Source organism: Magnolia sinica, chromosome 17 (genome assembly GCF_029962835.1).
Source record: "Magnolia sinica isolate HGM2019 chromosome 17, MsV1, whole genome shotgun sequence".
Lineage (NCBI taxonomy): Eukaryota > Viridiplantae > Streptophyta > Magnoliopsida > Magnoliales > Magnoliaceae > Magnolia > Magnolia sinica.
In genome coordinates this window covers 39,210,770-39,354,948 of record NC_080589.1, presented here as the reverse complement: position 1 = coordinate 39,354,948, position 144,179 = coordinate 39,210,770, and the positions used below count along the sequence as shown (strand labels likewise).

General features: G+C 41.5%; 2 protein-coding genes and 1 non-coding gene across 7 annotated transcripts; 1 reads left to right on the top strand and 2 right to left on the bottom strand.

Annotated features, from left to right (window-relative positions):
- The first annotated feature begins 17,899 nt into the window (after positions 1-17,899).
- On the top strand, positions 17,900-36,651 carry LOC131231111 (stem-specific protein TSJT1). Its single transcript, XM_058227203.1, has 5 exons — positions 17,900-18,161; positions 19,418-19,658; positions 34,014-34,134; positions 36,106-36,215; positions 36,324-36,651. Exons 1-5 carry the CDS (start codon positions 17,959-17,961, stop codon positions 36,357-36,359), a joined length of 711 nt encoding a protein of 236 aa, XP_058083186.1. The 5' UTR covers positions 17,900-17,958; the 3' UTR covers positions 36,360-36,651.
- A 41,994-nt stretch (positions 36,652-78,645) lies between these two features.
- On the bottom strand, positions 78,646-78,805 carry LOC131232180 (U1 spliceosomal RNA). The gene has a single exon (XR_009164795.1). It is a non-coding gene; the product is annotated as a U1 spliceosomal RNA (small nuclear RNA).
- Positions 78,806-81,774: 2,969 nt separating this feature from the next.
- LOC131230409 (uncharacterized) lies at positions 81,775-130,192 on the bottom strand. Of its 5 annotated transcripts, XM_058226319.1 has the most exons (9): positions 129,813-130,188; positions 124,872-124,988; positions 124,451-124,555; positions 118,863-118,957; positions 113,177-113,256; positions 113,001-113,056; positions 112,749-112,861; positions 103,081-103,142; positions 81,775-82,219 (listed from the first exon to the last, which is right to left on the bottom strand). In XM_058226319.1, the coding sequence occupies exons 3-9, from the start codon at positions 124,482-124,484 to the stop codon at positions 81,925-81,927; spliced, it is 735 nt and encodes a 244-aa protein (XP_058082302.1). In that variant the 5' UTR covers positions 124,485-124,555; positions 124,872-124,988; positions 129,813-130,188; the 3' UTR covers positions 81,775-81,924. The 5 variants fall into 5 exon arrangements, 4 of the variants coding, with proteins under 4 accessions (XP_058082302.1, XP_058082301.1, XP_058082303.1 ...); XR_009164020.1 differs by lacking the exons at positions 124,451-124,555; positions 124,872-124,988 and adding an exon at positions 102,289-102,382 and having other exon boundaries at positions 82,026-82,219; XM_058226318.1 differs by lacking the exons at positions 124,451-124,555; positions 124,872-124,988 and having other exon boundaries at positions 129,813-130,186.
- Between the last annotated feature and the right edge of the window lie 13,987 nt (positions 130,193-144,179).

Genomic DNA, 144,179 nt, shown 5'->3' with positions numbered 1-144,179 from the left:
AAGCTCAAGTGGATTACACCACAATAAAGCAGTGGCGAAAATGATTCTCACCGTTAGAACATTTGTAGGGCCCATTGTAACTTTTACTTTCCATCCAATCTGCTCATGAGGTCAAACGAACCTAGATGAACGGAAAAAGAAAAAACAAATATCATATTGATCCAAAATTTCTGTGACCCCAGAAGGGTTTCAAGCAAGTGTTCAATCCTCCACCACTTTTTACATTGTGGTCCACTTGAGTTTTGGATTTGTCTTATTTTTTTGGTTCAAGCCTTACGACGAGCTCACCGATTGAATGAACGGTTTGGATATAACTCTTACCTCATGATGGGACCCACAGAACTTGGTGGCGTCAACACATCAGCCACAATGGTGGTGTGTCGTACACCAGCCATTTCCCTGGAAGCGGATTGCGCACTGAGTAACTCAGTACCCTTAGCGTACTGAGTAAACTGTGTGGGGTCTACTGTTATTTATTTATTTTATCCACTCCGTTAATCCATGTTAACAGATAATTTTAGATCTTAATCCCAAAAATGAAGCAAATTAAAATTTCAAGTGGACCACACTACAGGAAATAGTTTGATTGAACCTCTACTATTGAAATTTTTTGGAGGCCAAAGAAGTTTTGGATCAAGCTGATGTTTGTCCTTTCTCTTCATCCATGTCTTTGTGATCTTATGAACAGGTTGGATGACAAATAAAATTTACTTTAGACCCTAAGAAGGTTTCAATGGTGGAAATCATTATTCCACACTGTTTCCTTTGTAATGGTCCACTTGACATTTGGATTTACTTCAATTTTGGGATCAACCCTAAAATTAGCATAAAAAATGGATGGACGGTGTGGATAAACCACATACATTTACCGTAGGCCCAACTGAGTTAACTCAGTACAATAAAAGCCTAATGAGTAACACAGTACGCAATCCGATTTCCATTCCCCTTCCGACTCCTCCACCGGGAGGACACAACACATGCATCATAGTTGGGCGCGGATTAGCTACTAACAGGTTGAGTAGCGAGACTCGGTGCTGAAGTGACAACACCCAATTCCATGGCCCAACCATGACATATTTGTATCCACACCTTCCATTCATTTTGAGAGATCATTTTAAGAAAATATCCAAAGAATGAGTTAAATCCAAAGCTCCAGTGGACCCAGCACAAAAAACCGTAGGGGCAGTGACGCCCACCATTAAAAACTTCTAAAGGCCACAAAAGTTTTAGATCAAACTGATATTTGTGTTTTCTCTTATTTCATGTCTTTTTTAACTTTTGAACAGGTTGGATTTCAAATAAATATTATGGTGAGCCTTAAGATAGTTTCAACTGTGTGAATCACTCTCCCCACTGTTTTCTGTGGTTGGTCCACTACAGATTTTTATCTGCCTCATTCTTTGGCTAATGACTTAAAATGATAAATCAAAATGGATGGACGGTGTGGATATAACACATACATCATAGTAGGGTCCACAGAACTTGATGACGTCACTTCAGTAGCCGGCTCGCTACTCAACCTGTCAGTATCCAATCGGGGACGCGGATTTCCTGGGAAAGCAGAAAGTTCCTGCGCAAGGATGGTGGGTCCCACACACCGCTATGTTTATAAGAAATCCACTCTGTCCATCTATTTTGCGAGATTATTTCATGACATCTGACCAAAAATCAGCAGGATTCAAAACTCAAGTGGGTCGCACGAGAGGAAGCAGTCGGTTTTCAGCAAGCCTCGTTGAAACATTCTACTAGCCATAAAAGTATTGTATCAGCTTAAAATTGTTGTGTTTTAACTTCATCCAAGTGGGAATAACCTTATAAGAGGTTTGGATGACATATAAACATCAAGATGGAGCCTAGGAAGATTTCAACTGTAGAAATTTCTTTCCCCATTTTTCCATCTCGTGAGACCCACATGAGTTTTGAATTCTCCTGATTTGTGGTCTCATGTCATGAAATGTGATCTCAAAACGGATGGAAAGAGTGTATTTCTTATAAAATTATTGGTGGATCCCACTCACCATCCTTGTGCAGGAACTTCCAGCGAAAGCCTTTCGCAGGAAATTCGCGTCCTTATTTTATTTGAACCACCCACCACTTTATTACTCATCATCCATATGTAGACCACTTTTTCCAACCCGCAATTTCAAAATCAGATTGGTTTAACCATCTTAACCTCTGATTCATGAACACTTGTTTGTTTAAACAGGACCGTTGGATTTCTCATTTTTTACCGTCCAGTGAAGGTCCACCAATCTAACAAACAAATAATCAGAGAAGCCTAACTTGTGGTTCATGATACATCAATGTTGGGTACCATAATTTAAACGGTTTGATTCTACTGTTTCTACGTCACGTGTGCAATTTCTAAGTGCTTGCGTATCATTCATTGTACTCTGCCAGAGTATCAAATATTTTCTCTAAATTGCTAAAAGGGAAATTGGCGATTGTGGACCCCACCTTTTATCCAATGAATTTTGGAGACAATACAAACTTAACTTACAAAATTAGACCTCTACGTGCTGACAATGAAATTCAGGACGAAAATACCCCTCTTTTTTCCATACTCTTTTCACTGCGATGCTTTCACTCCCCTTAACGAAAAAACAGTTGCTTCCTGCCCTACACTCTCCTGTAACAAACAACCAAGGTAAAAAGGGTTTTCTTCTGATTTTCCTGACCGGAATCTGTGTGAATCATCTAGATATCCATCTAGATATCCATCATTCTATATTTGTCATTTTTCATCTTGGCTAGGGTTACGTGAAATCCCACGAACTGGTTGCATTTCCTTGAAAAGGTTCAAAATATTCCCTCACTCCAAAGCACTTCTCTTCAACCTATTTTTAACCGGTACTGCGGTAGTCGGAGGTACAGATCTTTAAAAAAATGCTACACTCATACAATTGCATTGCATGCAAAGTTCGGTCAATTCCATGTGTTAGGCTATATCAATGTCATTCATTAGGCTTAGTTAATTTTATGCGTTGATCGATCAAATCCATGTCAAACTCGCTCAATTTAATTTGAAGCTCACTCAATTCCATGTTAGTGCTCACTTGATCTCATGCTAGGCTCGCTGAATTTCATGTTTACCCTGCTCAATTTCATGTTAGGATCATTCAATTTAATGTTTGCCCAGCTTAATTTCATGGTAGATAAGGTCAATTTAATGTTTGCCTCGTTAAATATCATGCTAGGATCGCTCAATTTAATGTTTGCCCAGCTTAATTTCATGATAGATAAGGTCAATTTAATGTTTGCCTTGATAAATTTCATGCTAGGATCGCTCAATTTAATGTTTGCCTAGCTTAATTTCATGGTAGATAAGGTCAATTTTATGTTTGCCTCGATAAATTTCATGCAAGGCTTGCTCGATTTAATGTTTGCCCAGCTAAATATTATCCTATGCCCGTTCAATTTATAGTTTACCCATTCAATATCCATGCAAGGCTCGCTTGATTTAATGTTTACCCTGCTCAATATCATGTTATGCTTGCTCGATTTAATATTTGCCCAGCTCAATATCATACTATGCTCGCTCGAAATATCGTTTGCCCACATCAATATCATGCTATGCTCGCTCGATTTATCGTTTGCCCAGCTCAATATCATGCTATGCTCGCTCGATTTAATGTTTGCTTGTATAGCTGAATTTATAGTTTGTCCCGCTCAATTTTCAGTTTGCACCATTCAATTTCATGCTTACCCCACTGATATTTTGGATTTTCCTGCTGAATTTTTCAGTTTGCCCCGCTCAATTTCATGTTTGCCCCACTTAATTTTCATGTTTGTCCTGCTGAATTTCATGTTTCCTCACTCAATTTCAGGTTTCCCCCGCTTAATTTCATGTTTGCCCCACTTAATTTTCATGTTTGTCCTGCTGAATTTCATGTTTCCTCACTCAATTTCAGGTTTCCCCCGCTCAATTTCTAGTTTGCCCCGCTCAATTTCTTTTTTACCCCACTTAATTTTATGTTTACCCCCTTGAATTTCTAGTTTGCCCCGCTCAATTTCATGTTTATCCCGCTGATTTTCTAGTTTGCCCCACTGATTTTCTTGTTTGCCCCGCTCAATTTCATGTTTGCCCCGCTCAATATTCAAATTGCCCCGCTCAATTTCATTTTTGCCCCGCTCAATTTCATGTTTGCCCCACTCAATTTCTAGTTTGCCCCGCTCAATTTCATGTTTGCCCCGCTCAATTTCCAATTTGCCCCGCTAATTTTCTTGTTTGCCCCGCTAAATTTCATGTTTGCATCGCTCAATCTTCAGTTTGCCCCGCTTAATTTTATGTCTGCCCCGCTGAATTTCATGTTACCCCTGCTGAATTTCATGTTTGCCCCACTTAATTTTCAGTTTGCCCCGCTGAATTTCTTATTTGTCTCACTGAATTTCTTGTTTGCCCCGCTCAAATTGATGATTTACCCCGCTGAATTTTATGTTACCCCCGCTGAATTTCATGTTTGCCCCGCTTAATTTTCAGTTTAACTCGCTCAATTTTCAGTTTGCCCTGCTGAATTTCATGTGTGCCCCGCTCAAACTGATAATGTTTCCCTCGCTCAATGACATGATAGATAGCGTCACAAAATTAAACTAGCACTACTTGAAACCATTCGTTAACGATAAAGGCCTAATCTGTATAAGATCTAGTTGTTTATTTGAAATATAAACGCGTAGCTTACTGTTTATTTCCTTACGCTCATTATCATCCTCATCTATAATAGAAACTGAACTGTCAGTCCTTCATTATTTAATCGAGTTTTGTCTTATGGCAAGCTTCCATTGATTTACGATTCACTGATAATGTGTCATTGTATTGGTTTTCAAATAATGGCTGCAAGATTCATGTGCTCTTTTGGCGGGGAGTTAGAATTTGAAAACAAGCGATACTCGTACACGGGTGGAACTTCAAAATAAATTACGCTGCGTCTTGAGACTACGTAAGAGGAGCTTCGATCTAGAATTTACAAGATTATTAAGAGCAAACCAGAGGATTGTGATATTAGGATGAAAGTTTTGAATCATTGCACTAACAAATCAATGCCTCCAATCGAAATCGAAGACGACAATGACATGAGAGAGTTCTTGTCTTACTAGTTTGAGCATTCAGATAAAGTCATCCCGTTAGTCATCGAGACAATGCAACACATCAATACCACAACATATGTGGACAGTGTGGCTGAAGAGTATGGCGTGGAATTCAAATACAATCCTTCTCCATTATAAGTGGTAGTAAGCAATGATTAATTACCTGACCCGCCGCAAACATCAAACGTCGTGACTAGCCAAGTCAGTGGTACACGTGACATTAACAGTAATTATGAATACATGACACCGCCTTTAGCATCAACAGCAGATCTGCCATCATCATCCACCATCCCATCTGTGCGTGTAAGTGACATTCCGCTTCGAGACCTTCCCGAAACATCAAACCTCATCACTCATCAAGTTCTTGCGCCGTTTGATAATGATGCATTCACCAATGCAAAAATGTTGGAATATATCAATTCGTTATGTGAACCAATCGATATAGCCATTGGACAAACGTTTAAGGACAAGAGTCGGTGCCAATATATTTTGAGCCAATTTACAATTAGCAATAATTTTCAGTATAGAGTAATATACTCGAATGCTATGAGATTTACTGTGGTGTGCTTGGAAGATACATGCGAATGGAGGGTTCATGCATCTTAGGTGAATGATACGGGAATATTCAAAATACGGACTTATACGTCAAAACACACGTGCGGCATGGCATGGATGAAGAGCGATCACCGGCAAGCCAGCAATAAGTTAACGTGTGATCTGGCTATTAGCCGCATTGAGCAACACATAGGGTTGAGGCCATGTGATATTATCTTCACCATGCAAGAGAAATATAACATTCTTATCAGTTATAGCAAGGTATGGAGAGCTAGGGAGCTTGCAATTAATCACATGATGGGGTCTTACGAAGACTCCTATAATCAACTCCCTTTGCAATTGTATGAGTTGAGGATGGCTAACTCGGGGACAATTACTGTCGTGCTTGTTAACCAACAGACTTGCAGGTTCGAGAGATGTTTTGTAGCTCTCGGACAATTCATTCGAAGGTTTCAAAAATTATTGCGGAGGGTATTGGCCATTGACGGGACACACTTAAAGGGCAAATACAAGGGTGTTCTATTCATCGCCACAGCCTTAGATGGGGACAATCATATATTTCTAGTTGTGTTTGGCATTGGGGAATCAGAGAACAGCAGTAGTTGGAATTGGTTCCTTACCTACCTTAACGATGTGTTAGGGTCTGTGGAGGGTCTAGTAATTATATCCAACCGACATAAAGGTCTAATAAAAGAGGTTCCACAAGTCTTCCCACGTGCAATCCATGAGTATTGCGCGTCTACATCTACAGAAACTTGGTGGACACTTTTAAAAACAAGTCGTTGGAGATGTATTATTGGCAGGCTATGAAGACTTGCAAGAGGGCTGAATTTGAAAAATTAATGCATGATATCGAAATGGCCAATCCCAAGTACATGCATGGCTGACGAAAATCGGGTACGAGAGATGGGCATCTTCACACTTTTCAGGAAGAAGATTCAACTTGGTCACGACAAACATATCTGAGTGCGTTAATGCCCTTTTTAAAGAAGCACGTGAATACCCCGTTACGAAATTGATAGAGGTTGTAATATTCAAGATACAGGAATTATTTTATAAGAGGAGAATCTACGGCATCATTTGTGGGTCCATTGACACAATGGGCGGAGCAACAGTTAAAGGATCTCATGCAGAAGGCGCGAGATGTTCACTGTCATGCTATTGCTTGAGATGAGTACTATGTTGTTGGAGATTATAACGATACAGTGAAGGTCAGTGAGTTTGGCATGAACGGGTACCCTTGTATGCATGTCCTGTCAGCATGCATAAACTACAATCTTCCTCACTACTCATATTGCTCCTCATTCTACAGGGAGCATAATTACTTGGCCACGTATAGCGAATTGGTGTACCCAGTACGCGACAATAGCGAGTGAAAAATTTCAGCGGGGATGAAGGAGTATTGTGCGCAGATTAAACCCCCAAGATAGAGGAGGTCAGCTGGAAGACCCAAAAAAACTTCGAATTGCATCACGTGGAGAGGAATCGAAAACAATAAAGTGTGGGCGATGCAAATAAACAGGGCATAATCATCGGACGTGCAAGTTTTCTATACCCGGTGTATAGCATACTGTGTAATTTATGTACTTTATATGATACATCGTTTGTAATTATGCCACATATTCAATTTACCAGTAATTTCTAATGACCTGCGTACCAAAGTACTTGTAGCTATGGCAGCCCACTCGATAAAGTAATAGAAGTTGTCCAACGAGTAGCAAATAAAGCATGTATCCACCAAAAGAGAGGAATGAGGTGAAAAAGCATATAAAAGAATTAACTATTAAATCCACCCCTCTTTTGACAAATTCAACAAAAGCACTATCTTTAATGTATTGTAAAAACAACATGAGCTTAGCATAATAGCCCAAAATGATGTGTTGTTGTCGTGGGTCCCATCATGTTCTGATTTTTTATTTCTTATCCAAAATTCAAAGATTTTTCAAGGTGAATTTCATGTTTGCCCCGCTGAGTTTCATGTTTGTCCCGCTTATTTCCATGTTTACCCCGCTGAATTCCTAGTTTCCCCCGTTGAATTTCATGCTTGCCCAGCTGAATTTCTAGTTTGTCCCGCTCATTTTCATGTTTGCCCCGTTGAATTTTTAGTTTGTCCTGCTCATTTCCATGTTTGCCCCGCTGAATTCCCAGTTTTCCCCACTGAATTTCATGCTTGCCCAGCTGAATTTCTAGTTTGCCCCGCTCATTTCCATATTTGCACCGCCGATTTCCTAGTTTCCCCCGCTCAATTTCATGGTTGCGTGAAATTAAGAATGTGCAAACATGAAATTAAGCAGGGCAAACATGGAATTCAGCGGGGCAAACTAGGAATTGAGCGCTCAATTTCATGGTTCCCCCACTAATTTTGTAGTTGGCCCCATTCAATTTCATCTTTGCCCCGCTAAATACAGATGGTTTGAGATGATGAGAAATCTCATGAGTTATGTTCTAAATACACCATAATTCTATCTTATTAATATAATGAGTAGAACTAATTCAACGCTTTGAGATGATGGGATTGCTACTTTCTCTCCATAAATAATCTAATTTTTTTCAACATTTGACATCAACTAGGTTATGCTTGCCCCGCTCAGGGGGAACTTCATGTTGGGTGGTGGACAGAAGCTTGGTTCCCATCAATCACCTTTTGTGGATCATCGAGGTTGCCATTTGGAGCATCTAGATCAAAACAATATGATACTAAGATTCATTAGGCTCCATATTAAGAGATGTAGAGGGTCTAATCATTGCTTCCTTAGCATCTCTGCCTCGATCGTGCTGTGTATATAGGCTATTAAAATTTGTAAGAGATGATCCCTTATAGCATGTACATGTTGAATCTCTACCCACTTGTGAGGCTTGCATACAAGGCAAAATGAGTAGAAAACCATTCCCAAAAGAAGTCATTGAGAGAGTCACAAACTGGCTTCATTAGTCAAATGGAAATTGCAACATGAGTGGTTACAAAACTTTCACATGAAATGCTGGCATTACTTGCCATTGACCTTTTGTGTACCAGTCACTTACCAAAGCGAAATCTACAACCTAATCGAACATGAAACCTGTCATTACATACCAAAATAGAAAGCAAATCCTAAGTAGGTAAATATCAGGTTAGTAGCTGTCATCGATACCAACTATTGGTCATCCGAGTTGGGCGAGAGAGGGGGCACTCCCTTCTTTTGGACACAATACAATATCGCTTTGATGGCGCGATACATCTTCTTTTGCCTTCGTTCCAATTTCCTCTGGTTTTCTTCTAACTTGTCCATCCTCTCCTTCAGTTCGGCCATGCCCACGTGCTCACTTGTAATGCGGCCAGGTCCGTGTCCATCCTCCTCATTCCGTTCTTCCGCATCCTCTTCTTCTTCTTCTTCTTCATCCCCGGATTCTTCAATACAATCACGGGGTTGTTTAGATTGAGCTTCCATACGATTTATGGTATCTTGGTCGATCACCTTAATCGAGTATGGGACCTCGTCTGGGTAGTTGAGCCTATATTGACGTGCCAACTTACAAATTAGATGGCTAAAAGGAAGCGATACTTTCTCATGGTGTCCTAGCGCGGCCTTCACAATTTGTTTCAACACGATAGTGGGTATACACACATTTTCTCCTTGCCCCACCTGGTAGAGGAATTCTGCCATAAACCGAGAAATTTCAGAAGGGTTGGTGGATCTTAGGTACACGTTATACGTACATATGTAGTGGAGTATGCGATAATCAGGTGTTAATTTGGTGGATTTGATGTTGATACCCCTTCTCCATTTGACAAGGTTGCCGCACAAATGGCGTGCGCGCTCGTCCCGTGCCCCCTTATACCGTAGGTTACCTTCCTTGGTGTGCACATTCCTGAGCTCCATACCGAGTAAGGTAGCAATGGAATTCACATCAACGTGGGCCATTTCTCTACCTCTGCTAAGGTTAAAGTCAAATCCAAGAGGTTTATACGTGGCATCTCGAATTCGTGCATAGAATGCTTGCATTACATTCTCACTCGCCTACTGCTTTGCTTTAAACATTGGTCCCCAACCATTATCTAGGAGGCGATCAAGCAAATCATACATACCGAACATGTTCTTATCCACCTCGGCTTCGAACACGACCTTTCGATGCTTGAATTTCCCACATTCAATGCCGGGCGGCAAGACTCGCTCGGGGGAAACTAAAGGGTCGAAACCTCTCTTCAACCTCTTCTCAATGATCGGTCCCTCATGATCATCGTTGTACCTCGTCAACCTTCTATCATGACTTGGCGTAGCTTGCTCGCTCTATTTTCCTTTCAATCTTCGACCATGGCTTGGCCCCGCTTGATCATGGGTCGCTCCTTTCTTTCCCATGAGGGAAAGCACCAAGGAGACAGCGAAATAGGAAGAGATGGTTGCAAGGATGCTCATCCTTCTTCCTCGGTAGGTGCTGCTTGGAGAAGAAGGTATGGGTTTTGTGGAAGATGGGTCTTGGGGAAGATGGGTTTTGGGTGTGTAAGGGAGGGAGGGATATTTGAGAAAATTGAAACTTGGAGGGAAATGGAATGAATAGGGTTTGGAACGGCTTAAAAGGGACATTAAATGGGCCCCACACGTGTTAGAGAGACCGCACATTCGTGTGGCACGGGCGTGGGCTCTCCAAAATGGGACCAGGCCGCGCTACTTGCTATCTAGACCGGCGTGGCCGCGCTGAAATGCCCCCCCCCCCCCCCCCCCCAAAACCATGGTCAGCCGCGCAGCCTCAAAACACCTGGCCAGGCCCCGTCACTCGTTGTGTTGTCCGGCGGGGGCATGTCGATTTGGCGGGGCCTTGCCCAAGTGGTGACTCGCCCGGCAAGGGCTTAACGAAGTGGCCCAGCCCCCGCCACTCCCTGACATTTCCGGCTGGGTCGCGCTGAGCTGGGGGGGCCTTGCCCACCTGTTGACTCACCCGGCAAGGGCTCAAAAACCTGACCGAGCCCCCGCCACTCACTGTTTCCGGCGGGGCCGCGCCAATCTGGCGGGGCCTTGCCAATTTTTATTTTTTTTTTGCATCCTATACCTTATCTTCAAGTTGTTCATGGTTGTTCCTTTTAAGTTGGATCAATGGATTGGGGTGTGATATAATTCAGCTTAGAAGACAGTTTTCTACTATTAAAAATGCTTTGTTGGCTTTCATTCAGTATCACCTGTTGCAATTTGTATGTTATAGTGCAGCTGATTTAGTATATACGGAAAATTTCTTGCCATCTGTCTTGCAATCTCATGATTATCTTGGTAATCCTACTGTCAAAGATATAAGAAGAAATGATTTAGTATATACTGATGGATTACTGCATAGAAATCTTTAGCTGCATATCATCACACCCAACCACACATCACAATGGCATTCTTGCCCTTATCATGCTATCTATTATTCCTCCTCTGGCAATCTCAGGTGTAGTTATGGCGATCGTTGTAACCAAGATGGTGTCCCATGGCCAAACAACTTACACAGAAGCAGGAGTTGTTGTAGAACAAACAATTAGCTCAATTAGAATGGTATATAAAATTTTCCATCATGACATACATGCACAAACAGTAGCAGACTTATTCCTAATAATGAACATTTGGGGTCTGTTTGGGTGCCACTTAAAAATGACTTCATCTCATTTTAATTAACTGTAATTATATGTTAGAGATCATATTTCTTCTTGGTAATGATTAAAAATCTTGAAGACCAACAATCATGATCATCAATACATAATTATGCTTCACTAAAATGAGACGAACTCCATAAGAGCCTTACGATGGATATGGGTGCTCAGTTGGATTGTATTGCAATACTTAAATGAAATATAGGAGAAATGTCCAAAACAAAAGTAGGACCATTTTAATTCATAATGACAACTAGCCGCAATTGCAATTCCGTACATTTCAAGATGATCTCAGAAAAATCCGAATTGCTAACGTGGGGTGAGATGGGCTAAACTCAATTGGGTCATTTCCACTTCTTAAGGGTGTATTGTATTTGCATATAAGGGTGTATTGTATTGTATTAAAGGGCTTGAAATACATTATGCAGTATTTGGTTTCGTGTTGAGATCCGTGGAATACCATGCGCATGAATACATTTATACCTTATTTTATTGAAATGGGACCTGTGAAGATCAATGCTCTGAATTATGGGCCAAATAGGACAATTGATCTTAATTTTGTATCTATCATGGCTCAAAGGCCCATATGAGATTATCGTGCACCATCCCAATTATTGTGCCAAGTGACTCGACTGGCGCGGGCCCACTATTTTCATGACTTGTTGCATTCCTCTTGCGCTCGATGGCACATAATATAGGATGTTAGGCTAACCTACAACCAGTTGCATTGTAATTTATTTTTTGTTTTTATGGTAGTTGCATCCAACAAGGGATGCTTATAGCGATTGATGATGGTTCATTTATAGAAGCTATAAATAAAATAAAATAAATTCAATATCATAAGATGAATACAACGTCCTCAGGTTGATTGTGTTGAAAAATGCTAACCCAATTTGAATTCAGGTTGGGTTGGGGTTTAGGAAATTCAGGTCAGGTTTAATCGGGCTGAGAATAATCACATGTTTTTGGGTCAGGTAGGGTCGTGTTGGATTAGTTCCGAGTATAGTGAACTTCAGGTTCGATTTGGGTTTGGGTTTGGGTTGGGCACCTGGGGTTGGAATTCAGGTCAGGCTGGGAGGTTCCGTCCTCTAGAAGTCATGTTGGGCTCAAGTTGCCCTCAACCCAACCCAACCTACCACTCACTACCACTTGGGTTTGGATCGATTGGCCCAACTTGAGATGGGGTCAGGTTGACTCAGGTTGTCAGGTTCTTGGGGTTGGGTTTAGGGTTCAAAAAATACGACCTGATACGCGGGGTAAGAATGAAATTCAGCTGGGCAAACTAGGAATTGAGCAGGGCAAACATGAATTTCAGCGGGGCAAGCATGAAATTGAGCAGGGTAGACATGAAATTGAGTGGGGCAAGCATGAATTGAGCAGGGAAAACATGAAATTCAATGGGGCAAACATAAAATTGAGCGGGGGAAACATGAAATTCAGCAGGGCAAACTAGGAATTGAGCGGGGCAAGCATGAATTTCGGCGGGGCAAGCATGAAATTCAGCGGGACAAACATGAAATTGACCGGGGCAGGCATGAAATTCAGCGGGAAAAACATGAAATTGAGCGGGGCAAGCTTGAAATTGAGCGGGGGAAACATGAAATTCAACGGGGCAAACTAGGAATTGAGCGGGGCAAGCATGAAATTCAGCGGGGCAAACATGAAATTGAGCGGTGCAAGCATGAAATTCAACGGGGAAAACAAGCATGAAATTGAGCGGGGTAAACATGAAATTAAGTGGGGTAAGAATGAAATTGAGCAGGGGAAACATGAAATTCAGCGGGGGCAACCTAGGAATTGAGCGGGGCAAGCATGAATTTCAGTAGGGCAAGCATCAAATTCAGCGGGACAAACATGAAATTGAGCAAGGCAAGCATCAAATTGAGCTGGGAAAACATGAAATTGAGTAGGGCAAACATGAAATTGGGCGGGGCAAGCATGAATTTCAGTGGGGCAAACTAGGAATTGAGTGGGGCAAGCATGAAATTGAGCGGGACAAACATGAAATCCCGCGGGGTAATGAAATTCAGCGGGGGAAACATGAAATTCAACGGGGAAACTAAGAATTGAGCGGGGTAAGCATGAATTTTAGCGGGGCAAACATGAAATTGAGCGGGGAAAACATGAAATTGAGCGGGGCAAACATGAAATTGAGCAGGGAAAACATGAAATTCAGCGGGGCAAACTAGGAATTGAGCAGGGCAAGCATGAATTTCAGCGGGGCAAGCATGCAATTAAGTGGGGCAAACATGAAATTGAGCTGGGCAAGCATGAAATTGAGCGAGGCAAGTATGAAAATCAGCGGGGCAAACATGAAATTGAGGGAGGCAAGCATGAAATTCACCGAGGCAAACTGAAATATGGGCAGAGGAAAATTTTGAGCCTTTTCAGGGATTGTAGATGCAACCAGTATGTGAGATTTTACATAACTCTACCGAAGATGGAAAATGACAAATGTACAATGTATATTCAATAATGTATATAATACAATGTATACAACAAGAAATGGTACATGAGTGGGACAACAATGTATAATGTATATTCAATAATGTATGTAATACAATGTATATAGTACAACATCTCAACAAAATTCCTCTCATGCCCTTGACAAATATCATCTTCAAAGTAGAGACAAGCAATCATATGCTATTGACTTCCTCTAATCAGCGGGGAATTTTTACATGTTTGTTCCCGCCAAGTTGAGATCGCTACACAAAATGTCAATGTATTTCATTACGAAATACCGTAGTCATAACCACTGTTCTACTTCGGTGCTGATTCATCGACTCTGACGGTCCATTTCTTCCCTTCAAGTGCAGTATTGTCTCCAGTGACATGGAAGGGAATGGGGAGTGCATCAGTCATCTTCTTTATCATATCTTTGTACTTTATTAATGGATTTGTGCTTAACCTATCGACAATAACAATTTCCCTTTCTCTTGGATAGATGACCAGCAAAAACCAATGTGAATTTTCATGGTTTATGGGCGCATACACATGTCCATGATTCAAAAAATAATATATGAGTAAAAAATAAATAGAACACATAACAGTCAGAGATGATGTTTTGGGACGAGTGCATTACCCGTTCATAACACCAAATCGCTTTGGCGTATGGTTTATCTCGCTGCTTAGCAATTGTGTAGGCCATGCTTAGATCATGTATTAGCAAGGCCCGTTCTGACGCTAATGTGGAGGCCCAGTATGCGATCAAAACCGACAAACACCTCTCAAGCATTGGTTGTTATAAACATGATTAAAGATCAATGCATGTAAGAAAATAAAAAAGTAAAACATATTAAGTATTGTCCGAATTAGACAGTTACCATAAAAAAAGTGGGATAGAACTTGCAATCCTGAGGATACACTATTGTCAGGTCGGTCCGCCTTTTCTCAAGGAAATCGATGTATCTATCGATCACCTAATTAATATAATAGTACGATTTAGCCATATATTAATATAACAAATAATTACATATCAATCAATGCATATAGAGAATAAATTAGTAATGCCTACCACGCTATCAACCCATGCATCCTTCACCCATATCGTACCAAACCATAACCTCGTTGTTGTGGCCTTGTTCGCTTCATACCAGTCCTCTACCTCTTTCAATTGCTGCGCGGATAGTACATTGAATGGATCCATCTATAAAGGAAATAGTCTCGAAGTAGTGGTAAAAGTTGTTGCAGCCTCAGGTTCGGGAACCAAACCAGGGGTTGTATCAAATGCAAACAGTAATAAGTACAGAGAAACCTTATAAATTGATGGCTTTAGTACCCTTTTGGGTCTCCTCTGATAGACAGGATGAGAAGTGGATGCATCCAATACGTTACCCTTGGCGATACCAAACGAGTGCACATCCAATTCTCCATATCCGAGTTCTTTCTCTTCAATATCATTTACTTCCCCTCTCTTCTTCAACTCCTCACCCTCCTCCTCCATCATACAATCTTCCTTCTCCTTATTAAACTCATCTCTCTCCTTCGCTAACTTTTCCCTCTCTTCAAAAAACAAATCCTTCTCCCTCTTCAATGCTTCTTTCTCTTTCAGTAACGCCTCCCTCTCATCAACCCTCGCTTCTTTCCTTCTCAACTTTGCCTTCTCTTTCATCAATTCTTTCCTCTTCCTCTTTAATTCCTCTCTCCTTCTTCAACTCTTCCTTCTCAACCCGAAATTCCTCCATAAGAATAATACCCCCTCTATCCCTCTCCCTCCATGCCTTTCTCAACATTTTTATCTGATTCGTCTTTCTCCTCATGATCATTCTCATTACCCTCTTCCTCATCTTCCTGGGTCTCAATGAGCTACAAAATGTAACGATGGATATGTAAGAGGAATGATACCTTTACAAAAGCAGAAAAAATATAGTTCATTTTTCATAACATCTCACCTGGAAACTTTCACGGACCGAGCGAACCCCATCCGTTTCCCATTCTCGTAGGGTCGGTTCTAATTTCATTATTACTAATGTCTTCAAAATAACAAAGAGTATTGTTAAATATAAAAGTGTATACCTGTTAGAATTAAGCAAAATAAATGCCGGAGAAATATATTAACTAACAGCTTTATTTTTGAGAATAACATATATTTTTTTGTACCTCCAACCCTTCCAGCCTCGATATTGAATAAAACGTGGAATTTGATGGGAAATATACTAAACAACATACTCTTGTAGAGCTGGTAATATCTTTACTGCCAATACCTATTAGAATGAAATTGCACCAGGTTAAAGATCCACAATTGAATATAGAGGGTAAACATATAAAAAATAAAAAGCATTCTTACTTGTAGAGGAATGAGGCAACCACATACAGTGTACCGAGGGGTACTTGATGCGGCAACGCCTGATTCTATTCCTTGCGACATTGTATAGTATCCCAAGCTACCCCAAGGATAGCTATAGAAATCATCTAGCGAGTCCACCAGGTGAATATAATCCATATTGCACATGGTTTTCGATTCGGTTCCCCTGAGAAAGAACTCTACAACCAGGAGTAGGGCAACCTTCATGACATCCTCATGCTTAGTGGTGTCAACTAATCTATCAAACACATCTATTAGGTCCTTCTTTAATAATGGATATTGCTTGAAGTATTTGTCTCTTAATGTACTCGTAGTACAATAATTTTTCGGTACAGTAAGATCTCCAGTCTTAAGGCCCGTAATGAGAGCGAAGTCCTTCTCAGTAAACTGCACTCGTCTCCCCCTGATCTCAAATACTAGATCACCTTTATACCATTGAAAAAGAAGGTGAAATAGAGCCCCTAAAAATCTAAAGGATGTAACATGTAATAGAAATGAAAAAAGGGATTGGCTAAACAAATTTAGCCGACTATCGTGTTTTTCCAATCCACCCTTCACCTTTTCAAACCACCATTTCAGTGTACACCTAGAGGTTGGGTTGAGGATTACAATAGAATATTTGTCACCTACAAAGATGAAATTGAAAAATATATTAAACATAAACATAGTATACAAAATCAGATATAATTGAAAACAATGTAGCATTTCATGAATTTGAACAAGGTTCATATGAAATAAAGATAGAAATTGAGTGAGGAAATATCAGAAATTGTGCCGAGTTCTCGACCAAAATAAGTGAGGCAAACATGAAATTGAGCAGGTTAAACTAGATAATTGAGTGGGGCAAACTAGATATTCAGCGGGGCAAACTAGATATTCAGCGGGGCAAATGACAATTCAGCAGGGGACACTAGAAAACAGCGGGGCAAATTGGAAATTGAGCAGGGCAAACTGAAAGTTGAGCCGGTCAAACACGAAATTCAGCGAGGCAAACATGAAATTGAGCGGGGCAAGCTTGACATTCAGCGGGGCAAACTAGAAAATCAGCGGTGCAAATATGAAATTGAGAAGGGCAAACTAGAAAATCAGCGGGGCAAACTTAACCAATAATTTCATGGCTTGACCCCAAAAATCTAAACATATCCAATGTTCAAATGGACCACACCACATGATAATTTTGAATTGAACTTCTATTGTTGATCATTTCTTAGGGGCCATGAAAGTTTTGGATCAAGCTTATAATTGTATTTTCTATTAATCCATGTTTGTATGATCTTATGAACAGGTTTGATAACAAATAAACATCACTGTTGGGCCTACTGTGGTTTGAATGGTGGAAATCATTATCCACACTGTTTCCCATGGTATGATCCACTTTGATCTTTTCATATGTTTCAATTTGGGGATCAACTCCTTAAATTAGATAGATAAACGGATGGACAGTGTGGATATACTACATACATTCAATGTGGGCCAACAGAGTTTAAAATATACCTATGGTGCGTGCTTTCTTCACTGGACCCACCATTTTCGGAAGATGGTGTGATTGTTGATGTGCAAGAAGAAGGATGCACTCTAATGCTATTAAGAAACCGGTAATGAAAGCAGCAGTGAAACCAGCAGTGGAAAGGGGCGAAAGCAACGGAAGCAGCGGTGGAAAGGGGAGGGAAAACAAAAGAGGGGTATTTTCGGCCTCATTTTCGGCGTCCGTACGTGGAGGTCTAAGTTTGTATTGTTTCAAAAAAACCATTGGATAAAAGGTGGGGTCCACAGTCGCAAATTTCTCGTGCTAAAATTCGAAGGAAAATGTCCATTTTACCACTGCTATTCCCTATAAAATTGAAGTAGCTGTCTTCCCGAAACCTCTCGTCTCCTTTTACTGAGAGAGAGAGACACACACACACACACAGAGATGCTGGGGGTTTTCAGCAGCGCGATCGTAACGCCGCCGGACGAGCTGGTGGCCGCCGGCAGCCGGACGCCGTCTCCGAAGATGACAGCAACGGCATTAGTCGACCGTTTCCTGGAGAACAGCCCCTCCGCCGTGTCCGTACGGATGGGTGATCATGGCCATCTGGCCTACACCCACCATCACGAGTCCCCCCTCCAACCCAGGTATAGATTCCAGTGCATGGTGGATCGTACGCGTGCAATTAATCTTCCGTATATAGACGCTTCTGCACTTCGATCCACACCGTTCAAATCATTGTGTCCGTTGTTGATTGCGCCTGGCCCATGGTCACACTGATAAGAAGATTTCAACTGTCCGATTTGGGCTCTTGAATTCAGACAGTGGACCAATTTCATATGACCATCCTTTTGATATCCACCATACATACCATCCAGAGGAAAAAAAAAAAAAAAAAAACCATCTATAATATACGCGCGTACGATCCATCTTAATCTGCCGGAATACAGTATAATATTCTGGCAGGTTAGAGTGTGACGTACGCACGCATCTTCTTTCGACGTGGAAAAATCTGGACCGTCCACGTAATGATTTCCGAGCAGTAACCATCGAATTCGTTACGTGAAATGGACGGCTGAATAAAATAATAAGCTTCTCATGTTCCGAAATCCCAGAAATCGCGGTCGGCCGATCATGGTGATTTCTTGCCTATGCAACATCTATGATGAATCTCATATTTTGTACGGTTCGGATTGATGTAAGAGCTACGTCTATCTAGCGAATGTGTACGGCGTAACTTACTCTGCCAGACAGCAGCCCACGCCATGTTATTACTCAGCCGCCCGAGGATGGCTGGCGGGCACTCATTTGTCCAACTAACAAACCAGATTCCAGAGTCGTACTTTATTTTGGGAGAAAACTAAGATGCAGATTGCCTGCGACAGAAAGCTAAGTGGGGCCCACCATGATGTTTGTTCCACGCCGTCCATCTAGTTTCCGAGATCATGTTAAGGATATGAGCCCAAAACTGAAGCAGATCCAAAACTCAAGTGGGCGCACGACAGGAAACAGTAAGGATTGAACGTCCACCGTTGAAACATTAGTGGGCCACATAAGTTTTGAATCAGTCTAAAATTGTTTGGTTTTCATCTCATCCCAGTAGGAATGACCTTACAAAGGATATGGATGGCATATAAACATCACAGTGTTCCCCAGGCAGGTTTCAACGGTTGTATTTCCGTACCCACTTTCCCCTGTTGTTCATCCCACTTGAGTTTTGGGTCTGCCTCGATTTTGGGTCCACTCCAGAACATGATCTGGCAAAACGGATGGACGGATGGATTTCACACAAAGCATCACGGTGGGTCGCAGGCAAAGTACCCTTTTTTTTTTTTTTTGGGAGATTATATTAGCATCTAATACATAGGGGTATTTTGGTAAATTGGGATGGTGAACGGTGCAGATCATTTGCGGTGAAGGACGAGATATTCTGCCTGTTTGAAGGGATGCTGGAGAACCTAGGGAGCCTGAGGCAGCAGTATGGACTGTCAAAGAGCGTGAATGAGGTGGTGCTGGTGATAGAGGCGTACAAAGCACTTCGTGATAGGGCACCCTACCCTCCAAACCGCGTAGTGGGCCATCTCGTCGGGAATTTCGCCTTTGTCGTTTTCGATAACTCCACTTCCACTCTCTTCGTGGCTACTGTAAGTCGTCCTTTCCTTCTCTCTCATCCCTTTCTATCGCTCGTGTGCACTTGGACCGTGCAACACGTGTATGAGATCTGCATCCGCTCATCATTTTAGAGACTTGTGGGGTTGGGAATGTCTGATGAAAGGGTGAGATGTCCCGCATGTGCGCCTTGTCGACTATCGTGAGACGAGTATACTCGATGGTGCGGAGCTTTTGAAACTGATTTCTTTGTTTTCTTTCCCCCGCATCGTGGCGAACGCACCTTGAAAGTCACGACCACTTAAAGCTGCCACGTGGAACGGTGCGTTTAAGTAGCCTGCGGGATTAGCTACTAACAGGTTGAGTAGCGAGACTCGCAACTGAAGTGACGTCACCAAGTTCTGTGGGCCCCACTATGATGTATGTTTTGTATCCACACCGTCCATCCATTTGGAGAGATCATTTTAGGACATGAGCTAAAGAACGAGTCGGATCCAATGCTCTACTGGACCCCACCACAGAAAACAGTGGGGAGACTGATGCCCACCATTAAAAACTTCGAAGGGCCACGAAAGTCATCGATCAAGCTGATATTTGTGTTTTCCATTATTTCATCTCTTTCATGTCTGCGTCAACTTATGAACAGGTAGGATCTCAAATAAACATCATGGTGGACCTTAGGAAGGTTCCAAGGGTGGGCGTTACTCTCCCACTGTTTTCTGTGGTGGGGTCCACTCTAGATTTTCATCTGTCTCCTTCTTTGGCTCATTCTTTAAAATAATCTCTCCAAATGGATGGACGGTGTGGATGCAGCATATGCATCATGGCGGGCCCACAGAACTTGGTGACGTCACTTCAGTAGAGTCTCGCTGCTCAACCGGTCACTAGCTAATCCGCGTCCGTTGCTGTGACTTTTAAAATGGAATGCTGACCATTTGGCCGTGAATTCCGGAAACGGATTGGCTACTCCCCCTACCACCAGCCATTGTCTGGTGATCGGTGCTATGTGGGCTCCACCATGATGTATGTGTTTCATCCATGCCGTCCATCTATTTATCTATATCATTTTATGGTATGAAACCAAAAATGAGCTATATCCCAATCTCAAGTGCACCACATTACAGGAAACAGTGTTGAATGAACGTGGACCATTAAAAACTTTTTGGGGGCCATAAAAGTTTTGGATCAAGCTGATCTTTGTTTCTACCTGTCATCTGGGTCCGTATGACCTAATCAACAGATTCGATGTCAAATAAACAGTACAGTGGGCCTTAGGAGGATTTTAATGGGTAGGAAGATTTTAATGGTGGATATCCCATCACTATTGTTTTTCTGTGGTGTGGTTCACCTGGGATTTAGATCCCGCTCATTTTTGAGATTAAGCCCTAAAATAATATGTAAAATGAATGAACGGAATAGATGAAACACATACATCATAGTGGGGCTCATATAGCACCGAACAGCAGCCACCGTGCTGGTGGCAGGGGGAGTAGCCAATCCGTTTCCGTGAATTCCGGGGAAGTAGATCCGGTACTACCAGCCTTAGGCTGGGCTCTGAACGGCCCACCGTGATACACGGGATTATCCGCACCGTCGTGTTGGTCGCTTGGTTTGTTTTGCAGTGCGCGAGCGTGCTAGAATTAATCTTGTGGCTTGACCAAACCGATCAACTTTGACCCAAGTGTCAAAATCAGTAGATGCGTTTGTTCAATATAAACATAAACGTGTATGATCAAATTCTGAGAAGACCGGTCGCTTACTCAACCACTTGCAAAAGTTCATAACGATGATCTGATGATAATTGGAAGGTGGGTTCTTCCTCCGAATATGGGTTATTTTTTGCCTTCCATAAGAAAGGATTTTTAGAATAATGATACAAATCAAACAAAAGGAAAAACCCACACTACGTTGCTAGGAGCAATTGCAAGAATGTGTCTCTTAAAAGAACTGCTTGATATTGGATAGAGAACAAATCTAGCGTATGAGCGTATATTTGGATTACAACTAAAGATTATAACTAAGAATTACCACTACTTCTAGGATAAGCTAAGATAAAAGATAAATTGATTGATTTGATTGATCGTTGTTGGTTGTTTTTGAGATATTTGAGATTGGTTCTATTGATTTCCTCTTTTATTTATAGAGTTTTGTTGCAGCTTATTCTTGCATATCCTTCTACCATGACCGCAACAGTTATGATAGTCGAAAAGTCGTTCTAGATCATTTTCTTATCTAGATCATTCTTTTATGATTGTTCCTCTTCCGCTCGTCCAAGCTCTGCTTGGTTGTTAATCATTCATCGGCCACACATTGGCCGCATTGCTTTCGAGTTGAACCATTGCCATGTAGTCTTCCAAATCCTTCTGTCTTTCTTGATACATTTCCATCTATCTGTTCTATTTCTAAACACCTCTCGGCTGCTCGTTTCATTTTTGTTGGTCAAAGCTTTGTTGTCCTTGGTCGCCTTTTATATCTTAAACAACTCAATTGCGTTTTTTGTATATCGACCACAACACTCCATCGACCATCTACTGACATGTAGAACTAGATTTACGCTAGTTGTAATCCCATAAGAAGCACTCTAAATGTTTGAAGATCTTTTTATCTACTTCTTATACTTCATGCAATGCCACATGTCACCCTCCTATTGGCTTTCTCATAATAACCAGAAATAAGTACAACACAACACGTCCATCCATTTTTCCTTATTATTTCAAGACATGAGCACAAAAATGAGTCAAATCCAAGGCTTAAGTGGACCACATCGAAGGAAACAGCATGCCTACTGTTGAAACCTTTATAGGGATCAATCCATGTTAGGTAGATACAGACGAAACCTAACCAGGGGAAACAGTGGGATAAAGATGTCCACCAGTGATTTTTTTTTTTTGGAGCCCATCTTGATGTTTATATGCCATCCAACCTGTTCATAAGCTAACTCCGACCTAGACAAAAGGTAAATAAAAATATCAGATTGATCTAAAGCTTCCGTGGCACGTGGGAAGTCTTGAATGGTGAGCATTCAATCCCCATTGTTTCGTGTCGTGTTGTCTACTTAAGCTTTGAATCTACCTCGTGTTTGGGACTCATGTCTCAAAATTAACCGGTGAAATGGATGGATGGAGTGGACATAACACATACATCATGGTGGGCCCACAAAGCTTAGGGCTGGTGGCAATCCCCCTCCAAGCCATTCAGAGATGGAACCCCTACCATGTTGCAAATTCCACACGGATTGCTTCTGACCCCGTCTGTCTTTAGCCATGAACAGGCACATCTATGTGGGGGCCACTGTGATGTATCTATTTATCCACGTCGTCCATCCCTTTTCTCTAATCATTTTAAGATGGGCCTCCAAAAATGAGGCAGATCCAATGATCAAGTGGACCACACCATAGATGACTCTTGCATTTTTTGCAACTTTCATTTAATGCTTTGTACATTTAATGCAGCCCAAGCTTATTATTTGGTGTGGTCCACTTGATCGTTGGATTGGCCTCATTTTTGGGACCCACTTTAACCTGATCGGAGAAAAGGATGGACAACATGGATAAACAGATACATCATAGTGGGCCCGACATAGATGTGCCCATTCATGGCTAGAGATGGGCGGGGGTAGGACACAATCCGCGTCCATTCCACATGTGTGTAGATCCATGCAAATCCATGCACATCCATACATGGGCACACATGCAAATATGGAGCTCATGCACGGCATCTAAGCTTTCCACTAGGTTGGAAATGATTCTTAGATCCTTTGCCAAAACATCAGATACTTCACCCAGTTGTCCCCTTTTTTTTTCAGTTTCAATTTTGGTCAAGTGATTTGTGCGGGTGTGCCAGAATTGACTGTACAACTCAATTCAAGTCGAACAGCTATGACCCCAAGTGCCAAGATAGGCAGATACGTCGGAAATCAACCGTATATGACCGAGATTGAATAAGTTCGGTCGCCTATTCAGCCACTTGCATAGTGTTGCTTAAGATGATCAAGTGATTATCAGAGGGTGGGGTTGTCCTCTGAAAATGGGTTACACCTCTACCTTTTGTACAAAAGGACTTTTCCAATAAAAATAAAATAAAAAAGGAAATTCTTACAGTCAGCTATAGAGAACAACTGCAGAGTACATTTATGAACGGAGAACTTTGCTTGATACTCGAACTAAATCCAGTGTGTGTGTGTGAGTATAAACTCAAATTATAGCTAAAGTTAACAGCTACTTGGTTATTGTTACGGATTACACTAAGGAATGTAAATGGCTGATAATGTTGATTACACTAAGGAATGTAAATGACTAATAATGTTAAGGAGCATAAGATAATTGAAAGATAAATTTGATTTGGTTTGGTTGGTATGAAACGTCTTCTTCTGTTGAATTCCTTTATTATTTATAGCCTTATACTGATCATCTGGATGCTTCACACATTCTGACGGTTGCTATAACCATTTCAGCATGACTAATCTTCTGGAGCCCCCTTAAGCCTGCCATTTGTCCTGTAACTACCCCAAGCTTCTTTATCGAATCAACCACATTCCGCTTGGTCACCCTTACTTTATGGATGACGTGACATCGCTCGGCTACCCTTACCTTGTAGTCTCACAAGTTTCTAGGGAGGGATACCGTGGTGTAGGCCATTACGAGATGTAAGTGACTAAGGTTTTCAACACTGGAGCTCTAAAGCATATTCGAACTCCTCTGTATCATCACATGTTGCCGTCGTAGCCTTGCCTTTGGATCTTACTTTGCTAGAGCAATCGGGGGAAGATGCCCATAACCCTCACAGTTGTAACATTGGACTAGCTTAGGTGGTTTAACAAATTTTCCTCCACACTTATCAACCATCTTATCCCTCTTGTCATAACTCTTCCCTTGACTCAATTCGAAGAATTTCTTGAATTTTCTTTCAAAATGCTCATCATCATCCTCATTATCACTATCACTATCAAATTTGACTGTCTTAAGCCTATGTGAGTACCTATGAGATGTTTTGAGGATGGCATGTTTCTTTGCTCCAAAGGGGATCTTAAAGTGTAGTTTATATGTTTGTAGGGAACCTAAGAGTTCCTCTATTGTCATCTCATTTATGTTCCTACACTCTTCTATCGAGGTTATCTTGGGAGTAAACTCATTCGGTAGAGATCTAAGTATTTTCCTACATATACGCCCTTCTGAAATCCTCTCTCCCAAACCCCACATGGAATTGTAAATATCATTCAGTCTATAGTAGAATTCCATGAAAGTTTCAAACTATTTTATTTTAATATTTTCAAAATGGCTCATTAAGATCTGAAGCTTCGATCTCTTTACTATACTAATTCCCTCATGGGAGACTTCCACTACGTCACATGCTTCCTTTCCTGTTTCACATGTACATAAACGTTTAAATTTATCGGGGAAAACCTCACAATAAATAGCATTAAAAGCTTTAGCATCATAGGTATACTGCGCTTTCTCATCGACACTCCATTTGGATTTATCGTTGGGGGTGCTAATGGTTTTACCATCAACCATGAATTGTTCCATGAGCATCATCTATTCTTGTTTGTCAATTGCCCGAACCATAGGGTCAATAGATTTTAGAAAGACCCTCATCCTATCCTTCCAATAAGTGTAGTTAGACCCGTCAAAATAAGCGTAGTTAAGCCCTTCAAAAGTTGCTTGCTCTGATATCAATTGAAATTGCATGTGGTGGGCCCACGGGCTATGCACAGAAGCTTGGCAGAGCTTAGGAATGATGGCTATGTCCTAGAGGGGGGGTGATTAGGACCAATAAAAATTTTAGCCAAATAAAAACAATTACTTAACTTAAACTAAGTAAAGCAATTTAACATTAAGGCTTCCAAGCCATTAGTGGGTCAATCACATATTCTACAAAGGATGTGGTAATAAGCAACTAGTATATAAATGATAGTGTACTTGTGTGTGTGGGATGTGCTACCTACCAACTCCTAACATTCATCTAATCATGATTACATATAATTAAACATTCATCACATAAGCATAATGAAACAAGTACTCAAAGACAATCTCAAACACAAGCATGTATAGTGGTTCGATTTCTTTACTCCACTCTCGGTGAACGCAATCAACCAGTGAGTATACTGGATTTCACTATCGGAGGTTTTAAATCAAGTTCACCTCTAACATTTACATCCTACACAAGAACTAGCCCTCTCAAGAGACTCTGCATGGTTTTCTATAGGGTTGCCACGAACGTTGGTCCTACACAAGAACTCACTAACGTACACTCCCACTAGAGGCTCCCGCAAGAGACTTGAGTTGGTTTTCTATCGGCTAACCAACAACCTCTATCCTAGTCTAAGGACCTACGTTTAATCCCGCTAAAGGCTCCCACAGAGACTAACATGTATACACCTATGCCCAGTGAATTCGACCCTGCACAAGAGCCTAGGTCCTACACAAGAACCTATCGAGTATGGGTCAAAAATCTTACCCTTAATCCTACACAAGAAAAGAGAGTATACGGACTCTTAAAAGTGACAACTTGTTGAGCTGAGCCTCTTTTGTAGTGTCGTCTCTGGTTACTTGATCGATGCTCTCCTGTGCTTCAATCAGCTCTACTTTGCTCCTCCGATCATGATGTCGATGCTTTGCTAAGGCTTCAGCTCCAAAATAAAACACCTTGCATTAATGCTCCTTTGAGGTGACCAAGGTGATGGGAGGTTTGATATAATCTCTTACAACTAATGAGAAGTTGTAATGCCTAGGGGATTCACCTAGATGAGTGTTCTAGAGGGTTTAAACAAGGATTTAACTATTATTTCAAGTATAATTTTTAGAACAAGGTGGAAATCAAGTTCATCTTCATCATTGAGGATGGAATTCTCTTTTAAGTGGTAAATCACAAGGAAGATAACTTAGATCTAATCGGTTTAGACGCTTGAGATGAGTGATATGATCATGGAATCACCTAAGCTTTTATCGCACCGAAAACCTATCAAAATGCCCAAGAACCAAATTCCCTATATATAAGGAGTTCGAGCTCCAACGATAAAAAGAAGGGCATATAACGACTCTATCGATGGCATCGAGCATGCTTTCAATGGTATCAAGAAAATAGAATTTACAGCTAAAATGTTGCTAGACAGTTTACGCATTACTACCCGATGCCATCAAGTGGTCTTTGATGGCATCAAGGAGACCCTTCGATGGGTCCTCGATACCATCGAGTAGCTTAGATAAATTATCAGTCTGCTGGATAGATCTGAGTTACCTACTCGATACCATTGAGGGGATCTTCAATGTCATCGAAGACCCCTAGAGGTCTGCTCGATGAGATCAAGCACCACTCGTAAGTCTGTTGTTTTGAGCAAACGATTTCACAACAGCTTAGCACCTCTTATAGCCTTATCATATTCCAATTAAGCTTTAAGGCTAAGGGATTATCAACAAGGCTTACCTATAAGGCTAAGGATCAGCTAGAGGTTGAAGGGGTTATTTTGGGTTAAGGGTTAGGGTCACTAAGGCATCACATTTACCTATTCTTTACTCCTTGATATTCATGTCCTCTTGTGTCTTCGGTATTCAGCTTCCAAGGGCTCAACCAACTACATGACACCTAGACTTACATGATTGACAACAAGATGCACAAATCAATGCACTAACACTCTCGGGCGAATATAATGAGTTGAAGAAATCTAATGCCGAGTTAGAGGATATGAGCATGTAGATTGTCACTCTGGAAGCACAACTAGAGGTGTTGAAGAGGTGTTTGAAAGAGAACAAAGCAGAGCGTGATCAAAGGAAGAGGGTGATTAGGGACCTGGCCGAATTTGCCAAAGCACGAACGAAAGCGATTGGCCAGGTTATGTGGATGGTTTTGAGGCATCAAGTTGTATTGTCCAGGAAGAAAGATAGACAGGAAAAAGTGAAGGATGCGATTTCTAGATTTTCTTCTTTTGAATTCTAACTTTCCTCCTATACATTCAACAATTAATGAAATTGGTCTCTGAGCCACCTTTGTTTTGTTTCCTCAGCTGTCGTTTACTTAGTATTCTCTTTTACTTTTACCATCCATAACTGACTTGATGATGTGGCATGCGAAAAATGAAGAGTCGTGCATTGCTTTAGCCGAAGTAACTTCCATGACGGCTACACATTTTTACTTCCCAAGAATACGAGGCATCATTGCATGCCATAACTGCCTACAATGCATTGAACGTAGGGGAGGGCATAATCGCCTATATAAATAGCACTCGACCCCATATTGCAACTCACTGAACACCCACATATTTCCCAAGAGCATCTTATCTTTGATTTACGAATATGGCTTCCAACTAACCCTCTTCTTCTTTCCTCAGTCAGGCTAAGGCCTACCTTAAAGAGATTCTTGATCTTGGCCTTGTTGATTATGGCCAGTGTTCCATTTTGTTTGACACTGCTCTCTTCATCAGTGATGCCTCTAATGCTTCCGATACTGACACGCCTCTTGGAGAAATTCTGAAGGTACTGAGGAAACTCTACTACCTTGGAGATAGATACTTCTAACTCGAATTCGAGTTGCGGAGGTTTTTTGAATATCTGAGACAACAAGCTTCTGCACAGGAAGAGTCTGACCTCATGGGTGATGCTTATAGGATAACGTGGAATGACCTTCTTCGCTAGAATAGGGTCTAACAATTCAACAAGACCCTGCTGTGAGTCCTTCATGCTCAACGCACTGAGCTTATGGATACATCAAGTAGAAGGATTGCGCTTATACCGCAAAGGATCCTGCCATCCTAGATGATCTTCTTTCCTTCTTGGACTCGCAGATTGCTGACTACCAGGCTTGGTCGCGCATGAGCCTTGCTGGCAAGAGAGAGGCGGAAGGTAGAGTTTCCTCAATCGGCAGTCGTGTCGATCAACACTTGTACTTCCTGAACATCTTCATGGATGAGGAGTCTCAGTGAGAGGGGCAAAAGGATACTCTAAAGGCCGATAAACTACGCATTGTTTAAGAGTTTGGGGAAATAAAGGCACCATATGCCTAATCAGCTCTTCTAGGCCAGTGGCCGTTCCTCTCTTCTTCTTCTTCTTCTTCTTCTTCTTCTTCTTCTTTTCTGGTGGTGTAACTCAGCTTGTGGCCCTTCTTTCCGTCAAAAAAATTGCTTTTTATCATTCTGCGCATCACACATGTATTACTACTTATTTGGTCGTATCGTTCCCACATAGAAGAATATTGTTACTGTTGCGATGTCAACTTTTGGCATTTCAGAACAGATGCCAAATAATGGAATTATCGTTATGATCACCCGCATTTAATCTAGGATACTTAGTCAATGAGAATCTTTCAACTATATGCACCATCAAATAAATGTGAAAAAAAGACCAAAATCATTGCGTTTATCGAAATTTACCTTATCGGCCGGTTCCATGCAGAGGAATGTTATCGTTGATTGGTCTGTTGACGATTCTAGACTTAATAAAATCGACCGATGTAGTACCACATTCCGAACTCGGCCACCATCAACACTTAGTAGTTTCTTCTTTCTTTTGTCATAACTACCTGGCTGATGGGGCACATGAAAAAGGGGAGACGTGCGCGCCATTTTTCAAGGAGTTGACATTTACTATGGGCAGTTGTGCATTCTAACTTCCTATGAATACGATTCAGCGCTGCAAACCTTAATTCCAACAGCCACGCTTATCAAATGTGGTCATTTAATGGCTCCAATGATGCTTTTAAAAGCATCATTCTTTCTTGATCTGCATCCTACACCTCCCTACTCGTTCCTTTACCTCCAAACTATCTACAAACTCAACCCCATGTCTTCCTCCATCTTCTACGCTCAATCTCTAATCTTTTTTAAGGAGATTCTCGTTGCGGGGATCGAGTATTTTTCTTAATATGCTCTCCTCCATAATGTCTATCCTTTTGTCAGAGATGCTACAGAGGCTTCAAACACTGACCCACCTTTGAAGGAACTTTTAGAGGTTCTGACCAAGTTCAACGTCTTGGGGACATTTACTTCAAGGCAGGTTTAGAGGTCCAAAAGTACACTGACCTGATGAGTGAGCATGTTGCTATTCATGCGGAGTCCAAAACCCTCTTCACCCCACTATGACACGGCATAGAACCATCGCCTACATTGGAACCGTCAACTTAAGTTCAACAAGGCAGTGCTATGAACGTTCCAAGTCCAACTCCAAGAACTGGCCAATGATCTTAATGAGACTAAATGTCTTTATCCTAGGAGGGATCACCCTAACTCTCGAGAGCTCATGGCCTTTGTAGAATCTCATATTGACCTTTACCAGGCTCAATCGCAAGAGAGCGTTGCCCGGAAGAAGGAAGCTGAAAGCGAGGTCACTGCAATCGATCACAACATCAATGAAGTACTGGCTTTCCTCGACTGCATTGCAGTTGGGCAGCAAGTTTGGAGGAGTCAGAAGAAGCAATCCGATGAGGCTAGAACATCCGCGCTCAAGGAGTTCGAAGAGATCAAAATAGCCTATACCTAAGCTGCTTGAAGCCCTTATCTTTTCTTATCACATTTTTTTTTTCTTTTCTTTTTTTGTATGGCTAATGGCCTAAATTCCTTCCTGCATCAATAAAGTCGTTTTTCTTTCCATGATTAGTGGCAGGACATTTCTTGGTTACCACTTTTTGTTACTTGACCCGACCTTGCACTACCTCCCATAAAGAAGAGTAGTAAGTTTTCAAAAATCAGCCGTTAATTGGAGTTCTTACAACTTTTCCATCCTTGTCGCGCAAGACATAGGCTCCACCCTAAAGAACTTGGGTGACAATGTAGGGCCCATCCCAAGTAGGCGATCATTTCTTGCCGAAGGACTTCCCTTTCACTCTTTTTTTATATGCCTGAGCGACTTTGTCCATGTTGGCAACGATAGAGTCTAAGGCTCTCATGCGGGTCTCGTCTAACCTTTCGAACTCAACCATTATGGCCTCCGTGAACTCGGGAGGGGTCAACTTAGCTTGGTGTGCGACCCTTAACGATGGTACAATGACTTCCTCGAGTACAACTGCATTATGTCCATAAGTTAACGCAAATGGACTCATTCCAATATTGGTGCAGGGTGAATTCTTGTATGCCCAAAACGCCTCAAACAATTTTGTATGCCATTCATGGGAATTCCTTTTGATCATATTCCTCAATATATTCTTTATCACTTTGTTACTAGCTTTGACCTGACCATTTGCTTGTGCATAATATGGCGTTGAGTGTAGGAGTTTGATTTTGTATCTGTCAGCTATTGCCTTGGACTTCTTTTTCTGGAAAATGCCTCTCCTTGATCCATAGTGATTGATTTGGGAATTCCAAACCTATAAATGATATGAGTTTCGATGAAATTGATAATCTCCTTGTGGCTAATTCCTTTCATGGGCCTCGCTTCCACCCATTTAGTGAAATAATCAGTAGCTACAATGATGAAAGAATCCATGCACGATGAGGGTGGATGAATTTGTCGTATCAAATCGATCGCCCATCCTCAAAAAGGTCATGGCTTGATAATTAGATGAATCTTGGCTGCGGGCACGTGCTGTGTCGGTCCGTTTTTCTGTCATGCCTTGTACCCTTTTTTGGCATATTAAATACAATCGGCCATCATTGTTGGCCAGAATTATCCATAACACCTGAGCATAACCCTCATTTTCTTCCTGACCTAATGAGCTCCACACAACCCTTCATGGACCTCACCCATAGCCATCGTGGCTTCTTTTTTAGCTAAGCACCTTACTAGCATGCTATCAACCCCTTTTCGGTACAACTCATTGTCAATCATGACATAATTGACGACCAATCTTCTTATATCTCTATTAGCCTTAATCTGCGGGCTTTAAAGATAACCCATAAGCGAAGCTCTCCAGTCATCCTATTCTATCTCGACCTGGCATAGTTCCATAATTATTCCCCTCTCAAAGACTGAGGGTAAGGATCTCCTTTGCACCATGACTGTCCTTTTGGCCGATCCTTTCAAGATGTCCAGTCCTGCAGCCATCTGTGCCATTTCATTGGCGTCCATGTTGTAATCTCGAGTTATGTGCATTAATTCTACCTCATTAAAATTGTCCATCATTTGGGATGCCAAGGCGTAGAATGGTAACAGTGTCGGGTTTGTGCACTTGAATAGTCCCGCCATCTGATTTATCACCAATTGCGAATCTCCCACTATTGTCACGTTTCGCGCGCCTAGTTCCATCAGTAATTCTAGACCAATTATCATAGCCTCGTACTCGGCCTGATTGTTGGTGCATTTGAATTCTAACTGGAATGTGAATTCTTGCTTGTTTCCGTTTGGTACGATTGGGATAATCCAAGCTCATGCGGCTTTATGGGTCTTCGAGCTATCAAAAATCAGCTTCCAGGCTTTATGGGTCTTTCAGAACTATGCATGACTCACATCTGAACTCTCCTTAATCTAGATGGCTCATGAAATGAAACCCAAAATTAATGAATTGTCCAGAGAGACATTTTGACCGTCATGGCATCTAAAACACCTATGCACATTGTCTTCCCATGTGACCAAAAACTACCAAAGTGAGCATCGGCTCTCCACCTTTTCCTGTGGTGTAGCCCACCAGAGTTGTGGAACGAGCTGATTTTTTTGGTGTATGGGGTGCATGGTGGAAGGGGGAGGAAGAGATCACCTCTTGTTCCTCTAATCCTTGAATCCACAAAGTTTTTTTAAAAAATAAAAAATAAAAAATCTCTAGCCGAGAATATTATTGAGAATAATGAATAAAGTTTCTTTACAAAGTAATTGATATAGCTTATATAAGGCCTTAAGCCCTAAATTCATCACTTTTCAAAATAGTAAACTTTCTCAAAATAGTAAAGGCGTTAATCCTGTCCAAACTCTCGGCTTAAAACAAAGACTTTTAACTGATCCCAACAGTGTTACCTAGACATGAGGCATGGGTGCCAAGTGCCAACTTGTCGTAAGTGTCCGGCACGACCAACTTTAAGAATCTAAGCACGAGGACTTTTCTGTACACAAATAAATAATGATTTAAGTAAATAAATAAAATTAAATAAACAATGAAAACATTAAAGATGAGTGAAATTGGAAAAAAATAATAATAATAACATAGTTTCAATAGAAAAAATTGCTTGTAGTTCAAAGTAACAAATAACTAATCAACAAAACATCATAAATCAAGGATACAATAGTTCTTATGAACATTACTTGTTTTGTTAAAATATTAGAACTGAAACAAAAGAGCAAATGAACAAAACAGACAACAAGGGAAGCATTTTTTTATTGCTTGTGGATCCTATAATGGAAAATGAACTGGAATCTAGAGAGAGAGAGAGAGAGAGAGAGAGTGTGTGTGTGTGTGTGTGTGTGTGTGTGTGTCCTTCCAAGTAATCTTCAAGCACAAGAGAATGGAGGAAGATCAAGGGCTAAGAGTGAGAGATCTTTGGCTTGACAAAAAAATCGAGGAAGGTGAAACGAAATCTTTGTACAGAAAAATGTTTGGACACCTCACTTAAAGTGTCCAACACTCCGCACTTCTCAACAACATCTCTAGGATAAAAATAGTAAGTTTTGACTTTGAAACTCATACTTGACTACTAAAATGATTGAACTTTTCAAAACATTTGGGGGCAAGCCTTTGGCATTGGTCATGATATAGAGTTCGCCGCCGATAGCTTTCGAACTACATATCATATGCATGAAATGAATAACCAGTCACAAAAGTATGGCTGTTGGAAGCTATAGTGCATGCCAGACCCTAGATCGAACTTTTTGTCCCAATTTCTCTCAATCCTGGCCAAGCATGAGATTGTCCTTGACAAATTTTAGGGTGCAGTTGATGGACAGCATGGATTTCCATGTTACATCAGGGTTTGGGGCTCACTGAGGTTGACACTATCCCTAATCAACATCATTAGATCAAAACCCTTTTCTTTTTCCAAATCTTTTATAAATTATCCATCTTTTTGAGGGCTATTGATTGATGTACTTATCCCTCACTTTTTTACACAACCTCCCTTTTTTGGGTATTAAATTAGTACCCTCTACTACTGATATAAATTAATGTTCCTCAGGTTGTGGTATCGAACTGGATTAGGTACTACAAAGTGTGAGTCAACTCGGACAAGTTGTATCAGACTCCTCGGAGTCTTAAACCATGAATCTAGGCCTAAAAAACCCCAGGTCAGGCTCGTTGATGTCCCTAGGTGAAAGAAACCAAAAGCATGTGTTGATTGGTCCACCAAAGGTCATCCAGGTATCTTGGTGAATGCTGAATGCACCCTTACTTGTGGTTAGCATTCATCAAAGGGAGGGAGTTATATGGAAATGCAGAAAAGTATAAGACGCTATATTTCAAAAAAAAAAAAAAAACTTTCATTTTTTTTTTTTTTTTTTTTTTGTTTTTTCCTTTTAAGGGAACAAGAAATATTTGTTGTGTTACAGGATCAGCATGGAAAGGTACCTCTTTTCTGGGGGATCACTGCAGATGGATTGGTCGCATTTGCAGATGACGCGGAATTACTTAAAGGAGCATGTGGCAAATCACTTGCTCCTTTTCCTCAAGGTAACCATCATCGTCATTGTCATGTCGTCTTTATCATGGCAATTTATTTATCACAAGTTCAGTGATCACCACCTATAATTTTATTAAGTGAATCAAAAGGAATACAACTGGAGGGGACTAGACCAGAACTGTCACTCAACGTCATCAAACCAGAACATGAGGATATATAATCTATCAGGAAAAAAAAGAAGCTAAACATGTCTCCCACTTGTTAGATGAGCTGGTAGAGACAGTGTAGTGTGTGTGAGTGATACAGGTTTCAATCCCTGATAGTGTTATCTTTCAAAAAAAGAGAAAAAATTAAAAATAAAAGTAGCCAAACATGAATCACGAGGAAGATTCTGGAGATAAGAAAAGCTACAACTCGTGGAAGAAGAAAATGCGTGAATCACCAAACAGTCGACCACCGAATTTCCTTGTCTGAAATCAATCATAGGAGTCCATCACCAAAGAGTCCATTTTATTTCATCACCACCAAAATCAATCATAGGAAAATCCCTTATTGATTTGTTTACACTCATTTCCTATTTTGGGAATTGAAACAGTACATTGCTGTCAACACCATCATTATCTTAACCTTATCTGAGTTATTTGGAGTCAGCTGTACTAATCCTATTTTACCAATCATTCTCAAGTAAACAAGCCTTCATTCTTTGCAAAATTACCAAGAAATCGTGGTAATTGAACCATATTTCTAAAAACTTATTTCCCTGATATATGAGCTTACAATAGGTGAATCGGAAAGTTTTGGTACAACTACTCGTGTCGTTGGGCACCGAAACCGCAATGTATCAGGCGACATGTACCAGGCAATACGTATTGGTTTTGGATGATACTCCGAACGATGATCACGTATGCATGTCCTACATGTGTAACCCAAATCAGGCATGTTCACTCACTAGGTGTGTCACAATCTATGAAAAAATTGAACGCTGAGCTAAAACTTGGCTGATTATTTATAAGCAATCAGCCTAGTTCTAAAATTGTTGACCACAGGACCGATTCCAAAAAATTTTCAGTAAGCACATCTGAAGGGTCCAAGGTACACGATTAATGGATTGGATCTCTCACCCATGTGCCATGCTGGCATGTAAATGGGCTGCCTTACTGACACAGGGAGGGACGTAATGAGGTCGATCACCATCTTCCTCAGGGAATAACTACTCCAAAATCCATGGAGCTCTCTGGACTCCTCACTGAGCTTCCTCAAATCCACGAGGGATAAAAATATAAATAATTTCTAATAAATTTGAAATAAATTGATTGATGATAAAAAATGAAATTACAATCCTTTAAATAATGCGCTCAAACCTAGTATGGAGTTTTGGACAACTCCCTAAAAACGTGACTTACTATAAATAGTAAACTTACTATTTATAGACGGTCACCATTCCTACTGGACTTCATGGTTTTCAGCCAAAAATAGTTAGTGTCCAATTTAGCCTAACCACATTGTTCTCCTAACTTTTCTAAGCCTTTTTCATGTTGGCCATGACTCCAACTCAAAGGATCAAAAGTTATACGCGAACTAAAACTTACTATTTATAGTAAAAACGAAAATAAAAGGGACTTCTGACTGTTGATCTGATGGAATTTCGCAAATCCAGCGTGGGCAACCCAGCATATCAGGGTTGGCTGGCTAAAGTAGCTTCTCCTACCCCCAAAATAATATATGACATGTCCAAAAACTCATCCTGGTTTGCGAGAAACGACTGTTTTAAGGTTCTGACGGTCTGGATCATTTCCGCCTCCAATCGGACCTTCTCTGGTCCATCTTTGCCATGAAAGTTTCTGCGACCCACTTTACATCACTTACACATGATTTATCACCTTCTTACTCCACATATGCTACTATGGATGGTTGCCAGTGGAACAACATGATCATGATAACAACAATGCCCAAAGTTCAAAACTTATTATCTTGGAAACTATCATGGACCACTCAGTTTCCTTTTGATGTTGTAATTGCAGGATGCTTCTTCCTGTCAGCCCTTGGAGAACTGAAATGCTATGAGAATCCGAAGAACAAGGTCACCGCCGTTCCTGCAGATGATGAAGAGATATGTGGTGCAACTTTCAAGGTAATGACTCCGAAGAATGCACATTAATGGCTGATTAAGAATTATATTAACCTTACATATCCAACTAATCCAAGAGTAATGGCTTTGAGATTTTTGGTGACTTTAAAGGTGGAAGCGGAGCCGGTTTTTGCAGCTATGCAGTAGGAGTGTACTGCTCAGTAGTTGTCATGCATGTAGCATGAGTTTGTGTTGTTAGGTGAGTCTATTACCCCAATGTACATACGAATTGTAGCCCTAATAAGCTGGTAATGTGCTTGAAATATGTAAACATGACTTTGTTTCCTTTTACTCAAAGAAAATACACCTTTTCCTTTTAAAAAAATTGTCAATGGATGCAATACGATGGCTAATATGGAACGACATTGTATATGACCGAATGCTGACCATGTGATTGTAACCATAAGAGAAACTTCAATGCTCTGCAGATTTTGATGGATGATATGCGTGCACTTAGAAATTACTTAGATATTGAATTTATGGCACTCAAGAAATTTAAATTAAACTGTCCAAATATGATTCCCATTTTAGATGTGCCATGGACTAAAAATTACACTTATTTGATTATCTTGCTATCAGGTTGGTGGACATTTATTGGACAGTTAAAAACGAGGTTTAAAGTATCATCTGAAACCAGTTCTTGTATTACCCAGGAATGATACAGCTGTATCGGCCCGTAACAGCCTGAAACAGGCCAATATAAGGGTGATACAGGGTTGTATTGTGGTCAACAATACCATACCCAATACACCCATTTAAAACCTTGGTTAAAAATGTAATATATCTGATGGTGTTGTTTCAACAAACATGTGTCCCTGAATTAGAGGTTAGAATTGTTCAACCAAACTGATCCTCAGACAGTAAGTTTATGAAAGTAGGTTCCACAATTTAGTCAGTTTATTTTGAGTAAATGTATACCACTCTAAATTTTATAAGAGCCTGCATATCAGGCATCATACACTGCCAGAGTATCAAATAACTCCCTGACAAAAATGTGTTACGGCATGAGAATTGATAAGGCGACCAGAGTGACAACTCGAGGGCCCCAGTTTCCTCGTGAACACCAATCATCAATACCTAGGGTATTTTGGGATTTTAGAACTCTTTAATATGACCATTAACAACTGTCTACATGCGACTAACAAAAGGTGGTTAAAACGAAGATTAAAATTTGGGTATTGAACCGCTCTTCTCTAAGGATTTATGACGTGGTGTATCATCTGTTACAAATCACATGTGAATGCTCTAAGCTGCTACCCCAAAGGATTACAACATCAGCAACAGTTGCTTCAATGATGGAATGCTGGTCAAACAGTTGGATAGATGTGACTTGGGTGGCACCCATATTGCAAACCCTAACATTTAGCTTTCTCTTTCAACCATTATCAACTCATTTATTAGCAAAATTAAGAAATATTGTTAATAAACCTTTTTTTTTTTCCTTTTTGTCTTTTTACACTGCTTCTTCGGTAGAAATGACGAGCAATGCAAAAGCATGCCTCCAGATGAAAGAACACTCAAGCCATTTATAAGCTACTAAGGAAATTGATGGCCACACTAGAAAAAAATATATTAAAGGGACCCAACCTTCAGGCAGGCAATTCAAACAATCTATCTGATCCAATCATCAGGTGGGCAGTACCACTAAGAACAACAATCAATGACATGAATGCTCGAATGCTCCTAAAACAGTGTTTAAGTCTACCGTAACATGTGTATGACCTGTGTCCCACAAGAATAAATTGTCGTCATCATCATCTAAGCCTTATCCCAACTAATTGGGGTCGGCTGCATGAATCAGTTTCCATCATTCAACTCTATCAAGGGCCATATTAGACCATAGGTCATGAAGTCTTTTCTTACTACATCCACCAATGTCCTTCTGAGCCTTCTCATTGCCCTTTTAAAGCCTTCAACTTGTACTAACTCACTCGTAACTGCAGTTCTTAGTCTCCGTTGCACGTGACCAAACCATCCCACCAGGTCAATCCAATATAATGATTGCACTATATTCCATGTTTCCAATGAAACTACTTGCATTGGAAACCTGTCATGTTGTATTAGATTCATTCTCCTTCTCCATTTATCAAATTCCAACTTCTTTTCCAATTGTAATTGCTTATTCCTCATGTGCTTCAAATTTCTCTAAACATGAAAAATTCCTCCCCTAGCAGACATGCATTATCAAATTTCTTCCCCTCACATTTAGACACAGAAAATTCCATTCCAAAACTAAGCATGCCTTGTACCCTGTATAAATATCAGAGGTCTTTGTAAAGCAGAAGTTTTTTGGGGGGGAAAAAAATATCATAAAATGCTCATCCCTTCAATGTTTGCTGAATATTGTTCTAAGTTTGGGTCCACACAGGTCCCTCCAACACTTAGTCAGGAGACTGATTAGTGCGACGGTGGGCCCCATAGAGAGATTGTGGGTTGGGAGCTTGCTCCGAGAAGAATTCATTGTGCCCCACTTGAGGAACTGGTGAAACACACCCTCTAGTAAGAGGTGGTTGGATGACACATCCAACTATTGTCGATGTCATACCATGGCGTTACCCTTAACATCCTCCCTGACTCAAACATGTCTAGCTCCGAAAGGGACCTTCACATGCACCCTTCACCGATCGCTTACTACTTCAGTTCTTGTAGTAGTTGTTTGCTACATTGCGATATCCCCACCTAACACAGAGAAAAAGAAAATGCATACATTGTAAAACATGGAGGTTAGTGAAGAATAATTCTCATTAACAAGTCCTGTTTTAGCAAGGTGAGCTTCTGTTTGCAGTTCGCTCGATCAGCAACCATTGCTAATGGATACGCAGAAGGTGGGGTGATCGATCCAAATCATACATCTAGTGGGACAAATTCAAGTATAGTTTTTCCTTCAAATGGACAGGAGAATGAAAAGAGCTAGTAGTCTAATTCAAGATGAAAATAGAAGGCTAGGTTTTCATATGGTATCTTTCCAACCATGGCACATCTATGGGTAGTACCTACTAGATGGACAATCCGGATCCCTTGTCCTGCCTGTGATGTGCCATGAATGTTCCTAGCTGATCCAATGCATAGCCTTTCTTAACAAACCAACAAACAATTGAAGAGTTGGATGGTCAGAACTCAGGATCCACCATGTGTACCTGCAATTAGGGGTAGCAAAACTCGACCAGACATACCAACCCAACCTAGAAAGTCACGATTTGGATCAACCCATTTCCCACTTGGGTTTGGGATGTGTTTTGTCAACCCAAGTTTTAAAAAATAATAATAATAAATAATAAATAATAAATAAATAAATAAAAATTAAAATTTTAAAAATTTTTAAACAAAAAATTAAAAAAAAAAAAAAATTAAGAAGAAGAAGAAGAAGAAGAAGAAGAAGGTGGGTTGGTCATGATATTGCTCGAGTGTTACACCATGTTACTTTTATACGGTGCATGTGATAGCTGACTGTGAACTAGTAATTTAAGTTATATTAATAGTTTTGAACTTGTTATGGAAGATATAGTTTTTATTATATTTGGGGTTGAATTTTGTATTAATTAAAGGTTCTAAATATGTGGTTGATATTTTTCTTTTTCTTTTTTTACAAAATGATGAAAATTTTCGTTTTTAATTTATTTATTTTTATATTTTTAATTAAGTAGGTTAGGTTGGTTGGGTGTGGGTTAGCCCTTTTTAGACTGTTTGGGTTGAGGTTGAGATTCTCAACCCATTTAATAAATTAGTTAAGTTAGGAATTGGAGTGTTGGACCCATTCAAGAGCAATGCCTTTGCTAATGGTCTCTTGCACTCACCTATCTATGGTTGTATTTACAATGCTCTCTTTGAAGATGCATTTGTTAATTAACGGCATGAGGGAGAGAACCTGAGACAGGTTCATGGGGTTCGAACATGTAGTATGGCCCAGTTGCACCGTCCGTGGTCCCCACAGAAAGCTGGTCACACACGTTGGAAGTATGTTGCCTTGTAGGCGCAGTTGAAAGTTGGCATTTGGTGCCATCATCCCTCGCATTTCTTCTTTTTGAAGGAAATGGGCAATTCATGTATTTGTGATCCTTGATCTAAGGTTGCGGTTTTTCTTCTCTCTTCAAATGCATGAGTTGAATAAGAGAATTTTGAGCTTGCTTAGCTTGGATTAGCGAGTGTTTTGAGAAACCTATGGTTGCTTAGGTGAGTTATAAAAGTATTAGAGAGGGTGATTAAGAGTGATAAAGATAAGAGAGGGAAATTAAGATTAAATCGTATTGATCAGTTAAACTTAACCATTTGATTTCAGTCATTGGATTGAATTTGGAATGTGATCAGTTCTCATTAACCAATGATTTGACAGGCCACCAGTTGGATGGTTACGATTGCCTGATCAGAGTGATATTTGGTCTTTGCTGCATCCACGATGGGGCCCAAGATTTGGATTGTTTGGATGGTTTTATGACCTTCACCATAGCAAAAAGCAATGCGATCTGGGTTGACATTCACGTGCCATGTCCACAAATGCACCACAACTTAAAAAGGAAGGGTGAACTATAGGTAGGGGTGCACACGAACCGGTTCTACCAGTAAACCAGAGCGGAACCGACCAGACCACATGGTTTGGTCTGGTTCTGAAGTGCACCGGTTCTGGTTCTGAAAATCAAAGAACCGGTTGACCGGACCGTAGAACCAAACCCTGGAACCAGACCCCTTGGTTAATAAATATTTAAATTTTATTTTTTAAAACGTAAAAAATTAGACCATTCATCAAATGGATCACAACACGATTAGACATTGGCAGCAAAATCATTTTGGGAACACGAAAGGGTCATAAAAACAAACCATGACAAGATCACTCTCTGTGAAAATTTTCAGTATAGGTGCTTGGTCTGGATTATAAAAACTATGCAATTGGACTGGATTATAAAAAGCCCAGAATCGTAAAACTGAACCGGAACCGAATCAATTTTTTACAGTCTGGTTCCAATTCGGTTCTAGGGTGCAAACGGTCCGGTTCCGATTCTAGTTTTCCTAGAACCGTTGAGATCGGTTCAGTTCCAGTTTCACCCAGAACCGAACTGAACAGAACCATGTGCACCCCTAACTATAGGGATGGCAATGGGTTGGGTTTGAACCAGGCCTGACTTCACACTCAAGATCTAAGGCCAGAGCCCAGCCCAACAGGCACACGCCCTAGCCCAAAAATGGGTTGGCCCTAGGCCCACCCGAACTGACCTGGCTGGATCTGAAAATGGGTAAAATCATTCTTTCCCACATAAATGTTTCTAACTATCTATTAATCAAGTGGGCCATACATGCACAAAGAAATAAACATTTTGAAGGAATGAAACCAATGGCCTGCATTAAAGATGGATTGATTGCCAAACTGAGGATTGGAATAGTATGTTTGTGGGACAAAACACGTACTTACGAAGTCAGGTTGGACCAGGTTGGGGTGGGTTAAGATGGGCTAAAATGACATAAGCCCAAGCCCAACCCAAAATTGATAGGACCATGCTTGTTAAGCCCGTACAAGCCCGACCAAAGCTGGGTGGGGCTGGTCAGGTCGAGAAGACCTGCATATCCCTTTTTTGGTTTTTTTTTTTTTTGCATTCCAGGAGGGTGTTGAAAGCTTGAGGTCGGGTAATTCTTTCAAGGGTATAGTTTGGCTCATGTGATGGAAAGGAAATTAAGGCGTAAAAATTGCTGAAGACCTTTGGCCTCTCCACCAGTCTCAATAGCATTTGAGGTTTCCATCCATTGCATGTATAATGAGAATTTTGGAGAAAAAGTGACCATTCAACGTATATACAGACTGTTAATCAAGACCGTTCATCTTTAATACCAATCATCCTTAATAAATGTTGTCATGTGTGTTGTTAAATCATATGGCTCCACGTATGCCTAAATCTATAATATTGTGATTTCTATTTGATAAATTTGTGTACATACACTGCGATGCACTATCATAGATCTGGAACCTTAACTAATGATTGAGCTCCTATTATGATTTACATAATATATTTTTGTTGATGCAGTTTTCCGATAGATCCTTCTTGATTAACTCTCGACCTGCACATGAAAAAGTAAGAGACAAAGAAGACCTTGGCTTGTACAGGGGACCCTCCGATGCCTAAATTAGGACCTTAGGTCTTTTATAGGGTAGGAGTCTTAAGGAAAAAAATCTTTAGTCGAGTTCAGAGACAGTTAAATTACGCAAGCGAAAGACTGTGATAATTATATAAAATGTATAAACTGTTGTAAGTCTCCAAAGTGTGAACATGTTACCAGGTTAAATATATACATGTATACTCCCAAAATGGACAAAATGAATATACACGGGTGCTTCAAAATGTAAAATGACAAGTGTAATGGCATCTAAACAACATCCCTGCAACCCCGTCGATCGGAACACGGTCTACATAGACCCGCCTGATAGCTGCATATAGAGGAACTCCTCCTTATCATTGTAAAAGTCTGGCTCTGCCTCGAAAGAATTGCCATCATCTGCATCTACAACAGGGTCTGGTTGGTGTTTAAAACACCGTCCCAGAACGTAGGAGTGAGTGATCAACTCAGTGGAGCTATAAAGCAAAGGTTAACACAATTCAGTCAAGTAGTACAACACTCAAGTCCTAAATACTCTTGTTAATACAAGAATGATATGCGATAATGATGTATACCCTCGCCTGCACTCCCTCTGCGACATCATCTCATGATCGCGGCATGCAACACTCCCGCTGTGCTCAACTCCAACGCCAAAGGCACATACAATGCGGTGACTGTGCGTGATTAACTAAGTTCTTAATTAGACATAATCATACAACAGGATTGGGAAGCTAAGGCACCTCCCTTTATATCATATACCCAAACATTGATCCATCTAGGGTCGTCAATCCTAGTAGTCATATACGATAGGCAGTTTCCAGGTTACTACGGAGTGGCTCGTCACCTCAGTGCAGGCCTGGTTTATACTCGAGGTCACTACGGAAGGGCTCGTCACCTTAGCGTAGTCCTGTAACGCCCTGAAAATCAGGGGTCGAGTAAAAGTCCAACTCCCAAGTTCCAACGCATCACTTATGCAACATATTTTATGGTGATTAAATGTTGTCTATGTTAGTGCATAAAACATGAATAAGATTAAGCAAAATCAGCAAAACATAATCTAGGGACAGTTGTAATACGCAAGTGGAATACTGACTCAAATAAGTGTAACCCTACAATTCAGTATAAGTCCCCAAAGTATGTATGCATTGCCAGGTTAATAATTATATGTATTGTTTCAAAATACAAAACGTCAAAAATGTGATAGTCCACTATAAGTATATCCCTGAAGCCTCCGTCGATTCAGAACGGTCTACGAGAACCCGCCTGAATACTGCATATACGAGAATGCCTCCTCATCATCCTCAAAGTCTGGCTCCGCCTTGCAGGCTACGCCATCATCTGAACCAACAATAGGATCTAGTTGGTGTTTAAGATGTCGTCTCATAACGTGGGAGTGAGTGATCAACTCAGTGGAACAATAAAGCAAAGGTTAACATGTTATCAATTCAGTCAAGTAGTAATGATAAAGCAATACAATCGAACATCCATAGATACTCTGATTAATTCAGGAATGGTATGAATAAATGATGCATGCCCTCGCCTGCACTCCGTCAGCGATCTCCATCTAACGGTCGCGCATGTCAGTCACTTCCTCGTGCTCTCTACACATCGCTAAATGGCACATGTAATATGGTGTATGATTATGATTACCAAGTTCTTATTAGTCATTTTCATACAGTAAGATTAGGAAGCTAAGGTACCTCCCTTGTATCAATTCCCATACGATGATCCATTCTAGGGTCGTCAATCCTAGTAATTCTCATACGATATTGTGGTTCTAGGTCACTGCAAAGGGCTCGTCACCTTATCAGTGTAGGCCTAGTGTACTCTTGTTGCTACGTAAGGGCTCGTCGCCTCTACGCAGTCTTAGCGTATGCTCGAGGTCACTACAAAGGGCTCGTCACCTTATCAGTGTAGGCCGACAGCTCGAATATAGTGTCTCATACCACCGTATTCAGCTCACGAGACTGCGTTGCTCATTGGACACTACGGGGAGGCTCGTCACCCCAGCGTAAGCCGACAGCTCGACCATGGTGTCTCATACCACCATGCCCAGCTCATGAGTCTTAGCAAATCAAGGTACCAAGGTTAAAGGGGTTTTCACTGGTGAGTTTGGTACCTTAGATTCCAACAGTAGCGTTCATACATGGTAAACATACATCGGGTCAATCGGGTTACTTGACGAGCTCGACTAGTACGAGCGCACATCGAATTGATCGACATGAAGTGCACGAGCACTCCGTGTGGCCTAACCATTGTCGACAACTGAAGTACGGCTCGGACTCATCGAACACGTCCTGTGTGGCGAGACAACCTTAGCCACCAATTCAGTGTCTGTTACCGATTGCTTAGACTATTTTGTAGTCCCAAACACATTAAGTACCAACAAGAGTTCATGTGAGATAATCAAGCAGTAAGTAATTCAAATCCTACAACCATTTAAGCATTTTATAAAATATAATATAAACATGAATTCACACATATGCATTTCATAAGTAATCAGACAATAGGATATAAGGTACATAGAGGAATTTATACACAGTTAAGGTAGTTGAGAACCTTATCTCAACACTCATATACAATACAATTCACCAATTGCTTACTCATACAGACAATTTATCAAACACTTGTACTACACCTATCGACATACATGACATATGTTGATTTTTTTAACATATACTTGGACAAATCCTTCCGACAAGGAGTTGTCACATACACCATCATTATGCACTTACATCACATAGCCACGATAGGCACAAATCATGATTTCATATTCATTCAGTCCTTTCAACAAACATTTAAACTACACCCTTCAACATACATGACATACATCGGTCATAACATGTATTTGGGCGGATCCTTTCGCCAAGGAGTTGTTACAAATGCAACTATCCCCTATCTATGACAGATAATCATGACAAATACGAATCCCAATTCTACACACATTCAATCATTTCAACAAATACCTAGAATACATTATAGTCAATATATTTCATATATATCTGAAACGCGAAACAAACGACGCATTTGGCATGTGAAATAGCACCCACGTCAGTAATAAACCATTAACCGACATTGAAAGTCTCGAAAACCATAACCTATACATTTATAGTCCGCACCTTTCGCCGGTAGACTCATAACGAACTCAGTTTTAAAGCTAAGTCTTTGTCTATGGCACCACAATAACCTATATCAGGGAATAGGTCAGCTATTTCATATATTACAATAGTTGAAAATCCTAAAACAAGTTAGGGTTAGGTTTTCTTACCCAAGTACGGAGTCGGAATCGCTTGTATAGTAATACGGGAATGGCGGTTGAGTGCGTGGAGTAGCAGGATCGAATTCCAGGAAGAATCTCTAACTCTCACTCTCACTTTTCCTCTTTTCCCTTCTCTTTTCTCTTCTCTCTCTCCTAGGGTTTCTCAAATTCGTATGAGATGAGAGACAGAGGGTTTAAGGTCCTTATATAGGCCCGGGTTTGATGGAAATGGCCCCAGGGCCAAGGTATACTTAAGTTATATCCAAATATGGATTGTTTCTATCCAACGGAGCACTTCTGGTGACCCCTTTTCCACGTGCGGTCGAACTTAAGCTCCCTGACCATGGATCTAGGTCAGGCTGAGTTTTCGTTTCGATCAGATTTACAGATCAGCTGTGGCGGACCAGTTTCAGTTTAACGGTCACCGGCACTCGATTAGGGCCACAAGTACACCGACATGTGTGGGATATTTCTCCTGATCCGAGGGTGTATTTGGGTCAAATTCTGACGGTCTAAATCCTTATATTTGGCCCGCAAGCGACATGACTCAGATTACTTAAATTTGAATTTTATTTCTAAATATTTTCACGTTTCTCACACACTTCGCTCCGAGCTCAAGTTGTGCATTTCTAGACATAATTAAGACTTGATTTTTGAGGGGTTATCAAGTCCAGTAATGCGGTCACAACTGTATAGTGTTGTGGTTACCGGACTTTCGACATGCGGTTCAGGTCCGATACGAAGTTTCGGTATGCTCCCGAGAGCAACCGGGTTTAGGGATGGATGGATTCTAGATTTTAGGGTAATATAGCGTCAATGATACTACACGTTTAGGTCTTGCAGATCATATTTAAAGTGATTAGTGCTAATTTCATAAGTACTTTAGTTTAGCACTTGCTAATATTAACCTAATTTCTAAAGGTTTTGGTCCTGGGTAATTTCTGTCTGAGGTGGTACTTGGGTCTTTGTATGAATTTTTTCAAGACGTTACAAGTCATAGTGTATACTCGTGGTCACTACGGGCTCGTTACCTGATCATAGGCCGACAGCTCGAATACAGTGTCCCATACACCACCATATTCGGCTCATGAGTTTGGGTTGCTCACTAGTCACTACGGGGAAGCTCGTTACCCTAGCTTAGGCCGACAGCTCGACCATGGTGTCTTATACACCACCATGTCCGGCTCATGAGTCTTATCGGATTGAGGTACCAAGGTTAAACGGGATCTTCACTGGTAAGTTGGTACCTTAGATTCAAGCAGTAACGTCCATACATGGTGAACATATAATGGGTCAATCGAGTTACTTGACAAGCTTGGTTAGTACGAGCGTATGTTGACTTGGTCGACATAGAGTGCGTAAACACACCGTATGGCCTAACAACTATCGGCAAATCTGCGTACGACTCGGATTCCCCGAACACATATGATGTGGCGGAACGACCTTGGCCACTAACTCGGGAATCCTTACCGATCGCCTGGACTATGTAGCAGTTTCAAACATACTTAAACATAACAGAAAAACATATGTGATAGGCATATCAGCAATAAACAATTAATTCAAACAAGGGAACCACTTGAGCATTTTTTATGAAGTATAAATAAACATGCTTTCACACCTATATATTTCATACGTAAATCACATCAAATAATCTAAGTTACATGAATAGATTTATATACATAGCTAAGGTAGTTGAGAATCTTATCTTAATACCCAAATAAAATACAATTTACCAAATATTTACTCATTTAGACATGTTTACAAACACTTAGACTACACACTACAACATACATGACGTAGGTTGGTCATAACATGTATTAGGGCAAATCCTTTCATCAAGGAGTTGTCACCTATACAACAATCACATATCCACGACGGATAATCATGGCAAGCACGAGTCTAAATTTCATACTCATTCAAACATTTCAACAAACACATGAAATGCGTTATAAATCAACATAGTCTATATATAAGCATATGTACGAAAAACCTTGTATCTAAGCACATGTGATAGCAATCAAGCCAGTCATAAATCATTACTGACATTAAAAGCCTTAAAAACTATAACCTAAACATTTATAGTCCACACCTTTCGCCGATAGACTCGTAACGAATTCAATTTAAACACTAAGTCTTTGTCTATGGCACATCGACAACCTATAACATGAAACATGTTAGTTATTCCACCATCTGCTCTTTTTTAATCCCTAAAATAGATTAGGGTTAGGATTTCTTACCCAAGTACGAAGTCAGAATCACTGGAATAGCGATACGATACCGGTGGTTAAGCACGTGGAATGGCAGGGAAGAATCCCAGGAATAATCCCCCACTCTATCACTCACTTTCTCTCTCTTTCCTTCTCTTTCTTCCCACTTCTCTCTCTAGGTTTTGCAAATTCGTATGTGAAGGGAGAGAGAGGGTTTAAGGCCCTTATATAGGCCCAGAACTGATGGGATGGCCCCAGGGCCATGGTATACTTAGGTTATAGTCAAAGACTAGCCGCTTCAGTCCAACGGAGCTGTTCTGGAGGCCCCTTTTCTACATGCGGTCGGACTTAAGCTCCCTGACATTACATCTAGGTCAGATTAAGATCTCGATCCGATCAGATCAGTGGATCGGCCGGGGGGGACCTTTTTAGTTCAACGGTCACCGGTACTCGATCGGGGTCACAAGTGCATTGACATGTGTTAGAAATTTTTCCTGATACAAGGATGTATTTGGGTCAAAATCTGACAGTCTGAATCCTTATATTTGGCCTGCAAGCGAATGACTCAATTTACTTAAGTTTCAATTCATTTTTTAAAGATATTCGCGTTTCTCACACACTTCGCTCCGGGCTTAAGTTGCGCGTTTCAGAATACTATTAAGACTTGATTTTTGAGATGGTCGTCAAGCCCAATAAGGTGGTTATAACCGTATAGTTTCATGGTCGTCAGACTTTCGACACGCAGTCCAGCTCCGATACGAAGTTTCAATGTGCTCCCGAGAGCAACTGGGTTTTGAGATGGATCCTAAGTTTTTAGGCAATATAGCGTTAGCAATCCTACAGATTTTGGGTCATATAGATCGTATTTAAAGTGATTAGTATTAATTTCACTGATAATCTAGTTTAGCACCTAATTAATCCACATCTAATTTCTAAAGTATTTGGTCCTTAGTGATTTCTACCTGAAGTGGTACTCGGGTCTTTGTACGAATTTTTTCGAGACGTTACAGGAGTCTTCCTCATTTAGAATTCCTGATATGTCGAAGATCTTCCCGAGATTATGGCTATTTGAGATTCTCGGGATTCGATTTTACCTCCCGAAGATCTTGGGAGAGATCTTCGGACCATTGGAGGGATCGAGCGGTAGAGGCGCTAGATACAGTAGACGTAAATAACACTTAGCCTTCTGGCAAGTTAGTATCTATCTTGTTGCGATTATGCCGACCAATGGCCGACTTATGGCCGACCTATGGTCAACCTATAGTCGACCTATAGTTGGGTTGACCTGTAGCCAACATATGGCAGAGCTATATCCGACCTATGGTTTAAGTCGACCTATAGCCGACCTATGGTTTAGGTTGACAACCGGCCATTTGAGTGGACTTACAATTGCATGCTATTTAAGTGGCCTTACAGTTGCATCGACTTACTTGAAGGTTGATCTTTCCTTGTCAGTAAATGCCTCTTAAGGCACAAGCCCTATTGGGTCCGTGTTGATTTGTAGAGTTGGTCCATTCCATAAGTTGTTCTATTTTTCCCCCAATAGTAAGCCCCCCTTACTTTCAAATCGATCTTTAGAGGCTCGAAAAGTAAGCCATGTGTAGCTTAGGTTCAGTTATGTTATCATAAATGCCAGATATGGTGGCTAACACGGTAGTCGAGGCGTGTCAGTAATCAAGTACGGCTTAGTCGAGGTGGCATTTTGTGGCTCGAGGTCACGTGATCTACCAGGTTGCTGCTTCGGTGTCAGACTAACGAGAACATGACGCATGGCCAATTCTCGATATTATGGTCGAGTGATGCATGGGGTCACGCCAAGTGTTGAGAGGGGGTAGTTGAGGGGACGTCGTACGGAATCCGCATTAATGGGTGTACTCAAGAGCTGCCACATGGTTCTCTTATATAAGGAAAGCCCTAATGCAGTTCAGGAGCCCCTTTATGTTTTCTTCCTTTCTCAATCGTCTTCCTTAGCTTGGAGAAGCGATTTTCGACGACTTACTTTACTAGCGACCAGGCATCCTTTTCTTCTCCAGTGAGCTCCATTCTTCACTCGCCCCCTCCTTTCTTTTTCCCTTTAAAGCGACTCTCAACATCTATAAAAGCCACTATGTCTGACTCTTTAAGTTCATGGGGGGGGGGGGGGCTTCCAGCGGTGACAGTGGGACAAGTAGCCTCCGGACGATGTTGAACACACCATCGTCGTTGGTAATAATGGTCGATGCCGAGTTTCAGGCATCTCGGGCGATGGAGAGGCCGATTAAGGTGGACCGTGGACTATCTGGCGAAGGGGATTCGAACGAGTCTTCTGACGAGGAGGGTCCGAGATGTCCTGTGCCCTCGACCCTTACTGAGGCGGAATTAGCTCGGATTAAACTAGGATATCACATCCCCGAGTCCGTAATCCTCCGAGTTCCTTTGCCAGACAAGCTTCCTAATCGTCCTCCATAGGGAGCAGTTGCCATTTTTTAGGTCCCCCTTCAATGTGGCGAGAGGCTCCCTTTGTAAGGTCTGGTAAGGCGGGTACTTGCTCCCCTGAACTTAGCTCCGGGGCAGATAATCCCCAATGGATGGAGGGCTTTAATGAGCCGCTCGGTCTTATGGTCCGAGCTATAATAGCCCGAGCTTTTCGTCGAGGTGTTCCTCCATCTATACCAGTTGAAGCTAAACAAGTTTCACCACAGCTGGTATTATCGCTCTGCTTGGTGGGGGATTGGAGGGAGCCTGATTACCAACCCTCCATCGTCTAATAAGAATTGGAGGGACAAGTAGTTCCAAGCCTCTCGATGTTGGGAAGTAGCCAACCTACCCTTGGATCAACACATGGTCCCCACTGCATTTACCGACCCAGGTCAGTATTCTTTGGACTTAGTTATCCTTCAACTCTTCCTTGGTTGGTCAATTTTCGAGTTTTCTTGACTTGTTTGCACATGTCTTCTATCGCAGTTATTCCTAAGCAACCTTCCCTACTAGATAGTAGATCTCTTGCTCGAATCAGAGGGGCGAAAGCACTAGGGGAGGAGGAAAGATCTTGGAGAGTACTTCTCCAGAGTAAATTGCTTCTTAAGTGGGGCTTAGGCCTCACTCTCCCGGTAAAAGCTTCGGTAAGAACCCTGACCGAGCTTTAGGACTTAGAAATATTTCATGGACTTCCATAATTGAGTTTCTTCATGTTGTGATGCAGAAATGCCTAAAGCTCGTCCTTTGTTAAGGCCCACATCCAAGCTTCAGGTACCTTCCCTGGAAAAAATAGCGGTGCCGAAAAGGAAGAGGCAAAAGACCTCCAAAAACAAGGGGAAGGTTGGCCCTTCTTTCCCGTCGTAATGGAAGTCGAAGAAGAGGAAGCGGCTGTGGAGCCTGTCCTTGATGGTGCTATAATGGTCAAGACGGCCGTTCGGGAAGAGGCTTCTCTTGCTGAGGCAGAGGGAGCTAGCGAGCCTTCTGTGGAGGCTCATTCTAAAGAGACTGGCCACCCTTCAACCGATTCTTCAGGAGTTCAGGAGGAGGAAGGACGAGGCCTCTGCCGAGCTATTAAGGAGATCCTTCCTTGGGCGGATCGACACGTGCCCAAGGCAGAATTACTTAGCTTGTTAGGCTCACCCATGAACTCGGTCCTCGCGTTTGTGGTGACGATCCTTCTTGGGTTAAGCACGTTTTTGTAAGTAGTTCATCTTTATTTCTGATGTTCAACTTCGCTCATTTTTTGGTTTCCTTAGCAGCTCGCACCTTGCATGCTGAAGGTGCATTGTGAGATTACCCAGCTGCAGGGGTAAATAAGTGAGATCGGTTAGAAGCTCGCGCAAAAGGAGATTAAGGTCGCTCAATCCTAAGCTCGTGCTTCTTCTGTAGATATTGAGCTAAAAGCCACAAAGAAACTTCTTGCAGAGGCTTTTGAAAAGTCGGCTCGGTGGGAGGTTGAGCTAAAGGCGAAGCTCGAGGAAGCTGGGGCGAAGCTCGGGGAAGATGGGGCAAAGCTCAAGGAGACCAAGGTGAAGCTCGAGAAACTTAAGGCAGGAGCTCGAGGAACTATTGCCCAAGCTTGAGAGGATGTCGTCAAAGAATATAAGTCTTCCCGGGTGTACATGGATGACAGAAATTCCTTGTACTGGCTAGGCTACTCGAAGTGCGTCAAGACGATGAGGGAAGTCTTTCTGGAGTTAGACCTTTCTGGCTTTAACTCTTCTGAGTCAGGTTCTAATGCATCCGGCGATGAGGTAACTCCCGAGCAACCCTCCGAACAACTCTCCAAGCAGCCCTCGAAGGCTTAAAGATTGACCTCTCTTTGCAATACCTTTCCCTTTTTTGTAGGTAGATCGATGTAAACATGCCTTTCGGGGCTTTATCAATGGAATTTGCCCCTTTTTAAGACAACGTGTTCATTTATAGATTTTTCTAAGTTAAGTAGATCACACTTAGTAGGCGAGTCAGATCTAGCATATGGAAGGGATTCGGTTTGGATTCAATCAGGTAGGTCGAATTTTATAGATAGGTCAGATGTAGGTCAGACAACATAGATAGGTCGGATAAGAATCAGGCTGTAACAAATCTTTATTAGTTCTATCTTGAGGTTGATTAACATATAGTAAACTTCGCATTGATCTGCTAAGGACGATAGATCCTAAGATGTTCAGCATTCTAGGGATGGGGCAGGAGTTGACCATCCAGATCTTCTAGTCGATATGAGTCAGGTCGGCTTGTACTCGTAACTATATAGGGGCCTTCCTAGTTCGGGCCTAAAGTTCTCAATCCTGGTTTCTTGGTATGTTGGAAGGTTTTTCGAAGGACTAATTCGTCGGTTCGGAACCTCCTAACTTTCACCCTGAACTTGTAGAAAGTTGTCACTTGTTGCTAGCGTATGGCGGTTCGGATTCGAGCTTATCCTCTCCTTTCCTCGAGAAGGTCGAGATTTAGCGCCATTAGCTCGGAATTCATTTATTCGTCGAACGTCTCTGTCTGAGCTGTTGGTAGTTTGATTTCTACTGGAGTGACCGCCTCTACTCCATATGCTAAAGAAAAGGGTGTTTCCCCTATAGCCGTTCGAGCAATAATTCGGTATGCCCAAAGGACTTTAGGGGGTTCATTGGCTCATGATCCATTGGCTTTCTCAAGCTTGGTTCGGAGGTGATGCTTGATGATCTTGTTGACTTCCTCGACCTAACCATTTGCCTGCAGGTGTCGCGGTGAAGAGTAGACATTACGAATTCCGAGGTTCTCGCACATTCCTCAGAATTGCTTCGGAAACGATCGTTCGAAGAATCCCGAATCTGTATATGACGTTCTTCCAGACAAAGTCTGTGATCTTTTGCTTGGTTATAGTTGCCAGAGGCTCGACTTCGGCCCACTTCATGAAGTAGTCGACCGCTACAATGGCAAACTTGGTCAGACCTTTACCGGTGGAGAGAGGACCGATGATGTCGATTCTTCACTGGGTAAATGGCCATGGCCTAGCCATAGGAGTGAGATCTTCAGAAGGCTACCAGGGTATACTTGCATTGCACTGGCATTTGTCACACTTCTGAGTGAATTTTCGAGCATCGGTTTGGATGGTCAGCTAATAATAACCATGCCAAATAACTTTATGGGCTAAAGCTCGGCCTCTAGAGTGGTTTCAACAGATCCCCTCATGGGTTTCCCTTATGACGTATTCTGCTTCCTCTAGTAAGAGACATGGGGAGGTAAAGCCCTTTTTTGTAGAGGATACCATTGAACATGGTATAGTGAGCTACCTTAGTTCATAGTCTGCGTGCTTCCATTCAATCTTCCAGTAGCTTGTCCTTTTCGAGGCAGTCGACAATTGGATCCATCCAAGTAGGTTCCGAGCTTACCGGAAAACTGTTGCGAGGTCGGCCTTGTCAATGCTCGGTTTAGTAAGGAAATCGATTGGCACCGATCTTGGAACATCGTCTTCGTCTGTCGTGGCTAGCTTTGCCAGCATGTCAACTTTGGAATTTTTCGCCCGAGGAATCAAAGCGACGTTGCATTTTTTGGAATTTTTTGATCAATTCTTTAACTTTCCATAGATAAGCTTTTATGTGTTCCTCCTTGGCTTGGTACGCTTCAGTTATTTGATTGATGATCAACTAGGAATCGCTGATGACTTCGAGGTGCTGAGCTCCCATATTAGCTATCAGTTTAAGTCTGATGATCAAAACTTCATATTTTATTGTATTGTTGGAGACTTGGAATCTGAATCTTAAGGCATATTACATACATATATGGTCTGGGGTCTCTAGGACTATCCCGGCCCCACTCGCCTTAGAGTTGGATGAGCCATTAACACAGAACATCCACTTGGGTGGGTCGGGGGTAGCTGATAATGGTTAGTCGGGTAGAACATCTAGGACAAGCTCCAACCTAGGTAGATTGGTATCTTGCCCAAATGTATGAGTTAGTTCGTCAATAAAGTCAGCCACTACCTGACCTTTAATAGTTGTTCAAGGATGGTATTGGATATCAAATTCACTTAACTCGATCACCCACTTGGTCAGTCTTCCCGAGTCTTTGGGCTTTTGGAGCACTTGACGAAGTGGTCGATCGGTCAAGATGACTATGGTGTGAGCTTAGAAATACGGTCGCAATTGTTAGGAAGAGATGATCAAGGTTAATGCCAATTTTTCCAGGCTTGGGTATCTGGTTTCAGCTACTACTAGGGTTTTGCTAACATAGTATACTGGGAACTACTTCCCTTCGTGTTCCCTAACTAAGGCCGTGCTAACCGCGGCCTTAAAAACAGCTAAATACAATAGTAGAGGTTCACCTTGCTCAGGTTTGGAGAGTAATGGAGGTGACCCAAGATATTGTTTGAGTTTTTGGAAGGCTGCCTCACATTCTTCTGTCCAATTTACTCCCCATTTTCCTTTCAGCTGTTTGAAGAAGGGGAGACATTTGTTTGTAACTCGGGATACGAAGCGATTGAGTGTAATGATCCTTCCTGTAAGTTGTTGAACATCTTTGATCGTCCTTAGAGAACTCATGTTGAGCAGAGCTTTGATCTTTTCGGGGTTCACTTCGATTCCTAGTTGGCTGACCAAGAAACCGAGGAACTTTTTCGAGCTGACCCCGAAGGCACACTTGTTCGAATTCAACTTCATTTGCTATTTATGAAGTACGAGGAACATTTCCTTGAGATCGGTAGCATTATCTGTAGCTTTGATGCTCTTAACGAGCATATCATTGACGTAGACTTCCATTGTTCACCCTATTTGATGGGCGAACATTTTGTTGACCAACCGCTGATAAGTGGTTCTGACGTTTTTCAAACTAAATGGCATGACTCAGTAACAATAAAGACATTTATCAGTGACAAAGGTGGTTTTAGTCTTATCATGTGGGTGCATTACAATTTGATTATAACCAGAATAAGCATCCATAAAACTAAGTAGCTCGTGCCCAGCGGTGCTGTCGACAAGTTGATTGATTCGGGAAAAAGAAAAGTTGTCTTTAGGACAGGCCTTGTTCAGGTCTGTGTAGTTAACACAGACCTGGCATTTCCCGTTAGCCTTTTTGACTAACATAATGTTGGCTATCCAGTCTAAATAATAAACTTCCTCGATGAATCCAGCCTTGAGGAGTTTGTCGACTTCTTCCCCGATTACTACATATCTCTTAGGGCCGAGCAGGCGACGCTTCTGTCGGATTGGTTGGTGAGTTGGGTTAATGTTCAGGCAGTGCACAATGATTTTGGAGTCGATTTCAGGTATGTCTTCATGAGACCACACAAAGACATCTGCATAACGTCAGAAGAGAGTTATCATCTTGTCTCATAGTGGTGTTGTCAGGGACGACCCAATTTGGATAGTCCTAGACGGGTTAGATTCGTCGAGGGGGACGAGAACAAGGTCTTCCATGGGATGGCCTCTTTCTTCGAAATCCTCACAAGAATCCAGAGAAGCAATGGTCATCGCTTGGTGTGAAGCTCTCAGTGCCATTGTGTAGCACTGTCAAGCTTCGTGTTGATCGCCCTTCACTGTTCTAACGCCCTTCTCGGTTGGGAACTTCATGGCTAAGTGGTAGGTCGAGACTATAGCTCACAGGGCATTTAGAGATGGTCGGCCAAGGATCGCATTGTAGACAGACGGATAGTCCACTATGAAGAAGTCAACCATTGTAGTAACCTGGTTTTGTCTGTCTCCGACCGTGAGTGGGAGTTGTATTGCTCCCTCAGGTATGACCTGTCTACCTGAGAAACCGAGCAATGGAGTTTTAATAGGTCGAAGTCGAAATCGATCAACTCCCATTTTGTCTAAAGCTTAAGCGAAGAGGACATCAGCAGATGATCCAGTGTCCACAGGAATTCAAAATACTTTACAATTAGCTATGGTCAGGGTAACCACAAGCACATCGTCATGCGGATGGTGGATTCCTTGGGTGTCACGCCCTAAACACGGAAACCGGGCTCACAAAATTTTCGATCGGTGAATCCGGCGCCAACAGCCTCCGTAGAACCCCGCTTTCGGTTCCCATCGCCTATACGCCAGGTTCCGATCCTGGGATCCTACGAGGAGGATTTTCAATATGAATTTGATTCGTAATAAGCATAACCAAGCATAACCCACAAACAACAACCGACAACTCTATCACATTTCCACTATGATAAAAAAAACTTATAAGTATAATGCGGAAAGAGAAATACAAAGATCTACAAAAAGCTCCAAGATGATCTGCTATGCGCTCCTGCCTCAGCGCTGCTATGGGGCCTAAATGAGTCCTAAATAGACTCCAAAATAAAAGAAATAATCCTACTAACAACCAATGGGGCCCAACATCTTGGGATAGCTCAATGAGAATAGATGGATCATGCAAATGGGGCCCAATAACTAAGGTCAACCCACTTAGAGAATGATGAGAATGGGCCTAACAAGGCCTAAGTGAAGGTCACAACGAGGTCATTTAACCATCACTGCCCATCAATATGGTCATTTAACCAACATTGCTCCTAAGGAGTGACCCACATAGAGCCTAACATATAGTGGGCCCATGGCCTCATACAAGGAAATCATACACAACGTAACGGGCCTCATGTACATCGTATTAGGCCTCATTCATGGGCCTCACATATAACACAACGGCCACGCCCTATGGGCCTTAAATACATCACATTGGGCCTCACCCATGGGCCTTAGATACATCACATGGGCCTCACCCATGGGCCTCGAATACATCACATTGGTCTCGCCCATGGGCCTCGAATACATTACATTGGGCCTCGCCCATGGGACTCAGATTCAAGCAGGTGGGCCCCATCATATGGACCTTAAATACAAGGCAGGTGGGCCCCATCACATGGGCCTCAAATACAAGGCAGGTGGGCCTCGCACATGGGCTAAAAGTACATAATGATGGGCCTCATGAATGGGCTGCACCAATGGGCCTCAAATGGGCTTGGACCACACCAAAAATCATTTCAATAGATGTAGGTGTAACATGTGTATCACTGTACACTATCATTCCATAGGGCACATGAATGATGATCAACACTATCCAAACATTGTCCAAGTAAATTAGCACCATCCAAACACTGTCTATGTAAATCGGCACCATCCAAACATTGTCTATGTAATTAGCACCATCCAAACATTGTCCAGCGCCGTCCAGCACTGTCTGGACGGTGTGGAGGAAATAAATACCTCATGTGGGCCCCATGGTGGATGGACAATTTGGATCCAACATATACCACACGTGGGACCCATAGAACTTACTGACGTCAATCCAACAGTGGGTCCCACCATCTGGATGGCTGGATGAACGCACACATCATGGTGGGGCTATACAAGGCACCGTCCAGATGGATGGTGCAAATGAAACATATAAATCCTGGTGAGGTCCACGTGGTGGCCCGCCAGAGATTTGGATCTGCTTCAGTCCCTGGCCTGTGGCCAGAGAGAGTGGATGGGATGCATGCATCATGTGGGTCCACGTGGTGTGGCCCACACATGATATACATATATATATATGTATATATATATGTATATATATATATATTATTTATATTATATATTTATATATATTTTTTTTTTAAAAAAACCAACATCCAGCGTCCAGACCTAGACGGACGCTGGATGTACACATACATCAAGGTGGGGTCCACCGTTCTTAAACGGTTGGATGGTTAGGATATAAGGTGGGCCCCACGCGTACGGAATACATACATCTGAGGTGGGTCCACACACAAGCTTTGGAGGAAGCTGATGTTTGTGTTTTACCCATCCACACATCAGGTGGGTCTTGTCCAAATGGACGGACGGTGATGGATCCTATCCACACATCAGGTGGGTCCTGTCCAAATTGGACGGACGGTGATGGATGATACACCCATCGAGGTGGGCCATCATTCATAGGGAGAGAGAGAGAGGGAGAGAGAGAGAGAGAGATATCGGCGGTGATGGAGGGGCCCTGCCACTATGGGCCACTTTTTGATACAAAGTATACATCAAGGTGGGTCCCACCATATGTGGGCTCTTAAATCACAAAAATAAAAAATGAAAATGAAAATCTAAGATCACCCGTCGATCTCCTCTTCCTTCTTCCGCCAACATGATCTAGAGCTCCAAGGGGTGCGATTCAACGGTCGAGATGGACTTTGGATGGTGGGATTGGGGGGTATGAAAGTGGGCCACACCAAGCTCTCTCATGAATGTTTGAAGAGCTTGGACATTGGAATTTGTTTTTTTTGTTGCTTGGAAGAGAAGGGAGAAATGAGAGAGATGAGAGATGTGAGTGATGGGTGAGTGATGGGTGTACTTGATAGGAGATGGGTTGTGTAAGGGATTGTTGACTTTTGGGGTTACTTAGGGATGGGGCATGTACTTGACAAGTGAGGTGATGTGTACTTAATTAATGGGATTGATGGGATTGATGTGATGTTCTCTAGGGTCTGCAAATGTGCGGCATTTTTCTCGAACTGAATGTGGGGCCACATCTCCTGGCCTGGGTATCTCCTTGGTGCGTGAGACGCGGCGTTGGAACCGCGGCGACAACGCGGTTGCTAAGGTATAAGTCTCAAGTTGAGTTGACTCAGGTTGACAGGGTGCAACTCAAGGTCGCACGCAAACGCTGATTACAGGTCGCGGGTCGCCAGAATTTGACAGAGAGAATCACGGGAATCTATGGAATGGTTCGGACTATGATACGAGTCTTACATCAGGCATCTTTTTGTGAAGGTCAGGCTATGAGTCTCCACCTTTTTCTCTTTCAGAGGTCTTCCGATGAGTAGAACTTTGTCTTCGGGGCAACCAATGTTCTTCATATGTACCTTCCAAGTATTATTTGAGTCTCTTCTGCCTGTGACCCCCAAAGATCGTGTGGATCTCCCCGATCGGTTCGTTGTTGACTGGTTGTTCATCTTTCGCTGCAACCTGATCTCCTTTATGATTGACGTACTCCCCAAGATGGCCGCTGCGAATGAGTGCCTCGATCTCTTGTTTGAGGTCAAAACAATCACTTGTGTTATGTCCGTGATCCTAATGAAAGATATAATATTTGTTTTTGCTTTTATTTTTGGGATCAGACTTTAACTTATTCAACTAATGGAGGAGGCGTTTATCTTAGATCTCCATCAAAACTTGCTCTGGTGTTTTGTTAAGAGGAGTGTAAGTTTTAAACTTACTGTCGGGCCACTTCTTCGAGCTATGACTGTCCCGAGATTGATCGTCCTTCCTTTTTCTGCCCATAGCTGCTGAGCTTGGCTCTATCCTCTTTTATTGTTCTTTGTTCGAGGGATTTTTGCTCGAGACAGCATTCCGAAGGATGCGTTTTTCTTTAGCATTGGCATATTTCTGTGACCTGTTGAATAGGTTGGCCATTGTTGTTAGTGGATTTTTGTCCAGCGAGAAGAGAAATTGATGATCTCTCAACCCTCCCATGATCGCAACTAGGCCAAGTTCTTCAAAGTCCTTGAACCTGTAATGCTTCCAGATTGAAGCGCTTGATGTAGTCTTTCAGTAGCTCACCGTCCCTCTAGATGACATGAAAGAGATGGGAGTATGGTTTGAGCTTTTTCTTCCCCCCGATGTAGTTCATGATGAAGATCTAGCTGAGCTCAGAGAACGAGCTAATGGAGCTTGGCTTCAACTACTTGAACCATAATCGGGCGGCTCCAATTAAGGTTAAAGAGAAAGCTCGGCACATGACTGCGTCAAATGCATCGTGGAGCTCCATGTAGACTCTAAAAGACTCCATGTGTTCCGAATGGTCATTATTCTCCAAGAATGGAGTGATTTGAGGTAGATGAAATTTGCTCTGTCGTCGCGCCTTCATAATATCAACAGTGAATGGAGGATCGGCTTCCTCCATTATGGCCTCCATTGGAGTCGGCGCAGTAGTTCAGTAAGCCTATCATATGTCTTTAATCTGATCTCGCAGATCTTTGAGCTTGGCCTCCCACGGTTCGCTACTTTCAGCATTAGCCTCGACCAGGGCCTTGCTGTGTTTCTTCTAGTCAAGCTCATGACGTAGATCAGAAGCGGGCAAGGCCATGGTCTCCGAAACGTGAGACGGGACTGGTTTGGCCAAGCTATGTTGTTGGCTCCTCTGGGAGGGCGGTTGGCTTCTCCAAGAGGCAGTGCGTGTACAGGAAGGGTTGTCGTCCGTTTGTTCATCCTCCTTGTTGGTCTTTTGTATATCCTGAGGCTGCAGTTGTTCCAACATCTGCTTCATGTAGCCCATGTTCTCTCTCAGCATTTTGACCTGCTGTTCGAGGGAGTTCAATTGTCCTCCTTTGGCGCGAGACCATTGACCCTACCTCCTTAAGTCGGAGTCTGCCTAATGTTGGGACACACAATCCCGATGACCATGAGGCTGTTCCAGGGGCGGGGTGTGGTCAGATGTAACTAGGATTGCGACCGGGGAGGTTTAGGTTTTCTTCTTCCCTCTGGCTATTATAGTTAGTGTTCGAAATATCGGTATCACGCAATGTATCGCACCCTTGGGATACAGATACGTATCGGTTATCGCACGTGATATATCGTTTGTATCGCACTTTTTGGGAAACATGGGGAAACATTAGGAAATGGTTGAATTTTTCAATGAAACTTCAGGGATTATTAAAAAAGATCTTAATACATATTTTTAAATCATAAAGTCTTAAAAAAGAGGTTCCATAATAGGTTTCCTTTGTATATGGTCCTAAGTTATGCATTATTTGATTGAACTAATACAACTATATTCAAGATCCACCCCCCGTCCATCTATTTTTTTCATATCATTTCAAGACATTATGCAAAAAATAAAGTAGATCCAATAATCAAGTAGACCATACCATAGGAAACAATGGTGATTGAACATTAGTGGGCCACAAAAGTTTTGCACTTAAATACGCCCTTATAGTATTAAACAAACTCTGTTGGGGCCACCGTGAATGTACATGGTTTATCCACATCGTCTATCCATTTTTCTAGCTCATTCTAGGGGTTGAGCACAAATTTGAAACATATCCAAAGCTCAAATGGACCACACAAAACAGTAGGAATAATGATTTCCACCATCGAAACCTTCCTGGGACCTACAATGATGTTTATTTTTCATCTAACCTATTCATAAGATCACAAAGACATGGATGGAGGAAAGGAGCAAATATCAGCTTGATCTAAAACTTCTTTGGCCCCAAGGATTTGTTAACGGTAAATGTTCATTTTGCACTATTTTCTATGGTGTGGTCCACTTGAGCTTTGGATATGCTTCATTTTTAGGCTAAAACCATAAAGTTATCTGGTAAAATGGATGGATGGAGTGGATAAAATACATGAATTATAATGGGCCCCACAAATTTTACATGAATTATAATGGCTCCACGAATATTTCAAGTGTTAACGTTCAATCCTCACATTTTCAGTGCACTTGAGTATCAGATCCTGCTCATTTTTTACCCATGTCCTAAAATGATCTCACAAAACAAATCAACAGAGTGGATTCCTCCCCACCGAAGGTTCCAATAGCAGGAACTTCCTTGGCAATGCTTTAACAGGAAATCCGCGTCCAGCACTGACGCTGCTCAAGCTCGAGTTGTACAAACATTTCAATGTTACATAGCCCACAATAATGTATTTATTATATCTATACTATTCATGCATTTAGAGAAATCATTTTAGATCATGAAATAAAAAATGAGTCATATCCAAAGCCCAAGTGGACCACACCACAAATAACAATGGAGACTGATTATCATCGTTAAAACATTCGTAGGGCCCACCATAACATTTATTTTCCATCCAATCTGTTAATTTGGTCACACAGACCTAGATGAAGAGGAAAAATAAATATCAAATTAATCCAAAACTTCTGTGACCCCCAAAAGGGTTTCAATGATAGACGTTCAACCTCCCACTACTGTTTGCAGTGTGGTCCACTTGAAATTTGTATTTGTCTTATTTTTCGGCTCAAGCCTTACGAAGAGCTCGCCAAATGGAGGAACGGTCTGGATATAACACATAGCTCATGGTGGGACCCACAGAACTTTGTGACGTCAACAAACCAGCTTAGTCGTGTGTGGTACGGTACCCCTTTCCTTAAAAAGGGCTCGTGCACTCTTTTTTTTTTAAGCAAAGAGGGTTCTGGAAGGCCGGAACCCTAAAATTTCTCCCATATCTCAAGTATCGGCGAGGATTTCGACAGACTTCTCTTCAAAATTGGAGATTTTATCTGCGATAACCTACTTCGATTCGAATGGCCCACCAAACGGAAGCTTCCTATCATGGCGATCTCTTCCACAGGTATCGAAATCCATCATCTGGTTTTTTTTTCAATTTTTTCGGATAATGACACTATCCCAAATGATATTTGGCTTCTTTTTTTTTTACAATTTTGGTATCTTTTGAAGGATATCGTATCGCTGGACTGCGATACCGATAATATTGGTCGATATATCGGTCGATAGTATCGATATTTCGAACACTAATTGTAGTTTCTAACGATAGAGCAGAAAATGACTATGATCTTGGTTCCCACAGATGACACCAAACTGTTGATGTAGTTTTCCAGTAGACCCTCCTTGATTAACCCTCTAGGACCTGCACAGGAGAAAGTGAGAAACAAAGGAGACCTTGGCTTGTATAGGGGACCCTCTAATGATGTAACGTCTCGGAAAAATCTATACAAATACCCGAGTTTCACCTCAGGCAGAAATCACTTAGGACCAAATCCTTTAGAAATTAGGTGAGAATTAGTTAGTGCTAAACTATAGTACCTGTGAAATTAGCACTAATCACTTTAAATATGATCTGCAAAACCTAAAATGTGTAGAATCATTACTGCTACATTACTGTAAAACTTAGGTTCAATCTCTAATCCCAGTTGCTCTCGGGAGCACACCGAAACTCCGTATCGAACCTGGACCGCGCATCGAAAGTCCGATTATGACGAAACCATACGGTTATGACCGCCTTGCTGGACTTGAATATCACCTCATAAATCAAGTCCTAATAGTATCCAGAAATGTACAACTTGAGCTTGGAACAAAGTCTGTGAGAAACGCGAATACCTTTAGAAAGAGAACTGAAACTTTAGTGAATTGAGTCATCTCACTTGCGGGCCAAATCTAAGGATTCAGACCATCAAAATCTGACCCAATTACACCCTCGGATCAGGGAAAATTTTCAACCCATATCAGTGCACTTGTGGCCCTGATCGAGTACCGGTGACCATTGAATTGAAACTGGTCCGCTGCGGTCGATCTGTAAATCCAATCGAACCGAAAACTTAGCCTGACCTAGATCCAATGTCAGGGAGCTTAAGTCCGACCGCATGCAAAAAAGGGGCCTCCAGAAGTGCTCTGTTGAGATGAAACAGATAGGTTTTGGCTATAACATAAGTATATCATGGCCCTGGGGCCATTGAGCTCATGTTTGAGCCTATATAAGGGCCTTAAACCCTCTCTCTCCCTTCACATACGAATTTGCAAACCCTAGAGAGAGAAGAGAGAGAAAAGAGAAGGAAAGAGAGAGAAAGAGAGAGAGAGTGGGAGATTGTTCTCAGAACTCAATCTCGCTGTTCCACATGCTTAGCTACCACTACCGTATCGCTATTCCGGCGATTCTGATTCCTTTTTTGGGTAAGAAATTCTAACCCTAATCTATTTTAGGGATTCAGATAGGGTATGTGATGAAATAGCTAACCTATTTCATACTATAAGTTGTCGTTGTGCCGTAGACGAAGACAGAGTGTTCAAATTGAATCCATTACGAGTTTACCGGTGAAAGGTGCGGACTATAAATGTATAGGTTATGATTTTTAAGGCTTTCAATGTCGGTAAATGATTTATAATCAACTGGGTTGCCGTTTCACATGTTAGATACGCTGTTTTCCTCGCTTTACGGTTATATATAAACTATGTTGAATATAGGCTATTCCATGTGTAGGTTGAAATGACGGGATATGTCGGGAATTTGGTTTTGTGCTTGCCATGATTATTCACCGTGAACATGTGGTTGTTGAATTCGTGACAACTCCTTATGAAAGGATTTTCCCTAACATAGCTTATAACTGAGTTGTACCGTGTAGGTTGAAGTGTGTGGTCTAAGTATTTGTGGAAATGATTGAATGAATATGGAATTTGAATCCCTGCTTGCCATGATTATCCGTCGTGGATATATGCGTGTTGTATTCGTGAGAACTCCTTAGTGAAAGGATTTACCCTAATACATGTTGTGATTAACATACGTTATGTATGTTGATGTGTGTAGTCTAAGTGTTTGTGAAAATGTCTGGATGAGTAAATATTTAGTAAAGTGTATGTTATATAGGTGTTGAGGTGAGATTCTCAACTACCTTAATTATGTGTATATATCCCTTCATGTAACTTGGATTAAATTTGTGTGATTTAGCATGAAATGCATTTGTGCAAAGTATGTTTACCTTGTATTTTGTGAAATGTTCAATTGGTTACATTATTTGAATTAATTGTTTAACTTTGATATGCCTACCACATGTGTTATCCTGTTATATTTACATGCGTTTGGGACTACTACGTAGTCCAGGCTATTGGTAACGATTCCCGAACGAGTGGCTGAGTTAGCTTCGCCACAACAGATGTGTTCGAGGAATCCGAGTCGTACGGAGTTTGTCGACAGTGGTTAGGCCACACGGAGTACTTACATACTTCATGTCGATCATCTCGACGTATGCTCGTACCAGTCGAGCTCGTTAAGTAACCTGATTGACCTGATATATGTTCACCATGTATGGACGTTAGTGCTTAAACCTAAGGTACCAAACTCACTAGTGAAAATTCCGTTAACCTTGGTACCTCGATCCACTAAGACTCATGAGCCAGACATGGTGGTATGGGACACCATGGTCGAGCTATAGGCCTACGCTGGGGCGACGAGCCTCCCCGTAGTGACCAGTGAGCAACACCGCCTCGTGAGCCGAATACGGTGGTATGAGACACTGTATTCGAGCTGTGGGCCTACACTGATCAGGTGACGAGCCCTTTATAGTGACCTCGAGCAGAATCTGATACTGTGTTGAGGCGACGAGTCTTTCCATAGTAACTCGAGTATAAACTAGGCCTACACTGATCAGGTGATGAGCCCTTTGTAGCGACCTAGAACCGCAACATCGTATGAGACTGGCTAGGACTAACGACCCTAGAATGGATCATTATTTGGAAAATGATACAAGGGAGGTACCTTAACTTCCCAAAACTGCTGCATGAATAAATCTAATTAAGTATTGGCTAACATGAGCATGCACTGCATTACATGTGCTTTGGCGAGGAAGAGCACTTTCGGGTGGTTGCCATGCGCGCCGTAAGATGAAGACGCTGAGGGAGTGCAGGCGAGGGCATGCATTATTATCACATACCATTCTTGCATTAACAAGAGTATCTAGGACATTTTTGTTGTACTGCTTCATCATTACTACTTGATTGAATTGATAACATGTTACCCTTTGCTTTATAGTTCCACTGAGTTGATCACTCACTCCCACGTTCCGGGACAGTATTTTAAACACCAACTAGACTCTGTCTTAGCTGTAGGTGATGGCGATGCCTATGAGGCAGGGCCAGACTTCGAGGATGACGAGGAGGTGTTCTCCTACATGCAGTTATCGGGCGGGTTCATGTGAGCCGTGTCCTGATCGCCGAGGCTACAAGGACACTGACTAGATGCCCTTGCACTGTTGTTCTATATTTTGAGACACTTATATATTCATTTTGATCACTTTGGGAGTATACATGTATATGGTTAACTTGGTGACATTTTCACACTCTAGAGATCTACAACAACTTATACGTTATATTTATCAATCACAGTCTTCCGCTTGCGTAAATTTATTCGTCTCTGGAGTGTGATATGTTGTTTTGGCTTAATCCTATTCATCTTTAATGCACCAACACGGACAACATTAAATCATCATTATCTATGTTACATAAGTGATGTGTTGGAACTCGGGAGTTGAGTCTATGCTCGACCCACGATTTTTAGGGCATTACAAGTTGGTATCAGAGTATGATTTGGATTAAAATGGACCTGGGTTATGGTCACATGACATAGCTGACGCACTATGACTTAGGAGGGAATGACAAAACATAGGAACAGGCATAGGATTCCCACTTTCGCCAATCGGCGAAATTTACTGAAACCGACCGCCGAGATCGGGCCTGTACACACCCGTGATCACTTAAGGCGATCTCAGACCACTTCTACACCGCCAATCAACGGGTTTAGAAAAAGATCTAACCCATTCCAACCACAAATGACCCAAAAAACGTGAATGTACATGAAATAAGACCCGAAACGGCTCAAACGGAGTCGGGGGCCAAATCGGTACAATTCGGGGAGACCCAATGTGGACTCCGTATATCACAGGAGCACCACTAGGACCAGGCTGCTTTAGGAGCCCATTTTCTGTGCTTTTTTGCTTTCTATGTTTAGCTTTTATAGGTCTAGTAGTGTGGTAGGGTTGTTAGTGTGATTAATGTTGAAGTTGTTTAAATTAGCTCACATGCATTTTTCGTCATGATCCATGTAAGGCATCTCATTTATTGTGACAATTTTGATTAAATAGCATGCATGAAGTTTTCTTTTGTTATGGAATGTGTAAGCTGCTTGAAAAATTGAGTGTTGTTATGCAGAAATGTAACACATGTTGCACCCTATGTTGTGTATAGGGCAGGCCTCCGAGGATTACTCAGAACACTGCACGTCTAACACTCTGTGGATTGCTTGAAGGGGCATCTCCCCTAAGCGATAGCCATGCGGGCCCTAGCTTGGACCCTGGTGGTGATACGATGACGGGTTCGTTGCCAGCCACTGGCCCCACTAATGGGCCGCAACCTTATACACCACCAGTTCACGAGCAGAACCATGCGTTTACTTCGACGCCTCACGTGCAATAGTTGGCTCCTCCTCCTAATAGGTTGGAGCAGATGATGCTGCTGATGTAGTAACAGCAGCTGCAGCACCAGCAACAGTTTTTTGTTACCATCACAGGAGTTTTTGCTCAGAGCATGCACGTGACCCCTCCTGCACCACCGGTGCACCCTGCTCGGAACACGAGTGCCAGCGGCACATTCGAGCAATTCCAGTGCTTACAGCCTCCTACTTTTACGGGTACTCACAGACCCAAGGAGGCCGAGTATTGGCTTGACCGCATCTCTAAGATGCTGAGGCCGCTGCACTGCACTGAGGCAGAGCAGGTGGAGTTGGTCAACTTCATGTTCGAGAAGGAGGCCAGCCTCTGGTGGGACAGCGTCCTGAGGACCGTGGTTGTTGGTTACGTATGGACATGGAAGGCCTTTGAAATGTGCTTCCACGAGAAATACTTTTCCCTCACGTACCGTGATGAAAAGGAGGGTGAGTTCCTGAGCCTCCGACAGGGAGGGATGACAGTAGCGGAGTACGAGAACAGGTTTACGGAGCTAGGTAGATATGCTCCGTTGGTGTTAGCTAATGAGCCGATGCATATTCGACGATTTTTCTGTGGGTCTGCGACCCGAGATACACTCAAAGATGTGTTGCGCTAGCATAACCAATTATACCAAGCTAGTGAGCATGTCTCTGTGAGCTAAGCGGGACAGGGATGGTCAATCCTGTACTCGTGCACCCATGGCCCCTAGGCCCCGACCTGATTTCCCGGTCAGGCCATTTCTCGGCAAGAGGCCACGTGCAAACTCTCCTCCCAGGCTTGCGGCGCCACCGACTCAGCTAGGACGAGCAGACTTGCGATGCACTTACTGCGGGAAGGTTGGGCATATAGACTGATATTGTTTTAGCAAGATGAGAGACAGCGGTTTCTCACCACCTCAGAGGATCAACCGCCAGCTTCCTCAGACTATTACAGCCCCACCTCTATGATCAGCTCCAGCACACCCCTCCTTTCGGTTACCGGCGCTTCGATTTAGGCCTCCTCAACGGCCTATGATACCGCGGTCAAATCGTCCGCAGCAGGCTTGGGTACATTCACTTACAGCCGAGGCATCAGAGATAGCAGACATGGCACCAATGGCTTTTGAGGTCACGACACAGATTCAAGGTACTCCAGTCTTTTTATTGGTGGACACCGGGTCCACTACCTCCATCATATCATGCACGATAGTCAAGCGACTAGAGTTAAGCACTGCTCCTACGAAGGGAGTGAGAGTCCTTACCACCACAGGGACTTTTTCTGATGTTCCTGGATTTGCGAGGGTTGCTTGATAGACTTAGGGAGCAGGACAGTACCAGTTGACCTGATTGTTGCCCCCCTATATCATTACGACGTTATTCTCGATATGGATTGGCTCACCGAGATGCGAGCAAGGATTGATTGTGAGGCTAGGGTGGTGACAGCCCATGGACCTGAGGGCACGGCTTTTACTTTCCTTGTTCAAGTTAGTCACCCTTCTCATTTGAGTTGTTACGCTTCTCTATTGGAGAGTATTGATGTTCCAACGTTGGGAGATACGCTTGTGGTTCAGGACTTCACAGCCGTATTCGAGAAGATCTCGGGACTACCTCCTCGGCGCGAGATCGACTTTACTATCGATCTTGTGCCTGGTGCGACACCTATTTCATTGTGCATATCACATGCCTCCATGTGAGATGGAGGAACTGAGGAGACAGATTGATGATTTGTTAGAGGCAGGCTTCATACGACCGAGTGTGTCTCCCTAGAGAGCGCCTGTGTTGTTCGTGAAGAAGAAGGATGGGTCATTGCGATTGTGTATTGATTATCGCAGGCTGAACCAGGTGACGGTGAAGAACAAGTATCATTTGCCCAGGATAGATGATTTGTTTGATCAGTTGAAGGGGGCACGATACTTCTCGAAGATCGATCTGTAGTCAAGGTATCATCAGTTGCGCGTCAAGGATGAGGACCTGCAGAAGATGGCCCTCAGGACCAGTTTTGGACACTATGAGTTTCTCGTTATGTCGTTCGGTCCTACGAACGCACCGGCCATGTTCATGGACCTGATGAACAGGGTGTTTCGACCATTTCTGTTCCAATTCATCATCGTGTTTATAGATGATATATTGATATACTCTAAGAGTCGGGAAGAGCACGAGGAACACCTGTGAGCAATCTTAGGTACTCTGAAGAAGAACCAGTTGTTCGCACAGTATAAGAAGTGCAACTTTTGGAAAGAGGAAGTCAAGTTCCTGGGACATGTGGTGTCCAAGGAAGGGATAGCAGTTGACCTCACTAAGGTAGCCGCGGTTCAGGACTGGGAGCAGTCCGGTTCGATTACTGAGGTGAGGAGCTTTCTTAGTCTGGCAGGGTACTACCGTCGATTTATTAGGAACTTCTCCAAGATTGCCAGACCGCTATCTCAGTTGACAAGGAATGATCTGAAGTTCGCCTGGAATGAGAAGGCGGAAGCAGCTTTTCAGGAGCTAAAGGATAAGCTAACGCCCGCCCCTGTGCTAGTATTACTAGAGCAAGGGATTAAGTATACTATATACATCGACGCGTCTCGCGTTGGTCTGAGTTGTGTCCTTATGCAGAAGGACAGTGTGATTGCTTACGCCTCGAGACAGTTGAAGAAACACGAGGAGAACTACCCTACACGCGACCTGGAGTTGGCAGCTGTCATCTTTGCACTGAAGCTCTGGAGACATTACCTCTATGAAGAGAAGTTCGAGCTCTTTTGTAACCACAAGAGCCTCAGATACATATTCACTCAGCGGGACCTGAATATGAGGCAGTGGCGATGGATGGAAACCTTGAAGGACTTCAAGTTCGAGGTTTCCTACCATCTGGGTAAGGCTAACCTTGTGGCTGATGCGTTGAGTCGTAAGAAGACCATAGAGTTTGCAGCTCTGCTGATGGTGGCGGAATGGGGTATGGTAGAGTTCGTGCGAGACCTCGAGCAGAAGCTCATCATGGAGGAACCGTTTGAGAGTGTCGCACATTCGTGTGCAGCCACTTATAGATGATAGGATCATCGCGGCATAGAAGGACGATGAACGATTGGTTAAGATGAGAGAGCAGTTGAGTGACAGTGAAGACTCGGAATGGAGAGTTGGTACGGATGGGGGTTTACGATATCGTGGCCACCTGTGCGTCCCGAATCTCCATGACTTGAGGAGAGAAGTTTTGGAGGCTGCTCACAATTCGAAGATGACGATGCATCCTGGTAGTACGAAAATGTATCGAGACATGAAGCGTTCTTATTGGTGAGACAATATGAAGGCCCACATAGCAGATTACGTGTCCCGTTGCCTCACGTGCCAGCAGGTCAAGGCCGAGCATCGTCGATCTCCTGGTTTACTTCGGCCTATGCCCATAACTGAATAGAAGTGGGACTTCATCTCTATGGATTTCATTTCTAGGTTGCCGAAGATGAGGAAGGGGAATGATTCCATTTGGGAGATGGTGGACTGATTGACGAAATCGGCTCATTTTCTCCCGATCAGAGTTACAAACTCTGCGGATGATTTGGTCAGGTTGTACATCAGGGAGATCGTACGTCTGCATGGAGTTCTTGTGGAGATCGTGTTGGACCGAGACACGTAATTCACATCTATCTTCTGGACTCGTATCCAGGAAGCGATGGGTGTGAAGTTGAAGTTCAGTACCACGTTCCACCCACAGACTGTAACGCCCTGAAATTCGGGGGTCGAGCATAACTCAGCTCCAGAGTTTCAAAACATCACTTATGCAATATATTGAATGATGGATGTATGTTGTTTGTATGAGTGCATAAAACATGGAATAGATTAAGCCAAACTGCAAACATAATTCAGGGATAAGTGAAAGACGCAAGCGGAAGACTTAAAGAAATATATGTGTACATGTGCAAGTCCCTGAAATACGTATACATGCCAGGTCATAATAACAAGTGTTGCTTTCAAAAATACAAGTATCAAAATGACATTATCTATTACAAAAGAAAATCCAGAATCCCCGTATATCAGGACATGGCTCACATGAACCCGCCTAAGAACTGCATAAAAGAAAACGCGTCCTCATCATCCTCATACTCCTGCTCTGCCTCAAGAGTCGCGTCATCATCTGTAGCTAAGATAGAGTCTGGTTGGTGTTGAAATACCGTCCCAGAATGTCGGAGTGAGTGATCAACTCAGTGGAACTATACAGTAAAAGTTAACATGTTATCAAATCAATCAAGTAGTAATAATAAGGCAATACAATCACCACGTCCTAATTACTTTTGTTAATGCAAAGATGTATGTAGAAATGATGCATGCCCTCGCCTGCACTCCCTCAGCGTCTTCATCTTACGGTACGCATGACAACCTCCCGCAGTGCCAACGACTTCTACGCACATGCGATGCAGTGCATGGACATGATTACCAAGTTGTTATTAGTCCTTTTCATACAGCAGGATTGGGAAGCTATGGTACTGTCCTATATTAATTTCCAAACAGTGATCCATTCTGGGGTCGTCAGTCCTAGACAATCTCATACGATCATATGGTTTTAGGTCGCTGCAAAGGGCTCGTCACCAATCGATGCATGCCTATCATACCTTAATTACTACCCTAAGGCTCGTCGCCTCAATGCAGTAGCAAGGTATGCTCGAGGTCACTACAAAGGGCTCGTCACCAATCAATGTAGGCCGATAGCACGAATATAGTGTCCCATACCACCATAATCGGCTCACGAGTCTGGTGTGCTCACTGGTCACTACGGGGAGGCTCGTCACCCCAGCGTAGGCCGACAGCTCGACTATGTTATCCCATACTACCATGTCTGGCTCATGAGTCTTAGCGGATCAAGGTACAACGGTTAACAGGATTACATCAGTAAGTTTGGTACCCTAGATTCAAACAATAGCGTCCATACATGGTGAACATACATCGGACAATCGGGTTACTTGACGAACTCGACTAGTACGAGCGCATGTTGAGTTGAACTACATAGAGTGCGCAAACACTCCGTGTGGCTAAACCACTGCCGACAACCCTAATACGACTGGGTTTCGTCAAACACGTCCTACGTGGCGAAAACAACCTCGGCCACGAACTCAAGGATTGTTACCGATTTCCTGGACTATTCCATAGTCCCAAACATGTTCAATTATAACAGATATTCATAATAACAATTTAGAACAGTAATGGAACAACAATTCTAATCATACCATATGGAAGCATGTGATGAATATCAACTTAGCATGAATTACACCTAAGTAGTGCTTGAAGTTAAACAACAAAGAATGTAGATTACATGTAGGAAATCATACACACCACAAGGATAGTTGAGAATCTCTTCTCAATGCCCATAATAGGTTAATATATTACACACTTAACCATTCAGACATTTCTACAAACACTTAGACTACATAGTCCCACATACATGACGTATGTTGGCGATAACACACATTTGGACAATTCCTTTCGCCAAGGAGTTAAAACACATACAACTAGTACAAGTACACGACAATTAATCATGGCAAACAGATGTTCATATTTTATACGTATACGATACTTCCTACATATACATAGAATACACAAATCTCAATATAACACATACATATCAGGAACGCAAACTAAACATCACAGTTGGCATGTGAAATTTCATCCACAACAATAATAAACCATTACCCAACATTAAAAGCCTTGAGAACCATAACTTATACAAATATAGTCCGCACCTTAAACCAGAAAAGCACAATAGATCTGATTCAGACGATAAGTCTTCGTCAACGGCGACTAGAAAACCTAAAGCAAGAATAGAAATGAGCTACATCAACACTTAGACTGTTCTAAGCTCTAACACAGGCTAGGGTTTGATTAACTTACCCAAGAAGGAACTTAGAATCGCCGGAATAACGATTCAAAAGTGATGGTTTAGGTACACAGAGTAACAAGAAAGAATCTCAAGATGATTCACCAACTTCTCTCTCACTTTCTCTCTCTTTTCCTCTCTCTTTCTTAGTTAGGGTTAGGAAATTCGTATGGAAAAGAGAGTGAGGGATTTAAGGTCTATATATAGGCCTAAAATAGATGAAAATAGCCCCAGGGCCAAGGTATACTTAGGTTATAACCAAATCAGGCCTATTCCGATCCAACGGAACACTTCTGGTGGTCCTTTCTCCACGTGTGATCGGACTTAAGCTCACTGACCATGGATCTAGGTCAGGCTGAGTTTTCATACCGATCGGATTTACAGATCAGCCGTGGCGGACCACTCTCAATTCAACGGTCATCGAAACTCGATCAGGTCCACAAGCATTATGACATGCCAGGGCCATCTTCCCTGATCCGAAGGTAAAATTGGGTCAAAATCTAACGGTCAGAGTGCTTAAAATCGGCGTGCAAGCGACACGACTCAGATTTCATAAAATCATATTTAATTTCTCAGCTTTCTCACACTCTTAACTCTGGACTCAAGCAAATCGACCTAGGACATCATCTGGACTTGATTTTTGAGGTGATGGTCAAGCCCAACAAGATGACTAAAATTGTCTAAGATTGACGCTATCGGACTTTCGACGCGCGGTCCAGGTCCGATACAAAGTTTCCACGTACTCCCGAGAGCAACTGGATTTAGCGTTGAATCCTAGATTTCAGGGTAACATAGCGTTAACGATTTTACAGGTTTTGAGTCCTTCAGATCAAATTTAAAGTGATTAGTGCAAATTTCACAAGTAATTGAGTTTAACGCTAATTAACCCACATATAACTTCTAAGGAAAATAGAGGTAGTACTCGGGTCTTGGCACAAAATTTTTCGGGTCATTACACGAGCCATTCATTCTCGCGGAGCGTACCATACAAGTTTTCTACTCCAAAGATCATAAAAATCCTGAATGGCACGTGGTCTTGGAGGTTCCAAAAAAAAATTTGTTGAAGAGGAGACATGCCTTCTATGAGACATTCTATGGTCGCCCGTGTAAAGCACCGCATTGCTGGGCAAAAGTGGGCGAGAAAAGTTTAATTGGCCCCGAGTTAGTACAGACAACCTCAGAGAAGATCAACATTATCAGGCGTCGACTCCTTACAGCACAGAGCAGACAGAAGAGTTACGCCGATATGAGGCGGTGACCATTAGGGTTTGAGGTTGGAGACCATGTGTTCCTCAGAGTTTTCCCTATGAATAGAGTCCTTCGATTTGGAAAGAAGGGGAAGCTTACGCCACAGTTCATTGGTCCATTTCAGATACTTGATTGAGTGGTTGTGGTGGCATACCATCTTGCTCTGCCAACACCACTTGCGGGCATGCACAACGTATTTTATGTATCTATGCTGAAGAAATACGTTCCTGATTGCATAGTAGGGTTATCCCGTTGGTGAAGGTGTAATGGACGCATCACACTGAGGAAGAGGCTACTTGGGAGACAAAAGCCGAGGTCCATAAGAACTACCCGCAGATTCTCGAGTACGAAAAGGTCCCAATTTCGAGGATAAAATTTTTCTTTAAGGAGGGTAAATTGTAACGTCTCAGAAAAATTCATACAAAAACCCTAGTTTCACCTCAAGCAGAAATCACTCAGGACCAAATCCTTTAGAAATTAGGTGAGAATTGGCTAGTGCTAAACTAGAGTACCTGTGAAATTAGCACTAATCACTTTAGATATGATCTGCAAGACCTAAAACGTGCAGAATCATTACCGCTACAATACCGTAAAACTTAGGATCAATCTCTAATCCCAGTTGCTCTCGGGAACACACCGAAACTCCATATCGGACCTGAACCGCGCGTCAAAAGTCCGATTACGACGAAACCATACGGTTATGACCGCCTTGCTGGACTTGAATACCACCTGATAAATCAAGCCCTAATAATATCTAGAAACACACAACTTGAGCTCGGAACAAAGTGTGTGAAAAACGCGAATACCTTTAGAAAGAGAACTGAAACTTAAGTGAATTAAGTCATCTCACTTGTGGGCCAAATCTGAGGATTCAGACCATCAGAATCTGACCCAATTACACCCTCGGATCAGGGAAAATTTTCAACCCATGTCAGTGCACTTGTGGCCCTGATCGAGTACCGGTGACCGTTGAATTGAAACTGGTCACCGCGGTCGATCTGTAAATCCGATCGAACCGAAAACTTAGCCTGACCTAGATCCAATGTCAGGGAGCTTAAGTCCGACTGCATACAGAAAAGGGGCCTCCAGAAGTGCTCCGTTGAGCCGAAACAGATGGGTTTTGGCTATAACATAAGTATACCATGGCCCTGGGGCCATTGAGCTCCCGTTTGAGCCTATATAAGGGCCTTAAACCCTCTCTCTCCCTTCACATACGAACTTGCAAACCCTAGAGAGAGAAGAGAGAAAAGAGAAGGAAAGAGGGAGAAAGAGAGAGAGAGAGAGTGGGAGATTGTTCTCGGGACTCAATCTCACCATTCTACGTGCTTAGCTACCACTACCGTATCGCTATTCCGTCGATGCTGATTCCGTTTTCGAGTAAGAAATCCTAACCCTAATCTGTTTTAGGGATTCAGATAGGGTATGTGATGAAATAGCTAACCTATTTCATACTATAGGTTGTCGTTGTGCCGTAAATGAAGGCGGAGTATTCAAACTGAATCCGTTACGAGTTTACCGACGAAAGGTGCGGACTATAAACGTATAGGTTATGGTTTTCAAGGCTTCAATGTCGGTTAATGATTTATAGTCCAGGCTATCGATAACGATTCCCGAACAAGTGGCTGAGTTAGCTTCGCCACAACAGATGTATTCGAGGAATCCGAGTCGTACGGAGTTTGTCGACAGTGGTTAGGCCACATGGAGTGCTTTCGTACTTCATGTCGATCATCTCTATGTACGCTCGTACCAGTCAAGCTCGTCAAGTAACCCGATTAACCCAATGTATGTTCACCATATATGGACGCTATTGCTTAAACCGACGCTATTGCTTAAACCTAAGGTACCAAACTCACCAGTGGAAACCTCTTTAACCTTGGTACCTTGATCCGCTAAGACTCATAAGCCGAACATGGTGGTATGGGACACCGTGGTCGAGCTGTCGATCTACGCTGGGGCAACGAGCCTCCCCGTAGTGACCAGTGAGCAACACCGCCTCGTGAGCCGAATACGGTGGTATGGGACACTGTATTCGAGTTGTCGGCCTACACTGATCAGGTGACGAGCCCTTTGTAGTGACCTCGAGCATACTCTGAGACTGCGTTGAGGCGACGATCCTTTCCATAGCAACTAGAGTATAAACTAGGCCTACACTGATCAGGTGACGATCCCTTTGTGGCGACCTAGAACCACAACATCGTATGAGACTAGCTAGGACTGACGACCCTAGAATGGATCATTGTTTGGAAAATGATACAAGGGAGGTACCTTAGCTTCCAAAAACTGCTGTATGAATAATCCAATTAAGTATTGGCTAACATGAGCATACACTGCATTGCATGTGCTTTGGCGAGGAAGAGCACTTTCGGGTGGTTGCCATGCGCGCCGTAAGATGAAGACGCTGAGGGAGTGCAGGCGAGGGCATGCATCATTATCGCATACCATTCTTGCATTAACAAGAGTATCTAGGACATGTTTATTGTACTGCTTTATCATTACTGCTTGATTGAATTGATAACATTTAACATTTGCTTTATAGTTTCACTGAGTTGATCACTCACTCCCACGTTCCGGGACGGTGTTTTAAACACCAACTAGACTCTGTCTTAGCTGCAGGTGATGGCGATGCCTACGAGGTAGAGCCAGACTTCGAAGATGACGAGGAGGCGTTATCCTACATGTAGTTATCGGGCGGGTTCATATGAGCCGTATCCTGATCGACGGGGCTACAAGGACACTGACTAGATGCCCTTGCACTGTTGTTCTGTATTTTGGGACACATTTGTATATTCATTTTGATCACTTTGGGAGTATACATGTATATGGTTAACCTGGTGACATTTTCACACTCTGGAGATCTACAACAACTTATACGTTATATTTATCAATCACAGTCTTCCGCTTACGTAAATTTATTCGTCTCTGGAGTGTGATATGCTGTTTTGGCTTAATCTCATTCATCTTTAATGCACTAACACGGACAACATTAAATCATCATTATCTATGTTGCATAAGTAACGCGTTGGAACTCGGGGTCGACCCCCAATTTTCAAGGCGTTACAGATGCCTAAGTCAGGACCTTGGGTCTTTTGTACGATAAGATCTTAAGGAAAAAAAGTCTCCAGTTGAGTAGTAGGGTTTATATGCGTACTTTCATTAAATAGAAGCACCTCTATTTATATGAGAGGGAAGATCACACCGTAAGGAGTCTCGCTCATTTAGAATTCCTGATATGTCGTAGATCTTCCTGAGATTATGGTTGTTCGAGATTCCCAGGATTTGATTTTATCTCCGGAAGATCTTGGAAGAGATCTTCGAACCGTTGGAGTAATTCCCAGACTGTTTGTTCAGGGAGAAGGTCGAGGGGTAGAGGCACCAAATACAATAGACGTAAATAACACTGATCCTTCTGTCAAGTTAGTATCTATCTCGTTCAGCGGTTATGCCGACCTATGGCCAACCTATAGTCGGGTTGACCTGTAGCCGACATATGGTCAAGCTATATTTGACCTATGGTTTAGGTCAACCTATAGCCAACTTATGGTTTAGGTTGGCAACCAGCCATTTAAGTGGACTTACAGTTGCATTCCATTTGAGTGGCCTAATAGTTGCATCAACTTATTTGAAGGTCGATTTTTCCTTGCCAGTAAATGCCTCTTAAGGCACGAGCCCTATTGGGTCCGTACTTAGAGTTGGTCCATTCCATAAGTCGTTTTATTTTCCCCCAACATATTATATATATATAAAATAATTAATTAAAATTAACTAGGCATGAATCCATTGTAGGATATCGCACCCGGAATTCGAAGAACGGGCTCTCTAACTTCTTGAACTTGGAATCCGGTGACACTTTTTAATGGCATATAAGCACAGTAGAGCACAATCTGAATATGGAATATTTGTAAATATCTGATTTTGATTTTGTGAATAGGCTCTTGTATTTGAAATCTAACTCCATGGGATCCTAGCAACACATGAGTATAGCCCAAACCCACAAAGGTTACTTTTCTCACAGGTAACATACACACGAGTCTCCTATTTTTAGCACCATAGCATGCTAATGGTGCATACAAGTGCAAATGATGGACCTAACAAAAAAATACTTTTAACTGGGTCTAAACCTAAGTTTATTTATAAATGCATTAAAAAATAGACTCAAACCCATCAAAGTTGGGTCTATGGGTGCACACACTTTCTAATACCCATTTACAGCTCCAATTCATTGCCATATGATCCACGATGCTTAAGTACACAAACAAAATTGAAAAATTTTAAAAATAAAAAAACATGAACCTAGGCAATGTCAAGTTGGCACCATGATCCAAACCATCTATCAGGTCATACCTCACCAGATCTAAACGAGTCGCTGATTCACTTGATGCTGACAGCCTGCATAAACCTTTTGCCAAAATAGCTTCTTAACAAGACTCGGAAAGCTCTTCCCTATAGTGGCCCACAGGCAAAAATTAACGGTTTTGATTGGCAGGGGCCGCGCGAACGCGTACCCCCTCTACCACAAATTATGACGTGCACTCTCCTACTTGAGGAGATGCTAAACCAACGCCCCTCCTAAGTGCAATGGAGACCGTTGATCTAGGCCATGGGCCTTCTTGTTCACCCAAAGACCCCGTCCAGGTAAGTATGTGTGCCTGTTGACCCTCCCCATTATTTTATAGTCTACTTCTCCACTCAGCTACTTTGCTCCTTTCCGATGTGGGAATAAAAATGCACATCCCTGTAACACTCCGTATTTCCTTGAGACACACTCCTACCTACGTTCAACAAAAACGGTCCATTCTATCCCTCTACTTTAAAATATTTTAATGCCACACTTATGCAATTTCTACGTAGTTCAGTGCTAAGAGTTTCTCTTTTCTAAAAAGAAATTTAAAAAGAGGATTACACGATAATCTGAAAAAGCGAGCCAATGGTTCATTGATCAGGACCATTGGTATATTTGGCCCCAATACCGTCCTATCCATCGCATAATTGATAATAATTATCACCTTTTCACCTGGTTTGAAAATGTGAGAGTAAGTCCACTTAGTTTTCACCCGGTTTGAAAATGTGAGAGTAATTCCACCTCGATTATCAATACAAAAGTGTTGACTTAAATCTATGGACCCCACCGCAATGTATATGATATATCCGCACCGTCCATCTATTTTATTAAAACTTTTTGAGGTATGAGCTGAAAAACGAGGCAGATCCAACACTTAAATGGCCCACACAAAGGGAAACAGCGGCCTTAATTCATCTACCGTTGAAAGTTATTTCCTTCACCGGGCCCACATTGAGGTTTTTTCATCACCTAACCCATTCATAGGATCACACAAACATGGATAAGGGGAAAGCACAAATATCAGCTTGATCCAAAACTTTTAAGGGCCCCAATAAGTTTTTAATGGTAGGCGTTCGATCCCCACTATTTCCTGTGGTGTGGTCTGTTTGAGCTTTGGATCTGCCTCATTTTTTTGCTCACGTCCTAAATTCAGCTGGCATAACAAATGAGCAGTGTGGATTAGTCACATACATCACAGTGGGCCCCACATTGATTTTGTAAACTTCTCAATTTAAGTATTAAAAAAGTAAGTTGTCACATCTGTATTGACAAAGATGTGGTAATTACTTAGGTAAATAATTATTACCCATTTACACGGTGATTACAGTTGAGCCGAAAAATCAGACAGGCCCTAGGGAAGAGAAATATGGCAAATCGCCCTGAAAATGTCTCAAGATAAATGGATAAGATCTCCTAATTTGGAATATATTTTGGGCATTAGAGAAGAGAAATATGGCAAATCACCCTGAAAATGTCTCAAGATAAATGGATAAGATCTCCTAATTTGGAATATTTTTTGGGCATTGTCCATCCATGCCAGGCAGAGTAGCCTAGGTCCAAAACCTGAATAGACTCGATTTTCAATAATTCAGTCTACAAGTGTTTTAGGTAATAAGAGAGATTTGAAACTAATATAAGGTTAAAACATGGCCAATCTACTCAGAAAAACAACACACATTTGCACCTGTCCTTGAGGTCATGCACTCTGGATACAGCATAACCCAAATTATCTCGCAGAGTGGAAGTTCCTAGCCATCCAATCTTTGGGCCTTTTCTATCGAATGTGGACTCCAACATTCCTTAATTCCCTGTGCAGACCACAGATCCATCCTAATGGGAAGATTTTTGGACATTGTCTACCCACAACGGGTATCATCCCACAGGGAAGATTTTCATGCATTGTCTACCCACAATAGGCACCAGCAGATCAGTGGTCTCAATCCAAGGTATTTCAGCGGTGATGGCAGCAATAATGGCCACCACCATTACTGTTACGATACATGCTGTAATGGCCATTATGGCCTTTTTTTTCTTTATATATATTGAAATAAAAAATAAAATAAAAAAATAAAAAAAAATGTTTCAGCCTTGTTACAGGCCATATTTGCTGTAACAGCCGTTACGGCCATTTCGGACTCATAATGTGTAACAGTAAACACCATTGCCATTACGTAAGCCATTATGTAACCGTTTTGGCATACCATGTTCCAATCGCCAACCATACACGCCACACATACAGATGTATAAGCTGGACTCACCACTACCCAAAAATCTCCCTCAGGGGGACAATCCCAGCCCTTGGATCATTGACCTGCAAATAGATGTTGTTTTCAAGGTTTGCTAAGGCCACAGGCATGCAGAGCCCCCATCTACATGCATGCACACGTGCCAATATAGCATACATGTGCAAGGTCCAAGCTCTCTGTCAGATGGGCCAAGCTAAATCTCCCAGCCTAAAAATCAGGTCATTTCCCTCATCTGGGTCACTGCACAAAACAAATAGATGGGTAGCCATCTGTTTGTTTTGTTCAGTGGCCCACCTGAGGAGTGAAAGTGACTGACATTCAGGCGTGCAGATCTAAACAGGCTGGCCCACCTGATAAAAAGCTCAGATTGCACATGCTATATCGGAACATGTCTTGTGTGTAAACAGGCTTAGCTTTACAGGCATGTGGAACAGAAAATTTCCTCATCATCTGACACAGGGATGGACATGATGTGGTCGATCACCGTCTTAAGGGGGATAACTACTCTGAATCCATGGAGCTTCTCTGGACTCCACGCAGAGATACCTCGGATTCACAAGGGAAAATAAGAAAATAGAAATAAATTCTAAAAAATTCGAAATTTGATTGATAATTGTCTAATCTCTGTCCCTGTTACACCATTAATATAGGAAAAAAAAAAAACTAAAATTCGTAATTACCAAAAATAGCAAAATCCTAGCTCTAATAAAAATTATAATTCTAATAAAACTCTTCTGAAGCCTAATTTCTAAAAATAAAAATTGCAAATAAACTTTTACTAGAAAAGTCCTAACATGATTATAAGTTATTTCTAAAAAGGAAGGAAATCTAAAACTCTAAAAATAAAAAATACCAAAAATTCGGAATTACTAAAAATAGTAATTTTTTTCCCTAAAAATTCGTTTTTGAGCTGAAAGTACGCATTTTCTGATGAAACGGACAAATGTGACCCACTTTGTGGGTTGGTTCATCTCAGATGGCCCGTTTCAGTAAAGATTGATAGGTTGTGCACCCCGTAACGATGGATCAAAAGTTACAGTCAATTTACGGTCCACCTTCTTTTGGCCCCAACCATGCTAGGAATGTATCTGTGACACGTTCTACATCATCATCTATTGGTGAACCACCGTTACTAGAAAGGAGAAAACACCTTATTTCTATATAGAACATGTATTCAATCAGACCCATCAATGTCCTCACCAAAGAGATCCAAATACGGAAGTTGTGGTGTTTGGTCATGTATTCCTTCCGTGGGACTACCAGTTGCACCCGAAGTACGCAAGCCCAAGCACTGCATGTAGACTTCATCATAAGCTTCAATGTTTAAACCTGAAGCAAGGAATAGTTCCATCTCATTTACAAAGCGATCCGTTTTTCCTAATACAAAACGTCCAGCAGCATCAGAAACCAAAGCCCTGAACTCTTCTCGTTTTTGTTCAGGCGAACACTTGAAACACTCTCTTTCATTTCTGCAATAATCATAAGAACACCTGATGTGGGTAATATCAATGATAAGCTTATGAACTATAAAAAATAAAAATAAAAAGACGCTGGGGTTTTGTGGCAAGGGTATCCTCAGTAGAAAGGGAGAAAGAACAAAGGACAAAGGACAAAGAACAAAGAAGAAAGAATAGAAAGGAGAAGTGAAAGGGAGAGAAGAAAGAGAGAGAATGAAGGAGAGTTAAGGGGAAAAAGACTATTGTGTTAGTCCCAAATGAACGCTACTTATATTATTATATTATGAGAAACAAAAACATATGATCATCAACCAGAACCACTCAAATCTCATTCCAAATTGAAGAAATTCCAAAACTCTTACTTCTAATTCATCTTAATGCTTCCCACATCTAGCATACCCTTATAAAGGCTTAAAACAAAAGGAACCCTAAAAATTTGAAAATGACCAAAATTCCATTGGATCTTGTCACCATCATATGGGCTTTACGTAAATTGGTCATAACTCGCTCAAATGACATCATAATTGCATGATCTTGAGCTCATTCAAAAGCAAAACAATTTCATGTCATTCTGACTCTGTTTGTTGCCCCCAAAATAACCCACCAAAGGTGACAACGATGTAAAAAAGACACTTATTAAATACTCAATCTATCCGTAAAACCTAATTATAAATCAAATAAATCTTAGAAATATAATGACCATTTAATTGATCCCATAGGCCCCACAATGCAATTTGATTGTTGGTCTCATTAAATTTATTATCAGACCACTGATCTAGGCCAAATCATCAATTACGACAATCTAAACAATTGGATTAGTCAGACCTTGATCAACCAACTTGTGTGGCTATTTGGTTGCATCATTCCACCTGGCTTTAAAAAATAAATAAATAATAATTTAAAAAAAAAAAAAAAAACACTCATCCTTGAGTTAAAATCAATGACATCAATCTCCTGCCACATTCCCCATTTGTGGCACACTTTCTTCAGTTTCGATGGCAGCTGATGGTGAAGGCCTACACGTCTGACTGGCAGCTTGTGAGTGATACAATGTTGAAATACATGCCACCTTCTTTCACTTCCTAGTTATCCTCCAAGTTCTATGCATTGATTTCCACTTCTACAAAAGTGGATTCAGTTGCCTTGGATGTTGGATTGTAGACCTTGGCATCATACCTTCTATCTGATTGGCATCTGGTCATCAAGAAGTCATCCTTGTCATTGCATGTCATCTATCTCTTTCACCAAGTCATTCACCAGCTGATCTTCTAATTTGATTGGAACTCCCTTTGATCTGACCACTAATCCATTTGTAGATTTTTTGAGCAATCCACAGGGGATTCTTCTTAGATCGCCACATTGTCTACAACCACATCTTTCTTGGGATCTCCAAATATATTAGATTTAAATCCATAGAGCTTTTCCCATTCAATCAAGGACTTAAAGCAAGCTTTCATTGTCTTTGTAATTTTGTTGACCTCTTCTGCAATCTCTTCCTTGATTCCTCTCACAACTTTTAATCTTAGCTTTCATTAACATTTCCATGTGATAGAGTGTTTTCAGGAAGCCAACATATCAATGCTCTGGTTCCTAATATTGGGAGAGGTATTGGTAGGGATTGTCACAAGATACATAGGAAGATGGGTAAGAATTTGAGTGATATGAATAACAGTCATGAAGTCAAAATTACTTGGATAAAGCATAGGGCAATGAATACGGATGCTCTTGGGTGTCTAGGTCGGGACGACCATACGAGGTGTATAAACAACTTCTCATCCATCATATCTCTAAGAAAGAACATGGGCTTGACTTTAGGCTTAGGTTCTAAAACTAAGGGTTTTTGGGTTTAAGATGGGTTTTGAAGAAGGAAAGGGGAGTGGGGGATTTAATGGGTTAGAATGGGATAAGGTTTTTTGGTAGGGTTGCAAATAGGCACAGTTAGGGTTTGATGGGCTCTGGGTAGGGTTTAAGGAAAATGGATTTAATGGATCGATCCCATCCTTAGCTCCTCACTATCCTCCTTGGCTTGGACCATGTTCAAATTCTTGTGTTGTGGACACTTCCTACCCAATTATCTCCATCACAGATGAAGTGCCCTAAGTTTTTCAAGGGGGTTTTGGCCTTTCCCCTGCCCTGTGACTTCTTGAAGTCATTCTTCCCATCATTAGACTTCTTGTCTCCCACACGTTTTCCCTTGTTGGAATTGTTAGCTCCATCGCCCTTGTTATTCTACTCTATGAGCTGCTCAACTAATGCCATGGCAAACGCAACATCTTACACTCCACATCGTTGCCACTCTTGCTATACACAGGGTTGTAGACCATCCATGAAGAAGAAGAGTAATGAGGAGGCATTTTCACACCGGGCTTGAGTGGGGTGGCCTGTGGGATGTGGGGGCACACTCAGGGTAGGCGGCCCACGGAACCCATGTACTTTGGGGCCCACGAGGGAGTAGAATCCATGGATGTGGGCCCACGAGGAGGGTTCGTCCGAGCACCTAACCCATGGATGTGAGACCTGGGCTATGAGATAAACGGATTAATTCGCCATGCTCTATCAGTTCAAGCTTTTAGAGCAAGCGGTCAATTGTCCAGCATCAAAGAGCCTGTCTTTATCCATCATGTTCATGATGTCTAGCAACAATGCCATGAACTACTTCACAATCTCGAATTGACCTAGTGTCTTGGAGTCTCCAAAGGCCCTTCCTTGCCAAGTACTCCATAGACTTAGGAAGGAATTGCAGCTTCAACTCCTTGAGATCCTCCCAAGTAGTGATGGTAGAAAAGCTCCTTTCAATGTCACCATGCCTTCTACACCATCACAGCATCACATCGTCAATTAGTTACATGATCATCATGTGTACATCAACTTCCTCATCCACTAACTTGAAAGCTCTAAAGTACTGCTCCATCTACCACAAGTTCTCCAACTCCTTGGCGTCCCTAGCCCCATTCTAGCACTTAGGGTCAGGGATCCTATTCCGACCCACCTCCCTTGGATTAGGCCCACTGTTGGCCACAGCCTTATCCAAAATGCCAACCTTGAGTACCTCCATCAAACTCACCATGTCATCATCAAATTGCTTGAATGCCTTGGAGTGCTCTTGTTTGGTCACCTCCAACTTTCCCAACTGCTCTCCTTCAACTCTGACATGCTCTAACTTGCCAACACGATCTTCCAATGCGCCCATGTCCATGCTCGCCCTTAAGTCAGTGGACAAGTCCCTCTTACTGTGCTTGGACTAATTGTGCCTCTTCTCAACATGCTCAATCACAATTTGATGATGCCATGACACCAGTAGAATTGCCTAGGCTCCGATACCATATTTCATGGACTCACTAACTCCTTAGTTTCAACACCAGTGTGGCACTCACATAGTGCTCCAATGCTACTCGAGTTAGCCCTCCGACCGCTTGCACCACCAAGTAATTGATGAGAATGAAAGAGATTGCTAACGGAACACAAGAGAGAGGGAAGAGGAACTTGCAATGCATTTGAGAGAACAAAGCTTACAATGCTTGAGTGATTTGCAAATGAGGGGGCTTCCTAATGCAAGGGCATTTTCACAACGGGCTCAAGTGGGGTAGCTTGTGGGATGCGGAACACACTCGGGGTGGGCGGCCTGTGTGAGGCGAGTGGCTCGTGTGAGGCGGTACCCATGTGATTTGGGGCCCACGAGGGAGGTTCGGCCGAGGTCCTAACCCATGTGATGTGGGACCTGGGCTATGAGATAAATGGATTGATTTGCCATTCTCTAACAGTTCGAGCTTTTAGAGCAAGTGGTTAATTGTCATGCATCAAATTTGTATCAGAGCGGGAGGTCTCGTGTTCGAGACTCCTCACCGGGGGTGATTAATGCAAGGGCATTTTCACACGGGGCTCGAGCAGGGTAGCCTGTGGGATATGGGGACACACTTGGGGCGGGTGGCTCATGTGAGGCGGTGCCCATGTGATTTGGGGCCCACGAGGGGGGTTTGGCCGAGGTCCTAACCCATGCTCTAACAGTTCAAGCTTTTAGAGCAAGTAGTTAATTGTCCTGCATCACCTCCCCTTCCTTATAACCCAAGGGGAATCCAGAAGCTCTAATCTGTGGCGAAGATTAGGCCAAGTGGCAGTCATCCAATAGTCCGGAAGACTCTAGTAAGGTTCTAGAGAATTCCAAATAAATCTCTCCCAAGACACTCCAAAGGATTTCAACCTTCTAGGAATTTCTACACAACTCTACCACCCTCTAGAATACTCTACATTCTATGTACAAGTGTCGTAGTGTACAAAGAATGCCAAAAATTGGCCAAGTCATGGCAAAACTTCTAAGTCTATGACAACCTTTGTACATAGCAGAAAAGAAGCATGCCATCAATGAACTGAAGATGAGACATTTGAACTGTAGTAAATAAGATCTTTCGATTGTAGTGAGAAGTACTCAGAATGCTGGATATGTTCAGCAAGCTTCAAGTTGATTAGGAACCCATCCATTCCTCTAAAAATTTCTATATTTTCTTGGAAGTTTTTGTTGGGGGTATTCCAGTGATGTGAAGGTTGATAGAAAGGGGTTTGTTTGGCTTCAAAATGTGTGTTGAATCAATCCTGCTGCAGAACATATAGACAATCATTTTTAGTAGTCAATTGGCTACTCTCACGTGGAATTTCTTCGGAAAAATTTTCAACGTCCAAAATTTCAGACATCATTCTATTAATCAAAGGTTGAATCTTTGGTGTTTAAGAGCATCAGCCTCCAATCAGATGCAGTTCATCACTGGTATGGCTCCTTTCATAATTTGGAAATTTGGAAAGCTCGAAACTTTCATAAGTTTGAAGAATTAGGATGAAAGTTTGAAGGATTAGGATGATAAGAAGACCATAAGGAAGGTGGTTTCATGGTTAAACACTGCTTATGAAGGAAAATATTAAGTAGTGCTTCTTGCAAAAGCTTTCTTTGGATTTTCAAATTTGGGTTCAAAGGATTAAATGTGATTGCATTTTTCCTATGATTTGGTCTAAGCTGCTTGGAGTTTTCAAACTTAATGTAGATGGTTCCTCCCAGGTGTTGCTAGGGGGTTGTTATGGTCCGAGATTAGAAAGAGAACTTCTAGTGCTTTCCCTCTCTCATTTCTATGATTACTAAATTCCAAGCCTTGGTAGATGGATCTTTAATATTTTCCACATAGTTGTGGAGGGTGATTCTTAAGTGATTTTTGGACAAATTAATCTATATTTTCTGAAGATGTGGCCGTTTAGCATTGGTGGACTGACTTTAAGAAGAGTTATCAAGACATGGTTCTCTTTTATTGATGTTTTTCACGGAGGATAAGGTTGATGCTCTTGCAAATTGGGGAGGTGATTCAATGTCTAACTCTTTATTTTCATCGAGCTACTGATTTTCCTGCTTCATCTCATTCCAAGTTATTCTTGGATTCAGCTGGGTTGTTTGATATTCAGGCTTATTGGTCTATTCTTTTGGTTGGTTTTTTTCCCCCGCCTGGGGGAGGTCTATCGTTGTGTAATAGAGGTCCCATACACTTGCACACACACACAGACACACATCCTCTTTGGCTGTAATTTTTTCCATTTAATAAATTCCTAACAGTATCGTTCAAATAAGGGCGAGTTTTGATAGAGTTCAGCAACTAAGATTCAAGTTCAGGTTAGGTTTTTCTTTAATGTATGTCAGAGGAAGAGAGAATTTGAAAGAAAAATCTCATAGGGCTAGGATTTGCAGCCCCACCATATTTATAACAATAGGAGAATGGTACAATTACATATGCCCTTATTAGGAGGAAAAAACTGAAGACAGGCAAGGGACAAATAAGGAACGAATAAAAATAAAGATAAACGAAAAACGCTAAAACTAAGGCCCATAACACACAAAGCCTAGGTGCAGTGTTTTCAGTATCAACGATATCGGCCGATATATCCGACGATATATCTCGTATCCCACTTACGCGATACAAAACACACTAGTGCAATATATCCCACATGTTCGATCCAGTGAGCATTTTTTATTTTTGATTCTTTTTTTTTTCTATAAATCATGTTAAATCAATGTCAAATTGTTACAAATCCATAAATTTTCATGTTTTTCATGAAAAATCATGGATTGGAAGATTCGATTTTGAGATTTGAAGGAGATGGACCAAGTTGCAAAAAATTGAAAAAAGTCAAAATTTTCTAATTTCTCACAAATCGGTTGCAATCTTTGTGTCCAAACATAAAATCGAACATGTATATAACCTGGTATAGTGATTCTTCTTTTGCTTTTAAATGTATTGCTTATGTTTCCACACATCTTCTTACATTTATAAATTATATGAATAGACTTTGAATATACTTGCAACAATTCAGTTAGACAGCACAGATTAGGATCCCGTACAAAGAAAACCTATTATATGCACTTGATTTTTGTAATGTTTTGATTTTTAAGTGTGTATTGATGTATTTTTTAACAATCACTGAAGTTTCATTGAAAAATTTGACCAATTTCTCAATGTTTCACCATGTTTCCAACAAAAGCAATACATTATGTGATACACAAATATATCCCATGCGAAAGCCAATACATATTCATATACGAAAGGTGCAATACATAACGTGATACCGATATTTCAAACATTGCCCAAGTGTATGTACTTGTGGACCCAGTCATAGGCTCGCACGTACATACACCTACACTCCCTCTCGAGCTAAGGCATGGATATCAATCATTCTCAACTTGCCAAGAACAAGTCGTCTAGCTTCCACTGTAAGAGCATTTATAAAGATATTCGCCAACTGCTCGAAACACGGAATAAATGGAGTGGAAACAACACCTACGGCAACCTTCTCACGAATAAAGTGAAAATCATCTTCAATATGTTTTGTGTGATCATGAAAAACAGGATTAAAGGCAATGTGAATAGTAACTTGATTGTTACACATCGGCACAAGAGTCTTCACACAAAATCCCAACTCAGAATCAAAGCTTTTCAACCATATAAGTTCACATATCATATTCACCATAGCACGATACTCTACCTCAACACTGGATCGCGCTAAAACTGTTTACTTCTTAGTCTTCTAGGTAACTAAATTACCATAAAAAAATGCATAGTAGCCTGACATAGAGCGATGATCATCCGAAAAACCTACCCAATCAACATCAAAATACCCCTCAATATCAAGATTATAATAACGACCAAAGAGGATACCACATCCCAATGACAATTTGATATAGCGCACGATGAGACAAACAACTTCAAGATGACTAGAATAGGGAGCATGCATGAACGGACTAACCAAACTCACTACATGAACCAAATCTTGTCGAGTAATCATCAATATATCAATCTTCCAACCAATCGCTGATACAAACGAGGATCATCAAGAAGTTCTCCATCATCTGCCCTGAGCTTTTTATTAACTTCTAATGAAGAATCAATAGGTTTAACACCAAGATTCCTAGATGAAGTCAACAAATCAAGAGCATATTTCTGTTGATCCAGAATTATGCCCTTCTTAGACTGAGAGACTTCAATTCCAAGAAAGTATTTCAACAGTTCTAAATCTTTAATATCAAATACCTTGCTCAAAAATAATTTTAACTCTGATATGCCATTAACATCATCACATGTAACAAGAATGTCATCCACGTATACGCTCACAATAATAGTCCTCTTCACATGTCATTTGATAAACACAAAATGATCAGAATGGAAGAGAGAAACCAATATAAATCAAGACCCCATTAAAGTTTCCAAACCAAGCACAAGGAGCCTACTTTAACCCATATATCACCTTCTTCAGATGATATACCTTGCTCTCCTCCCCCTTTTGAACAAACCCAAGAGGAAGAAGCATATGGATCTCCTCAATCAAATCGCCATTCAAAAAGGCATTTTTAACATTCAACTGATGCAATGACCAATTTATATTCGCAACAAGAGAAATAATCACCCATACAAAGTTCATCTTAACAACAAGAGCAAAGGTTTCAAAATAATCCTCACCAAAGGTTTGTGTAAAACCTTTAACCACAAGGCAGGATTTATGGCGAAGTAGACTTCCATTGGGATTGTACCTAAGAACATACACCAAACAACAACCTACAGGATTCTTCCCAACTGGTAACGCAATATCTTTACCTATGATGGGGCTCATAGGTACAAGCACTTTTTTTTATGCACACACTGATGCAGGACATGAAATTCAGATATGATGTGCAAGATTTCAGATTTAAGATCACATAGTTCATAAACAATTACACAAATTCCACATCCCACACAAAAGTCCAAATATTCAATTAAGGGGAATCTATATGGGTCCAGGCCTACACGTAATAGGGCTGGATCAATAAAAATTATGAACCAAACAATACTCAAAAGGGAAATAGAAATCATCCACACATGCATGACAATCAATCCCTAATCCAAGGAATTCACCAATTTCAAATCAAGGAACACTAGGGTGAGAAAATAGATAAAAATTGGGGATTTAGGGTAATCTAGGGTTAGGGTTTATAAAATGAGGGATGAAAAGAGGAAAACAAGAGAAAAACTTGACCCTGAAATAACTCCTGCATGCAGACAATGCCCCAAGGCTGACGCACATGCGCAGATGGGTTGGCCACACGTGCGATGAAGGCCTGCTTTCTCAAATCGGCTTCTTGGCCCTGGTCAGCCAAGATGGGACTGCAAAACCTCCAAATTTCACCTCCATACGAGCTGTGGTCTGGGCGTGGTGCTCCATCAAAGTTTCAGCCCTCCTGCAAGGCCAGATTCTGAAAACTGGATGTGGACGGATGAACAGCTGCAAAATAAACGGATTGGGCGCAAAGATGGTTATGGGAAGGATGAAATAAGATGGAGGGGCGGATGGGGATAAACGTGGCTTCGCACCACGATAGCTAACCCTTCGAAAAGGGAGGGCTTCGCACCCACTTCAATTTTTCCACAACTCAGAAACTCAAAGAGCAGAAAAACCACGCAGGACTTTTTATTTAACTTCAATGAATCAAAAGAACTACAAGGGGTGCCTATTTATAGGGAAAATCCTATACCCCTAAACTCGCGCCATATGCGCAACCTCTTACTTGGCGATGAAGTAAACTAAAATAAAAACCAAACAAAGAAATCCAAAGCATTCATGATATTCTAAATAATAACAATAAGCAAAACCTAAAATATGAAATCAATCCGACTAGTGGGCCATGATCATGAGATCCCATGATGGGCTTTTCTTGACTATCGAGCCCACTCTTTTGAATCGAAACTTCGTCTTCTAGCTAGAAGGCCTTCCCTGGACGTCGTCATCGAGCCAGATCGATGGTAACTCCTGAACCGCTCCAAAATGTTAGGATCAAGTCTCTAAAACTCTTCCTCAGTGAGCCACATGCTGTCTCAAGCTAGGTGTGACTTCCCTTTAACCAGGTACTTTTAAAAACCGCCATCCGACGTGGAAACTATCTCATGGTCCAGGATATTCTCTATTTCCTATCTGAGTGTGTGAAGGCTAGGTATGGGAGGTAGAGGTCAGGAAGAAAGGTCAGGGAGAGGCCATGGATCAATGGGCAAATCTGGGGAATCAGGATGGGTGGGCGAAGGGCCGAACAACGTATCAGTGGGTCCCTGAAAAGCAACTAGATCCTCCACATTGAATGTGGAACTAATTCCCATGGAAGGTGGAAGATCTACCTCATACGCATTGAGACCGTTTCGTTTTATAATTTTGAAGGATCTAGCACTACGTGCGTGTAACTTGCGAACAGCCCCCGGAGGATAACACTCGGGCCTAATGCGAACTATCACAGAGTCCCCAATATTGAATTCTTTGAAACGTCTATGTTGGTCTGCAAAAAATTTGTAATGTTCATTACTAGTAGTGATCTTTCGCCTGATTTCTTGATCCAATGAATATACGTGATGTACAAGAGACTCTGCAGACTCTGATGGCCTATGGGATAATGACATAGGGACAAGGTCAATAGGCTTCCTAGGTTTGTAACCAGTAACGACTTCAAAAGGACTTAGACCTGTGGACCTATTGACAGAATTATTGAATGCAAACTCGGCTATCGTGATTACGGTGTCCCATGTCCTGGTATGCTCTCCCACTAAACATCGAAGTAAACTCCCTAGGCTCTTATTAACCACCTCAGTCTGGCCATCGGTTTGAGGGTGGTAGGCAGAAGAAAATGGGAGCCTAGTATTCATCATGTGCCATAGTGTCTTCCAAAAGTAACTCATGAATCGCACGTCACGGTCAGACACTATGGTTTTTAGTAACCCATGCAGTTTGACGACCTCACTAAAGAACAGCTTGGCAACATGAGATGCGTAGGAGGTATTAAAACAACGAATAAAGTGGGCCATTTTAGAGAAACAGTCCACGACAACAAATATGGAATCATACTTCCGAATAATCTTAGGAAGTCCATACTAATGTCCTGTCAAGGGATGAATGGGATTGGCAAAGGTGTATATAATCCTGTATTCTGTTTCCTTTGCTTTATCAGTTGACAAGTACCGCATTGCCTTATAATTTTGGCCACGTCTCGCTTGAGGCTTGGCCAATAAAATCTATCCTCCACTAGGGCAATGGTCTTGTCTCGACCGAAATGACCCGCGACCCCTCCTGAATATAACTCCCAGACAAGAAAATCGCGGAGGGAGGTGTGTGGTATACACAAGCGGTCACTCCTAAACAAATATCCGTCCAAAATCAAATACTCACTATTAGCTCCTGAAGGACTCTTTAATAACGACGCATATATAACTCCGAAATCTGAACACTCAGAATACTCTTCTTTGATGCGCTCAAGGCCCGTAACTTCAGCGCTCATGGAGTTGAGTAATGCGACTCGACGACTCAACGTGTCGGCAGGCTTATTCTCTACACTGGCCTTGTGCTTAAGCACAAAAGTGTACTCTTGAAGGAATTGAACCCACTTGGCATGCCTGTGGCTTAATTTCTTCTAAGAGTTCAAGTATCTCAAGGCCTCGTGATCTGAGAACAAGACGAATTCTTGCAGTAATAGGTAATGACGCCAATGGCGTAATGATTGCACTACCGCATAGAATTCCTTGTCATAGGTGGAATATCTTTGTTTCACCTTATTTAGTTTCTCACCAAAAAAGGCGATAAGGTGCCCTTCCTGACTAAGTACTCCTATGCCAACACCTAACGCGTCACATGCGACTTTAAAAGCTTTTGAAAAATCTGAAAGTCGCGTGACTGGAGCTTTGGTCATCTTCACCTTTATCTCCTTAAAGGCCTTTGAAGCTGCCTTTGTCCATTGGAACTCTTATTTTTTTATGCAATCCGTGAAGGGAGCCATAATGGAACTGAAGCCTCGAACGAACCACCTATAGAAGGTGGCTAAGCCATGAAAGTTGCGCACCTCATGAATATTGCGGGGTTCAGGCCAATTAACGATGGCCTTGACCTTCTCGGGATCCATCGATACGCCCTCAGCTGACACAATAAAACCTAAGAAGATCACACTACTAGACAAGAACGCACACTTCTTTAGGTTGGCGTACAACTTCTCAGCCCTAAGGATCCCATAAACCTGTCTCAAATGGTTGAGGTGTTGCTCATTGGTCATGCTATAAATCAAGATATCATCAAAGTATACAACCAGGAACTTCTCCATGAAGGGCCTCAACACGTGGGTCATCACACGCATGAAAGTGCTTGGGGAGTTAGTTAACCCAAAAGGCATAACTAGCCACTTATACAGCTCATCCTTCATTTTGACGGCCTTCTTCCACTCATCACTAGGGCGTATACAGATTTGGTGATACCCACTTTTGAAGTCAATTTTTGAGAAGATAGTAGCATTGGCCATCATATCTAGCATGTCATTAAGACGCGGTATGGGAAACCAATACTTGACTGTGATTTTGTTGATGGCCCTACTATCAACACACATCCTCCATGTGTCATCCTTCTTAGGTGTAAGAAGGGCGGGCATGGCACATGGACTCATGCTCTCTCAAATGAAACCCTTCTCTAGGAGTTCATCAATCTGCCTCTTCAACTCAGCGTGCCCTTTTGGGTTCATTCTGTAATGCGGGAGGTTTGGTAGAGTCGCCCCAGGGATTAAATCAATAGCATGTTGTATATCCCTCATAGGGGGAAGCTCATTCGACAGATCATCAGGAAAGACATCACGAAACTCATGTACTACCTAAATGGCCTCAGTGGGTAACTCTACGCTAGTCTTTGGTACACTCTCCCTAGCCACAAGGGCATATATCGTCGAGTCCGCATCTATTTCTCGCTCAAAGTTTTTGGCATTGAAAATATGGAGCGGTTTAGACTTGGACTTTGACTCCACTTCTTTTGGGCCGCTCACACCACTCTGTGTGGTGAAATCCTTTTCAGTCGTATTCTTAGGTGGCAGAGGATTTAGCTTGACCTTCTTGCCCTCAAACCAGAATGTACACACATTTGAACAACCAAATATGGTGACATCCCTGTCACAGAGCCACGACCTACCCAGAATGATATGGCCCACATCCATAGGAACAACATCACACCAAATTGTGTCTGTATATGATCCAAACTGAATAGGGATAAGACAGCGGTGCAAAACTAGAATGGATGTTGCATTAACCCAGGAGACTCTATAGGGTTGAGGATGGGCTTCCAGCTTCAAGCCCAAACGACTCACAGTGCTAGTCGATGTCATATTGGCACAACTACCACTATCCACAATCATCTTATAGCTCTTTTCCCCATATTTTGCATAAGTGTAGAAGATCGTATTACGGCGCCAGTCATCAGTGTTCTTGGCTTGAGCCAAAGCGCAACGCACAATTGCGAGGGTCGCAGACTCTTGCGTTCCCTCTTCCTCATCACTAAGGGTCTCGACTGGCTCATATTCCTCCTCACCATCACTCTCTGGGGGCACTACTTCTACTTGCCCATCAATAAGGAGTACTTTGATGCCCTCTCTCATGCCGCACTGGTGAGTAAAATGACCAAACCCTTGACACCTAAAACACCTAGTGGCCCCGCTTCCACACGAACTAGACCCTGCAATCTCTTTACCCTTATCATCCTTCGGCCTAGGCTGAACATTTGTGGTGGGTTTGTTTTGGAATCACATGTTAGGTTTAGCCCCAGAGGGGTTAGTCTTAGCACCGAATTCGCGAAAGTCAAACCACCTTTCCATAGATGTTTTAAGGTATTTCTCGACATCTAACACTATTTGGTACAACTGTTCAATAATGTCTATGTCTTTGGCGAGCAATTCTCTCCTAATGTCAAGACAGAGGCCCATTTTAAAACGAGCAAGGGTGAGTACTGGGTCCTCATCAACCTCACAGCGGGTCGAGTACTCTTCAAACTTCTCGATATAGTCCGTAACACTCATGGAACCCTGCCGAAGAGACTACCACTCCTCAATCAATCGTAAGCGATAAGAGAAAGGGAGGTACTTTTCTTTAAGTGTTTCTTTCATTTCTCCCCAATGGGCTATTGGGAGTTCCCTCGCTCTTTCTTTCTTTCGCTCAACCGTCGCCCAAAACTTCTTTGCTTGGCCCACAAGCTTCATCTTGGCGAATCGGACTCGTCGGGCATCCAACATGTCATACCACTCAAAATAATGGTCTATATCCACCAACCAATCTAGAAAGGCTTTAAGGTCCAAGTGGCCATCAAATGTAGGGGCATCTACCCTAACTCCCTTGAGGAGATGTGCATCTGGGTCATATTGATCATGATGTCCCTCACAGGGTGGGTGTATAGGTGCGCGCCCATGACAAGCTCCTTGGCCGCCTCCATTCCTTGGCCTAACCTCCTGACCAACTGCCTGAGATTGGGCATCTTCCCCAGTGGTGGGGTTTGCCCCGAAGGAGGCCTCTATTTGGTTAAGGTGTTTATCTTTGTGTTGTTCCAAGTGCTTATTCAAGGACTTAACCTACTGGGTTAACTTGGCCATTGCTTCTTACAGTTGCTCTATGTCTAGTGTAGGGTGCAGACCGAAACCACGACCCGTACGTGTGGGTATACACCGACTTGCTCAACCTAAGGACCTACTACAGCGACCATATGCATCTAAAAGAACTAAACGACCCTATGAGACTCTATATGAAGGAGACTACACAGCGTTACTAAAATTCAGCAATATATATCAGGGACTACGGTCTTCTAGCAGCTATATGTAATCAACTGGATGCATGAAGGACTCAAACAAACTAAACCCTAAATATGTGATATATTCCCCTATAAGAACCCTAAGCTTTGATACCAAATTTGATACATGACATGAAATTCAGATATGATATGCAAGATTTCATATTTAAGATCACATAATTCATAAACAATTACAGAAATTCCACATCCCACACAAAAGTCCAAATATTCAATTAAGGGGAATCTATGTGGGTCCAGGCCTACACACAATAGGACTGGATCAATAAAAATTATGAACAAACAATACTTAAGGGGAAATAGAAATCATCCACACATGCATGACAATCAATCCTTAATCCAAGGAATTCACCAATTTCAAATCAAGGAAACCTAGGGTAAGAAAAGAGATAGAAATTGGGGATTTAGGGTAATCTAGGGTCAGAGTTTATAAAATTAGGGATGAAAAGAGGAAAACAAGAGAAAAACCTGACCCAGAAATAGCTCCCACGTGCAGACGGTGCCCCGGGGCTGACACACGTGCACAGATGGGCTGGCCGCACTTGCGATGAAGGCCCGCCTTCCCAAATCGGCTTCTTGGCCCTGGTCGGCCAGGTTGGGGCTGCAAAACCTCCAAATCTCACGTCGATCCGGGCTATGGTCTGGGCGTGGTGCTCCGTCGAAGTTTCAGCCATCTTGCAAGGCCAGATTCTGAAAACTGGCTTTAGAGGAATGAACAGCTGTAAAACAAACGGATTGGACGTGAAGATGGTTGTGAGAAGGATGAAATAAGATGGAGGGGCGGATGGGGATAAACGTGGCTTCGCACCACGGTAGTTAACCCTTCGAAAAGGGAGGGCTTCGCACCCACTATAATCTCAGCCCTTCAAAAAGGGAAAGCTTCACACCCACTTTAATTTTTCCACAACTAAGAAACTCAGAGAACAAAAAAACCACGCAGGAATTTTTATTCAAGTTCAATGAATCAAAAGAACTACAAGGGGTGTCTATTTATAGGGAAAATCCTATACCCCTAAACTCGTGCCATGTGCACAACCTCTTACTTGGCGATGAAGTAAACTAAAATAAAAACCAAACAAAGAAATGTTCTGAATAATAACAATAAGCAAAACCTAAAATATGAAATCAATCCGACTAGTGGGCCACGATCATGAGATCCCATGATGGGCTTTTCTTGATTATCGGGCCCACTCTTTTGAATCAAAACTTCGTCTTCTAGCTAGGAGGCCCTCCCTGGACGTCGTCATCGAACCAGATCGACGGTGGGGCCCTCCTTCGTACGTGCGTGCATAGGGGGTGTGTGTGCGTGCACGTGTGGACGACGTGCGGGCGTGTATATGCATGATGTCCTCATCACACAGCCACACACACCACAATGGGTACTCGAACTCATGACCTTAGTGTTGAAACTCTTGTGAGTCTACCACTAAGCAATGAGCAAGGACCTACAGGTACATGCACCTGTGCCTTGTGTGTTATGAGCTTTAGTCTTAGTCTTTTTTTTATCTTTTTTATCTATATTTTTATGCTTATTTGTCCATTGTCCTTCTTTAGTTTTTTCCTCCTAATAAAGGGATATATGTAATTGTACTCTTCTCCTATTATTATAAATAAGGTGGGACAGCCTAGTATGACACCCAACCTGATGAGCTTCTCTCTCAAATTCTCTCCTCTAACCTAGTATGACAGCCTAAGTGCTCTTAGGATTCTTTATTCTTCTTTCCTTCCTTCCATTCCTAATCTTTGGTGGTTCCCTTCCTAATCTTCTTTTCTTTCTTCCTTTTTTTTTCTTCTTCTTCTAATCTTTCTCAATAAGTGGTTCCCTTCCTTCCCTTCCTCTTTTCTTCTTTTCCCTTCACCCTTCTTTCTTCTTCTTTATTCTTTTTCCTTTTCCTTGTTGACTCGTTGTGATTCATGAGAAGGGGGTGGCTTCCACTAGATTTTTTTTCCAAGGTTTTGGATCATGTGTTGCTAGATTTGAAGCCTCTTTGATATACAACTGAAGCCCTTGCTGATTTTTTTATTGTCCAGTTGAAGACGTTGCTCAAACTTCTTATTTTATTCCTTTTTTAATGAATTTTTATTTTATTTTATTTTATTTTATTTTTTGTTGGATGGTTGGAGGTATTGCTAGGCATTTAGGTTTGGTAGCCTTTTTATGTCGTTTTTTCTCCAGATTTTTAATATCCAGTTTGCAGCCGTAAGAATTTACTAGCTATTGCCATTTAGGCTTCTTTTCTAATTTATTTGTCTAGCCATAATGCCCTTCCTCTCATCCTTGATTCTCTTACTAATTTTTAAGATTATATATGGCCTTTTCAACAACTTCTAAGCATTGTTCAAAGTATCCCCAATATTATCTTTATCTCCAACTCGGCGATACCAATAATACTAGTAGTGATACCGATAATACTGGTACTATCAGAAATTCCAAGTATCGGCGATATATCACTAAGTATCACCAATGTATTAGTATCGCCAATGTTTTTTATAGTGTAAATTCCAAGTGCCGCCTGTAGTGGCAATGTATTGATATCACTAATGTATCCCCAATATTTTCATCTATGTAAATTCTAGGCGTTGGTTGTATCGTCATTGTATCAACAATATTTTGATAATATCATCAGTGTATCAATATCGCCAAAAATATTTTTATTAAAAGAACTTACATTTTAAATTTTTTTTATGGGCACATGGTTGTATGCAGTGTTCAATTTGTCAATGATAACATCAATATTATCGCAATATTATCATTATCGTAAAATGGGCGATATCAGGACCACAATCTTCTGTTTCCTTTCCAGTTGTCAACGATTTCTTGGCGAAATATCACATGTTGTCGATATTTTAAATTATTGATGGATGTTTGGATGGAAGGTTGGATGGATGGTTGGATGGATAGAAGGGAAGGATGGGATGGTCGGACTAATTTCTTATGACAACACATGCTTTTAGGCCCCCTTAAATGGAGACTTATTATGTGTGCATTCTTTTTGCAAATTTTTTATTCCTAAATGTACAAATATTTTAGCATCTCCTAAAGTTTCACTAAAAAATTCCATTGTTTTCCCCATGTTTCCCCACATTTTGATTATCAACGATATTATTGGCAATATCGATATTGTTTCCGCAACCCCAGACAACGAAACTTGTAGCAAAATCGATACTTCAAACATTGCTTCTAAGGTAGTTAATCTTGTTAACTCTACGATGGAACGATTGATTGTTCATTATGAAAATCCTAGTTTACAAATTACCTCACAAACTTAAGTCAAACAATTACTTTCAATGATTGAAGGTCGTAAAGATGTTTATTGAGGAAAACAAAAGTTGGGGCATATAGATGGAAGTATCACGGAGCCTCAATTGTCTGCTCCTTTATATGGAGACAAGAAATCAAATAACTTGCTTATCATGTCCTAATTTCTGAATTCGATGGAACCAATACCTACCGAAGGTCTTTTTCTGTTATCTACTACTCGTGAGATCTGGCTAACTGCCCATGGACTGTATGCAAATCAGAATAATATGGCTGAGATTTATAATATTTATTAGGAGATTAGAAATATAAGACAGGAAGTGCAATTAGTGTCTGACAATTATGTCAAGATGTGTGGTCTATGGAAGGAATTATCCTTTTTGGATGATCTTCCACTATGTGTCACACAGATGCAGAGGATAATAAAATGAGCATTGAGAAGAAAAGAATTTTGAGTTATTGGCAAGCCTTAATATAGAGTTCAAACCAGTTCATGCCTAGATTCTTGGTTCACACTCTTTACCATCAATTAATAGCGTCTATACATTATTGTTGTGTGATGAGAAGTGTCGCATTCATGGCGTGCCGTAAAGGCCATTACGAGGCCATAAAGGTAACAGTGGGAACTGTTACACATTATGGGATCATAACAATCGTAAGAACCATTATGGAAAAAAAATTACTTGCAACCATTGTTAACAGCTCGTTACGCCCCCTGTAAAGGTCATAACAACCTCGTAATGGCTTGTTACAGGGCAAATACAAGTTTTTTGGATTTGTTTTTCAATGTTACGAGGCAGATATGGCTTTTTGAGGGAATTTTACTTTCAATTAAATTAAAAAAATAAAATAAAATAAAATAAAAAAAGAAGAAGAAGAAGAAGAAGACCATAACAGCCATTACGAGGGCCATAACAACTGTTTTAACCCGTATCATATAGGTAGTGGTGGTGGCCGTTATGGCCACAGTTACCATCATGGAATACCTTGGTCCCATTGCTATGGGATCAACTATGGTTGAAAAATCTGATCTAGTGATAGCTTTTCAAAACTTTAACAATGTTACTGCTGGTATTGGTAGAGGTTCAGGAAGAGGAGGACGTGATGGCGACCGTGGTCATGGCCATAGTATCGGCCATGATTGCGGCATAGATCGATTGTGTACCCATTGTAGTAGACTTATTGGGTCCTTCATGGTAGACCTCCAAACCAAGCTAGGAACTTTGCCACTTCAAATGACAGAGATTCTCAGACTACTGTTGGGGACACAGTTCCCTACTTAGCTTCACCTACAGTTTCATTGGCTGGTGATGTTGTTCATCTCTTAAAATCCAAGTATGATGCTTTTTTAAAAGATGTCACTCAAAGTAAGACCTCATCCACTTCCGTAGCTCAAACAGGTAATACATCCACGACTCTTCATATTACCTCTGTGTCAAGCCCTTAGGTCATTGATTTAGGGGATACCAATAATATAATAGGTGAATCTGGCTCTTTTTCATCATTTACTCTCAATTCTAGTTTAGGACATGTGAAACTAATAGATGGTGCTATAACTCCTATTGAAGGTAAGAGTATTGTCTTTGTTTCCCCATGTTTTTCCTTGTAACATGTCTTGTTGGTGCCTACCAATACATCTAATATGTTATCAGTTAGTATGGTAACCAAGGACTTAGATTATAGTGTGACCTTTATTCTAATCATCATGTTCTCCAAAATCTGAAGACAGAGAAGTTGCTTAGTGGTGAACATGAGAATGATGGTTTATACCTTTTTCATTTGAATGCTTCAAGTGAGTGTTTTAGTGTCTAGAAGGAAGAACTTTATCACTACATTGTAAGTTCGGTCATCCTTCTAGTCTAGTATTGCAGTCTTTATTACCAGCGTCAGTCGAGTCTAGTGATGTTAAAAATTTAAAGTGTGAAGCTTGTCTTTTAAGCAAACACCATAAGTTTGTCTATCCGCTTGTGAAGAAACATTCTAGTAGATTTTTATTTTTATTTTTGTTCATTCAGATATTTGGGATCCAGTTCTTGTTGTTTATAATGGATTTAAATACTTGATTTCGTTTATTAATGATGCATCTCGTATGACATGGATTTATTTAATGAAATCTAGGGATGAGGTTCGCTCTATTTTCAAAGTGTTTCATAGTTGGATTAAAAATCAATTTGTGAGCATTGGCGCTTTTCATATAGATAACGAAAAGAATACATTTTCCATACATATCTTAGTCTTCAGGAGCATGGTATTAACTATCAAATCACATGTACATATACCCCACAACAAAATGGCGTGGCTAAAAAGAAGAATAGACATCTTTTAGAAGTCACCCGGGCTCTTCTTATTAGAATGTCCATTTCTAAATATTTTTAGTCAAATGTTGTTTTTACAGCTTACTTTCTGATTAATGGTCTTCCCACTGAAGTTCTTGCTGGAAAATCTCCCATTCGTTATTTTTCATACTTTTATCCAATCTTTGACAATATATACGGGTTTTCTATATGATAGATGGCTTGAACTGACCTAATAAAATATAAAGAATTTAGGGAGAGAAAAAATAATTCTTAATCAACAATCTGAAAAGAAACAATCGAAGGGCCGTAAAATTTGTAACAACAAGGCATTTATTCAAAATTCAGAAAACACTTTACAATTTTTGAAAATAAAATAAAATAAGCTCTCTCACCTTTCTTTCTTCCTTCTTTATTCTTCCATATCATTGTTTGGTTGTGAAATATCCCAAGGGAAATGGGACAAACAAAGCCCTAAAACCTCAAGACCTTATTTTGAAGTAAAATGAGAAGTTAAAAGTTAAAAATCTTTCTCTGAAATTTTTTGTTCTTCTGTTTCCTTTCTTTAATTATTGAATTACCCACAGATATTTTTGGAAAAGTTCTTTTTTCTTCTCTTTCAAATTTGGAGAACATCCAAGAATTTTCCAAAAAATTGGAGAACTTTGTTATCATTATAACAAGTACCTTTCTCATTGCTGAGAGTACTTGGAAAATTAGTCAAGTCTTGATCAACAAAAGAATGAAAGATTGAATAGGTTGACTCGTGATATGTTACCAACAAATATTTGAGCTAGAATTGTTCAGTCTCTGGCTTGTTCAATCAATTAGGTTGTGTTTTGGAAGTGCCGCTGAATCAACATTCATTTGGATAGGTCAATGGTGTCACTTTGTTTTGAGTGCAGCCCTGCATCTGAAGCAGCACCGGAAATGAAACCCAATTAAGCAGGCTTTCAGCTTCCTGCTATTTCGCCCCAAAATAACAATTCCTCTCATTTCAACTGATGTTTGAATGACCGAATATCAATTTGCAAAACTTCATTCTGCACAATATTGACTCCCAGGGTACTTCCACACATACCCTTAAATAGTTTAATTGAACTAATTGTTCCATCAAGGCAGTTCCAACTTCAAAAGAACATAACGAGCATCAAAACTATGACTAAATCACTCAAAGATGAAAATACCTTCTCAAGAAAGACTCGACGACACCAAGTATGTGATGCACAATGATGTCAACATCTTCCTCCTATGAATGAAAGAAAGCTCTAGCATAGTTAGCTATTTCTCATCATCAGCTTGATCTAATGACAAGTATCTACATCCTTACAACTTGAAAACTCAAGGCAGTCACTGGCCAACAATGTTCAATATATCGACTGTATCAGCTGATATTATTGGCTAATATTTTCGGCATCGCAGGTCAGTGACACAAAACCATCTGGAATATTGTCGATAAATGCCAATATTTGCTATATTTCGCCGATATAACATCGATTTTTGGGTGATATTTGTGATATTTGCGATATTTCAACTAAAACCAAAGTAAATCATCAGCAATTAGAAAATTTTGAAAAAGGAGCATTTTTGCAGAATTTGTTTTGGGGATTCAAATCCAATTGAGTTGTTTCGCATCAAAACACAAATTTAGTGGTGAAGCGGTCAAAGAGGGCTTTCAGAGCAAATTTTTTTGTCCAATAACACATTGTTTTGACCCTAAAAAATGGAAAACTATTATGCATTTTTTTATGTAATTCTTTTGAGTTTCAAGTGTGATGAGGATATCATGTGCACACGCATGCCCCCCACCCTACGCATGTATTCAAGGAGGAGGAAGGCCCCAATATATATCGGGATTAATGACGACATCTATGGAAGACCTCCTAGTTAGGGAGGTGTGCTATGGAGCATTGGAGTCGACCCGATCATCATGTGGATTCCACCATTGGATCTCATGATCATAGCCCACTACCCTAGATGAACTGGGATTTTGAGTTTTAGTTATTATCATTATTAAAAACATTATGAACGGTTTTGATTGTGTTGATTAGTTGCTATTTTTGTTACTTCGTCTCTAAGTATTAGTGTACGCACATGGCGCGGCTTTTGGGGTTTAGGGTTTTCTTATAAATAGGCAACCCCATGTAGGTTTTTTTTTTTTTTTTTCATTGAAGTTTATGGATAAAATTCTGAGTTTTTTTTCTTCTCTAGTTCTCTGAGTTGAGGGATCTAATTAGGTGCGAAACCCTCCCTTCTTCAAAGGGCTAACTACCGTGGTGCGAAGCCACAACCATCCCAAATCGTCCCCACCTCCTACACTCTACAGCCATCCCATTTTCAAATCCACCCCTTCTTGTACTCAAGTTTGCCTCTATAGCAGATTTTCAGATTTCGGCCATCCAGAGGGGCTGAAACTTCGACGAAGCACCACGCACAAACCAGATAGCGGATTGACGGGATATTTGGTGTGTGAGTGAGCCACCCCTGGCCGACCACACCCTAGGTGGCCGTTTCTAGTTTCATGGGCCCCCCACATGTGCGGACAGGGACCCACGCACGTGCGTCTAGGCTAGACTGTTGTCCACACATGTGGATTGTCTCAGGTTCTTCTCTCTTCTCTACTTCTCTCCTCTCTCACCTTAAATCCCTAACCCTAACCCTAGATAATCCCTAATTCCAAGTTTTTTTTTCCACTTTTGCAAACCCTAGACTTTCCCCGAATTGAAACATGGTGAATCTCTTGAATTGGGGAACAATCTTTTGCAAGCATGGATGAATCTTACACTCCTTTGGGCATTGTTTGGTTTATAATTTTATTTGACCCAGCCCTAAATGTGTGTAGGCTTGGACCCCAGTAGATTCCCCTGGTTGAATGTTTGATCGTATGTGGGACGTGGAATTTTGTGATTGTTTAAAATTGGTATGATCTAAAGCTTGAAATCTTGCATGTCATATTTAATTTCATGTCATGCATCAAATTCGGTATCAGAGCTTAGGGATTGATAGGGGAATGCTTTACATGTTTAGGGTTTAGTCTATTCATGTCTATTTTGCATCAAGTCTCATCATATAGGGTTGTTTAGGACCCATCGTTCACAACATGAACTACTGAATTTTCTGTTATCAGAAATCCCCAATTTTCATGGCTGAATTTTCTGTTAACAAACTATTTGGGCAGTTATGTTGCTAGAATTTTAGTAGCGTTGTGTAGTTTCCCTCATATAGAGTCTTATAGGATCATTTCGTTTCATTTAGACGCATATAGTTGTATTAGAGGATCTTTGAGTTGAGTGAGTAGTTGTATGCCCACACGTACTGTTCATGGTTTTGGCTTGCACCTTACACTAAACATGGAGTAATTGCAAGAGTCAATGAACAATATAACCTGGCAGTTTGAGTCTTTGGGTAGGCACTTGGAACAACGTCTTGACCAACGCTTTAAACAGCTTAATGTGCGCGTTGCCCAACTGGAGACCTCCACCCGGGCAAACCCCAACATTGGGGAAATGCCTAATCTCAGGAAAGTGGTCAGGAGGATAGACATAGGAATGGAGGTGGCCAAGGAATTGGTCATGGGCGCGCACCCATGCACCCACCCAGCAAGGGGCATCATGATCACTGACCCAGATGCATGACTCCTTTAGAGAGTTAGAGTAGAGGCCCTTACGTTTGATGGCCACTTAGACCTTAAAGCTTTTTAGATTGGTTGGCGGATATGGACCATTATTTTGAGTGGTACGACATGTCGGATATTCGTCGAGTCCGATTCGCCAAGATGAAGCTTGTGGGCCAAGCAAAGAGGTTTTGGGCTACTGTGGAGCGAAAGAAAGAAATGTCTAGGGAGCCCCCAATAGTCCATCAGGGAGAAATGAAAGAAACTCTTAAGGAAAAGTACCTCCCTTTCTCCTATCACTTAAGGTTGGTTGAAGAATGGCAGTCTCTTCGACAAGGTTCCATGAGTGTGGCTGAATATATTGAAAAGTTCGAAGAGTACTTAACTCGGTGTGAAGTTGATAAGGATCTCATACTCACTCTTGCTCGATTTATGACGGGCCTCCGTTCTGACATTAGGAACATTAGGAGAGAGTTGCTCGCCAAGAACATATACACTCTTGAACAGATGTATCAAGTAGTGTTGAAGATCGAGCAATGCCTCAAAGCATCTGTGGGAAGGCGGTTTGAGTTACGTGATCCCAGCGCTAAGGCCAACCTTTCTGGGGCTAAGCCTAGCACTAGATATCAATAAGGCTTCCAGTAGTTCTCAGTTTAGGCCCAATGATGATAAGGGTAAAGGAGTTGTCGGGTCTGGCTCGCACAAAAGTAAGGCGACTAGGTGTTTTAGATGTCAGGGGTTTGGTCACTTTGCCTACCAGTGTGGCATGAAAGAGGGCACCAAGGTGTTCCTTATTGATGGACAAGTAGAAATAGTGCCCCCGGAGAGTGACGGTAATGAGGGAGAATATGAGCCAGCAGAAACCACTAGTGATGAGGAAGAGGAAGCACAAGAGTTTGTAACCCTTGCAGTTGTGCGTTGCGCCTTTGTACAAGCCAAAAATACCAACAATTGGCGCCACAACACGATCTTCTATACTTACGCAAAATGTGATGATAAGAGCTACAAGATGATCGTGGATAGTGGTAGTTGTGCCGACGTGGCATCAACTAGCACTGTGAACCGTTTGGGCTTGAAGCTTGAAGCCCATCCTCAACCCTATAGAGTGTCTTGGGTTGATGAAACTTCCATTCCAGTCCCGCACCGGTGTCTTGTTCCTATTCAGTTTGGATAATATAAAGACACTTTGGTGTGATGTTGATCCCATGGATGTTGGCCATATCATTCTGGGTAGGCCCTGGCTCTATGACAGGGATGTCATCATATTTGGTCGTTTGAATGTGTGTATTCTGGTTTTAGGTCAAGAAAGTCAAGTTAAATCCACTTCCACCCAAGAACACGACTGGAAAGGAGTCCACCACAAAGAGTGGTGTAGCGGCTCAAAAGAATTGAAGGAATCGAAGTCCAAGCCTAAGCCTCTCTATATTTTAAATGCCAAAGACTTTGAGTGAGAGACTGAGTCGAACTCGATAGTATACGCCCTTGTGACTAGAGAGAGTGCACCAGAGGCTAGTGTAGAGTTGTTCACTGAGGTCATTCCAGTAATGGATGAGTTTCGTGACGTCTTTCCTGAGAATTTACCAAATGAGCTCCCCCCTATGAGAGATATACAGCACGCTATTGATTTAGTCCCTGGGACGACTCTACCAAACCTCCCTCATTACAGAATGAACCCAAAGGAGCATGCAAAGTTGAAGAGACAGATTGATGAACTCCTAGAAAAGGGTTTCATTCGAAAGAGCATGATCTCGTGTGTCGTGCCTGCCCTTCTTACACCTAAGAAGGATGGCATATGGAGGATGCGTGTTGATAGTAGGGTCATCAACGAAATCACAGTCAAGTACCGGTTTCTCATACCGCGCCTTGATGACATGTTGGATATGATGGCCAACGCTACTATCTTCTCGAAAATTGACTTCAAAAGTGGTTATCACCAAATTCATGTACGCCCTGGTGATGAGTGGAAGACGGCCTTCAAGACGAAGGATGGGTTATACGAGTGGCTAGTCATGCCTTTTAGGCTAACTAATGCCCTAAGTACCTTCTAAGGGTGCACACGGTTCGGTTCGGTCCGGTTCCAGGGTGAAACCGCAACCGAACTGTTCCTAACGATTCTAGGATTTTCGGAACTGGAACCGGACTGTTAGCACCCTAAAACCAGACCGTGAAAACCGGTTCAGTTCCGGATCAGTTCCACAGTTCTGGGCTTTTTATGATTCAGCCCAATTGCATGTTCTATTTTATAATTTAGCTCATGTCCATTCGCGTATGAATGGTTTAGATATTGTATATGGTGTGAAAAAATACATTTATGAAAACAATCAAAATGTGCATTGTAAACCATAAATCATGAGTCAAATATACAACTAAAATATATTGTAAACTCACGGTTCCAGATTCGGTTCCAAGTTCAGTTCCACGGATCAGATCTATAGTTCGGATCCACGGTTTGGTTCGATTCTACATACCCCCAAACTGGAACCGAACCGAACTAAACGGTTCTTTAATTTTTGGAACCGGAACCAGAACCGATACACTCTAGAACCATACCAAACCAAACCATTTGGTCGATTCCAGTCCGGTTCTGCTGGTTCGATGTGCACCCCTAGTACCTTCATGCGTGTGATGACCCAAGTGTTGAGGCCCTTCATAGGAAAGTTCCTGGTCATTTACTTTGATGATATCCTGATTTATAGCATGACAAAGGAGCAACACCTCAACCATTTGAGGCAAGTTTGTGGGATCCTTAGAGCCGAGAAATTGTACGCCAACCTAAAGAAGTGTACGTTTATGTCTAGTAGTGTTATCTTCTTAGGTTTTGTTGTGTAAGCTGAGAGTATGTCAGCGGATCCCGAGAAGGTCAAAATCATTGTCAATTGGCCTGAACCCCGCAATATTCACGAGGTGCGCAGCTTTCATGGCTTGGCCACCTTCTCTAGGCGGTTCACTCGAGGCTTCAGTTCCATTATGGCTCCCATCACGGATTGCGTAAAAAAAGGAGAGTTTCAATGGACGAAGGCAACCTCAAAGGCCTTCAAGAAGATAAAGGTCAGGATGACTGAAGCTCCAGTACGCGACTTCCGGATTTTTCAAAAGTTTTTAAAGTTGCATGCGATGCATCAGGAGTCGACATAGGAGTACTTAATCAAAAACGACACCCTGTCACTTTTTTTAGTGAGAAACTGGATGAGGTGAAACAAAAATACTCCACCTATGACAAAGAATTCTATGTGGTAGTGCAATCATTGCATCACTGGAGTCATTATCTATTGTCGCAAGAATTCGTCTTGTTCTTAGAACACAAGGCCTTGAGATATTTGAACTCTCAGAAGAAATTAAACCCTAGGCACGCCAAGTGGGTCCAGTTCAAGAGTATACTTTTGTGCTTAAGCATAAGGCCGGTGTAGATAATAAACTTGCCGACGCATTGAGTCGTCGAGTCGAGTTACTCAATTCCATGAATATCGAAGTCACGAGCCTCGAACGTGTCAAAGAGGATTATTCTGAGTGCCCAGATTTTGGAATTGTGTACGCATCGTTGTTAGGAAGTCCGTCAGGAGCTAGCAGTGAGTACTTGATTTTGGATGGATATTTGTTTAGGAGTGACCGCTTGTGCATACCCTGCACCTCCCTTCGCGATTTTCTTGTCTAGGAATTATATTCAGGAGGGGTCGCGGGTCATTTTGGTCGAGACAAAACCATTGCCCTAGTGGAGGATAGGTTCTATTGGCCAAGCCTCAAGCGAGACGTGGCCAAAATTATAGGGTAGCGTCGTACTTGTCGACTGACAAAGCGAAAAAAGCAGAATACGTGACTATACACACCTTTGTCAGTTCCATTCGCTCATTGGCAAGACATCAGTATGGACTTCGTGCTTGGGCTCCCCAAGATTATTCAGAAACACGATTCCATATTTGTTGTCATGGACCGTTTTTCTAAAACGGCCCACTTCATTCCTTGTTCGAAGACCTCCAACGCATCTCATGTTGCCAAGTTGTTCTTTAGTGAGGTCATCAAACTTCATGGGTTACCCAAAACCATAGTGTCTGACCGTGTTGTGCGATTCATGAGTTATTTTTGGAAGACGATACGGCATATGATAAATACTAGGCTCCAATTTTCTTTTGCCTACAACCCTCATACCAATGGTCAGACTGAGGTGGTCAATAGAAGCCTAGGAAATTTGCTCAGGTGTTTAGTGGGGGAACACACCAGGACATGGGATACCGCACTACCTATCACCAAGTTAGCATTAGTTCTGTCAATAGATCCACAGGTTTAAGTCCTTTTGAAGTCGTTACTAGTTATAAACCTAGGAAGCCTACTGATCTTGTCCCTATGTCCCTATCACATAGGCTATCAGAGTCTACAAAGTCTTTTGCACATCATATTCATTCATTGCATCAAGAAATTAAGCGAAAGATCAATACTAGTAATGAACATTACAAAATTTCTACAAGCTAACATAAACAATTCAAGGAATTCAATGTAGGGAACTCTGTGATGGTCCGCATCAGGCCAGAGTGGTACCCTCAGGGAGCCGTTCGTAAATTACACGCACGTAGTGCTGGACCATTCAAAATTATAAAACGAAACGGTCTCAATGCGTATGTGGTAGATCTTCCACCTTCCATGGGAATTAGTTCCACATCCAATGTGGAGGATCTAGTTGCATTTCAGGAGACCACCGATATATTGTCCAACCTTTCACCGAATCATCCTGATTCTCCAGACCTTTCCCTTGATCCATGGCCTCTTCCCGACCCATCTTCCTAGCCTCTACCTCCCATACCTACCCTTCCCACACCCAGAGAAGAGATAGAGGATATTTTGGACCATCAGATAGTATCGACGTTATACGGCGGGTTTCAAAAGTTTCTGCTCAAGTGGAAGTCACGCCCAGCTTTGGATAGTACGTGACTCACTAAGGAGGAGCTTCAGAGACTTGATCTTAACATCTTGGAGTGGTTCAGGAGTTTTATTTCACCAGTGGAGAATCCTTCGCAGCCGGAGAGAGTTGATGAGGACATCATGCGCACACGCACGCCCCCCACCCTACGCACGTACTCAAGGAGGAGGAAGGCCCCACTATCGATTTGGATCAACGACGACATTTATGGAGGACCTCCTGGTTAGGGGGCTGTGCTATGAAGTATTGGAGTGGACCCGATCATCATGTGGATTCCACCATTAGATCTCATGATTGTGGCCCACTACCCTAGCTGATCTAGGATTTTGAGTTTTGGTTATTATCGTTATTAGAAATATCATGAACGGTTTTTATTACGTTGATTAGTTGCTATTTTTGTTACTTCGTCTCTAAATATTAGTGTGCACACATGGCGTGACTTTTGGGGTTTAGGGTTTTCTTATAAATAGGCAACCCCATGTAGGTTTTTTTTTTTCATTGAAGTTTATGAATAAAATTCTGCGTTTTTTTCTTCTTCTCTAGTTCTCTGAGTTGAATAATCTAATTGGGTGTGAAACCCTCCCTTTTTTGAAGGGCTAACTGCTGTAGTGCGAAGCCGCAACCATCCCAAATCGTCCCCACCTCCTACACTCCACATCTATCATCTCCCACAGCCATCCCATCTTCAAATCTACCCCTTTTTGTACCCAAGGTCGCCTCTACAATAGATTTTCAGATTCTAGCCCTCCAGGGGGGCTAAAACCTCGACGAAGCACCACGCACAAACCGAACAACGGATTGACAAGAGATTTGGTGTGTGAGTGGGCCACCCCTGGCCGACCACATCCTAGGTGGCCGTTTCCAGTTTCATGGGCCCCACACACGTGCGGACAGGGACCCACGCACGTGCGTCCGAGCTAGACTGTTGTCCACACGTGTGGATTGTCTCAGGTTCTTCTCTCTTCTCTACTTCTCTCCTCTCTCGCCTTAAATCCCTACCGCTAACTCAAGATAATCCCTAATTCTAAGTTTTTTTCCATTTTTGCAAACCCTAGACTTTCCCCGAATTGAAACAGGTGAATCTCTTGAATTGGGGAACAATCCTTTGCAAGTGTGGATGAATCTTACACTCCTTTGGGCATTGTTTGGTTTATAATTTTATTTGATCTAGCCCTAAACGTGTGTAGGCTTGGACCCCCGTAGATTCCCCTTGTCGAATGTTTGATCGTATGTGGGACATGGAATTTTGTGATTGTTTAAAATTGGTATGATCTAAAGCTTGAAATTTTGCATATCTTATTTAATTTCATGTCCTACATCAAAGTGTTTAATCATGTGTCATTTAAGCTCACTTGGAGTTTCACTATAAAATTCCACCATTTTCCTAAAGTCTCCCCAATGTTTCCCTCGGACTGCATTACGTTACATGATACATGCAATTTTTCCCAATGTTTCCCATGATATTTCCATATCCCAAGGTGATATTTTAGATATTTGCAATATTTTGACTAAAACCAAAGTAAATCAGCAACAATTAAAAATAATTTTTAAAAATATATATATATATTCCCAAATTGTTTTGGCCATTCAACTCCAATTGAGCTGTTTTGCATCAAAACACAAATTTTGTGGAGAAGTGGCTGAAGAGGTTTTTCGGAGCATGGTTTTGTCCAACAGCACATTATTTCGACCCCTAAACAATGGAAAACTATTATGCCTAGTTTTTTATTTTTATTTATTTTTTTTTTTTTTCAGTAACATTTTTGAGCTCTAAGTATGCATTATGTGTCCTTTAAGATCTCCTGAAGTTTCACTGAAAACAATCCGCCATTTTCTAGAAATCTCCCCAATGTTTCCCTCACCCCGCAATACATAACATGATAGATGCAATATTTCCCGATGTTTTCCACAATATTTTCATGTCCCAAGCGCGACACCAATTATTGATTCTTTGAACAATGTTTGCCCCAACATACTAAATTGTGGCCACTCATCCATTTTACATGCAGCATATATGTACACCCATCCTGAATGTCAAAAAATCATAGCCCCATCAGTGATACGACAATCCTAGCCATCTTATTAATGGCCAATGTACAGTTTAATTGAAAATGGTCGGTTGATCAAGCTCCATCAGTGAAATCGGATGGTTAAGATCATCAAATCATTGGGATTTTCTAGGTATGCCCCATCCATAGAAAGGCCAACAATTTTGACTTCTGGACATGTAGATCAGCCTACATCTATGTCACATACATCAAGGATGATCTACCACTACTATGTCGCAAATGTATGATTGAGTCTATCCCAAAAGGAGTAGTTTGATCAAAGACCTGAACAAGAGCTTGAATTTCCCTTCTCAGCCAACTTTGAAGCCACTGGTTTGGCTGAAGATACTTATGGCACTTCCAATACCTTAGAACATTGAATTTGTCATCTATGACAACTGCCACAATGAAGTTTTCAAAAATAAAAGTGAACTACGGAAGCAAATATGTAAACAAACATAATGACACTATAAATTGGTAAATAGACTACAAAAATAAACAATACATCAAGAAATAAAGTAAATATCTGAATAGTACCCGGTTCACCGTAATAGCATTGTAATCTATATCTATGAGCTTCCGAAAAAGAAAAGCTGCAAAATCATTCATGAAATCAGTCGAGCAGCATATGTAAGGAAAAAGATGGATGATAAATCCTGTAATCTTGGACCCCAAAAATGACAAAAGGGAGGAAAAAATTACAGACCACATACCCCCTTTCAAGATCCTGGTTGATATAATGTTGTTGGAAAGAATCCCCATCACAACCATGTATTATTGAAAAGTTCTCTACCTGCACTTTACACGAGAGTATGGAATTTCTCATTCCTTAGAGATGTTTCAAGCATGTAAAATAACAATTTTTGAAAATGTACATATATTCACGAATCACGACCATAGCACTATTCACCAACAAGATAATGTTTTTTTTTTTTTTTTTGAAAGATACCAACAAGATAATGTTTATAGGAAATATATTGAAATCACAATGCAGGAACAAAGTTTTAGAAGAAGATTAAGCATTTTGATGTGACTATTGGATATCGTTTCAACAATCGAGAGGAAATGACCAAGGAATTACCTTCCCCATTATCCAAGTGACAAACCTTGCCCTCAGCAATGTCTTGGCACAGAATTTATCAGAAAAACTTTCAAATTTTGGGTTCTCACTTCTCGCTCAAGAAACATTCAGGAAAAATCGCGTGATTTTTTTTCTTGGAAAGGTAAAAATCCCGTGAAAATAAATATATAAGTAAATAAATAGGAGAAATGCTCTAGTGCTTAGAGCACTATAAGTTATGGTGCTCCTAGTTGCATCAGTTCATTTGGATGGTCCAATGGGTCAATCTGAACTATCCATAAAGTTTGGAACACATTTCATGGGGTACCATGCACAAATCACAATGATTGGATGATCCAGTCCATTTTTGGTTTGGCCTTATTTTCTAAAGTCATCCTCTTCCCAGGCCACGGATGAGATGGTTACAATTGCCTAACAAAGGTGGTTCTTTAGAATTGTCATAAATTATGTAGAAAGGTGAAAAAAGAAGGGATGAGAGAGAAAAGGAGAAGAAAATGCTTATTATTTTCACTGTGTACATGCTCTCATATCAAAGGGGTATAAATACAAATGAGAAGACATTGTCCAAATACAATGTACAATGAATATGGACATTGTCTTAGTACAATGTACAATGAATGTGTACGTTGTCCAAATACAATGTGCAATCATTGTTCTTGGACCCTGGATGCACTATCAGTAACACTCCCCCTCGAGCTGGAGCATATATATCATGCATGCCCAGCTTGACAAAGAATCGATCTAGATGCACACAACTTAGGCCTTTGTAAACATGTCTGCCACCTTGGAACTTGACGAATGGCAAACATATTTCCTTGTCAACGACCTTCTATCCAATGAACTGACAGTCTACTTCCATGTGCTTGGTCCTTTCATGGTAGATTGGATTCTTTACATATGTGAGTTGCAGCTTGATTATCGCAGTACAATCTCATAGGTGTATCAACCAAGAGAGGTAGAAGAAAAATAACATCACTCCTCTCCTTTCCTCTCACATTGTTCTCCTTTCTTTCTGTCTACTTGCTTCTTCTTCTAATTTAAATGGTATAAGAGTATTTCGGATCTGTATCCCCTTACCTAGCTTCTCTTTTTTTCACCCTTTTACTTTCTCTCTTTGACTGTATAGATCTTGCCGCAAACTCGATTTTAAAAGCCTACCGACAATCTCTCAGTCATCAAATCTGTAAGTTGGTGAAAGAGAGATAGTCTTTCTCCATCACCATCCTTACAGATGCAGATCTAATGCATCACTGATTTATGCGGAAGAGGTCTCTCCACCGGTTGTTCTCTCTGGAAGAAGGAATCGTCAGGTGAAGTGTCCGTTGTCTGTTGTATCATAATCAAGTTCCATTTAGTTTTCTGGCATCAGATCTGCACTGGAATACCTTCATTGCAGCAGAACGACAACAAAAAGGCCCCTACCATTGTTGGTTTTACTCAGAAAACCATCAACCATTGCCAGATTTACTCCGAATCTGACCTGCAGGGATCAATTTTACTTGGAATCCCTTCTGCGGTGATAGATCAACTCAGAATCTCTCCTGCAGTGTCAGATCTCCTCGAAATCCCTCCCGGTCACTGGATTAAGATAAGATTGATCTTCATCTTCGCCGAAAATCTCCAAATCAACTACAGACAACTTCCAAAGTCGCCAAATCCAAGCCTTGTAGCTCTCTCTACCACCGGAAGTGACATCTGGATTTCTTTTTATATATGGACCTCTGATTATCTCTGAATCTGCCCCTGGAGCTTTCTTCTTCTGCCGAAACTGACGTGCAAACACCAAAAGGTCATTTCAAAGCATTCCTTCACTCTTTTCAATTCCGGATTTTATCTCCACAGGCCTTTTTTATTTGCTAGTATTAAAATGGGAGAGAATAATAAACCCACCCAGATGTCATCTAGACAAATAGACAGCCCTAGTCTTATGATCACTACAGTAAAAACTAGACAGGACAAATGATCTAGAATAGTCTCAAGCTACCCGGATGTATATTGGAGAACGATAAAGGCTAGGATACATTACTGGAAAGAAACAACCCAAACCTAATGATCCCACTTATGATAAATGGCAAAGTAAAAATTGGCTTGTTATGTCCTAGTTACTCAATTCCATGCAACCCAATATTAGTTGTGGTCTCTACCTTTTAAAAACTACAAAAGATGTATGAGATCAAGGAGCCAAAATGTACTCTCATCAAGAAGACATAGCCCATCTCTATCAACTTCACACAAAGATTAACAATCTCGAACAAGGTGATGCAACCGCAGAAGAGTATTTTGCTGCCTTGAACCAAAAATGTGATGAATTAGATAATTGTCAAAGGGCCATTATAGACTTGGAAGATCTGAAAAGTCAAATGAGACAACTCAGAATTTTTAAGTTTCGTACCATTTTTCGTTCGAACTTCAAGCCTCGACATATACAGAATCTTGGGAGAGAACTCAACGCATATAGATTCTTGGGAGAGAATCTCTTCCCTTCCCTGGAATTTGTATATAATTACATACACCCAGAAGTCAGACAACGAAATACTTCTCAAGCCACTCTTCCAAAATGATCAACCTTAATGACAAATTCTAAATTTGTTAAAGGACAGGGAACAAGGCGAGGAAACGTAAACAAAGGTAAGCTTCAATGTACAGATTCTAGCAAAAGATGACACCTAAAGGACCATTGTTTGATTCTTCATCCTAATCTTTGTCTAAAGGAACTTAGAACTAAGTCTTTTGCCAACATGAACACTACAAAAGAATTGTCCACCGCCAGTGACCAAGACCCAAGGGACAAAACTATTAGTGAACTAAAACAAGTGACCACTCTATAAGCCTCCCTCTCCATTACTAACCAGATAAGTTGGTCAGGTACTCTTGCATCTGCAAATCACGCTTTTCGGACATCATGAATCATTGATTCAGGTGCATCTGACCACATCACGAGTACAACTAATGGACCTATTTCTTATACTACTAGTAATATTATATTATATTGGTCGATGGTTCTCGTCTTTCTAAAGCTCTAGGAAAAGGGAATTTTTTGTCTTTTTAGTTCCTCGACTATTTTATCTATTGTTCATGTTCCTTCATTTCCATCTAATCTTCTCTACATGCGCTCCCTGACCAAACAATTAAATTATTGTGTCATTTTGCATCCCTGTCACATAGTGTTATTCAAGATCATGCAACGAATAAGACAATTGGTGGTGGTCATGGACTTTATCTTCAAAACCAAGAAAGCTCTGATTCGACTCATGTTTCCACTTCCTCCGACATAGAAAATTAAGATCAAATGACTCTTTGGCACACTCGTCTAGGTTATTTATTTTTCAAATCATTACGTCTTTTGTTTCTTGGAAAGTTTAATGATAATGATATGCTACAATGCGAAACTTGTCAGTTATCAAAGCATTGTAAGACTACTTTTCCTCTAAGAGATTCGAAGACATTGCATTCATTCCAGCTTATACGTACAGGGACCAGAACCCCAAGCTCTGATTCAACTCATGTTTCCACTTCCTCCGACATAGAAAGTTAAGATCAAATGACTTTTTGGCACACTTGCCTAGGTTATTTATTTTTCAAATCATTGCGTCTTTTGTTTCTTGGAAAGTTTGATAATAATAATAATAATATGTTGCAATGCAAAACTTGCCAGTTATGAAAGCATTGTAAGACTACTTTTCCTCTAAGAGATTCAAAGTTGCATTCATTCCAGCTTATACCTACTCCCACCCCCCTTTTTCCATATTTGGCTTCAAATATTTCTTATTGTTTGTGATTATTCATGATATACACGGGCTTACCTTCTCAAAAGTCATGATGAAGTTCTAGACTGTCGAATCAAAGGCATGAAGGCTATAAATAGAGTTGGAGGCCTCATTTGTGGGACATCTAGAAAAGCCATCCCAATAGACAATGCTCAAAAGCTCCCTTTGTAGCTCTCCTCACCAAAATTAAAATATTTCAGTCTGACAATGCCCGCGAATATTTACAACATGGTTTATAAATATATTTTGTAGATCATGGAATAGAGTTTTAGTCCCCATGTCCCTATACGCCACAACAAAATGGTGTAGTTAAGTGTAAGAACCGGCACTTATAAGAAATTACCCGGTCTTTACTTCTAGGCATGTCAGTACCAAAAGCATATTGGGATAAAGCCATTCTTGCAACATTCATAATCAATTGAACTCCAACTGAAGTTCTCAGAATTTAATATCCATAACAAATTATGCAACCCCATACATCTCTATTCACTCTACCACCAAAAGTGCTTGAGTGCACCTGTTTTATTCACATCCTTGGACCCACTCACACCAAGCCAATGCAACAATCAATAAAATGTGTGTTCTTCGGGCACTCAAACTCATCGAATGGTTACAAATGTTAGTGCCCTATGAAGCAGAGCGGATATGTTTCTAAGGATGTCATTTTTTTTAATAATGTCCCTTATTTCAATTCACAAGGTAGCATACCTTCTATGCCCCTTCCCCTGCTTGTCATAGACGAGCCCCATAATGTGGAAGTTCAAAGTCCCACTACAAGCAATAAACTCAAAATCTATTCTCAAAGGAAGAAAAATCCTACTCTTCTCGAGCACCACCGCTCTTCAACATTGAAACCAGAACAAGGGGATCTCTCGATTGCTCTTCGCAAAGCAACTCAGTCACGCACCCGTTGCCCCATTGGTATCTATGTTTCATATAAAAATCTCTCATTTGTATCAGTCATATCTTACATATATATCATCTATGTCTGTTCCTACCAAGATTGAAGATGCCCTGAGCCCCTGAGTGACTCCAAATTGAAAGTAGCCATGGTAGATATGTCTGCCCTTGAAAAACAACATACTTGGGATTTGGTCACTCTTCCACTAGAAAGCATGTGGTTGGATGTAAATAGGTGGTTATAGTTAAATACATAGCAGATCAAACTATTGACAAATATAAAGCATGGCTAATTGCTAAAGGCTTCTCGCAAAATTCCGGAGAGGATTATGATGAAATCTTTACTCCCGTAGAAAAATTAAACTTAGTTCGCATCCTCCTATCTATCGTCATAGAAAGGCCTTTGCCTGGCCTATTCAAAGCCCTATTGAAAATGAGAGGATAAACTCACAAATAGAATTATGCTATATGAACCTAATATTATATAAGCCATAAGGCACTAAGAGATGTAGGATTTGAACATCAGATACACAAATAAAAACATCATCCAATCAACTAAGCTAGTGAACAAAAAGATCTGCATCTTTTATCCTCCACAATGGAGACAGCATATTTACTAACAAAAGAATCAAATTATTACTGTTTACCCACCTTGCAAAGAGGACACTGTAAAGAGGAATTGGAGTTACGGCTCTGGCTAGCAACCCATTGGGACCAATGAGCAATGCAATCATAGCAGAACTTATCTGTGAATGAAAATTACAAGGTATAAGAATGGTGAACTTTGAGTATGAGATGAAACAACAAATGTCATAGACGAATTCTTGCAAATTGCAATTAATCTTCGGAAATAGCAATGCATTCTCACTGATGGTATTTACAACAATGGACACCCATAATTCACAAAATACTAAGTGTAGCCAAGAAGAAGTGGGCTGCATAGCAAGAAATCTTGGAGCTACATTTGATGTTCTTATTTCTAGGAGAGTAGCTTTTCCATTTACTATTTATAACTTCTTTCATTAAAGTACAGCTTATTATTTGTTTGTTGCTTTATTGCCCGACAATCTAACTATACTATAGTAAGGAAGAAACTTTCCACAACATGTGCCATGTTAGGCTCAACCCCAGATTTTTTCGAAGCTTTGATAGAGCACATGACTAATGCAAGGGCATTTTCACACCGGGCTCAAGTGGGGTAGCCTGTGGGATGCGGGACACACTTGAGGTGGGCGGCCCGTGTGAAACGGGTAGCTCGTGTGAGGCAGGTGGCTCATGTGAGGCGATACCCATATGATGTAGGGCCCATGAGGGGGGTTCAACCGAGGTCCTAACCCATGCGATGTGGAGCTTGGGCTATGAGATAAAGGGATTAATTCGCAATGCTCTATCAGTTCGAGCTTTTAGAGCAAGTGGTTAATTGTCTTGCATCAAATTGGTATCAAAGAGGGAGGTCTCGTGTTCGAGACTCCTCACTGGGGGTGATTGATGCAGGGGCATTTTTACATTGGGCTCGAGTGGGGTAGCCTATGGGATGAGAGGACACACTCAGGGTAAGCAGCCCGTGTGAGGTGGGTGGCTCGTGTGAGGCAGTACCCATGTGATGTGGGGCCCACGAGGGGGGTTCGACTCATATTGTTGTATTCTACCCACCGTTAATTTCAAGACAACTTTAGGTCACTCATTTGAGAAAATAGTGGGAGAGTTGCTCTCATTGAAAGTGGGAATAAAGCAGAATTCAGGAAATGGTGCCAAAAACATGGTAGGTATATCCTTGCATGGGATTGAGATGAAAATTCAATTTCAGATACCCAGATATTAGTATACATTTTGGGTATCTATAACAGTGCCTCGGCATCATAGGTCTCAGATGATATTTTTTTCTGCTTGGTGGTTTTGGATAAAAATTTATAAAACAGCTAGTTCTAGGTTCATGACCAAAGTTATCAAGCGCATCTAGAGATCAGTTCTGCCACACATTTTGGAACATTCATTTGTTCAGTTCATCCAAATCTTACCCAAGCTGACAAAAGTAAAGAGTTTTCAAATGAAAGAGGAATCAATACTATTGTTTTACAATGGAAGCAAAGTGGGTTACTCGGGCACCTTTTAATATGTGGTTAAAAAGTAAAAAAAACCAACAGCAAGATTGCTGAACTCCCCACGACAAGCGTGGATTATTGCCTAGTGATCCACCATTTTCCAAAGCAAACTTGATCGATTTCCTCGTAGTAAGAATAGGTAGAATTTTGATGTAGATCTCAGCATTGCAAAGAATGGCATACCCAGCCAAAAATGAAGATACATCACTTCATTTGAGTATAATTACTAAACAATGCTAACCCAGTTCCCAGAGCGGCAATCATAGACCCCATCAAGTTTTTGGACCAAGAAGAGTACTTCATGGCGACATGGAACACTGGGAATTGATGTTGGGTTGGTTATGTGCTAAAGAACAAACATATCAACTAGCCAAGTTTCCTTTTTCCCCCGACAAAAAGTAGGATCCACCCTTCCAGTTGCTAGAATTTGCTGCAATTCAGTCTATTATTCAGAACAAGCTCTACACTTCTAGCTATGAAATTTGAAATTAAGGGAACATAATGACTTGGGTTGCTAACATGGTTATGGTGGCATGTTTGATTTTGGGAAAAGAAATGAAAACTCAAGGATTCTCCATCATTTGGACCCTTAGAGTTCTTTGGATGGCAGCAAAAATAGCCAGATTGGAAATAGCAATCACTAGCCTTTTCCATACTCAAATTCTCACGCACAAGATACGAGGTGACCATTGTGAGAGGAATATGAGATTTCCACTTGCTATCCAAACAAAACCCACAAAAATGGAATCCATGGGAATCCATCATTGGATAATCATTACACTTTTCCTTTATTTTTTCTTTTTTGTCTACCCCACAATCCAAACAGACACTAGATGGTTGGCTTAGGAAAATGATAATAGGGATGTATACAAAAGAGAACTCTTTCTACTTTAAGAAGTGTTGTAGAAACTATGACATTTGGTAATTTAAATCCAGAAGGTAACCACATCTGAAATGACATAATGTGGATATGGTTATGCAGCACAGTCATGTTTGATGATCAACATATGTAAAATATGAAGAATGGTATTTAAAACGAAAAAGGAAAATATGAAGGAAAAAAAAAAAAACAGCTCTGCTATTAGGATTAGTTAAAATACTGAATATATAATCATGTCCTTTATTTCGAAATTTCAGAATCAAGCAAGTTTCTCCTAGACTCTATGCCCATAACCAACTTGAACGTATACTGAGAAAACTAGGTCATTATCATCAAATCTCCAAATAGTAGCCACAAAAATGTAAAATTGAAGGTAATACTGTCAAGCTATGTCCAAACTTACCATTCAAAATAGTGGCATTAAAGTTGATATACAATCACATATTGCTGAAATGGCAAATAAGTGTGTGAAATGTCCACCACTCAAGTTAGGTGAGAAAGTAAAGATACAGTCAATTCAAACTCTCAATCTCAGACGACATTCAACATCCCCCTCATACATCAAGTCCTTAGGGAACTTTATAGAGTACACCTTGCTTTGTCCAAAATGTTTTGGATTTGGAGTGGAAATCTTAGGGCTTCTTTGGACCTTTTTAATGAATAGTTGTGATTTATTTAAACGAAGAAGAAGAAGAAGAAGAAGCAAAAGTAAGGCCACAAACTAATGAAGAGGTAATGACAGGCCAATAATAAATGCCCCTCTCATCATTCTGGCAGGGGGTTATCACATCATTATCCTTGCCACAAGTATGACAAATAAATACATCCAAAGGGGAAGCAATCTTCCAACTTTTGTTGAAGACAATGAAAAGTCTCCAAGGTTCACATGGTTTTAAATAGTGGTTTCAAAGTGTGACTCATATGCAGTGTTCGAAGTATTGGTATCGCTACAAGTTTCGCTAGCCGGGGATACAGAAACAATATTGATATCGCCGATAACTGGAAATGTGGGTAAACATTAGAGAAACATGGGGGAAATGGTGGAATTTTTCAGTGAAACTTTAGGAGATGCTAAAATACATATATTTGCATATTTAGAAATCAAAAAATTTGCTAAAAGAATGCATAAATAATAAGTTTCCATTTAATGGAGGCCTAAAAGCATGTGTTGTCATAGAAATCAGTCCAACCATCCCATCAATCCCATCTATCCATCCATCCAACCAACCTTACATCTAAACATCCATTTGTATTTCAAAATATCAACAACACATGATATTTTGCGGAGAATTGTCAACTATAAAGGAAACGAAAGATTGTGGTCATGATGTCGCCCAAGTTGCGATAACGATAATATTGCGATATTATTGTTGAAAATTTGAACACTACGTACAACCATGCACCCATTAAAAAAATTGAAATGGAAATATTTTTAATAAACAGATTTTTAGCGATATCAGTACATTGATGATATTATCGAAATATCGCTAATACAGATGCGATACAAGCAGCACCTAGAATTTACACAGCCTTAAATATTGGCGATATTAATACATTGGTGATACGAGCAACACATGGAATTTACAAACATGAAAATATTGGCAATAAATTTGCAATATCGATACATTGGGGATACTTAGTGGTACATCGCTGATACCTGGAATTTCTTATACTACTAGAGTTATCATTATCGCTACCAGTGTTATCAGTATCACCGAGCTGGAGATACAAATAATATCAAGGATATTTTGATAATATCGGGGATACTCCGAACAATGCTCACGTGGAGACAGAAATTGGTACAACTTATTCCCACTCAGTTGGAATCATTCTAGTTTCAAAGCAAGACCCCCATGGTGACTTATTTCATTGCCAACAAAAACTGAGTTAACTCAGCTTCAGAAAATATCTAGAAAACAAGAAGTTTCCTAGTCAACAAGGAGGTCAAATTAATGCTAGGATACTTAAATCCTTCAAAACTAAGAACATCTAATTGGATGATAAAACAATCAAATCAGGGTAAGAAAAAGGGATATGACTTCCCTACGATTCGGACAAGATCTACTCTGGTTATGAAAGCTAATACTTATTAGTTATTTATAGTTTGTAGCATCTCCTACCAATTGGGGTATAAACTGAACTTGTGATGTTATTAGGGAAATATGCAACACGATTACATTTGTGGAGGTTTGCTAAGCCCACAAGTATGCATAATGCAGCCCAACCACGCATTACCAGCATGACACAAGCACATGAGATCCAAGCCATGGAGCAGGTGGGCCCTACACATTAGATGCCATGGCCTAAAAGTCAGCAAAGTCCACTCATGAGATGGCCAACAATTTACAAAACAAGTACACAGAAGGAAAAAAAAAAAAGCACAAAAACAAAACTTGGCCAAGTTCTTCTTAGCCATCCATCTGTTTCCAACTCTATGGCCATTTGATGAGCTTATCAGGCTGATTATTCGGCCAAGACATCTACACGGTGGGACCAACTTGATGAAGGTTTGGATCTCATGCCCACATGCCATGCTGGCACTTGTGGAGGCATGTAGTTGAGCTGCTGATACATGTCTGATCTTAGCAAATCTATACATTTATGAGTTTTAATCAATCTTTCTCACACAATATCCTCATAAATTGGCTTTCAAGGATCCATTGCCACCTTGTCGTAAGTCATATTTGCAACTCAGTGCATTGTAAAAATTGCCCTCAGCAATCAAACCCTGGAAAAAGAAGATTTGAAAACGTGCAAACCCTCTCAAGCACCCAAACTTTGCCTGTTGGAATCTGTAACCCCATTTGCCTTAAAACTTTCAATTTCATTTCTCCCTTCTCACTCCTAAGCACTTCTCTGACTCCAGATAGCTGCATCCCTTCAAACTGTAACTTCAACACCCTGGTGGATCTTTCCGACAAACTTTTACCCTCATGGCCTTTCCTCCACAATTGGTACACATTTCCAATCTGTAATAAATTTGAGACAATTCTCATGGAACTCAACTAACACAATAGCCAAACTATTCACAAAATTGTCTATGATATGGGAATCCATTGGCTACACTATACTGTTGATTATCCACTTTCTTTGCAAAATAGATCACTTTCCAGATAATCCTTCTACTAACACGGAAAACCTCAATCAACTAACTGCCCACCAATTCATGTATGTTCCCATGTATACTCCCATGGAATACACACACACACACACACACAAAAAAAAAAGGGACAAAAGTGATTTCTGATCTCTCTCACCTACATGAAAGAGTGCTTTGAAATCTTGGACCATCACATATACACTTCTTCCCAGTAGAACATCAGCAAACACCTAAAAGCACTTACGAATTCTTCACCATCCACGCGTACATCAGACGGAGTTGGTTTTTTAGTAGACTTTGGACTATAGTTGCACAAAGAATGAAGCGAAGCAGCAATAGACTCGGCTATGGGATCAGGGAAGCGTTGATTTCAAAATGTGAGTGAGTATAAATAGCTAGGAAGTGGAGTAGCAGAGCATGATTCAAAGCGTGAGAATTGCCCAGATAGAAGGATTATGTAACTAAGCTTTGAATTAAATGTCGTAAGTTTCCTCGTCTCTCACAACCCAACATTTATGGATTACACACCACCTTCACCAGTAGGAACTACCTAAATGACAAATCTTGTTCTCGGCAATACCTTGGCATAGAAATTTCCCAGGATATTTCAAATTTCAGTAGATGTCTTGATCACTTGCAATGAAGACTGGAGATGGTTGCACTAAGGAGGAGAACCTTGACTAGGGTTGAAGGGCCTGAAAAGCCAATGATTATGATTATGATTATGATCATGACAACAATGATAATGATGCTTGTAAATGTTTGAGGGTTTTCGCCGGATATATTCAGGAATATCTTGCAAAACATAGAAAAATAATAATAAATTAATGGCACAAAGAGTATAAAACTGTTGATCATCTGAGAAAAATATAGAGGGACGGCCAGGCAAAGATGAGGTCTAAGAAAATCAGGAATTTTGGATGTTTAAACAAAACTAGAAAAAGGATATTATCAGGAAAGTATCAAGACATTAACATAATTATTGCTATTGAGATATTTTCCAAGCTCCAAAAAAAAAAAAAAAAAAGAAAAAAAAAAGAAAGAAAGAAAGAAAGAAAGAAAGAAAGAAAGAGAGAGAGAGAGAGAGAGAGAGAGAGAGAGAGAGAGAGAGAGAGAGATTCAAAATATTGTGATTGATTGGGTAAATATCATTTTTCATAAGATATCAGGAGCATATTGATATGTTTTCTTTTTTTTAAGAAGATAACAACAATCATATTACAAGAAAGAGAGGGGGGGGGGTGGGGAAGAGGAACAGAACCAAAGAAAGCACAATACACGATCAGGTGGGGCTGGTTTAATGAAGTATTTAAACCAGGCCCAAATGCCTGATACTACAACACAAAACTGGGCCATTCATTGCTGACATTTATTACTGACACCCCACCAAATTTTGGAGATGAAGAGGCCCACTTATCGAGCCTTTGATTTTGACTAACAGTTCCTTGAAAGAAATCTGGATGTCCCTGAATATCCTAATATTCCTTTCTTTCCAGATCTCCCAGCATGTGGCAAAGAGCACTAAATTCCAAAGGATGTTCTTCATTCCACTGAATGGGTTATTATGCCAGCTGATGAAGTGCTACTCCAGCTTATACTGCTGGTAAGGAAGATCTTAAATTCGGCAAGAAAGAACGGCCAAAACTCAGATGCAACCGGACAGTGTAGAAGCAGATGGAAGCTGCTTTCCTCATTTGCTTTGCACATAATGCACCTGTTAAGAATAGCCATACCACAACAATGAAGCTTACCTGGTGTTAAATTTTTCTCCCTGATAGCAAGCCACATAAAAGCTGCCACCCTGGGAGGTGTTGAAGCTTTCCACAATGGCATAGCAAACAGAATTTTGGCATCACTTGGCAGAACTTTTGAAAATACATTGATATAACATCAGAGATATTTTTCATTATTCCCACCAGTAAACCAGCCATTGTGTAGCTCCTACATCAGCTATAGTCCAACCAGTGTTTAAAATATCGACAATATCGGTCAATATATCCCACGATATATCTTGTATCCCACCTGTGCGATATCAAACGCAGAAGTAGTGGGATATATCCCACATGTTTGATCCGGTGAGCATTTTTTATTTCCGATCATTTTTTTTCTGTAAATTATGTTAAATCAGTGTCAAATTGTTACAAATCAATGATTTTTCATGTTTTGCATGAAAAATCATGGATTGGGAGCTTCGATTTCGATATTTGGAAGAGAATGACCGAGTTGTAGAAAATTGAAACAAATTAAAATTTTCCCAATTTCTTGCAAATCGGTTGCAATCTTTATGTCCAAACATAAAATCAAACATGAATGTAACCTGATCTAGTGATTCTTCTTTTGCTTTTGAATATATTGCTTGTGTTTCCACATGTTTTCTTACATTTATAAATTATATGAGAAAACTTTGAATATACTTGCATCAATTCAGTTAAACGGCGCATAGATTACAAACCCATACAAAGAAAACCTATTATGTATACTTGTTTTTTTGTAATGTTTTGATTTGTAAGTGTGTATTGATGTCTTTTTTAACAATCACTGAAATTTCATTAAAAAATTCAACCAATTTCCAATGTTTCCCCATGATTCCAACAACAATGATACATTACGCGATACAACCGATATATCCCAATGCGATAACCGATATGTATCTATATCCCAAGGGTGCGATACGTAACACAATACCAATATTTTGAACATTGAGTCCAACAAATGCCAACAGTCCCACCTGCCTTGCAACCCACTACGGTTGCATTTGGGAGTCCATTCTCATTTTTAGTTTGTGTTGAGAATTCCAAAACATCTTCAGAATGCATATGCATCTGTTTACAATGATCAAGCCCATTGATTTTGTGGTGTGGGCCCAATGTTTTAAATATCATTATTGCGTAATGTATTGCACCCTTAGGGTACGGATAAATATCGGTTATCGCATGGGATATATCGGTTGTATCGCGTAATGTATCATTGTTGTTGGGAAACATGGGAACATTGGGAAATTGGTCAAATGTTTCAATGAAACTTCAAGGATTGTTGAAAAAGACATCAATACACACTTTCTTTCTTTCTTTCTTTTTTTTAAAAGTGCACATAATAGGGGTTTCATTTGTATGGGGTCCTAATATCTGTGTTTTCCAACTGAACTGATGGAAGTATATTCAAAGTCTATTCATATAATTTATAAACGTAAGAAGACATGTATGAAAACACAAGCAATACATTCAAAAGCAAAAGAAGAATCACTAGATCGGGTTACATACATGTTTAATTTTGTGTTTGGATACAAAGATTGCAATTGATTTGTGAGAAATTGAGAAATTTTGCTTTTTTCTCAATTTTCCGCAACTTGACCCATCTCCCCCAAATCTCGAAATCAAAGTTCCAAATCCATAATTTTTAATGGAAAACATGAAGAATCATAGATTTGTAACCATTTGACATTGGTTTAACATGATTTATAACAAAAACATGGATCGAAAATTGAAAATGCTCACTGGATTGAATAGGTAGGATATGTTGGCACTACCTGTGTGTTTTGTATCACACAAGTGGGATACAAGATATATCATGGGATATATCCGCTGATATCGTTGATATTTAAAACACTGTGTGGGCCATCACATGGATGGGCCACAAACCAAAAATCAAGACAATCAAACTATTATTGTCATTGAATCAGTCTTTAAAATGGTCAATTAAATATTACTAGAAGACATCACACACGCAATGCAAGTGGAGAGAGGGGAAGTGATTATGGAAAGCAAAACGCTTCAACTTGTAAACTACCTAAAAGCCCTTTATCATAGTTTAAATCCCTTTTCATGTCTTTTAATAATGCATAGTTTTAGCAATTCAAAGAACTAACTGCGTGCAAATCTTTTCCCATGGAAAATCTCACTATGATACATAGTAGAAACTGGAGCAAAAACTGAGCTATGAATCACATTCAATAGGGAGAACTCATAACAGTTTGATGGTTAGGCTCACTGAATCATTCAATAGTTGGGCTATAGCCAAACCACATAATGGCTCACTAGATCAACAGGTGATAGTACATTCACATCGAAGATCATCTAGGCCAGTAGGCATATATGAGTCCTAACTGAAAATAACCTAGGCGATAGAGCTAGGTGCAGCTGCCAAGGAGCATTGTCTTGAGATTAACTTACCTAAATCACCCAAGCCTTCGGCTTTTGAAATAATACAGTTGGAATACAAGATTTTTACACAAGAAGCTACTATATCCCCTCAATTTGAGTATTTAAGACAGCAGCATATTAGCTTCAATAGTTATGTTGTTCTGTTCATCAACAAGGCCATCATCTCAATATAGAGATTGAATTTATATGTTTCAAGGGTGTGAAATATGGGAGGTTCCATATTAAGAAGGATGTCAAATAGGAGGGCTTCCGTCTCGAACACAAACACAAGAAAACATAATCGTGCCACTGACATAAAAGGATACACTTGATGCGTAAAATAGAGATCATTCAATGTAATCAAGAAATGATGACAACTGTTTCCTAATGTTTGTAATTGATGAAGTAGCCATTAACTAGAAAGTAAGCTAATTGCAATTTGGAGCCCAAAACCACACAAACAACACTCCATCATCATCATCTAAGCATTCTCTCAACTAATTGGGTCAGCTAATAATGCCATACTGTCAGGATTCATGATGAAAGTTACGGTGAAAGTACCTCGCCGGCTGCCAACCCAATGCAACCCTACTCCTTTATCTAAGCTTGGGACCAGCAATGAGAACACCAACACTCCCACATGCACTATGTAATGGACTATTATACTCAGGAAGGAATTTCAATTTTGGTTATTTGCACATGAGAATGACTCAGCGCTCCCAGTTACATTGGGACACATGGGCAATCCAATCAACCAATCCGGTCCATGAAACATTTCATGGGCTATGTGCAGAAACCACACCAATCATATGATCCCATACAAATGCAATTTCGTCTTCTATATTTATAGCCATCAGTTTTCCAATCCATGTACAGGATGGTTAGGAATCATTGATAAAAATGATTCTTGGGCTCCACAAGCAGATGGCTCAATTTTTTGTTGGGCCTACTTCATATTAATGACCTTGACTGTCTATTTTATAGCTATTGATTAGACTGTTGGCATCATCCAATCGGTGTGATAATTGCATGGTAGCCAATGAAATATGTGCTTGATCAGATGAACAGTACAGATTGACCAACCAGACTGTCCAAATTCCATGACCCAACACTCCAACTCCACAGGATCATTTCTATTTCTATTAGACTGGTAATCGCAATTCCATTCTATAATGCATCCAAACGCACCCAAATGCGATTGCCATTCACAATTCTATTCCTAAGAAAGAAAAAAAAAAAAACCAATACACGGTATTCAACGATAAAACCGAAATCTTTTCAACCCAACACTAGTTGTCGAATTTAGATAAAACCCAATAAACGAAATTCAAAAAATAGATTATGAGAGAGAGAGAGAGAGAGAGAGAGATGTGGTCTTACGGAAACAACGGTCAAGATATGCTTCTTGGTTGATGGAGTGGAGGCAGATTGGACATGGGTTGGACGATGATGAGCTGTTGTTTTGGTTCATGGCGCCAACAGACAGCAAAGACCCAAATGCTCTCCACTGGGATTTGTGCGAATAATAATAATAGGGTCCTGCTCAGCAGAAAACGTGCATGTCGGGAGCACGGTTCGTTGCTCCAGACCGTTGATCTTGTGGAACCCAAACTCGATGTGGAATCTGCTGAAGATTTCTCAGGGCCAGATTGTTAACTCTCTGAGATCTGAAAATTAAGTACACTACCTAAAACTCTCTGAAATCTATTGATTTAACATATTTGTCCGTCTTTCCTATTCGGAGATGTTTGTCATTTTGAAAGGTTTACGTTTTTATTAAATGAAAATAAAAGCATTAAATTAATATCCCTTTAGTCAAATAAGTCGTAGGTAGGTATGCATCTACGATACAAATTGTAGATAGGTGCACGTAGATGTAAATCATTTAAAATGTGTTATATCTATGTCGTTCATCCATTTTGCAATATCATTTCAAGGCGTGAACCCCCCCCCCAACCCAAAAAATTAAAAAAAATTAAAAAAATCCTAATATTACGGAACACACTGTAGAAATGACCAATACAATAGCGCTTCTGTTGAAACCTTCTTTGGGCCCATCAGCATGTTTACTTGCCATCCAACCTATTCATAAGGTCACGTGGACCTGAATGAAGGAAAACACGGACACGGACTTGATACAAAACTTTTATGGCCCACTAAGTTTTTAATAGCTAACATTCAATCCCCACTACTTATTTAGTGTGATCCATTTTCTCTTTAAATTTGCTTATTTTTTGTCCCATTTCATAAAATGATTTCACAAGATGAATGGACGGTATCAATATAACACATACATCATGGTTGGAGCCACCAAACTATACCACACCAACACACCACCGTCCATACTTAATTCCGGAGCAGTATGTAAGGAGCTGTGGGTGTGAACTAGCTGGAGAGATGTCCATCCATTTTAAAAGCGCAAGCTAAAAGAGATGAGGCGGATCAAAGGCTCAAGTAGACCCCACCGTTGAAACCTTCTTATGGCCTACCATGATGTTTATTTGCCATTTGAACCGTTAAGTAACATGGACCTGGATGAAGGGAAAACATAATATCATTTTCATCCAAAACTTTTGTGGATCCAGCTGTTTCCCTGTGGTGTGGTCCAGATGAGCATTAAATCTACCTCTTATTTAGGCTTACATCCTAAAATGATCTTTCAAAATAGATGAAAGGCGGGGATAAAACACATATATTATGGTGGCCCCACAGAGGTCCTTGGCAGGATTTTCCATCTCTAGCTATGTCGTGGTAGGATAGCACCCAACCTCCACCCGATTTAACGGCACCCAACTTCCACCAGATATGACAGCCCACATAATTTGACAACTTCTCTCTCACGAATAATCTGCATGCTTCACAGCACAACTTTTAATGTGGGTAACTTCTGTAGGTCCTATTACAATGTATGCATCTGATCCACACCGTCCATTCATTTTTCCATACCATTTTAGTGTATGAGACAAAAATGAGGTAGATCTAAAGTTTAAGTTGGCCACACTACAGGAAACCGTGGGAATTGGACTCTTATCATTGAAAACTTCTCGGGACCATGAAGGCTCCGACTAAGCTGACATTGTGTTTTACCTTCATCCAGGTCTATGTGACCAAATCAACAAGTTGGATGCTAAGGAGGCGTTTGGCGCATGGTATTAGATGAGATTAGGTGGGATAGAATTGTATTTTGGTGATGATAGAAAAGGTTAGGATTAGGTGGGATGGAATTGCATTTGATCCTATACTGGATTTTTGTGGATTTTAAAATCCACTACATATGTGGGCACCACATTGATGCATTCGTTTATCCATGTCATCCATACATATATACCCTTGACATGTGACATTCTGGTTATATATGTGTACAAGTGAACAACATCAGTTATGAATTTGATTAGTTGATTACAATTTCATAGTCCACCAAACAGGATTTTGATTAATCTAGTGTTTTTCCCTTAGTAAGAATTTTATCCCAAACATGGAATTGGATGGCTAAAATACTATGGTATTTTTAGAAAAGCAATTATTATGCAATAATGGTGTTATACCCATCTAATATACTTCAATACCATTTAATTCCATTGACCAAACACACCCTAAATAAACATAAGGGTGGGTCGTAGGAAGTTTTTAATAGTGGGTGTTCAATTACCATTGTTTTCTTGTGATGTGGTTCACTTGAGATTTAGATTTGTCTTATTTTTGGGGTCAATTTTTTCCCTACCATTTTAGGGCATAAGATTAAAAATGAGGCAAATCTAAGGCTCAAGTGGGCCACATTATAGGAAACAATGGGAATTGGGTGCCTATCATTGAACACTTCTTGATGCCATAGAAGGCTCTGATCAAGCTGATATTTATGTTTTCCCTTCATCTTTCCAAAGAGACTAGCCGGCTCCCCTTGTTCCGAGATCTTTATGTAACCACTGGGAAAGAAGGGGGGGGGGGGGGGGGTGGCTCCATGATAGTGGCCAGGGCTCTTCTTTTTCCTTTCGCAATCGCAGGAAAAGTATGAAAGTGAATAAACTTGTTAGTGCAAGGGGAACTCCTTTAATGGCTTTGATGTCATTCCCACAGACTGCACCACACTGTTATCGATCAAATCTGGTTGATCCCATTCCACCTCCTGTAAGCCACTAGGTAGCTGCATTTAATGGAGAATAATAAGAAACTATGGGTGCCGGTTGTGGCCGAGGACCCTCCGATGCCTAAGTCGGGTAAAAGGACTCAAAGGGTATAGTCAGAATTGGGATGATTGTGTGTACCTTCCCTTTGAACAGGGTGATATATTTGTAGGTGTTGTTAGACGACTTGCGTATCTGAGTAGATCTGTAAGATATGTTGAGAGGGCCCATATTGGAATTGAAATTTGTTCGTATTCCTCCAATTATGCCTTAAATGGCATGATCTTCAACTGAATCTTGCTTGGCAGTCCTGCTCATATATTGGCATGAGATTCTCTCTGGATGTTTCTATTCTGATCTCAAGGTTGGCATCCGAGGTCGAGATCATTATCTGAAGTCGAGATCAGTGTCCGAGGTCGAGATCGGCGTTTGTGTCAAGATTTGTCGATGAGGCTTGTCTCGGAGCAAAGTTGACTATTTCAGCTCAGTCCTTGAGTTTCCCTGCTCAGCTTCCCTCATTGTAAGCACTTTAGTAGTATAGAGGGTCTGTCCTAATGGTCTTTTTGTCGCGTGTCTCATACATTAGGTCATCTTGATATTTACCCATGATAATGTTTATACATATTGTGATGATATTTTTCATGTGAATAAATTGATGTGGTATTGCTGGAATTTTATTGAAAATTCTACATGATGTGTCTTTAGACATTTGGAGGTAAAATCATGTATGTAAACATCAACCTATGAAAACTATGTAGAAACTATGCTTGTTTCATGGATATTATGCTAGGTGACTAGACATGATGCTATTCGTTATTATTTTTGCACTAGTGCGCAGGCGTGCCAGAACTGGAATTGCAGCTCCAATTTGAACCGAACAACAATGACCCCAAGCGCCAAGATAGGCAGACACATGGTGTATGGCTGATATCTAAAGATATCGATCACCTATTCAACCACTCACTCAACGTGTAAATTGGATTGAGCGATATTCAGATGCTGGGGTTTCTATTTTAATCATGGGTTACTCATTTGCCTTCCATTCGAAAAGAATTTCCAATACAAATGAAATGAAATGAGAAAGAAATCCTTACAGTTGGTCGCGAAAAACAGCTGAAGAACGCCTTTCCGATGGATGAACTGAGCCTAGCGTGCAAGCATAGACTCGAATTACAGCTAGAATTATACTTGCTACTTGATTACTACTATGAATTAAACTAAGGAATATAAATAAGCAAACTTGGAAAGTAAACGATTACACTAGGGAATGTAATTTGCTTAACAAGGAAGTAAACAATTACACTAAGGAATGTAAATCGACAGGATAATTTAAAAGATAGATTTAGTTTGTTTGGGTTAGTGTGAGACACTTTCCTTTTATTGCATTCATATTCTATTTATAGCTTTGATCCAACCGTTATGAAATTTTCCCACATTTTGACGGTTGCCATAACCGCTCTCCACTACTTGAATTCATTTGCTTCTCCTTTTTCCACTTGTCTTGTAACCGTTTAGCACCACTGCTTTATGGAGACTTCTTTGTCATCTGTCCTAGTAACTACTCTATGCTTCCTTGTTGACTCGATCGTATTCTACTCGGCCGCCTTAGTAGTACACGGCACCATCTAATACGTCCTAGTTCCACTTGTCGAGAAATCTCCTCCATACATATCTAGAAATCTTTTGGCGCACCACGCGTATCCTTACGGATCACATGTAACTCCCTCTAATTGGCTATAGCAGGGTACGACAATAATGGGGATGAACATTGCCCCCACGTCGTTGTACCTCTATCGGAGAGGTGACAGTGACATAAGACCCCATTAATGATGCATTTAATGTGTACACGCATCACTCAAGCGGTAACTGCCTTCGGCCGACTCCTCATAACATGTCAGTGTCAGTTGTGTTTAAACGGGGCGTCGAAAGAACACTATTTTGACATGTGTCTTCATATCGATCCTAACAGAATCGTAATGATGGTACAATAAATGCTCAAGTCCTTCGACCGATATAAGCGTCATTTCGAAACTTCTTCTCTTCTGTGCTCTTGTTTTCTTCCTATTCCAGACTTTTCTTCCCAAAAATCTTTCTTTCTTTATTGGATCTCCAATGGTTACCTCTTCCTCATCCACTCCTTCCTTTGACCAACTGGACATAATGGTCGTGATGGACATTCTTGGGGACACGTGTGTTGAGAAGACAGTATTTGAACCGACTTCAGGTGAATACCACTGTTTGGGTCCTGCATTCTCCACTGCAACAAAGGCAAAAGAAGTTTACGCACTGGATATTCTTTCGAATTTTCCCTGGAGGAAGTTTGTTAATACAATCTAGATCCATTCCTAATACTGCGAATGCTTTGAAGAGCCCAAGGACATGGCCAAAGCCTCTCCAAGATTGGGAATCTTGGTTGGTCCGTGTGTCATCGCAATATGAGGATGCCTAGAGAAGATCTGACATCTACGAATGAATTAAACTCTCTGTCTGAGAGTATCTAGCAACTCCGACCCTCCTCCTTTCTATGTCAGCATTCTGGAGAATGTCGACATACTCCTTCTTTGGCTGCGGTCCGATGAGTCCGACCGTAATGGATATTTCGGATTTAACTGAGTTGCTGCCATTCGGTATGGCGGTTTATCCAAGCTCTCTTTCCGGGCAACGCAAGGATTTCTATAATAAGACCAACAAGGCCTACACCAACTTCATGAAGGCTTACCGCAAGCTCAATGGTTTGGTTGACGAGGACGAGCATGTGGCATTTATGCTTCTCTGGATTTGCCTCCATCTACTGTGTGTAAAGGCTCAACATATCACCATAAAATATGTTGCTTTGGACAAATGTCTACATTCTGCAAGAGGACCATTGTGGCTCTTGCAAATGTGGTTTTATGCCTACTTCTGCGCTTCTCTATTTCCTCATTCTATGCACAAAGGGAAGACTTACACTTCCTTTGGTCAGCGGACTCTCCATTCCCTCTTGGAGAATCTTTCATGCGAGATTTATTTAACTGCCCTCCTCTCTCCGAATATAACTAAGAAGAATAGGACGTTCATGCCCTTCTTCGAAGGAAAAAAGTATTGCTCAGGCTGGCTCACCGGCCAATTCAAGTTGCATTATGAAGAGTGAACTAGTAGGTCGCATTAGGTATGGGGAAGTTATCTTCTTGGCCGCGATCTCCCATACGGGGGAATGGTCGATTAAGGCAAGAATGTCAAGGCCGGGGTTGAGTAGTACTACCCTTCATTATTTGCTCAGCAGTTTGGCTTCGTCTAGTGCATCCCTTGCCCCCTCACTCATAAGATTGCAACCAATCACCCTACAATCGCCAAGTGGTGACTGATGCAAGCCTCTATGCGTCCCTGAATTCTTCATTCCGTAAATAGGCAAACACTCTTGAGCTCCCCAACTATCCTAACTTACCACAAGCGATGGATAACTTCCTCGAGTGATGGGAGCATCACTACGACAAGTTGCTGGGTGACAAGGACCCTACCAAGCTCACTAGCCACTTTGCCTCACAATTAGAGGCAAAGGGTAAGAAGAGAGCAGTTGTTCCATTGACCGCCGCAAGAAGACAACCAAACCGAAGACCAGATCGGCCACTTCCTCTCCTCCTCAAGCTCCAATGACCGAGACAGTTGGCCCAGCAAGCCAAGAGGTAATAATAGAAAATTATGATGCTCCCGTGCCTGTTCCTCGGCCTCTGACAGCTCCAAAGAAAATTTTGGATTTAGGAGCTCCACCCAATCCTCCCTCTAAGGCGCCAGTGCTCTCTTTTCGATGCTTCAATCCTCTCAAACTTTCCCCAACAATAGATGATCAACCGCTACCAGCATCCCTCAGGACCTCGATGACCGTCAGGTACTTCTTCGACCGAGGCCATATCTTCTTTCGAAACATATTTCAAAACCAAGTACTGGCCCGATTTCTCTATTGATATCTACTCAAAAGACAACGAGGAGGGATTAAAATGTTACCAGGAGGCTCATTTTAATAAGTGTTGGAATAAATTATGGCAGAATAGAGAGAGATTGAATAATCTCGATCTTCCCTTCGACAGAAAGTATCACATCCCTTATCATCCTAATCCGTCATTGTAACGTCTTGGAAAAATCCGTACAAAGATCCGAGTACCACCTCAGGCAGAAATCACCCAGGACCAGAACCTTTAGAAATTAGGTTAATATTAGCAAGTACTAAACTAGAGTGAAATTAACACTAATCACTTTAAATATAATCTGCAAGACCCAAAACATGCAGTATCAATGACGCTACATTACCCTGAAATCTAGAATCCATCCCTAAACCTGGTTGCTCTCGGGAGCACACCGAAACTCTGTATCGGACCTGGACCGCACGTCGAAAGTCTGATGACCGCAAAACTATACAGTTATGACCGCATTATTGGACTTGACAACCCCCTCGAAAATCAAGTCTTAATTGTGTCTAGAAATGCACAACTTGAGCCCGGAGCAAAGTGTGTGAGAAATGTGAAAATATTTAGAAATAAAATCTGAATTTAAGTAATCTGAGTCGTGTTGCTTGCAAGACAAATATAAGGATTCAGACCATCAGAATTCAACCCAAATACACCCTCGGATCAGGAGAAATGTCCCACACATGTCGATGTACTTGTGGCCCTAATCGAGTGACCGTGACCGTTGAACTGAAATTGGTCTGTCACGGTCGATCTGCAAACCCAATCGGAACAAAAACTCAGCCTAACCTAGATCTATGGTCAGGGAGCTTAAGTCCAACCGCACGTGAAAAAGGGGCCACCAGAAGTGCTCCGTTGGACCGGAACAGCCCGTATTTGGATATAACCTAAGTATACCTTGGCCCTGGGGCCATTTCCATCAGTCCTGGGCCTATATAAGGACCTTAAGCCCTCTCTCTCTCACCCTATACGAATTTGAGAAACCCTAGGGGAGAGAGGAGAGAAAAGAGAAGGGAAAAGTGGGAAAGTGAGAGTGAGAGTTGGAGATTCTTCCTGGGATTCGATCCCACTACTCCACGCACTTAACCGCCATTCCTGTATCGCTATACAGGCGATTCCGACTCCGTACTTGGGTAAGAAAATCTAACCCTAACTTGTTTTAGGATTTTTAACTATTATAATAGATGAAATAGTTGACCTATTCCCTGATATAGGTTATGTGGTGCCGTAGACAAAGACTTAGCCTTAAAACTGAGTTCGTTACGAGTCTACCGGCAAAAGGTGCAGACTATAAACGTATAGGTTATGGTTTTCAAGGCTTTCAATGTCGGTTAATGGTTTATTACTGATATGGGTGCTATTTCACATGCCAAATGCAATGTTTGTTTCACGTTTCAGATATATATGAACTATATGGAGTTTAATGTATACCATGTATTTGTAGAAAGGATCGTATACGTATGGAATTTGAAAGTGTGTTTGCCATGATTAATTGTCGTGTGTTTATACTAGTTCTATGTGTAACAACTCCTTGGCGAAAGGATTTGCCCTAATTCGTTCTATCACCAACATACGTCATGTATGTTGGAATATGTAGTCTAAGTGTTTGTAGAAATGTCTAAATGAGCAAGTACTTGGCATCAGGTACTTTATATGAGTGTTGAGATAAGATTCTCAACTACCTTGACTATGTGTATGATTTTCTCCATGCAACTTATATTATACTGCCTATTTTACTTATGAAATGCGCATGTGTGAATTCCTGTGTATGTTGTATATCATAACATGCTCAAATGGTTGTAAGATTGGAATTATGTGTTTATTACTGCTTTGACTATTTCATACGAATACATGTTGGAATTGGATGTGGTTGGGACTATGACTTAGTCCAGGCAATCGGTAACAGATCTCAATTAGGTGGTTGAGGTTGTTGTCGCCACACAAGACGCGTTCGATGAACCCGAGTCGTACTTTGGTTGTCGGCAGTGGTTAGGCCACACGGAGTGCTTACGCCCTTCATGTCAATCAACTCGAGGTATGCTCGTACTAGTCAAGCTCGTCAAGTAACCCGATTGACCCGATGTATGTTCACCATGTATGGACGCTACTGCTTGAATCTAAGGTACCAAACTCACTAGTAAAAACCCCTTTAACCTTGGTACCTCGATCCGCTAAGACTTATGAGCCGGGCATGGTGGTATGGGACACCGTGGTCGAGCTGTCGGCCTACGCTGGGGTGATGAGCCTCCTTGTAGTGTCCAGTGAGCAACACAACCTCGTGAGCCGAATACGGTGGTATGGGACACTGTATTCGAGCTGTCGGCCTACACTGATAAGTTGACGAGCCATTTGTAGTGACCTCAAGCGTACGCTAAGACTACGTAGAGGCGACGAGCCCTTAAGTAGCAACATGAGTACAAACTAGGCCTGCACTGATAAGGTGACGAGCCATTTGCAGCGACCTAGAACCGCAACATTGTATGAGAATTACTAGGACTGACGACCTTAGAATGGATCATCATTTGGGAATTGATATAAGGGAGGTACCTTAGCTTCCCAATCCTGTTGTATAAAAAGGACTAATAAGAACTTGGTAATCACGCTCATGCACCACATTGCATGTGCCGTTTGGCGATGTGTAGAGAGCACGAGGAAGTGACTGACATGTACGACCGTTAGATGAAGATCACTGAGGGAGTGCAGGCGAGGGCATGCATCATTTATACATACCATTCCTGCATTAATCAGAGTATCTAGGGATGTTTGATTGTATTGTTTTATCATTACCGCTTGATTGAATTGATAACATGTTAACCTTTGTTTTATTGTTCCACTGAGTTAATCACTTACTCCCACGTTACGGGACGGTGTTTTAAACACCAGCCAGACCCTATTGTAGGTTCAGATGATGGCGTAGCCTGTGAGGTAGAGCTGGAATTTGAGGATGATGAGGAGGTATTCTCATATATGCAGTATTCAGGCGGGTTCTCGTAGACCATTCTAAATCGACGGGGCTTCAGGGTTACACTTGTAGTGGACTGTTACATTTTTGATATTTTGTATTTTGAAACAATACATGTAATTATTGACCTGGCAATGCATACATACTTTAGGGACATATACTAGTTTATCAAGTTATACATATTTGTTTTGGTCTTCCGCTTGCATATTACAACTATCCCTGGATTATGTTTTGCTGATTTGGCTTAATCTTATTCATGTTTTATGCACTAATACAGACAATATTTAATCATCATTAAATATGTTGCATAAGTGATGCGTTGGAACTCCGGAGTTGGACTTTTACTCGACCCCCGATTTTCAGGGCGTTACAAATTGGTATCAGAGTATGATTTGGATTAAACCGAACCTGGGTTATGGTCACATGACATACGCTGACGCATTTAGACCTAGGTGGGTACGAGAAAAATGTAGAAACAAGTTTAGGTTGTCCAGTTTCGCCAATTGGCAAAATTTACCGAAAATAATCATTGAGATCGGGTCTGTACACATCCGTGATCGCTTGAGTCAACCCCGGACCACTTCTAGACCACCAATCGATGGGTTTAGACCATGATTTACCCAATCCCAACCTTCAACAATCGAGAAAATACGAGGTTACATCAGAAATTACTTGAAATGACCCAAAACGACTCAAAACGGAGTCAGGGGCCAAACGAAACACTTTCAGGGGGACCTAGGGTGGGCCCCATATATTTTTAAAGTCCAGAGGATAGGAGGACCTCGCCCCATTGGCGAGCCATCACCGGACAGTCCAGAGGTCGGCGAGGGCCTCGCCGACTGGCGGGCCGGTTCGGGCCGACACTCCTAGGGTATAGTGTGGCCCACTGACGTGTGTTGGGTTGATTTTAAACCCTCCAAACACACCTCCCCTTCATAACCTACCACTCCAAGCTTTTCTTTTTCTTTAAAAACTTTTGTATCTCTCTCAAATCTCTCCTCCATTCACTCATTTCATCATTTTCCTTCAACACATACACCCTCCCACCGTTTCCCATCAAAACTCTCTCATATCTCTCTCTTTTTTCCACCTATCTTCCCTTTTCCATGGCCTTATTCGAGCTTGTTACGGCCATCTTCTCGATTTCCACACTTCTTTCTCTCATGGGGAAGAAGAGGACGCCTACGGATGATGCCGGGCCTAGTCGCCCTACTCGTTCAAGGAGGCCTAGAGGCGCCACTACAAGTGTTAATGTTGATCAGGAGATACGGACCAAGCGGGAGCTTGATCCCCAAGCTCCCCTCGAAAGGATCCTCCTGACAGATATGTCCCATGAGAGATTTCAGGGTCGCAGGGTCTTCTTTGAAGCTCATGTGGATGAGAAGCTCTTCGGGCAATATCTGGTGATGGACCGCCTGGTCAAAGCCTGGTGGGGTCTTGTGTTCGAGGGTGAGTACCGCGCAAATTTAGGAACAGTCCGAGCCTTCTACTCCCACATTCGAGAGCCTACGTTGGAGCCTTTGCAGTTCAAGATCCCCTTTGGTAGAGATCGGGAGGCCACAATTGATGCTGAGATGATAACTCGGCTTATGAAGATGCCGCTTAGCGAAATGCATGCAAGCGAGAAGAATTTGAAGAGTGTACTTGAAAGGGATCGCCGCACGTGATTCCTTTGTGGACAACTGGCTCGCTGGAATCTGAACAACAGTCTCCTAGCAACTAACATAACTAATGACTTTTGCCTACTCCATTTACACCCCCTGCTGGGAATGCAGGTGCCAGCGGCCACTTTGAGCGATTTCAGTGTTTACGGCCCCCTACCTTTGCGGGTACTCACAGACCCAAGGAGGCCGAGTATTGGCTTGACCGCATCTCTAAGATGCTAAATCCACTGCACTGCACAAAGCCCGAGCAGGTGGAGTTGGTCATCTTCATGTTCGAGAAGGATGCCAGCTTATGGTGGGATAACATCCTCCATACTGTTGCGGTTGGACACGTATGGACGTAGGCAGATTTTGAGACCCGCTTCCACGAGAAATACTATCCCATCACCTATCGCCACGAGAAGGAGAGTGAGTTCCTTCGCCTTCGAAAGGGAGGGATTTCAGTGGCAGAGTACGAGAACAGGTTTACAGATTTGGGTAGGTACGCCCTGTTGATTCTGGCTGATGAGCCGATGCGTATGCGGTGTTTTTCTGAGGGCCTGCGATCAGATATTCGCTCGAAGATGTGTTGCACTAGCATACCTAGCTATTTTGAACTAGTGAGCATGTCCATGAGGGCTAAGCAGGATGGGGACAGGCAGTCTCCCATGCGAGTACCACTGGCTCCTAGGCCGCGACCAGAGATTCAGAGCAAACCATTCCTCGGGAAGAGGCAACGGGCAGATTCACAGCCAAGGCTGATGACTCCACCTACCCCTGTGAGGTGACCTGATGTGTGGTGTGCCAACTGTAAGAGGCCAGGCCACACGGAGGTGACTTGCTTCACCAGGATGAGGGATAACGGCTTTTCACCACCCCAGAGGATTAACCGCCAGCTTCCCCAGATTATATCACCACCACCTCTACGCTCGGCACCAACTCATCCATCATTCCGGCCACCCGTGCCTCGATCTAGGCCACCTCAACGGCCTATGGTACCTCAACCTAACCATTTTCAGCAGGCTCGAATGCACTTACTTGCAGCTGAAGCATCAGAGGTAGCACCTGCGCCACCTATGGCTTTTGATGTTACGGCACATATCCAAGGTACTCCAATCTTTTTATTAGTGGACACCGGGTCCACTGTCTCTATCATATCGTGCGCAGCAGTCAAGCGGCTAGGGTTGGAAACTACTCCTATGGTTGGGGTGAGAATCCTTACCACCACAGGGACTTTCTCGGATGCTACCAAGATCTGTAAGGGATGTTCGATAGATGTAGGGAGCGGGACAGCGCTCCTCGACTTGATTGTCACCCCATTACATCATTATGATGTCATTCTCGGTATGGATTGACTTACAGAGATGAAGGCAAAGATCGACTGTGATTGTAGAGTGGTGACAGCTTATGGACCAGAGGGCATGACCTTTACTTTCCCGGTGCAGGTCAGTTGGCCCTATCGCATTGATTGTTATGCTTCCATGCTGGAGGACGCTCATGGTCCAGTGCTTAAGGACACTCCTTTGGTCCAAGAGTTCTCAGACATGTTCAGGAAGATACCTGTGGTCCAAGAGTTCTCAGACGTGTTCTCAGCGTGAAATTGATTTTACGATCGACCTAGTGCTTGGTACGACACTTGTATCTCTTCCGACCTATCGCATGGCTCCGTGCGAGATGGAGGAGCTCAGAAAACAGATCGATGATCTGTTGGATGTGGGCTTTATACAACCCAGCGTGTCTCTATGGGGACTGCCCATGTTGTTTTTAAAGAAGAAGGATAGATCTCTGCGATTATGTATTGATTATCGCAGATTGAACCAAGTGACGGTGAAGAACAAGTATCCTTTGCCCAGGATAGATGACTTGTTTGATCAGTTGAAGGAGGCAAGGTATTTCTCGAAGATTGACTTGCAGTTAGGGTATCATTAGTTGTGTGTCAGGGATGAGGACGTGCAGAAGACGGCTTTTAAGACTAGTTTTGGACACTATGAGTTTCTTATAATGTCGTTCGGCCTTACGAACGCTCTGGCTGTGTTCATGGACTTGATCAACAGGATATTTCGACCATTTCTATTCCGATTCGTCATCATGTTTATTGATGATATCCTGATATACTCAAAGAGTCAGGAAGAGCACGAGGAACACCTGCAAGCAGTCTTGGATACTCTGAGGAAGAACCAGTTGTTCGCCCAGTACAAGAAGTGCGACTTCTGGAAAGACGAAGTCAAGTTTCTAGGACATGTGGTATCCAGGGAAGGGATAACTATGGACCTTGCCAAGGTAGCCGCAGTTCAGGACAGGAAGCAGCCCGGTTCAGTTACTGAGGTGAGGAGTCTCCTTGGTCTGGTAGGTTACTATTGACTAGTCATTCGGGATTTCTCGAAGATAGCTAGACCTTTGTCTCAGTTGACACGGAAGGATCTAAACTTCGCCTAGAATGAAAAGGCGGAAGCAACCTTTCAGAGTTGAAAGACAAGTTGACATCCGCCCCTTTGCTAGTATTGCCAGAGCAAGGGGTCAAGTATACGATATACACGGACGCATCTCGCATCGGTTTGGGTGGTGTTTTAATGCAAAAGGACAGGGTTATTGCCTACCTATCGCGACAGTTGAGAAAACACGAGGAAAACTACCCTACGCACGACCTGGAGTTAACTGTCGTCATCTTTGCCTTGAAGATCTAGAGGCATTACCTCTATAGAGAGGAGTTCAAGCTCTTTTGTGACTACAAGAGCCTCAGATATATATTCACTCAGCAGGACCTGAATATAAGGCAGCGGCGATGGATGGAAACCTTGAAGGACTTCAAGTTCGAGGTCTCTTACCATCTCGGTAAGGGCAACCTTGTGGCAGACGCACTGAGCCGTAAGAAGGCATTGACATTTGCAGCTCCGTTTATAGTAGCAGAGTGGGACATGGTAGAGTTCGTGCGAGACTTTGAGCAGAAACTCATGGTGGAGGAGCCGTATGAGGGCATCGCACATATTCAAGTACAGCCCCTCATTGATGGCAGGATTATCGTGGCTCAGGCAGGCGATGAGCTATTGGCGAAGATGAGAGAGTGGGCTAGCATCGACGAG

Excerpts from the sequence above, each read along its gene's own strand:
- LOC131231111 (XM_058227203.1), top strand. The coding sequence starts at position 17,959 with ATGCTGGGGGTTTTCAGCAGCGCGATCGTAACGCCGCCGGACGAGCTG. Across the intron at positions 34,135-36,105 it reads ACTTGCTCCTTTTCCTCAAG|GATGCTTCTTCCTGTCAGCC; the intron begins GTAACCATCATC and ends TTGTAATTGCAG. Across the intron at positions 36,216-36,323 it reads TATGTGGTGCAACTTTCAAG|GTGGAAGCGGAGCCGGTTTT; the intron begins GTAATGACTCCG and ends GTGACTTTAAAG.
- LOC131230409 (XM_058226318.1), bottom strand. The coding sequence starts at position 129,903 with ATGAACCAAAACAACAGCTCATCATCGTCCAACCCATGTCCAATCTGC. Across the intron at positions 113,257-118,862 it reads TACAGTGTCCTCTTTGCAAG|GTAGAGAACTTTTCAATAAT; the intron begins GTGGGTAAACAG and ends TGTAAAGTGCAG. Across the intron at positions 113,057-113,176 it reads AACCAGGATCTTGAAAGGGG|CTTTTCTTTTTCGGAAGCTC; the intron begins GTATGTGGTCTG and ends ATGATTTTGCAG.